The sequence below is a fragment of the Salvelinus alpinus genome, chromosome 33 (assembly GCF_045679555.1).
Source record: "Salvelinus alpinus chromosome 33, SLU_Salpinus.1, whole genome shotgun sequence".
Taxonomy (NCBI): Eukaryota; Metazoa; Chordata; class Actinopteri; order Salmoniformes; family Salmonidae; genus Salvelinus; species Salvelinus alpinus.
In genome coordinates, this window is record NC_092118.1 from 22,253,706 (window position 1) to 22,373,926 (window position 120,221).

The 120,221-nt window shown below is 42.3% G+C and overlaps 6 protein-coding genes across 20 annotated transcripts; 4 read left to right on the top strand and 2 right to left on the bottom strand.

The window, feature by feature from the left end:
• Window positions 1–236: 236 nt before the first annotated feature.
• LOC139563099 (plakophilin-3-like) lies at window positions 237–17,803 on the top strand. 2 transcript variants are annotated; one of them, XM_071381380.1, is made up of 14 exons: window positions 237–352; window positions 1,517–1,694; window positions 4,512–4,600; window positions 5,032–5,708; window positions 5,852–5,975; window positions 6,176–6,380; window positions 12,062–12,236; window positions 12,338–12,455; window positions 12,869–13,033; window positions 13,200–13,382; window positions 13,526–13,679; window positions 13,837–14,032; window positions 14,148–14,235; window positions 17,059–17,803. In XM_071381380.1, the coding sequence occupies exons 1-14, from the start codon at window positions 347–349 to the stop codon at window positions 17,098–17,100; spliced, it is 2,400 nt and encodes a 799-aa protein (XP_071237481.1). In that variant the 5' UTR covers window positions 237–346; the 3' UTR covers window positions 17,101–17,803. The 2 variants fall into 2 exon arrangements, with proteins under 2 accessions (XP_071237481.1, XP_071237480.1); XM_071381379.1 differs by lacking the exon at window positions 237–352 and having other exon boundaries at window positions 1,278–1,694.
• A 3,559-nt stretch (window positions 17,804–21,362) lies between these two features.
• On the bottom strand, window positions 21,363–32,810 carry LOC139563086 (anoctamin-9-like). Of its 2 annotated transcripts, XM_071381366.1 has the most exons (23): window positions 32,718–32,810; window positions 32,450–32,572; window positions 32,090–32,232; window positions 31,952–32,001; window positions 31,792–31,850; window positions 31,553–31,632; window positions 30,289–30,423; window positions 30,047–30,140; window positions 29,891–29,951; window positions 29,704–29,786; window positions 29,367–29,471; window positions 29,072–29,236; window positions 28,958–28,994; window positions 27,079–27,190; window positions 26,496–26,553; window positions 26,272–26,369; window positions 25,810–26,009; window positions 25,435–25,587; window positions 25,188–25,332; window positions 23,991–24,113; window positions 23,634–23,727; window positions 23,148–23,260; window positions 21,363–22,970 (listed from the first exon to the last, which is right to left on the bottom strand). In XM_071381366.1, exons 1-23 carry the CDS (start codon window positions 32,739–32,741, stop codon window positions 22,937–22,939), a joined length of 2,289 nt encoding a protein of 762 aa, XP_071237467.1. In that variant the 5' UTR covers window positions 32,742–32,810; the 3' UTR covers window positions 21,363–22,936. The 2 variants fall into 2 exon arrangements, 1 of the variants encoding a protein (XP_071237467.1); XR_011672487.1 differs by lacking the exon at window positions 21,363–22,970 and having other exon boundaries at window positions 23,153–23,260; window positions 23,634–23,719.
• A 3,755-nt stretch (window positions 32,811–36,565) lies between these two features.
• On the top strand, window positions 36,566–40,316 carry LOC139563243 (putative nuclease HARBI1). Of its 4 annotated transcripts, XR_011672512.1 has the most exons (10): window positions 36,566–37,330; window positions 37,418–37,594; window positions 37,685–37,746; window positions 37,829–37,915; window positions 38,003–38,044; window positions 38,113–38,286; window positions 38,366–38,401; window positions 38,500–39,054; window positions 39,336–39,447; window positions 39,542–40,316. XR_011672512.1 is itself a non-coding variant. In XM_071381708.1 (8 exons), the coding sequence occupies exons 5-8, from the start codon at window positions 38,583–38,585 to the stop codon at window positions 39,910–39,912; spliced, it is 1,071 nt and encodes a 356-aa protein (XP_071237809.1). In that variant the 5' UTR covers window positions 36,575–37,330; window positions 37,418–37,594; window positions 37,685–37,915; window positions 38,003–38,401; window positions 38,500–38,582; the 3' UTR covers window positions 39,913–40,316. The 4 variants fall into 4 exon arrangements, 3 of the variants coding, with proteins under 3 accessions (XP_071237809.1, XP_071237810.1, XP_071237812.1); XM_071381708.1 differs by adding an exon at window positions 39,124–39,239 and having other exon boundaries at window positions 36,575–37,330; window positions 37,685–37,915; window positions 38,003–38,401; XM_071381709.1 differs by lacking the exon at window positions 36,566–37,330 and adding an exon at window positions 39,124–39,239 and having other exon boundaries at window positions 37,530–37,594; window positions 37,836–37,915; window positions 38,003–39,054.
• Window positions 40,317–41,690: 1,374 nt separating this feature from the next.
• Window positions 41,691–45,532, bottom strand: LOC139563244 (U5 small nuclear ribonucleoprotein TSSC4-like). Of its 7 annotated transcripts, none has more exons than XM_071381712.1 (4): window positions 44,916–45,532; window positions 43,609–43,750; window positions 43,203–43,276; window positions 41,691–43,096 (listed from the first exon to the last, which is right to left on the bottom strand). In XM_071381712.1, the coding sequence occupies exon 4, from the start codon at window positions 43,022–43,024 to the stop codon at window positions 42,086–42,088; it is 939 nt and encodes a 312-aa protein (XP_071237813.1). In that variant the 5' UTR covers window positions 43,025–43,096; window positions 43,203–43,276; window positions 43,609–43,750; window positions 44,916–45,532; the 3' UTR covers window positions 41,691–42,085. The 7 variants fall into 7 exon arrangements, with proteins under 7 accessions (XP_071237813.1, XP_071237819.1, XP_071237816.1 ...); XM_071381718.1 differs by having other exon boundaries at window positions 43,626–43,750; window positions 45,407–45,513; XM_071381715.1 differs by having other exon boundaries at window positions 45,407–45,511.
• A 368-nt stretch (window positions 45,533–45,900) lies between these two features.
• LOC139563242 (anoctamin-5-like) lies at window positions 45,901–71,431 on the top strand. Of its 2 annotated transcripts, XM_071381706.1 has the most exons (21): window positions 45,901–46,326; window positions 54,538–54,585; window positions 59,906–59,976; window positions 62,420–62,527; window positions 63,192–63,260; window positions 64,118–64,402; window positions 64,489–64,608; window positions 64,730–64,845; window positions 65,471–65,605; window positions 65,985–66,090; window positions 66,403–66,463; window positions 66,582–66,733; window positions 66,836–66,910; window positions 67,030–67,258; window positions 67,519–67,697; window positions 67,832–67,929; window positions 68,129–68,250; window positions 68,409–68,614; window positions 68,792–68,994; window positions 69,190–69,295; window positions 69,496–71,431. In XM_071381706.1, exons 1-21 carry the CDS (start codon window positions 46,251–46,253, stop codon window positions 69,685–69,687), a joined length of 2,757 nt encoding a protein of 918 aa, XP_071237807.1. In that variant the 5' UTR covers window positions 45,901–46,250; the 3' UTR covers window positions 69,688–71,431. The 2 variants fall into 2 exon arrangements, with proteins under 2 accessions (XP_071237807.1, XP_071237808.1); XM_071381707.1 differs by lacking the exon at window positions 54,538–54,585 and having other exon boundaries at window positions 45,903–46,326.
• A 3,160-nt stretch (window positions 71,432–74,591) lies between these two features.
• Window positions 74,592–97,697, top strand: slc17a6b (solute carrier family 17 member 6b). Of its 3 annotated transcripts, none has more exons than XM_071380713.1 (13): window positions 74,592–75,151; window positions 76,633–76,694; window positions 77,320–77,575; window positions 78,122–78,240; window positions 80,066–80,180; window positions 85,603–85,690; window positions 85,825–85,911; window positions 86,475–86,617; window positions 91,135–91,284; window positions 91,463–91,595; window positions 91,781–91,891; window positions 93,376–93,503; window positions 93,633–97,697. In XM_071380713.1, the coding sequence occupies exons 3-13, from the start codon at window positions 77,324–77,326 to the stop codon at window positions 93,972–93,974; spliced, it is 1,668 nt and encodes a 555-aa protein (XP_071236814.1). In that variant the 5' UTR covers window positions 74,592–75,151; window positions 76,633–76,694; window positions 77,320–77,323; the 3' UTR covers window positions 93,975–97,697. The 3 variants fall into 3 exon arrangements, 2 of the variants coding, with proteins under 2 accessions (XP_071236814.1, XP_071236813.1); XR_011672441.1 differs by lacking the exon at window positions 76,633–76,694 and having other exon boundaries at window positions 74,594–75,151; window positions 93,633–95,019; window positions 95,099–97,697; XM_071380712.1 differs by lacking the exon at window positions 76,633–76,694 and having other exon boundaries at window positions 74,594–75,151.
• Window positions 97,698–120,221: the final 22,524 nt, after the last annotated feature.

Sequence of the window (120,221 nt, forward strand, 5' to 3'; positions counted from 1 at the left end):
TGACAGTTAGTGATTCATTTTGACACATTCGGGTAAAATATGTTCTCACATCTTCACTTCTAACCTAGCCTCTCCTCTTGGACTCAACTTTCTCTCTGTCTTTATCACTCTCCCATCTTCATCTAAGTCGGGCCAGGGTGTGGAGTATTAGGGAAGGGTTAATTCAGGGGTGAGCCCTCAGAGCTCGGCACTCCTTAGTCTAAAACCACTGCCTCCCTAAAAGAGCTGAGATTTCAGGAAAAGAGAACAGACGGACTAGAGCTAACTGAAGAGGACAGATAGAAGGAATACTGAAAGAATACAGAAAATATTTTAAACACTCGGGCAAAGGATAATAAAACCTATTATGATGGTGAGTCCCTTAATCTGACTATGTTGGGGTGATTGGATTATCTGATGGGATAATGATACATGTAAACCTTTTGAGTATCCTATTGTATCTTGCACCACGCTGTACCATGTACAGCGCCTACATTAGGTACCTACAGCTGGGCATGGGTCAAAGATGGTAAGGCATGCAATGTTGGTTCAGAAGGAGATGACATGGTCTCAAATGATGTCCTGTCTTTTCATAGCTAATTAATAGGCTAAATAACAACTTAGAATCATTTCACATCAATTCAGTAGTGAGGGAAAATCAAGATAATAAAGTATGCTGCCTGCCTTGGCTTAAAGAATCCTTATTTGAAACAATAACAAAACGGTCACCGGGTCTGTGTTGTGGTAAAACATGGAGGGATGGGCCTGGAGAAATGTAACCACTCTCAAATTCATAGACAAGAGCTATGGATGCAACGACTGACCATCCACGATCTCAAAATTATAGTTTTAAATACGTTTTGAGGCTATACAGTGTTTGTTTCCAGATTAATTTAGCATGTTACATACAATAAATTACAATATGATTGAAATAGTTTTCCTTCCAAACATTTTTCATTAAGTTAGTCAAAAAGCAGCTTCTCTGTGTTGAAATTGTGTGGGATTAGCAAGCATTGAAATAGCCTACAACTTTGAGGTGGGGTTTTTGAAGTGTTTTATGCTTTGGCCACACATACGAGAATATACGAGAATAGAATGAGTCAACAACATATGAGTTAACAAAATATGAACTTTAACAAATTCGATTTTCACTGGAACAGTTCCTTTAATTTATGTCCAAACATGTATGTTGCAACTAAGGATTCCAGCTTTAATTGAAACATTCTCCAAGTGGACAATGTGAGACCGCGTGACATCAAATAACTCCTCCTAGCGTTTGGCTCGAGGAGGCAAGCATCAGTTCAGAGAGAAGGTTGTCACTGACGGGAAAGCACTAGGGTGGTCTGCATTCCTTTGGGAATTATAGGAGTTGAATGCATGAGTCTGCCACTTTATACATAGGAGCTGGGCGTCATTTACACATAATAACGAATAGGGACTCTATTTGATTGTCAATTTTAAAGGATTGTTTCAATTTGCGGTTATCGCAATGAGTGCGACCGTTGCATCAGAGAGCTGCTTTCTGTCTGCCCTACAGCCCAACACCGCGGTCACCACTTATGCAGTCCCGTCCGATGTGCAGTTGGGACCGAGGGGTTCCATAATGGATGAGGTGGAAAGGGCTAAGAGGGTTCAACAACAAGTCCATCTGCGCCTCGCCGAAAAGAGGTCTTCATCCCTCACGCGGCTGAACGGCTCGAACTGCATTTCCCCAGGTGGGCAACTTATTATACATTTTAGCCTGTGTCCTATTTTAGAAATGTGAAGCATTTGTTTTTCAACAAACGAACAAACGAATTACCAGCTGTGTGTAGACCAGACCAAATACTCATGAAATTTTTCAATTACACCCTTAGGGAAGATGGCTCAATCCTACTCTTTCAACATAAGTCCAGTCCAAATTTACTATGATCCGTTTTCCTTTGATATACAAAACATGGAAAAGGTCATGTTATCATTGGTAGCCTAAAGACTTGTCAATATTGATAGATTATTATTGTATTCTAATCAGTGAAACTAGTCCTTGTCTTGGCAGACTGGTCTTGCTGGTACCAAATGGGGTTAGGGGCTTATAGTGTGGTGTGAGTAGTCATATTAAGGTACAGCGGTTTCCCCTAAGACCACCTCCATCTAGGCTATATTACTCTCTCCTACATGCCATAAAAATGCAGCCCTGCAGGTATTTCATAACATGCAGGGGCAAGGTAACACATCTGAGTGATCTGACCGATGGTTCTCACATCTGCAGTCATGGTGTCTACAGATGCTGCGCCAAACCAGTAAAGCATTCAATCTGTCTTGCCAGATGCCAAACTTTCACAGTAATTCTGTATATAAAAAGTGATTTATACACAGATGCTTTTACACAGAAGATGTGATATTCTGGTATTCTGAAAAATCATAACATTTAGTCACAGCCAGGAATTATCACTGCATGTGGCAATGAACCATATTATGTGAGTGACAGATTCCTTTTCATGGATTTGTCATTCGCGTCTTACAAGGCTGTCACACCCAAGGCTTTAGATTTTAGCAGAGGTTTGATGCCTATACAGTACGAACAACTAACAGTCACATGGCTCATAAGTGACAGAAGATAAACTCAGCTAATTATCGAAGAAAAGGGTAGTATTTAGTCTCTGAGCTTTTGATCCTTGTGCTGACTGATTTAACACTTAAGGGTTTAAAGATTATTTCATGCCCAATACTAATAGAAGGACAATTTAGCTGGATTCCTCAACATGGTTACACAGTTGGAGAATGTTTATTTTTTTAACACTAGAATGATATCATTAGGTAGCTAGTTTACTAGGTAATGTTTTGAGCATGTCCATTTCGGATAGTTGACACCTTATGACATAATTTTTTATAGGATTGGGGAGGAAAATGATGCACAATACAGTATAATATGATAAAGTATAATGGTAGTTTTGAACTGCTAGTCATGGTAGTTATTGATAACATAAAGCTCAGATTTAAAAAATGGGACCCTCTGATGTATGGAACATTCCTGTCAATCCATTCAGCTCTTCAGAATGGGTTATCAGTAGCACCAAGCTGCTCAGCTCATGTTCTATTTTGGACAGCGTTGGTTGGGTTGGGTTGGATATTGTGGTCAGATGGCGTCTCAGAAAGAACTACGTGAAACCAACACATAAATCAGTCAGCTGCCTGTGTTTTGCAATGAGAAGGCAAACAACTTGAGTTGGGAAATCTATACTGTTAATTATAGTGCTGTTACAAACTGTAATTAAGAAAGGTATTTTGATTGAAAACAAACAGTGATAGTAGGCCTATTTCACTCAGCAGTGAAGTATATTCCCAACAATTGATCATATTCATGTGTGTGTGTGCGTGTGTGTGTGTAAAACTCATAATGGAGGGGATATTGGGAATGTAATGCATAGTCTATTTGACAAAAGCTTATGTTATCGCAACTCCTATTCAAACTCAACAGGGGGCTATAGATAATACTGTCTCAAATGACTTACAACACCCTATTATCACATTGTTGCCATGGTTATACAGTCAAAACATACAGTATTTGTATACACAGTAAGAAAAGTAGATTTCTATGACCTAATGTTCAGACCTAAAGGTAGAGTAACACTTGACCTGCAAAGTAGGGGACAGAGCTCAGCTCTCACACAGTGCAGAGACAACTTTGTGCATGCAGGGAATTCGTTTAACAAACTTCCCGTTTGTTTTTTGTTTTTATATCACTATTAAAGTTAATGAGTTAAGAAATACATAAAAAGTCCAGTATTAATATCAGATTGAAGTGAGCGTCTGTAGTCAGCGTAAATCAATGTTTTTGTAGCCATTTCCTGTGAGTAAGTAGACACTTTTTTGACCTGGCAGAATTGTCCTGTTCAGTGTCAACCCTCAGGCATGCAATCCTCCCACACAGTTCAGTTGGCCTCTCTCAGCCCCTGCTAGGTCACTCTGCCAAGAGTCAGCCTCACTGGGACATATCCACTCAGTTAACCCTCACTATACCATATTAGTTAAGCTATAGTGTCAGCATTACTTTCTAGTGGTCATTATGTGTTTAGCTGGTCCAGTATGAAATGCCAGGGTCTGTTTTAATGCACTCTCTCACAAAACAAAGAATCTCCCAAAGGTATACTACCCTGCTTGCTTAGTCCAACATTATCCTGTCCTCAATGTTTCGATATCTCAGTACAGTGGCTAATCCCCTCTAAAACATGAGGTATTGTGCAATATCTCCCTGGGTGTGTGTTTACATTTTTACATTTTTGCTGCTTGTCTTGGTGTACAGCTGAGGTTGATATTGTTGTTGTTTTTCATGCACAAACATAGTAACCATGAGTCCAAATAGCAAAGCAAGTGGCAAGAAGCTAATCAGAGTCATCATTTGTCACACTTTTTAGTAACAAGAACAAGTGCTTTGCAGGACAGGTTATAGATTCATTAATATGTAATTAGACTAATTGTGAAGTTGTAATCTCAGGAGAAATTTGTGGTTGCATTCTCTGTCTAAGACAAAGTCTTTCTCTATCCACATGTAGACCATGGTGGCACAATGAGATATAACACGTACAACCCCGGATTCAGCTCTAAGTCAATGGTGTATAACACAGGGAGTAGGACCATGAAGGTGAGTACTGTAGGACTTCATATTTTCTAATGTTTAGTTGTGTTTATTTTTGCCTTCATGATAAACCCTAATCTAACAGCCCCAAAGTCCTGCTTTTCTAGCTGATTGCCATGCCACATTTGTCCCTTATCTAAACCAGGGGTGAAATGCGTTAAAAAAAGAAGCTCCAAGGTCTTACCACAGTGACACACTTCACAGCTGCACCCTCACAGCACATACATGCAGTATTTCACAGGGTCCTACCATAACTATGTTTAGATGAGGCACAGGAACAAAAATCTCTGGACAGGATTCTACTGCCTAAAGAGTCTAAACACATCTTACCCGTGACCTCATTTTTAGACTAGACAGTTTGGCCAATGTTTGCTTTTTGGGTATTATTGTAGTGTAGATAGTTAAGTGTAACAGTGTCCTCTCTGTATGGCCTCTAGATGCCCCCGGTATCCCAGCAGTACTTGGGAGGTAGGTACTCGTCTCGCTCAGCGGTGGAGTTAGGACCCAGATACAGAATCAGCCAGCCTCCAGTCAACACTGGCTACCTCCACCATGACGACATCCAGCTGGGTGGCTACCAGACCAGCCGGGCAAGGACCACCAGGTCCAGATCAGTTTGTCAGGCTGACCAAGAGGCAGTGGTCCAGGGTGTGGGAGGCCTGCTCACCCTGCGCCACCAGCAGCAAAACCCAGTGGCCAGCTGGGTGGCCCGGGATGGCATGGGCACAGAGTTCCACTCCTACCATGATGGAGGTATACCTGCCCCAGCAACGATGAGGCGCACACTCAGTGGAACCCTGGCGGGGGGTGGTAGCGGTGGGTGGAGAGAGGCGGAGCTAGTTTACCAGCACTCCTACAAAGGTCCCGCCCACCGTACCATTAGTCGCATCAACAACAGACAACAGCAGCAGCAACATCTGAGCTCAGCGTCGGGGCTGCAGCAGTGGCAGCAGGTGTCTGGCGGGGGCGGTGGCAGTGTGTACGGAGGCTGGGGGCAGTACCAGAACTCCCTGCCCCGACCGGCCTCCTTGCACAGCATGAAGAGTATGGGGAAAGGCATGGACGTGCCTGATGGGGGCAGGGATTCAGCTGACAGCAACGAGAAACTCGGAGGGTGAGAGATGCATGGACTGTTAAAATTTCCTGCAATATCAAACAGACAAACTTAGCCCTAGGTAGATTCTGTTCTTCTTACATAACTGTTATAGGTTTCTGATTAACCTCACTCTCCTTTGTCTTCCTGGTGTTTGTGGACAGAATGCACAGTTTAGACATGCCCACCGCGGTCAACTATCTCTCCATGTCCGACACAGCCATGCAGGTGCTGGGAGCAGCCTACATCCAGCACCAATGTTACCATAGCAGTGATGCCAAGAACCAAGTAACAGCTCCTTCTCAATAAATAGCCATATACAGTAACATACTTCATTGCCCAAAATATAATTTACAGCCCTACTGTTTAAACTAAACTGAGTTCTCCATGCTCTTATCAAAAATCCATTGTAATATAGAATTTGTTGTCTTGTTATGGCTTAGTAAGTCAGCCTGATAGTCATATAGACTGGCCCACCCTGTCTACAGGTGCGTCTGCTGAAGGGTGTCCCAGCCCTGGTGCAGCTCTTCAGCAGTGACAGCCAGGAGGTCCAGCGCTACGCTACAGGCGCTACACGCAACCTCATCTATGAGAACATGGACAACAAGGCGGCCCTCATTGAGGCTGGGGGAGTAGCCAAGCTCATCAGTGTCCTGAATGAACCAGATGAGGAGCTTCGTAAGAACATCACTGGTAAGATCATCTATATACATTAACAATCAGCTTGGATCTCAAACTAAGTTACAATTTTAAAGTTCAAGGAAATACTCTCAATATGAGAGCAACAAAGGTAAAATAGTCAACGTGACGTGAGGTGAGCAGAAGAAGCATACAGTATATTGTCACCAATCAGAGATTCAAGTAATCACTTTCTTTCAATTAGAGTCCAACATAAAGTTAATAAAGTTCAAATCCCAAATAGAATCCCAACCGAAATAATATATTTTTAGTAGTGATGGGCAACGGTATGGAAAATCTATATCAATGCCATTTGCTTTTTTCTAACCGATATCAATATTATATAATTTTATGAATAACATAGCTACTGTGTGAATGTTTTATTTTCTGTTTACTTCTACGGCTTTGAGAAGTCCAGACAACTGCTTGCTGTGTGAATGTTCTAGGGGCCTAACCTACCCAACCACTTTGGATACAATGAAAGCCAGTTGATGCCCCATCAGCAGGCAGTTAAGTTGAGAGGGTTTTGTGCTTGCAGAAATAGTCATGTATGTTTTTTTCTTTTACATAATTGTGTAAGGTAACAGCAATCATAATTCAATTTGATATCAATATAGGTTTTTCAATATTGTTGCCCACCACACATTTTTAGGCTATATATTCTTATCATTCACGTGCTGAAGATTCTGTCAAATATAACAGAGCCTAAATGTAGTCTGCAGAGATAGAATCTGTCTGTACACAGGTTGAGCATGTGGACCGGTAGTAACTATGTAATAGAGGTTCCCTTTGTAAATGGGTCAAGCTGGGAATGAAGAATGCCCTGTAACCTGAGGACACTCAAATCCCTCAGCCCATTGAAAGGGGCAGCCTAATTTCCCAGCAGTCTCTTGTGCTTTGTTCATGCTTGGCTGCCTGCTCCTGAGTAAATAGTCCTTGAGATTCCTGGACCCTGTATGTATTTGAACCCTCTCCTGGGTCAACTGCACTTCACAGAGAGAGAGAGAGGGCAATGCTGCTCTGATCAGTTGATTGGAGGGTATATGGAGCCACTGACCTTTCATTGGCTAATACGATAACGGAGTAGCTGTGGATCCAACTTCTCTGGACCCCACTTCCCGACAGCTAAAGGTTTCGAAGCTTCTTCGAATGTGCGGAATTCTCTACTTTACGCACAGTCTCTGCTCCACTGTTAGGCTGCCCAGAGAACAAACTACTCTGGGGAATCAATGTCTGCAACATCACATAAGGCTAGTATTCTACATAACATAACTGAATATAATAGCGTAGCATAACGTAAGACAAAAAATAATTAAACATTTCATATGAAATTTTAGGATGATTGTGCAAATGGTTGGATTTTTCTCTCATGTGGCCAAAAACTCAGCAATGCGCACCACTAGGCAAAATATGTGCTTTGATAAAAACTAAACACAGGTAAGGTACCGTGCTACAGTTTGTTAACACCATCTGCTACAATTTTTGCTCACTACATAATTGAAAACAACACTGTAGGCTACTTCACTGTTTAGCTCAAGAAGATCTACAGTTGAAGTCGGAAGTTTACATACACTTAGGTTGGAGTCATTCAAACTTATTTTTCAACCACTTCACAAATTTCTTGTTAACAAACTATAGTTTTGCATCTACTTTGTGCATGACACAAGTATTTTTTCCAACAATTGTTTACAGACAGATTATTTCACTTATAATTCGCTGTATCATAATTCCAGTGGGTCAGAAGTTTACATACACTAAGTTGACAGTGCCTTTAAACAGCTTGGAAAATTCCAGAAAATTATGTCATGGTTTAGAAGCTTCTGATAGGCTAATTGACATCATCTGAGTCAATTGGAAGTGTACCTGTGTATGTATTTCAAGGCCTACCTTCAAACTCAGTGCCTCTTTGCTTGACATCATGGGAAAATCAAAAGAAATCAGCCAAGACCTCAGAAAAACAATTGTAGACCTCCACAAGTCTGGTTCATCCTTGGGAGCAATTTCCAAATGCCTGAAGGTACCACGTTCATCTGTACAAACAATAGTACGCAAGTATAAACACCATGTTTATACACGCAGCCGTCATACCGCTCAGGAAGGAGACACGTTCTGTCTCCTAGAGATGAATGTACTTTGGTGCGAAAAGTGCAAATCAATCCCAGAACAACAGCAAAGTGTTACGTGGAGCAGCACAGGGGAACCTAAGAGCGGACTTAGACTAGGAAACAGAGATGAATGAACCAAGGTATTTATTGTAACACAGGGAGATATGGAGTGCAGATCCGGGGAAGCTTGGATGAGTTGTTGAAAACCAGATGTGGAGGCTGAGGTTGGAGTGTGATGGGTTGGGACAGGGTAAACAGGTCCGGAGAATCCAAGGGAGTGGTGGTGTGGTGAGTCCAGAACAGGGTAGCAGGGTGGTGAGATGTGGAACTGGAGACAGTAGCCAGAGTCAGGGCGGCAAAACTGCAGTGAGAGGATAAACAGCGTCAAGCAGGGTAACAGGTACAGCAGGGTAACAGGATCTTGAATAATAATAATGGCTAGAAGCATAAACTGACTGAGCAGAGATTACGATCTGGCAGAGTGGAAGTGGCAGAACTGAGTATTTGTAGAGGTCTTGATAATGGAACGAGTTGCAGCTGATAGGGATCTGATCTGACTCCAGAACACCTGTCTCCAACCACACAATCACACACAAACAGAAAGGGAGGGGGAGAGAGAGAGAGTGCACCTGGGGCGCCTGTGGCCCTGGACGGAGTTACCGTTAGATGGAGGAAGGCCAGTGACGAAGTCCTGAGCTATGTGTGACCAGGGGCGACTGGGTATGGGAAGAGGGCGAAGCCGACTGGACGTAGGTTTGATGGGGCTTTTGTTTCCGGGCACAGACCGAGCAGGCTGAGATGAATTCCTGAGCGTCTCTCACCATGGTGGGCCACCAAAATCACTATCACTTCTGCTCCCGCTCATCCCTCCCCTGGCGCTTGAGGGCGCCAGGCTGCCCTGCATCACGCACTCCTGTCATCATTTACGCACACCTGCCTTCCCTCGTCACGCGCATCAACGATATTGGACTCACCTGGACTCACTCATCATCTGTTTATTAGCTCCCCTATATTGATCAGTTTCCCTGGTCTGTTCCCTGTTGATGCATTGATTGTTTTTGTCTTTGTTTTCTTGTATGCTGACTATCACGTCCGTCGTAGTGAGAAGACCAAGGCGCAGCGTGATTGGAATACATTCTTCTTTATTAAACGAAGAACACTTAAACAAACTAACAAAATAACAAAACGAACGTGAAGCTATAAACAACTAGTGCTGACATGCAACTACACATAGACAACTACCCACAATTACAGGTGGGAAAAGGCTACCTAAGTATGGTTCTCAATCAGAGACAAAGATAGACAGCTGCCTCTGATTGAGAACCACACCCGGCCAAACACACAGAAATACAAATCATAGAAAAAGGAACATAGACTGCCCACCCAAATCACACCCTGACCAAACCAGAATAGAGACATAAAAAGCTCTCTACGGTCAGGGCGTGACACTGACGCTATGTGACACTGACACTGTTCTATATTAAATGTTTGACTCCCCGTACCTGCTTCGTCTCTCCAGCGTCATTCCATGTGACACAAAGGACCTTGTGAAGATGCTGGAGGAAACAGGTTCAAAGGTATTTATATCCACAGTAAAACGGGTCCTATATCGACATAACCTGAAAGGCCGTACAACAAGGAAGAAGCCACTGCTCCAAAACCACTATAGAAAAGCCAGACTACGGTTTGCAACTGCACATGGGGACAAAGATTGTACTTTTTGGAGAAATGTCCTCTGGTCTGATGAAACAAAAATAGAACTGTTTGGCTATAATGACCATCATTATGTTTGGAGGAAAAAGGGGGAGGCTTGCAGGCCGAAGAACACCTTCCCAACCGTGAAGCACGGGGGTGGCAGCATCATGTTGTGGGGGTGCTTTGCTGCAGGAGGGACTGGTGTCCTTCACAAAATAGATGGCATCATGACGAAGGAAAATTATGTGGATATATTGAAGCAACATCTCAAGACATCAGTCAGGAAGTTAAAGCTTGGTCGCAAATGGGTCTTCCAAATGGACAATGACCCCAAGCATACTTCCAAAGTTGTGGCAAAATGCCTTAAGGACAACAAAGTCAAGGTATTGGAGTGGCCATCACAAAGCCCTGACCTCAATCCTATAGAAATCTGTGGGCAGAACTGAAAAAGTGTGTGCAAGCAAGGAGGCCTACAAACCGGACTCAGTTATACTAGCTCAGTCAGGAGGAATGGGCCAAAATCCACCCAACTTATTGTGGGAAGCTTGTGGAAGGCTACCCGAAACGTTTGACCGATGTTAAACAATTTAAAGGCAATGCTACCTAATAGTAATTGAGTGTATGCAAACTTCTGACCCACTGGGAATGTGATGAAAGAAATAAAAGCTGAAATAAATAATTCTCTCTACAATTATTCTGACATTTCATATTCTTAAAATAAAGTGGTGATCCTAACTGACCTAAAACAGGGAATTTTTTCTAGGATTAAATGTCAGGAATTGTGAAAAACTGAGTTTAAATGTATTTGGCTAAGGTGTATGTAAACTTCTGACTTCAGCTGTATATGCATAACCCCATGAATTGGATTGAGATCAAATGGTTGGCATGCAGACGCTGCATGGCATTTCACCTGTAAAACGACTGTCAGTGAGAAATATGAAGGGAGAGTGACCACAAAAACTGGCGAGTAAAGTAGAGGTAAAGAAACACACGAGCAGAACGTGATTGGGATCTTCAGCTCTGGTGAAAAGGGATCTAGGGGGGATGGGGCGGAATTACCTACGGATCCGCAGCCTCGGCCATTAGATAAACTAGTGTGTGGAGCGATTGATGTGTCACTTATGCTCTGTAAATACTTTTCCTGAGATTCTTATCATACTTTGATAGTTAATCTATTATAGAAATAGTATTTCCCATTACAGATTCGTAGAAGGTCCAAAAGGCTTCTTAACAGCTTCTACCCCCAAGCCATAAGACTCCAGAACAGCTAATCAAATGACTACCCGGACTATTTGCATTGCCCCCCCTCCACCCTCATTTTTACGCTGCTGCTACTCTCTGTTTATTATCCATGCATAGTCACTTTACCTCTACCTACATGTACATATTACCTCAATTACCTCGACTAACCGCTGCCCCCGCAGATTGACTCTGTACTGGTACCGCCTGTATATAGCCTCGCTACAGTAACTTTTTTGTTGCTCCTTAATTATTTGTTATTTTTTTTCTATTTTTCTTATTTCTTATTTCTTTATTTTTTTACTTTTTTTCTTCTTAACACTGCATTGTTGGTTAAGGGCTTCTAAGTAAGCATTTCACTGTAAGGTCTACACCTGTTGTATTCGGCGCATGTGACAAAATAACATTTGATTTGATATTGATACATCAGATATTATTTATTGACCACATTGAAAATAGAAAATAGGATTCCCAGGGTTTACTTTGGAATCATATGACATGAATCCCACTGTGATAATAGTGATTATTTAGACCTATTGAAGATAAATCATTTGGATGTCAGGTTATCAGCACACACTCTATCCTGGTCATAGAGGTTGTTTTGTGTACCGACAGAGTGGTTCAATAAAACCTCTCTCTCCTCTGTCTGTCCTGCAGGTATTCTGTGGAACATGTCCTCTAAGGACAGTCTGAAGGAGAAGTTGGCCAGAGAGACATTGAGTGAGCTCACAGAGATGGTGCTGGTGCCCCTGTGCAGTAGTGGAGATTCAGAGCTGATCCATCAGAGTCCATCTGAGGCAGACATCTTCTACAACACCACAGGCTGCCTGAGGTAGCTATACCTATCTGCCTACATGTTGTATACATACACACTGTACACGGACTGATACATGTACTGTATACAACTTCTCTGTACTCTCATCCTCTGTTCAGGAACCTAAGCTCAGTGAATGAGAGGACGAGGCAGCAGATGAGAGACATGCGAGGGCTGGTGGACTCGCTGGTGGCCTACATCCAGAACTCCCTTCAGGATGAGAAAGCAGAGGACAAAGTACGCCTCAACTGTTCTAATTATGTCACATTATTGTGTGTTTCTTTCACACCTTGATTATTTTTCTGGGCATGTTCTTTCAGGTCAAACCCTTTTCCCTGATTTAATATCTCATTTGATTTGATCTCATATACTACAGTCTTCAGCAAATCATGGGTTCAGCTGGGGTAGAGTGAGAGCCAATCATTGTATCTGTACAGTTCGTCATTAGTGGTACTGTTTGTATTATCTACCAGACAGCCAGACTGGTCATGCTGTGGCCTATCTGCTGTGCCTTATGTAACGCAGGCTGCTTTGAGAGACACAATGGCCACCTATGTTTCCATCTCACCCTCTCCTCACCCCCTCTCTCACTTCTCTCTCTCTCTTTCTCTCTCTTCTCCTCCTCCCTCCATCTTTGTCTGTGCCTGCAGGGTGTAGAGAATGCAGTGTGTGTCCTGAGGAACCTGTCTTATCAGCTGTACAGTGAGATCCCTCCCTCAACCCTACTGCGACTGGAGGGGCCTACGCGGGCCAGAGCCACTACTGAGACAGAGTCAATTGGCTGTTTCACCCCACAGAGCAAGAAGGCAAAGGAGGTAGGTGTCATTTTCCCAAGGCAAACCCAAAGGAAATATCAAATTATGGCTAAACATCAAGACACTGAAAAATGTACAGTATGTACAGTACAGTCATGCAATCCTGATGGATATGGGACCATGATATGTTTTTTCTGTAATGAATCTATTCCCCTGATCTCTATAGCGACGGAACCAGGAACTGTCCACCTTCTCAGAGGTGGCTAAGCAGCCGAAGGGGGCGGAGTGGCTGTGGCACCCCCAGGTGGTGGGGCTGTATAACCGCGTGCTTCAGCACTATGAGACCAACACGGCAACACGAGAGGCTGCAGTAGGGGCCCTGCAGAACATCACAGCCGGAGAGACCAGGGTAGGTCCCACTCCTCTCCCCCACGTGCTGACCTAGCCATCACTTTCACCATGACAGGCTACTTATGCTTCATTCAGATTTACAGTTCAACTGAAAATGTACTCAACACTAGTGTTGAATTCCCCTTCCTCCTTGTGTATCAGTGGGCGTCAGTGCTGAGTTGGGTGGCTTTAGAGCAGGAGCGAATGCTGCCTGTGGTGCTGGACCTCCTGCAGACACAAAGCGACCAGGAGATGCGTTCCCTCACTGGCCTCCTGAGGAACCTGTCCCGACACAGCAGAAACAAGGATGACATGGGTGAGACTCAACCCCCAGTACCCCACACTGTTCATTTCTACCTTTGTCTCTCCTGCCCTCAATCTTGTATCCATCCATTCCATGCATATTAATCACAGTAATTCCCCTTATAAGGAGACTTTAAAGAATGGCTACTTCTCTCCCTTCTGACCTCCAGCTACGAAGGTAGTGAACGTTCTGGTGACCAAGCTCCCCAGTGATGGCCACCAGAAGGAACCCTCCGGGGAAGTGGTGGTCAACATATGTGGGACCCTCAATAACCTGGTTGCAGGCAGCTCACTAGCAGCGAGAGACATCGCCTTCTTTGATGGACTCCCCAAACTTGTTGCAATCAAGTCTTCCCACGACAACAGGTTAGTGAATCTTGTCTCTCCGTGTTCTTGGTTTGTTATTCATTGTGTCTGCTTTTTATTTCCAATTTCCTGTCTGGCTCCTGTTGTGTTTGACTGTGTTTTTCACCTACTATAGCTCAGGGAAGCTGAAGGCTGCCAAGGCTGCTTCCACAGTACTCTTCAACATGTTCCAGTACAACAAGCTGCATAAAGATTATAAACAGGTGAGGCTAACACCATTTAACATAGACATTGTGATAGATGGGATTGGAGAGCAGGAAACGCGGGGGTCGTTTGGCCTCTTCCATTGTGCATGGCCTTCTAACCTCTTGTCTTGGTCCAGATGGTTCTTTATTTTCTTTATGGCCTCTAACGGTTAGTCTAACTCTTTTTTTTCTCAGTTCTAAGAATGCTCCCCTGCCCCTCCCTTGGATCGACTGATATCCCCCATAATTCTTTGGCACAGCAAATATAAATATTTTTACTAAAGCTGTTAGTTATTACATTTTCATGGAAGTGACTTTTTCTTGTGGCCCTTAGGAATCCTCATTCTGTGCAGGTACTACAGTTATCAGTTCAAGTTTATACAATCTAGTTATCTGTTATCAGTTATATATTTAGACTAGCTTTTATATCATGGTTTTCTTTGCTTGAGTTGTTTTGGGGTTTATTGAACAGGACCAGTAAAACACCTTGGTTTGGTGGTTGGCAACTGGACAGTCCTCTCCTCTGTGCTATAGTGCTACTTGAGTTTGTAGTGCAGTGTCTTGTGTTTCCTTGGATGGTCAGTTAAATGGTATGTTTGGAATGCTGGGAGCAGCCATTGATTGTCTCTTGCAAGATAACGGCTGTCTGTTTTTTCTCTGTGCAAAATATCAATCTTCAGTTTACACTTGTAAACACTGTTTGTCCCTTCTATGTGCCCTCTTCACACTGTAGAATATTTAGGCCTGTTTACTAGGGCCGGGATGATACCAGAATCGTGAAAAATAGTCATAGACTGTTCTCTCTACCTCACGGCAAGTGGTACAAGAGCGTCTGGGACCAAAAGGCTCATGAACATCTTCTACCCCCAAACCATAAGATTGCTGAACAGTTAATATAATGGCTACCCGGACTATTTACATTGACACCTTTATTTAAAAGAAAACTGCACTACCTACATCAGTGGAGGCTGCTGACGGGGGAGGATGGCTCATTATAATGGCTGAAATTGATCCAATGGAATGGTATCAACCATATGGAAACCACGTTTGATGTGTTTGACACCATTCCATTGACTCCATTCCAGCCATTATTAATAGCAGTCCTCCCCTCAGCAGCCTCCACTGACGTACATTTACCTCTGCACATTGACTTTGTACCGATACTCCTTATGTTATTTTATGGTGTTACTGTTTTCCTTTTTTTTATTTAGCAATAATTTTTGGGTACTTTTTAACTCTGCATTGTTGGGAAAGGGCTCGTAAGTAAACATTTCACTGTAAAGTCTACACCTGTTGTATTCGGGGCATGTGACAAATAAAATTTTATTAGATTTTTTGATTTGATACTTTTTAGTATCGTGGCAAGGAAACAAAAAAGTGGATTTAACTTCTTTAGCCCTAATGTTGGAAACAAACACCAGGATGTTGTCATCCAGTCACATGTATTGATTTCCAAGCTATAGCACACACTATTTCACATACAGCAGGTTTTTAAAGCTATAGCACACACTATTTCACATACAGCAGGTTTTTAAAGCTATAGCACACACTATTTCACATATAGCAGGTTTTTAAAGCTATAGCACACACTATTTCACATACAGCAGGTTTTTAAAGCTATAGCACACACTATTTCACATACAGCAGGTTTTTAAAGCTATAGCACACACTATTTCACATACAGCAGGTTTTTAAAGCTATAGCACACACTATTTCACATACAGCAGGTTTTTAAAGCTATAGCACACACTATTTCACATACAGCAGGTTTTTAAAGCTATAGCACACACTATTTCACATACAGCAGGTTTTTAAAGCTATAGCACACACTATTTCACATACAGCAGGTTTTTAAAGCTATAGCACACACTATTTCACATACAGCTGGTTTTTAAAGCTATAGCACACACTATTTCACATACAGCAGGTTTTTAAAGCTATAGCACACACTATTTCACATACAGCAGGTTTTTAAAGCTATAGCACACACTATTTCACATACAGCAGGTTTTTAAAGCTATAGCACACACTATTTCACATACAGCTGGTTTTTAAAGCTATAGCACACACTATTTCACATACAGCAGGTTTTTAAAGCTATAGCACACACTATTTCACATACAGCAGGTCTTTAAAGCTATAGCACACACTATTTCACATACAGCAGGTTTTTAAAGCTATAGCACACACTATTTCACATACAGCAGGTTTTTAAAGCTATAGCACACACTATTTCACATACAGCAGGTTTTTAAAGCTATAGCACACACTATTTCACATACAGCAGGTTTTTAAAGCTATAGCACACACTATTTCACATACAGCAGGTTTTTAAAGCTATAGCACACACTATTTCACATACAGCAGGTTTTTAAAGCTATAGCACACACTATTTCACATACAGCAGGTTTTTAAAGCTATAGCACACACTATTTCACATACAGCAGGTTTTTAAAGCTATAGCACACACTATTTCACATACAGCAGGTTTTTAAAGCTATAGCACACACTATTTCACATACAGCAGGTTTTTAAAGCTATAGCACACACTATTTCACATACAGCAGGTTTTTAAAGCTATAGCACACACTATTTCACATACAGCAGGTTTTTAAAGCTATAGCACACACTATTTCACATACAGCAGGTTTTTAAAGCTATAGCACACACTATTTCACATACAGCAGGTCTTTAAAGGAGCAAAGAGTTTGATCTGCTTCGTGTTTTCATTTTTGCCATGGAGCAAAATATTGTGATACTGGTATCGTCCCAGGCCTACTATTTACCCTTTCTAAAAACAGACTGCTCTATCTAAGTGGCCTTCTCCCTTGTGTTTTACAGAAAGGGTTCACGAGGTGTGACTTCACTGACACGGCCATTTAGAGCAGACTGCTTGGCCCTTTTACTGGATTCATATTCTGGACCTGCTGGTAGAGCCAGCAGGAGGACCCCCACAATGAACCTGACACATCTGGTCTCAAATGGATGCATTGATGGAACCTGAATAATTCTGAGGAATGTATTTACCGGCCGCCAAGGACGGAGGAGAAGCAGCTTTTCTTTACTCAATATTTTTTTGATTTTATCACATTTTATTGGTCTTTCAAAATGGAGTGCTTTACCAGCTTAATATTTGTATTGTCATGAGAGTGTGTTGGATGACTGAGGAATCTTCACTTCAGGACGGTGTGTGTGCGTGTGCGTGGTCCATGCCTGTGTGCATGCATGTGTGTGAATGTTTGGACTTAGTGGACTCGTCCCGTAAAAGGCATTGAATGCCTCTTTTCATCTCTGATACCATATGGGCTCAACATGCCATTCCTACAGACATACTGTGAATACAATCCTCTATATTGTTAGTTCTACAGTACATGGATGCTTCACTGAAAGATAAGATACAGGATGGGTGCCCTCCAAACTCCCCTTTGAACTAATAATCACCAGAGCATTTTAAAGAGCCCCTGCTTTTAATCACCCCAGTCTCCACTTCATGGTAATACAATGTTTTCCGGTTCCATCCAAGGAGGCTCTTCTGTGCTTATTTTCACCCCAAATAACTAACAATAAACAGCATCTGACATGACCAGACAGTTGTCCCCAGTGTGTCCTTTAAGCATGAAAATAAACTTCTCATTATCTTACCCCTCCCTCACAGATCTGTGCTACATTGTTTGGGCGGCAGGTAGCCTAGTGGTTAGAGTGTTGGGCCAGTAACCGAAAGGTTGCTCGATCAAATCCCTGAGCTGACAAGGTAAACATCTGTCATTCTTCCCCTGAACAAGGCAGTTAACGCACTGTTCCTAGGCTGTCATTGTAAATAATAATTTGTTCTTAACGGACTTGCCTAGTTAAATAAAATAAAAAATAAAATGGTTACTAATCGTAAACGTTCCCTGCCTCTGAAATTCACTCACCCTTGTGTCATTTATGACTAAGAAACAATTTGTAATAATGACATCTAAATAAAGTGCTGAGTAGTGCTGATTATGAAAGCAGACTTTACAGTACTACAAGGTACAGTGGGGCAAAAAAGTATTTAGTCAGCCACCAATTGTGCAAATTCTCCCACTTAAAAAGATTAGAGAGGCCTGTAATTTTCATCATAGGTACACTTCAACTATGACAGACAAAATGAGGAAATAAAATCCAGAAAATCACATTGTAGGATTTTTAATGAATTTATTTGCAAATTATGGTGGAAAATAAGTATTTGGTCAATAACAAAAGTTTATCTCAATACTTTGTTATATACCCTTTGTTGGCAATGACAGAGGTCAAACGTTTTCTGTAAGTCTTCACAAGGTTTTCACACACTGTTGCTGGTATTTTGGCTCATTCCTCCATGCAGATCTCCTCTGGAGCAGTGATGTTTTGGGGCTGTTGCTGGGCAACACGGACTTTCAACTCCCTCCAAAGATTTTCTATGGGGTTGAGATCTGGAGACTGGCTAGGCCACTCCAGGACCTTGAAATGCTTTTTACGAAGCCACTCCTTCGTTGCCCGGGCGGTGTGTTTGGGATCATTGTCATGCTGAAAGACCCAGCCACGTTTCATCTTCAATGCCCTTGCTGATGGAAGGAGGTTTTCACTCAAAATCTCACGATACATGGCCCCATTCATTCTGTCCTTTACACTGATCAGTCGTCCTGGTCCCTTTGCAGAAAAACAGCCCCAAAGCATGAAGTTTCCACCCCCATGCTTCACAGTAGGTATGGTGTTCTTTGGATGCAACTCAGCATTCTTTGTCCTCCAAACACGACGAGTTGAGTTTTTACCAAAAAGTTATATTTTGGTTTCATCTGACCATATGACATTCTCCCAATCTTCTTCTGGATCATCCAAATGCTCTCTAGCAAACTTCAGACGGGCCTGGACATGTACTGGCTTAAGCAGGGGGACACGTCTGGCACTGCAGGATTTGAGTCCCTGGCGGCGTAGTGTGTTACTGATGGTAGGCTTTGTTACTTTGGTCCCAGCTCTCTGCAGGTCATTCACTAGGTCCCCCCGTGTGGTTCTGGGATTTTTGCTCACCGTTCTTGTGATCATTTTGACCCCACGGGGTGAGATCTTGCGTGGAGCCCCAGATCGAGGGAGATTATCAGTGGTCTTGTATGTCTTCCATTTCCTAATCATTTCTCCCACAGTTGATTTCTTCAAACCAAGCTGCTTACCTATTGCAGATTCAGTCTTCCCAGCCTGGTGCAGGTCTACAATTTTGTTTCTGGTGTCCTTTGACAGCTCTTTGGTGTTGGCCATAGTGGAGTTTGGAGTGTGACTGTTTGAGGTTGTGGACAGGTGTCTTTTATACTGATAACAAGTTCAAACAGGTGCCATTAATACAGGTAACGAGTGGAGGACAGAGGAGCCTCTTAAAGAAGAAGTTACAGGTCTGTGAGAGCCAGAAATCTTGCTTGTTTGTAGGTGACCAAATACTTATTTCCCACCATAATTTGCAAATAAATTCATTAAAAATCCTACAATGTGATTTTCTGGATTTTTTTTCCTGATTTTGTCTGTCATAGTTGAAGTGTACCTATGATGAAAATTACAGGCCTCTCTAATCTTTTTAAGTGGGAGAACTTGCACAATTGGTGGCTGACTAAATACTTTTTTGCCCCACTGTACCTTGTAGTACTGTAAAGTCTGCTTTCATAATCAGCACTACTCAGCACTTTATTTAGATGTCATTATTACAAATTGTTTCTTAGTCATAAATGACTAAATACTTTTTTGCCCCACTATATGACCTCTGACACATTGATTTATGTCTGAGTGAAGCATAGAAGAGTTTGAAGTGTCTGATACAGGGAGTTAACCCAACTCTGAGGCCACTGCACACACAAGTCATTACTTCTCTGCATTATTCATCTACATGGGCTAGCTCAGACTGTGTTAGGTTACAGTATGTGAGGTGTTAGGTTACAGTATGTGAGGTGAATTGTTTCTCATAAGTAATGGTTTAATTTAATGGATTTGGCATAATACATGATTGCATTTTAAAGATACAATCAAACTCAAGGGAACTTCTGTTTTCACTTTTTTACTTGGTAAGTTTATTTACATGCACATAGTACGGAGTTTCCTCTGAAGCATTTGGGCTCCCTGTACTCTGCCTTCTCTTGTGGGAGGAATTGTTCTCATTGGCGGCAGGCCAAACAGGGCGTGTTTAAGTTTACAGATACTGTTCCTCAGTCTGGCAGCACACTATGAGGTATGAACTGTGGTGAGAGGGTAAGGTTCTCCGGGAAGTCATGGGAAATGGTGGGGGAGTAAAAGGACCAGATGAAGAGCAAAGACACAGGCTAAGAACCCTCTTTATAAAGGGAATGTAGAAAGCCTTGGAATGCAGACAGTAGGATCTGGCTTTGTTTTATCTCCTCTGAGATCAACAGAGTCAGCAGAGAGAGACCAAAGAGAGTCAGCAGAGAGGGGGGTTAGAGAGTTTTAGTCAGAAACAAAAGTTAGGAATAGAGAAAGGAAGATTGTGATGAACTGTTCAACCATGAGTTAGTCTGATATGTCCACACAAACATGCCATTTTTAAAATAAGAACAAAAGTATTTTATATGCTCAGTGTTACGTTAGTATTTCTGCAACCTCACTGAATGCATTCTGGATATGAAGTGAACCCACTAAGAGGATTTATGTTATTGGAACACTAAGAATATTTTTGGTTTAACTTTAGAAGAGGGGAGGAACTCTCAATGAAATGACAGGCCAGGGGACATGGATAGAATCGTTTTAGCAACAGTAAGATGACATGTAGTTAGGAACTGCTTTTAGCAGACCATGTAGATGGCCCCTTTCATTTCCCTTCACTTTGACAAAACTGTTTACACAAGGTAGATTATGTAGTTTAGTGCTGTATATAACTTTGGGCTGTAGGAGAGAAGACCACGCTGCCCTCTTGTGGTATACAGACATTATGTTCATAGAGGGTTGTTTCATAGCAACCTTCTAATGGACCAATTGTCTCTATAACAGCTCTCTCTTTATTTTATTTACCTGACCTAATGTGAAAAGTATTTTTTTGTTGTTGATCAGGCTCAACTTGTTAGGGAAATACACAGGGTGTGGTCCACCAAATGGCAGTTAATTGTGTCTACTTAGCTTACCAAAAAAAAGTCCTAAAGTACACATTCAGCTGAGAGTAAAATCACTGCAGGCTTTAATCTTTGTTCCGTCTGTCCATCAAAAGTGAGAAGCAAATGGACAAAATTACAATGCACTTTCACGCAGGTGATAGACTGATGAGCAAAATCCTGTCACATATTGTATGTACAATATACAGTAAAAAAACAATACAGCAACTCAAAATGTACACCTTTCCAACAACAATACAATATCCATAGGTATTGGCTCAAATAATTTCTGAATTATACTTTAAAAAAATGTTTTTACAAAAACTCTTGTTCATACACACAACATGAAGCAACCCTATGTTTGAATTTAAAAAGTGATAACAACATTTTTCCGAATATCATTTCAAATAAAGAAATAATGCAGTGGATTAAAAGTAAAGTTAAGAGATGCATAATTATATAACAAAGATTTTAATATTTCACAAAGATAAATTACATTATTCACACTTTGTAATTCTATATGTTGAGAGAACATTGAGGTTACTAAAAGCATGTAAACAGGAAACATCAGTACAGTATTTGCAAAACAGGGATGTCACACCCTTACCCAAAATAAAACTACCGCAGTTCTTTGTAAAACATGAATATTGGCCAGAGTAAGGGAGTCAATACATTTCAACTCAGGTTTTTCATTTGTATGGCACGTACAGTTTGTGAAACAAAATTAACCCCAACTCTGTTACCGTATAGGCATCCCTGCTAGGTTAACCTAATGTAGCAGGCATAAAATACATCTACATACTGAAGAAGGCTGCAAAGTCGAAAAACCTGTACGCTATCCCTGATGCAGTGAAAAAAAATTCTGTGTACGGACCCATCACACCTTTTTATTTAACTGAATTCACACATTTTACGCACCAACCAAACTTCTGAGAGACTGCGATGGTCCCCTTTTTATTAGGAAAAATAAATGACTGAAACTAGATCCCCTACATACTGGTCTTGACGAGAAGAAAAAAACGTTATCTTCTGCACTGTTCAACTAATCCGGTAAATGTGGAGGAGGAGTTAAGATGGAGTGTCGCCTTGTTAACGTCCAAAAGCAGAAGTCGCGTCACAGGCTCTCTTTCCATGTCCCCTGAAAACTGGAACATCTGGTTGTTGGGGACTCGGCTGAGGCTACTACAGGGTCATCAGTCATTCAAGAAAATACAATGTTATATGGACCTCTTCTTATGACCCCCAGTTGTGGTTTGGCGTCTTGTATCTGGGGTTAGTCTGTCAGTCTATTGGTTCATTTATATTGGGGTACCCTTGCTTATATGTAAAATAGAGTTTGGAGCCGTCTAATCCTCGTAGAAACTTGTCGCCCCGATAGGCTATCAAGATACGCTCGCATGCGCAACGGGTGGCCATTAATCACACAGGTATAAACAGTGTGTTGACCATGTGGGAGAAAACTCAGAGGTTTGGGAGATGGGGCTGTCCTACCTCTCATAACGACCAGGCGCTAACTATGCTGTAAGATGCTGATCTCAGGTCAGTGCAGAGAGCATAACTTTTAATGTGTCTTTTTCAAGGCTTCAAAGTCATGTGTCATGCTGGTCATGTCTCAGGATGTACCTCCATTGCGGTCATCACACATCTGTGGACTGGCTGTACTTCATATCCCTGTCAACACAGACAACATTCATTTTAATCAGATCATGGAAATCACTATGGTGATAATAAGTTCCATGCAGATGAAGTATGGCAACACTTTAACGGTAACACTTAATCATACATCTTTATGATACATGTTCATACAAGGAATATTGTGGTAGTCTATAACCATATGTTTTAACTCACTGCAGTTCCTCTTTGAGTCTACTGAGTTTATCCTTCAGTCTGTCATTCTTCACCACCATGGGGGAGTCAGGCACAAACCAGGCAGCAATGCATTTAAAGATGACCACTACATGCTACAGAGAGAGGTGAAAGACAGACAGGCTTGTTCAATCATATCCGTGATATTTGGCATTGCTCAATGGCCATTTAGAGTTGCAAGGATAAGGTTTTGACAAAACCCTAAAATCACCTTTTTAGCTTGGCCTTTAACAAGTGATTGTATTGTTTTAGACATCCTTTGCGTTTTCTTTTACATCTTTAGTTTTATTGTTTTATTGTAAAGTGTGTCACAATTTAAAATAATGTTTGATTTGATCATTGGTGCAGAGCTTAATTAAAATCAATAACATGGAATTCAGTGATTCCTGATGTGCCAAAACTATACTGAAAATAATCGAAGTAGTTTGACGTAAATACACATATTCACAGATGCAAAGAAAGACATACCTCAAATAGGACGACAAAGGCAAAGCGTACAGCCATGATGAGCCAGAACTGGGAGGTGAGGCTGTAGTCAACATCATTTCTGTAGTCTTTATAGCTGGGAAAACACACCAGTTTCACCATCAACAATCTCTCTCAACAACTACTGGTATCACTGGACTGGGTTTCTTTCTGTTTGTGACTGCATTGACTCTAGCTACATGTATGGATGCCTGAGGAGAATTGGTTGCTTTGGTTTCTGATTATTCAAACACTTCGTTAATATAAACAGTGAAATTAAGAGATGGGCAGTAGGGTTGAGCCAGGCTTCGGTAAATAGTAGCTTCCGTAGTGACCTAGTTGTGCCTCACAGATGCTCACCTGCATTGTGTAACATTGAAGCCGCTCTCTGTGATCAGTTGACTGGGGGAAAAGTCCTTCCGCACGTTCAGATCTGTTATCTGAGCAGTGGATAGGGTGTCGTTGATATAGCCCTTCATACAGCTATAAGGGGGGAAAAAGGGATTATGGTCATATAAAAACAAACCTGCAGTACCCTTCTCCAACTCATGAGGTTTTATGCAGCTAACCGTTTAGAGAACCCAAAAAGTAATGCCCCATGAATCAACACAAAACATACATTTAAAAGCATACAACTTAGCTTGCTTATACAAAATCATAATTGGAAATACCTTTCCATATTAATTTGTCTTGGAATTTGGAAACATAATTAAATTGCGAGCCTTTTCCACAACCAGCTTGAAGGGCAAACAAATAGTCACATGGTAACATGGCGAATCAGTATTATTACAACTTGCCACCAGTGTTTACCCACAGTGCTTTGTTTCATATGCAAATATACCCATTTGTCCACAGCATGGCAGCATGGTCACTTACGCCAATAAAGACTAAACTAGGGAACTTTTGAACTCTGCCTTTGGAACAGTTTCAATAGAGAGAGACAGTAGCGAATGTAGTCTTTATTTTATTTTTCTTTATTTTATTTTTGTGATATCAAAATTGGTAGTTACAGTCTTGTCCCATCGCTGCAACTCCCGTATGGACTCAGGAGAGGCGAAGGTCGAGGGCCATGTGTCCTCAGAAACACAACCCTGCCAAGCCGCTCTGCTTCTTGACACACTGCTCACTTAACCCGGAAGCCAGCCACACCAATGTGTGGGAGGAAACGGCGTACAACTTGCAACCGTGTCATCGTGCCCGGCCCGCCACAGGAGTCGCTAGGGCGCGATGGGACAAGGACATCCCGGCCGGCCAAACCCTCCCCTAACACGGACGACGCTGGGCCAATTGTGCGCCGCCTCATGGGTCTCCCGGTCGCGGCCGGCTGCGACACAGTCCGGGATCGAACCAGGTTCTGTAGTGGCCCCTCAATCACTGCAATGCAGTGCCTTAGACCGCTGCGCCACTCGGGAGGCTCGAATTTAGTCTATCAGATGACATTATCTACATTATTACTATGGCATTCATTGCTTTAAGAGGCCAGACCATGTGTGAGAGGTCTACTCTAGGTGCAACTCATGCACCAGTCACTGCACAATGTGCTACAGTAGAACTTACTGCACATTATCTTCTCCATTGGCACAGGGTCCGTAGTGGTAGCGATAGACCAGCCGAGGGATGAAGTCTGAGGACACCCCAATGACTAGCCCATTAGCAATGACAGCCAGAACACCAATAGCTTCCAGAACTTTGTTCCATATACCTGAGAAATCATATTATGGGATGAGCATACAAGCCCCAACAAAAACATGGTAAGGAGTTTACCAGAGAAGCACAAGCTTTTACATATACTGTTTTAACTCACCAATATCATTGGTTTTCTTGGGGACTAATCTGCGTTCCAAGCTGACCATCTTGATGGCATCCAGACGGATCTCAAAGATATTGTTGATGAGGGCCAGTAGAGGGGCCAGAGGGAAGGCCGCCACAAAGATGGTGGTGAAACTGAACTGAACAACTGCATGAGGAGAAGAGTGTAATAACACAACAGAGATTTAACATTCAAGACAGGGGATTGGGAAGTCAATAAAAACAACTGGGCGGAATCATTGAACATAAAAGAGACCATGAATCACAGTGTAAGACAGAGATAGAATGACTTCGGTGAAATAAATAAAGACGTTGGACTTAGAGACAATGAGACATCAATGGAAGGTAGCGACTTGTTAATGTGACGTACCCATTTCCAGAAACTCATTGAAGAGACTGAAAAAGTTTACGTCATTCAGATCGTAGTTGCGCAGCCAATCATGCAGCTTGCAGATATCACATGGGTCATGGCCCCTCTTCTCCTCTTCGCGACATGCATTTTTGTAGCAGTCGCCACACTTCCTCTCCAGCTTCTTAGTTGTAGTCCTTCTGAAGTAACTCTTGAACCAGCTGCACAACAACATAGGACAACCTAAAGTGAGAAAGTATGATGCTCCACTTTGGATGTCCAATTTGGTTAATTAGAATTCATTCAATTCATTAACTAGAATTCCTATTTACATGGAGTGTTATCGTCTGACTGGCAGTCAAACGTTTATTTGCATTACCAAAAGCTTATTCAACAGATCAAAGGGCTTATTCAACCTATTTATTTCCTCAGAATGTATCTATGTTAAGCAGGTAGATAATCATAGATATATACTGTACTTACGGCACAGTAAACTCAAAGATGTTATTCAGTGTCTGTTTGAGCAACATGATGACGGCCATTTGAATGAAGAGGTCAGTGAGGCAGCCACTGGGATGACACTGGCAAGGACAGGAAAAGGCAGATATGGTAACAATCTAAAGACAATTCAAACCGTTCAACCGTGTCATAATCGCATGTTAAGTAATACTTTTTTTTTTTTTAATAAATAGTGATGAGCTACCCACCTCCTCCAATCTCCATTTACCAAAAATACGAACATAGCTGCCTGGGCGACCATTTATCCTATGCACAAGAACAGCATGTTAGATTCATTAAATGTAAGCACATATGCATAAACATTTCAAATACTTACACATTTATGGTTCAGGAATCAAACATTTCAAGGATCACAGATACATGAACACTTGTGGATACAGAAAGCACCTTCTCCATACAGCTAGGCTGCCCATGACAGCTGACACAGAGCAGTACCATACCAACTGTTTTTCCCTTGGTTTTAGGCTAGTCTGCAATATTTTATTTATTTTATTTAACCTGGCAGTTAAGTCAGTTAAGTCAGTTAAGAACAAATTCTTATTTACAATGACGGCCTACCACGGCTAAACCCTAAACCGGATGACGCTGGGCGCCGCCCTATGGGACTCCCAATCACGGCCAGTTGTGATACAGCCTGAAATCATACCAGGTTCTGTAGTGACACCTCTAGCACTGAGATGCAGTGCCTTAGACCGCTGCGCCACTCGGGAGCCCCATGTACCGTCAGCCCGATTAAATATTAACACTACACACACACGTTGCACTCAGTACCTGCCCAGGAAAAATGCCACATATATGAGCGAGGAGAAGAGAGTGAAGAACTGGAAGGTAAACATCTTGACAGTGAAGCTCCTATCAGTGGCCGCAATCGACTGTGTCTTCTCTGCAGGCAAGAGCAGCAACATTAACTTCATTCACTGACTCACTTAGCTAAGTACAATTCCATCTGATAGAATGACAGTGAGGAACATGTACAGTTGAAGTCGGAAGTTTACATACACTTAGGTTGGAGTCATTCAAACATATTTTTCAACCAGTCCACAAAATTCTTGTTAACAAACTGTAGTTTTGGCAAGTCGGTTAGAACATCTACTATGTGCATGACACAAGCAATTTTTCCAACAATTATTTCACTTATAATTCACTGTATCACAATTCCAGTGGGGCAGAAGTTTGCATACACTAAGTTGCATGTGCCTTTAAACAGCTTGGAAAATTCCAGAAAATGATGTCATGGCTTTTGAAGCTTCTGAGAGGCTAATTGACATAATTTGAGTCAATTGGAGGTGTACCTGTGGATGTATTTCAAGGCCTACCTTCAAACTCAGTGCTTCTTTGCTTGACATCAGGAAAAGCTAAAGAAATCAGCCAAGACCTCAGAAAAATAATTGTAGACCTCCACAAGGCTGGTTCATCCTTGGGAGCAATTTCCAAACGCCTGAAGGTACCACGTTCATCTGTACAAACAATAGTACGCAAGTATAAACATCATGGGACCACACAGCTGTCATACCGCTCAGGAAGGAGACACGTTCTGTCTCCTAGAGATGAACGTACTTTGGTGCAGAAAGTGCAAATCAATCCCAGAACAACAGCAAAGGACCTTGTGAAGATGCTGGAGGAAACAGGTACAAAAGTATCTATATCCACAGTAAAACAAGTCCTATATCGACATAACCTGAAAGCGTTCGGCAGAGCCCTGCTCCAAAACCGCCATAAAAAAAGCCAGACTACGGTTTGCAACTGCACATGGGGACAAAGATCGTACTTTTGGAGAAATGTCCTCTGGTCTAATGAAACAAAAATAGAACTGTTTGGCCATAACGACCATCGTTATGTTTGGAGGAAAAAGGGGGAGGCTTGCACTCTGAAGAACACCTTCCCAACCGTGAAGCATGGGGGTGGCAGCATCATGTTGTGGGGGTGCTTTGCTGCAGGAGAGACTGGTGAACTTCACAAAATAGATGGCATCATGAGGTAGGAAAATTATGTGGATATATTGAAGCAACATATCAAGAGACCAGTCAGGAAGTTAAAGCTTGCTCGCGAATGAGTCTTCCAAATGGACAATGACCCCAAGCATACTTCCAAAGTTGTGGCAGAATGGCTTAAGGACAACAAAGTCAAGGTATTGGCCATCACAAAGCCCTGACCTCAATCCTATAGACCATTTGTGGGCAGAACTGAGAAAGCATGTGCAAGCAAGGAGGCCTACAAACCTGACTTAGTTACACCAGCTCTGTCAGGAGGAATGGGCCAAAATTCACCCAACTTATTGTGGAAAGCTTGTGGAATATTATCCGAAATGCTTGACCGAAGTTAAACAATTTAAAGGCAATGCTACCAAATACTAATTGAGTGTATGTAAACTTCTGACCCACTGGGAATGTGATGAAAGAAATAAAAGCTGAAAGAAATAATTCTCTATTCTGACATTTCACATTCTTAAAATAAAGTGGTGATCTTAACTGACCTAATACAGGGAATTTTTACTAGAATTTAATGTCAGGAATTGTGAAAAACTGAGTTCAAATGTATTTGGCTAAGGTGTATGTAAACTTCAACTGTACATGTTTGATTGTAAATGAAAATGTTCAATGCAAACATATGTTCTGCTCATCCAAATTAAGATATTCCTCTTCAGACTCACCTATCTCACACAGCTTCAAGGCTACGGCCTTGTTGACCTATCCGGGTAAGAGAGGAGAAGAGTTAGGGACTGTGCAGGTCTACATGACTTAGAGGGGTTGCTGGTTGAACTTACTCTGGTCATAACTTGCATGGTGAAGTAGTGTAGTACAGCACCCAGCATTACTGCTACAGTGTTGGCATGGTTCCTTACAAATTCCCATGTTCCCTCTGACAACAGCACAGCAGCAACCACACGGAACACCACCAGAGCCTGGGTTAGCCCGATGATCAGAACCAACTGGTAAAAGAACACACACACACAGTGAGAGGACAACATTGACAGAACCGGAGCTAAACACGGGTATAGCCCAGGTTGAAAACTGCTACGTCTGATGCAATATGGTAGTGAGTGACTGACTGGGACTGACCATGAGAGTGACCAGCACCAGAACAAGAGTGCTGCGCAGATAAGAATGGCGAAACTCTTTGGGATGGCAGTCTGGATCATTGACTACTCCCAGGATGAGCTCCTCCTGCAGGCCAGATGGAACAATATGCAGGATTATACTACAGAGGTCTGAGGTCATATCAATCACACAATGGGTCCCTACCATAAGATGACAGTAATCAACGGGACATTATTTTAGTTATTTGAAAGAGTATATGATTGGGTAATATCAATGAGTAACAGACAACCTAAACCATGCTATAGTATACAGTATATCCAGACATATAATGGTTTCTTAAGCCTAAGTGAAGCCGTACCTCTTCCTCACACCAGTCAAAGACTTTCCATTTGGACACAAACGTTGCTTTGTGTCTCTTCCACAGCTCCAGAAAAATGGTAGCTGGAAAAATAAAAAGGACATGAGTCATGACAATGTCAAGATTTATCTGAATTAAAAATGTATTGGATGGAAATAATCCGTTTTATCCTGTGTGAGAGACTTACCCCAGACTGCCATGAACATAGCAAAGAACACCGTTCCCTCATTGTCAAACAGATGACTCACCTGCACACAAGACACATTTTGAACATACAAACTTTATTTACAATTTTTTAAATAGTAAAGTTTGCAATGCAGTATGGTAGAATGACATGAGTTACCTTGGCATAGGTACAGGTGTCACGCAGTTGCCATACTTGACACCATTTGTCACACCTCGGGCACATAACGGTGTCAGACTCACAGACCTCCTTTCTGTAATATGAAGACACACAATGCACCTTCAGAAACACATGAGTTTTAATGAGGAGCAACTCCATGTAACCTATTTTTTTCTTCCTACTAAAATGTCAGCAACAATCAGCTTAATAAAGAGTTTGGCTCAGTGGGTCTGTCAACTCACATGAGGGGGCTGGTGGTAAAGAAAGCCAGTGCATACAGGAACACAATCACACCCAGAATGGCTGCAGGGACCAGCAGGATGGTGTACCAGCCCAACCACAGGTAATACAGAGCCACCTTCTCTCCAAAGTAACTCCTGACAGATACAGATACATTTCAGTTTGCATGTTCAAATTCAAACCAGGAAAAGGACATTCCTTTTCAGTTAACACCCCTTACTAGGTTTCCAGGGGGGATTAAAAAATATTTAATTAACATGTAGTTTAGTTTCACAGTTTTGTGTCATCTTGATAATTTCCCTTTCACACCACTGAGGTAAATGACATGTTGTATTGCTATTTGCATGCTGTATATTTAAGCAATAAGGCATGGGGGGGTGTGGTATATGGCCAATATACCATAGCTAAGGGCTGTTCTTAGCTGGTTCAAACTAAGCTTGATGATGAGTTGGTTATTTGAATCAGCTGTGTGGTGCTAGGGCAAAAACCAAAACGAGCACCCAGGGGCGGGCCCAGGACCAAGTTTGGGAAATCCTGCTTTAGGTAAGCACATCACATTTAGCTGCATCGGTAAACCCAAAGTTCTGTGTGGATATAACCACTAGCTGGCATACTTCTTGGTAACATAGTTAATTGCTTTGAAAGCGAGAGAGATAGGCCTTTTCTTCATTGAGCAAAAGTATTTTCTCCACCCTCTCTCCCCAGTCCTCTCTCCTTGTTGACCTGGAAACCAATAAGTGGTCAAGGAGAGCGACAATTTTTTGTAGGCAAATGGAAGATGGTCCTCCCTTCCTCGATAGCCTCCTTTTGGCATGGAAGCACAAGTGAATCCTACATGATTCATTTGCGGAAGAGTTTTAATCTTCCACACCCACTTTGAAATCAGCTATTTTCTTGAAGGAGAAAAGGATGCAAACATTTCAAAACAATATTCTATTGATCATTTTATCTACAACATGTCTTGCACAACTAGCTAGCTACATTTGTTTTTATCACTGTATACATTTACTTGGGGATTCCAGCCTATAAACGTCATTTTCGTCCATGTGCTATTGGACAAGGAGTCTCATTTCATACAAGCACAATTTTGTCCACTTTCCCCCTTCTCGACGCCTCTCCTCGATTACCTATGACCTATGACCTTTCAAAAGGAGGCCAGAGGGGATGGAGGTAAGAGGATGCAAGAGTTGAGCAAATCCAATTGAGGAAAGGCCACTGTGAAACCAAAAGACACAGAAACACAGCAGGATATATAGAAGGTCTTACCTGACATCATCGACAGGCTGGGTGGTACAGAGAGCAGACCATCGTGCCCACTTTTGTTTCAACACCTTTTGCTTGTTCCTCTATAAAAACAGAAAGAGGCTCATACTGTAGATGTATTTCACATCAATGAATTTCATATGGGCTACTTACGATCATACAAGACATAAACAGCTACAATGCCCCTCAAAATTGAACAAGTAATCAGGTATACAAATAAATAAGGAGATGTTTTTTTTTACCTCATGCAGGCAGAATGTGGCCTCAAAGACACCCTTCTTCTGTAGCTCTCTGAGGTTCTCTGTTGAGTTGAAAGGAAAAAGAGGGTTAGGAGTGACGAACAATTGAAGTCAGGGACAAATATGTTGCTAAAGAGATCAATGGAGGGAGCACTTCACATACCTCCTGTGTTGATATGGGTGTGGTGTAGGATGTAATGCACTACTCTGATCCTAAAAGAAAAACAGGAACAAGGTAAGAGGATATGTTGGAAGTTAACGTTATTTGCATATGGAATGGCAAGAGTTCAATGCATCTCACCTGGTTGAGTGAGGGATTCTGCCACATTTCCGGTCGCCGCTCCAGTTGCAAGAATCAGACACCTTTAGTAGGTACCTGTACTTGTCAAATATCTCCTTTGGGGCCCGGACACCATAAAACACCTTGTCATCATGGACGATTTTCTGACACAAAAACAGGCAAAGTTCATGATGAGCATTGAACCAGGTGAAATTGGATCATTTTGGGAGGATTGGCCATGATGTTACAATACAACTTTCACACGTTCTCTACAGTTGTACACGTCCCAATAAAATATTGTACACATCCCAATAAAGTAACATTGCCTCAACATCGCTTCATATGGAATTTAAACGTGATTCAATCAAGTAACAAACTCACTGTCACTTTCATGTTTTTCTTCCTCAGGTGGTCAATAAAAGCCACCTGCTTCAGAAACTTTGGGTGTTCCTGGTCCTCAACTTTGTCAGCAACTAGAACATAATCATATGTCCTCTGCTGGTGCTGTGGGAAACACACACAAGGCTTTCTGTATTCTAGGGACTGTGTCATACAAACAGGTTGAATAATTATCACCTGTATGACTATATATGGCTCTAAGTTATGAATGCAGTGAAATGAATAGTTGGTGTGTGTTGTGTGGTCTCACCAGAATTGGGAGTAATGCCTCCATGGTATTGTCAAAGCCATCCGTGTTTCTCTCCTGCAGCTCAATACCATCCTAAAACACAGGGTAACAAAGAGGGACAATGTGACATCTCTCTTGTGATACAAGGGCTGGCCCTCCTCCCCACCTCACTGCAGTGGTCTGCCAGGCATGTGCCAGTCAGCATGGACCACAAGGAACCTCTCAGCTAACATAATGGTCAATGATGTGCCTTCATTCACTACAGCCAAATCGTCATTGTGGCTTCACTATCCTGTGTCGAAAAAAGGGATACTAGGCAAATTCCTTTTTACAGTTGGTCCATGAGATGTCAATAACACACATCTCTAAGCAGTGGGATAAAACAAATAAAGGCAACTGGGCCATCCCTCTTGCCATCTCTGTTGTTATGCAGGTTTCGCTCTAAAGCCTGTCAGTCTTTCACTTTCATTCTTCCAGACTCCCATAGGATTTTCCAGATTACATGCCCCAACACGCCCGTCAGTGAAAATGTTCCATAGACTGCTCCTCACACTCAGTGGGTGGGAGGGCTTGTAGGCTTTTGCTGTACAAAACGATGGGATTATTTACATATCTGAACTAAATATAAATGTTATATTCTAAGGCAACACTGAGTTCTATGCTCTGCTATGTCTCGAGAGATATGATCCAATTTTGACTGATTACATTTTGGAGGTGTGCCACTATTACCCTCTTTAGTGCAGTTTGCATAAGATTAAATGAGATAACCTGTTTCACCAGGAGCACAGCCAAGAAGACCAGGCAAACATTGAAAGGATGCTGGCTCTGATGTAGGGTACTGTGTAGTGGATATGGCATGGGTTGCCAGAGGAGAGGTGTCATACATCAGGCCTCAGCATCACATAAATCATAGACACTCTTCAGAGCAACATGGGCCAAGGTAAAAAGCTGACCTGACAATTTCTCAAAGATCTGCATGCTTTAGATGAGGATCATGGTGGGAGACTGTTCAGCCGACTTTGAGTTAAGTTATGCTTTAAAAAACAAAAGGCCAGATAAGTGACCTTTAAATCTGTGAAATATTTTAAGTTGGTCTGGGATTTTTAATTATTTATTTATTTAGCTGCTGCAATGAATCTAGCTTATACAGTGCCTTCGGAAAGTATTCAGACCACTTGACTTTTTCCACATTTTGTTATGTTACAGCCTTATTCTAAAATGGATTAAATAAAAACAATTCCTCAGCAATCTACATACAATACCCCATAATGACAAAGGTTTTTAGAAATGTTTGCTAATTTATGAAAAATTTTGAACAGAAATACCTTATTTACATAAGTATTCAGACCTTTAGCTATGAGGCTCGAAAATTGAGATCAGGTACATCCTGTTTCCATTGATCATCCTGGAAATTATGTAAAAATGTACCACTAGCCACTTTAAGCAATGCCACTTAATACAATGTTTACATACCCTACATTACCCATCTCATATGTATATATACTGTACTCTATATCATCTACTGCATCTTGCCATCTTTATGCAATACATGTACCACTAGCCACTTTAAACTATGCCACTTTATGTTTACATACCCTACAGTACTCATCTCATATGTATATACCGTACTCTATACCATCTACTGCATCTGCCATGCCGTTCTGTACCACCACTCATTCATATATCTTTATGTACATATTCTTTATCCCTTTACACTTGTGTGTGTGTGTAAGGTAGTAGTTGTGGAATTGTTAGGTTAGATTACTTGTTGGTTATTACTGCATTGTCGGAACTAGAAGCACAAGCATTTCGCTACACTCGCATTAACATCTGCTAACCATGTGTATGTGACTAATAAAATTTGATTTGATTTGATTTGAGATGTTTCTACAACGGTGGTAAATTCTATTGATTGGACATGATTTGGAAAGGTACACACCTGTCTATAAGGTCCCACAGTTGACAGTGCATGTCAGAGCAAAAACCAAGCCATGAGGACGAATGAATTGTCTGTAGCGCTCCGAGACAGGATTGTGTCGAGGCGCAGATCTGGGGAAGGGTATCAAAATATGTCTGCAACATTGAAGGTCCCCAAGAACACAATGGCCTCCATCATTCTTAAATGGAAGAAGTTTGGAACCACCAAGACTCGGGGGGAGAAGGGCCTTGGTCAGGGAGGTGACTAAGAAGCGATGGTCACTCTGACAGAGCTCTAGAGTTCCTCTGTGGAGATAGGAGAACCTTCCAGAAGGACAACCATCTCTGCAGTACTCAATCAGGCCTTTACAGTAGAGTGGCCAGACGGAAACCACTCCTCAGTAAAAAGCACATGACAGCCTGCTTGGAGTTTGCCAAAAGGCACCTAAAGACTCTCACCCCATGAGAAACAAGATTCTCTGGTCTCTTTGGCCTAAATGCCAAGGGTCACGTCTGGAGGAAACCTGGCACCATTCCTACGGTGAAGCATGGGGGTGGCAGCATCATGCATGTAAATAGCCCATCCAACTACCTCATCCCCATATTGTTATTATTTTATTTTGCTCCTTTGCACCCCAGTACCTCTACTTGCACATTCATCTTCTGCACATCTATCACTCCAATGTTTAATTGCTAAATTGTAAATATTTTGCCACTACGGCCTATTTATTGCCTTACCTCCCTAATCTTACCTCATTTGCACACACGGTATATAGATTTTTTTTCTATTGTGTTATTGACTGTACGTTTGTTTATACCATGTGTAACTCTGTGTTGTTGTTTGTGTTGCACTGCTTTGCTTTATCTTAGCCAGGTTGCAGTTGTAAATAAGAACTTGTTCTCAACTGGCCTACCTGGTTAAATAAAGGTGAAATAAAAATAAAAAATGCTGTGGGGATGTTTTTCAGCGGCAGGGACTGGGAGACTAGTCAGAATCGAGGCAAAGATGAACAAAGCAAAGTACAGCGAGATCCTTGATGAAAACCAGCTCCAGAGCACTCAGGACCTCAGACTGGGGCAAAGGTGCACCTTCTAACATGACAATGACCCTAAGCATACAGCCAAGACAACGCAGGAGTGGCTTCGGGACAAGTCTCTGAATGTCCTTGAGTGGCCCAGCCAGAGCCCGGACTTGAACCCGATCTAACATCTCTGGAGAGACCTAAAAATAGCTGTGCCACAACGCACCCCATCCAACCTGACAGAGTTTGAGAGGATCTGCAGAGAAGAATGGGAGAAACTCCCCAAATACAGGTGTGCCAAGCTTGGAGCGTCATACCCAAGAAGACTCGATGCTGTAACGTAACATAATGTGTAAAAAAGTCAAGGGGTCTGCATACTTTCCGAAGGCATTGTACATGGTGAGGCAGAAAATAGTTTCAGGGAACCTCAGCTACAATGAGCCACAGTTCTCAGTCCAAATAAAACACCTGTAATATTTTATTTAACTAGGCAAGTCAGCTAAGAACAAATTCTTATTTACAATGACGGCCTAAGAACAGTGGGTTAACGGCCTTGTTCAGTGGCAAAACAACAGATTTTTACCTTGTCAGCTCGGGGATTCGATCTAGATCTAGGGTGTGTTTGATATTTGACCCACATCTAGTTCATAGATAAGGCACTGTAGACCACTTTTAGCACGGTAACATAACACAACTCAGCATACTCACACACAAATTTATAGATTTCTGATACAGGTTATAGCTATACGGAAATAGATTTTAACCTGCTATGACCGTCACCTCAAAGTATCTAAAAAGCAGTTTCATTACCATAATCCATGAGTATAACGTTTGAAAAATACATTATTCAGTCCAACTTATTTTATACTCATTCAAAATACTGTAGGCTACATGAAAACATGTTTCCTAAACTGTTTGCAGGTGAGTTGTTTATAAATAATCTTCCTCACCTGGGGCCTGTTGCACAAAAGTAGAATTAAGACATCCGGGATAAATGACTCAGCTGAGCTCAATGAAGCCAAAACATGTGCGTCCAGGCTTAATTGGTTGCACAAAGACCAAGCCAGGATGAGCAGACACGGATTCATTAAGCCAGGTGAAACCAATCCTGGATAGGTGCGCGCTCACGGCTCACTCAAATAGACCCCGCCACAGATCACAGATTAACTGATTTACCATGGCAACTAGAGCCGCGTACTTTTCCCCGTCGGAAGCACAAATCCTCATGGAGGCATACGAGGAGGTAAAAGATATAATTAAGAAGAAAGGCAACACCGCCACAGTGATAAAGCAAAGAGAAAAAGCGTGGCAAAGTATTGCAGACCGCCTGAATGCGTAAGTAGTGCACAATTACACACTCACCGCTCCGCTGAAACATCACAATTACAATTCAAATATTTAATTCACATCTCCAAAAATGCAGTTGTACTGTAATTATGAAACGGTTAAATTTTTAATTGAAATGCACTGCAGATATGAGTGAAATTGTGTAAAGTAACTCCATCACACTGTATAAAGCTATGATAAATTTTTTGATATTTTTACTGAAAACAAGACAAAAATACCAAGTAATTTTTTGCAGTGTGACTCCATTAAATGTGTGTGTGTGTGTGTGTGTGTGTAGATTAAACATGAACGGGCCAAAACGGACATGGCAGCAGGTCAAAATCAAATACAAGAACATTCTGCAGAATGGTATGGTCCCTGACTAATATTTAACAAAGCACAAGCATATATTGTACCCAGAAGGTGCCTGCTCACACATTGTCTGTACTGTTTTAGCAGTGAAAAAGAATACCCACAGACAAGGCACGGGTGGTGGGTCACCAAAGGCTGACCTTACCCCAGCAGAGGACATGGCCTTGGAGCTAAATAAAGGCAGGCCCGTCTTAGAGGGGATCCCTGGGGGGAAAGAGACGAGCATAGGTTCCTCCCAAGATGCCACCCGCTTCATTCAAGGTATGTCCTTCCATCTCTACATGGGATACAACCACATTCATATTGAATCAATTTGGACTGTCTGACTTTGGTTTACCTATTGCCTTGCAGTGTCTGGCAGCACTGTGTTCCTGTTAGAGCCACCAGCACAAGCACCAGACGATGCTGATCCAGTGAGTACTCCATCAAAGGCATACTGTAGGCCTGGCATGTCTTGTCTACTAGCTTCAATATGAATCCGATTAAATGTGATAGGGTGAAGGCCCCAGTGCAGCAGCAACAGCACATGATGGAGACGATGATGAGGAGGAGACCATCTCTCTGGATTCCAGAAGGCATGAGGTATCATGTTAAGACTGTGAAAGTACTATTTACTCTACAATGGTGAGGAGTCCTCATCAAAATCAAAAAATCTAATTTCTTTTACAGGACCCAGATGCTATACAGTGGGAAAACCAGCCTGGCAACATAGTGCGTATTAATAAAAGGACACCACATCCTGCCAAATTCCAGCTGCGCTAATTGTATTGTGTTCACAGAGCTCACAAGCTATCAGAAAGTTGTATGGCAACCACCTCCGGCGCCAAATAGAACTGGCAGACATAGACATTCAGTACAAGAAGAAAAAGATGGAAAATCTTGCACTGGAGTCCGAAATAAAAAAGAGGACAATTAGGAAACTGGAACTTGAAATAAAAAAACTTGAGAGGGAGGTGAGATATGCCTTCAATGTACACTGTATGCTAACTGTAACACAAATGTATTAATCATTATTTTTCTTTCCTCCCCCAGCTCCAAGAAGATGACACAGCTCAAAATAAAAATTAGGTATATTCTCGTAAAGTCAAGTGAGCCATGACATATGAGCTCTTATTGTGAGCACACAGGACGGTGGCATCTTTCTAAGGTTTTTTTTATTTTCCCAGCAATCAGTACAACCAAGTCATCGTTATAAGGCATCGCCCTCTTTTGCCCACCCCCCCAGCACCAGGTGTGGCCACTAGCCTATATGAAGGCCCAAAATTGTGTGTTCCTTTCTGCTCTGACAATGGCATGCCCATTCGTGCGAGATGTGGTGGATGAAGAAGCACTTGTGCTGAGGAGAGCCTTCAGGCGAGAAAGGGTCTTCAGGGACCGGTTGGACCCACTGGCCTTCCCTGATGACCATCTATATGAAAGATACAGATTTTCTGCAGATGGCATCAGGTATCTATGCAGACTACTGGGTCCCAGGATTAAGCACCGCACTGCACGGAGCCATGCACTGAGTGTGGAGCAAATGGTTTGTGTGGCCTTGCGCTTTTTTGCTAGTGGAGCCTTCCTGTACTCAGTGGGGGATGCAGAACAGCTGAACAAGGCCACAATTTGCCGCACAATAAGGAGTGTGTGTCTGGCTATCAAAGCATTAGCAGATGTCTTCATCTCCTTCCCTGGCCACAGAAGACTCTGTGACATCAAAGAGGAGTTCTATAGGATTGCAGGTAAGAGGATCTACAAATTACAGGACAACTGTTAACACATAGTAGGATACTCATTACTTTGTGTGACAGGTTTCCCCAATGTCATTGGTGCAGTGGACTGCACACACATAAGGATAAAAGCCCCCTCAGGTGCCCATGAGGCCGATTTTGTGAATAGGAAATCCTTTCACAGCATTAATGTTCAGGTGAACATAACTTTTTGATATTGTCCATTGACGAACACTCTGCATTGCCAGTGATGTGCATTGATTGGTGTAATATTCCTCATCTTATGATTTCAGATGGTCTGCAATGCTGACTGTGTGATCAGCAATGTTGTGGCAAAATGGCCTGGCTCAGTCCATGACTCCAGAATCTTTCGGGCCTCTGAAATCTATCAGTGCCTATCACAAGGTAAGCCACACAACCCCTATTTATAACCATCATGGCTGTGTCAAGAATATCACTGTGTTTATGAGGTAGTAATGATGAGATTTTGTGTTGACAGGTGAATTCTCTGGTGTGTTGCTGGGAGACAGGGGGTATGGCTGCCAGCCTTTTCTCCTGACACCTTTCACAGACCCCCAGGAAGCACAGCAGGCCTACAACCATGCCCATGCCAGGACCAGGGCCAGAGTTGAAATGACCTTTGGCCTCCTGAAGGCACGCTTTCACTGCCTTCACAAATTAAGGGTCAGCCCTGTTAGGGCATGTGATATTACTGTGGCTTGTGCTGTCCTCCACAATGTGGCCTGCCTGAGGAAGGAGAGGGCCCCCAGAGTGCCACCAGCCATGGACTGGGACAATCCGGCAATCTTCCCTGATGACGACAGTGGTCGGCTGCTGAGGGACCAATATGTGTTGAATTATTTTAGTTAGTATGTGTGCTTTCAATTTTGGTTAAATATGTCCTGCGGTGGCAGAGGAATTTGGTTTTTTTTGGGTTCGTTTTTTGACGAATTTGGCCTCTTATGATGTTTGTGCGGTATACTGTGTGTAATACAAGGCTGCAGGGAGGCTACTGCATCCATTCATTTGTCTGTTCAGTTGATGTGTATGGATTTGTCCTGCATTTATTTTAGTGTGCAGACATGCAGGGTGTGTTATATACAGACCTTTGAATGTGTATGTATCATTTTGTATAATATGCTTGGATTCTGTGCTTTCCATCTTGTAGAGTCACTGTGACTTCAGTTTCGAAAGGAGCTGATGGTTTACCTGCTTTGTTTTGTCCTTATTCAATAAAGGAACATAATGTTACACATTGTGTTTTTATATTCATATGGAATGTGTATTTGTTTATATGACAGAGTACTAGGGCCACACTGAAGAAAAAGGATAAAGTCATAAATTTATGAGGCTGGTTCTTTCTGCAGAAAAGCTACATATTGTTTTTACAGTTTTGATACTTATGACAATGTGATACTTAATATTCTGGCACATCAGCATGTCTTTGTTTATGAAACCATACTGAAGTACAATTTCACGAAATGCCCCACATCTGTCATTTTAACAACTGTCCTCCTTTAAAACAACTGGTTACAATATTATGACTTGTGTTTTTTTCCCCTCTGTGGCCCTAATATTCTATCATTTTATATATAGCCTTATAGTCTATGGGAAACTGTAAATTATCTAATGATAGCAACATCATCTAAAAATCATTTTTTATCCAAAATCATTGAAATTAATGATCACAAACGTTTAAATAATAACAGTGGGTCTAGTTATATGTGATAACAATGTATAGTGAGCAGTGAAATAACTATTGGTTTCCATTTGTGGTGACTGCTGACTGACATTAGGGATGAGATTAAATAGATCCTGGAATTTAGCCTGGTCTGGAGCAGGCTAGCTCCACAGAATAAATCTCCATGGTAATTTATACCATAACATATCCTCCTGCCCCCTATCCATCTTTAGTGCAACCGGATTACGGATCAATTGAGCCAGGATCACCAAGATATCCTGGCTTAATCCCTTATCCTAGTTTTGTGCAACAGGCCCCTGCTCTGGATCCATTAAGTACATGTTGCAATACACTCGTTATCCAAATTGAGCGGATATTGAAAATCCCCATTCACATCTTCTGTCGTTCGAGCGCCGTTTTCTTCATTACTCACGAAACGTGTACCCCTACTTCAGACAGAGGGGAGCTCTAATTATACTAAAAATGATTTTTTTTTTTTAAATATGAAAACTGCTGTACTGAGCTAAAAAATAAGTTGACTTCACTTCCGCGTTTCTGAGTCAATTGCTATCAGGTATGTAGCGTCACTGCTTCTCAAAAGGCGAGGCGCTGATATTGAGCGCTTCCGGTGGATTAGCAATGCGGCCAACTAGTCATAATAGGACAGTCGCAATCGTTTAATAGGTCTACAGTTAGTGACCAAAACTGAGTCTCTTTGTATCTCTCTACCCCTGAAAGTGCATGCAAATGATTGTGCTTTTCTTATCTGTGAAACCAAAGAATGCATTTAATTAGTTGATATGAACGTAGCAATGTCTATGATTCTCATAAGCACATTCTTCAAATACTTGTAATATAATGATAACACGTTGAATAACTTCTAGATTAATCACAAATGAAACACTATTTGCTTCACATCAGTCACAGAAAATACAGGAACAAAGATTCATTAGTGACAAAGAAACAATTTAGTTGTGGGAAGACTTTACTGCTCCAATAATCAATAATAGTTACAGCAATAGGAAAAATGATGCCACTTACAAGGGTCTACTACAAATACAATTGTTTACATTACACTTGCACCAGTATACTTGACAGCTAAATTCAATATTCTTTGGACTTCAAAACAGCCATATACATTAGCATTACTGACAAGTGATTTTCATGTCTGAAGTTAATATTCAAAATACACATTTTACATTAATTCTGATGAAAAGTCAAGAGGCTGAAACCATTCCCTTGATTAGGAAAAAAACTCCTCTGGTTGAGGTTCTACAGGGAAGCACTAAAATACTGTCCATATTTAGGGTCCTCCATTATTTCCAGAAGACTTCAATTGATTGAGGTCATGTATGTGTACTCTCAGTCCTCATCTTTCTCTGACGTCTTGCGGAAGTTCTTCCTGTTGACGTTCCTATTAATGACAAAGCCAATAGGCGGTTGATCCTTCCTATCACTCAGCGCGCCCTCTTCGTCCCCCACCGGGGTCCACTTCCTCTTCCGCTCACTCTCCTTTGGGCGTTGGGGGGCGATTGCTAGGCCTATACCCTCCTCTTCTTCATCATCTAAGTGACAGAGACCCATCCCTACCTTCTTGGTTCGATCAGGCTTGTTAACTTCTTCAGCGTCATCCTTCTGTGGCCGGCTAGGCCTGGAGAACACAATCTTATGCTCTGAGCTACTGCTCTGGCCCTGGTTGAAAGTAGGTATAAAAGGCTCTTCAGGATCATCTTCCATCGTGTTCTCCTTCTTCTGCTGCTGCAGGCTCTGTATGTACTGCTGAGCCACCATGCTATTCTTGCTGTCACTGGTCTCTGGCACATCCTCCAGGTCATAACGCGTCCAGCGCTCAGGATTCACCAGGTAATCTGGCACGCCTCTCTTCTGAGGAGGCTTGCTGACCAATTCCCCCACCTTCTCCCCATACTTCTTTCCACTTGGCAGCAGTGGGGGTGGAGGGGGACGTGCAAAGACCCCGTCAATGACATTGTCCTGGCCCAGATGGGATGAGGACAGCTTAGCGGCACTCTCCAGGCAATCAAAGATGCTTCGGCTGCGGTTGGAGAAGCTTGAGCTGCCACCTGTCAGACTGAATGCGGGTTTCTTGGGACCGGGACCAAGGCCGGAGTTCTGGTGCACTTCATCATCAGATGAGGACAAGTCTTCCACCTCTGGGTCTATGGACTCATTACGCTCTTCAGGGTCGGAGTCACTCAGAGAGAGGTCATCTGTCAGCTTGATGGCATCACTGTTGGACAGCTTGTTACGGGCACCGTCTCCGTGGTCCTCTTGCTCACACATTGCTCTCAAGGGCCTGGGTCTGATACCACAGGAAAAAAATGACGACTTTCACACAGTCAAGGGGTCAAGAGCCTGGAAGAGTATGAGAGGGTTGTTCTGAGTGATAATTGAAACATATCACTTGTGAGGTAATATAGCATGCATTATAATATTTTCACTTTGCCAAGAAATGACTGACCTTAGCCTGGTAGAGCTGCAACACCGCCACTTTCTGTGTCAGTGAGGTTCAAGGGTGATGGCAGTCCTTCCACCCTTAACAGACACACAGAAAGATATACATTAAAAACAGCAACACGGATCTAGCCATTTAAAGCTTAGGCCTATAGTGTAAATAATAAATACATTGACTGCTAAAAACAATGAAACTATCATTTCAGAGCAGTTGCACAACAACACAAGATGTCAAGTGTGACATCAAGTGTGGTGAGTCAACTGCAGATGAGTAGGCCTATAAGTCCTCTGCAGCGTAGTGTGAACATTGAGTACTGTAAGTGGGTGCATCAGTACCGAGGGCCTTCGGATAATGTAATATTTAACATCCTACGTAATGTTACCGTTTGTGTTAGTGTGAGGAGGTATCTTACTGGAGTTGCAGACTCACAGGTTGTGGGAGCTGGTTGGAATTCTGCTCAGCTCAGATAAGACAAAAAATGTGTGGGGATAGATGACAGCTCCAACTTTTGCCATGGTGTGACCAATACCAGACTGAAATGGTGTAGCGACAATCTGCAAAAAATACACACAGATCAGTCTGTTACCCACTCATGCATATATGTAAATTGTGATTACATTGCATACATACAACCAGTCATTTACTTAGATGGATCTGAATACAACACAGTAGCTCTGGTCCATCACGCAACGACAATGAGTTGCCTTGTATACCGCCCATAGAGATATTGTAGTTAGAGGACGCAACATTGTATCTGTCCCATTATGACATCTGCGAGAGCATGGGCAATGCCACTGACGCCATCTCCATTTTGAAGTAGTCAATTTTCTCATTCTACTCCTATGGAGTTTGTAAACAAACTGAAAGGAGGCATATTGCCACCTGGAGTGTTGTTGAACAGGTATAGAGCCAAGGTTGGCTATTTACTGACACCTGCAGTTATGGAATGTTTGCTCATGAGTATAATTAATTGGCTGATCCCTCATGATGACCTGGATGGAATTATGTGATCCTTCCTTAACCTATAGGATGTCCCACCCAGTTCACTACTTTAAAATGTTTAAAGTCCTCAATGGCGCTGCCATCCTAAAACGGGCCTGAGTCCTCCATTTAGCTCAATGATACCGCCAGACAAGCTCTTGTCCACGCAGCTCGTAGTGCAGATCCCACGCATACGCGTGGATCAGGGTATTTTGACGGTAATCAAAGTACTCATATTTTGGGAGAAATAACACCCTGCACACAGAAAAGGAATCCGGCACTCTAAAAACATGTTTACTATGGTGAGTTACGATGAAAGGATATGGAAAACGACAGAACATTGGCATCTCGTCGTCGTGCGATGGACAAGACAAGAGCTAACACAGCGACTACGCCCCCCAACATTAGTAGCTAGTTCGTGCATCTCTCAGCGATCCTAGCTAGCTTTTGTTTGTCATGGTATTCGGTGGGAAGACAGCAGAAAAACATGGAGGGTTGAGTAGTTCACCACGAAGTAAACCAGTTATGGAAATCGACGTTGGATATCTAGCTAACGTTAGCTAGTAGCCTGGTTGGCTAGCTGACTTTGAATAAAGGGAGCAACACACCACAACCACACAATCATTCTATATCTTACAATACTTCATTGATACGTTGGGATGTGTTCATTAAACTATCTAGATACTAAATAAAGCATTCAAAGCTGATCTGTGTTGCTAGCTGCATCTCCGGCTTTACCTTCTTCACGCTGGCGCTGCAACTTCGGTTTGTATGCTGCAATGTATGCTGGGTAGGGTAGTTTTCACCGCTTCTACCTTTGGTTGGGTTGATAACCCAATCTTCGATACTCTATCGCCATAGTCTACTGGATTGTAAATGTTGGTCTACATCAGATTATCTAAACCTAACCTACATCTTATTCGCTGAGGTTTAACGGTGGATGGCATCCAATTTTTGTTGCGTTACCGCCACCAAGACTGGGGTATAAATTAATTATACTATGATCCACAAAATGGGAAAGTAAAAACATTTAACTGACCCTACCATCTAACCCTACACTCATTAAAACCATCGTTAGGAAGCATACATCACTCATTGACCTATCCCTCTGTGCTGTCACAGATTTACTAGGCCTACTCACAGGGATTCTCTCAGGATCCCTCGCACTTGACCCATCCTCCGCTACTTTCTTCACTGCCTCAGCATAAAACACCTTCTGTACTACTTACTCTGACCCTGGCCAACTCAACCTGCCACTCTGGCACCGACACTTCCGATCCTCAGCAAACATGGGCGCCCCTACAGTTGACACACAACCTTTTCCACTGAAACTACCGATGTACATCTTCCAGTGTTTCCCCCTTTTTCTCTACAAAAAAAACGATAGAAACTAGGTTGCATTTTAAGAACCATCACCCATCTTCAATTAGTACTGTAATCTGTCAGAGAGAACATCTCTTGAATAAAATATAATTATATTATAAATCAATTAGGCCTAATTCTAAGAGAAAGTACAAATATATATATATGTATGCAGTTTGCTTGGTGGACTGTTTCTTCACATAGCCCAAATTGAAGTAATTGAGTAGGCTAGTCAATTAGGCTCATATGGTTAGGCTGTACAAAATATCAATTCATTTGGTGAGAATTGAAGGGTTTTCAAAACCGTACAAAATTGCCAAACATCAGGTTTGAGGCCATTCACATGGGTAGCATAACCCTCACAGACAGGATTCCAATGCATGATGCACTAATTCCTAAGCGCGACTTGTGTGAATAGGCTACTTCTTTATGCACAATGATTTGCCGACAGAATGTGCTTGGTTTTGACACTCCCCTTAAATATGTATAGTGTTAGAGAAGCGGTATGAGTGCACTCGTAATATGATAGGATATGTCAAGACAATATTGGGGCATTCTTTCAGCCAATAAATTCCTGAAACCTTGATTTTGGTGTGAAACCCAAGCCTCAAACTCAAATACAGTGTGGCGAGGATCGAGTCGTGGGGTGGCATCCTCTCTCTCCGTCCTCGCTTTCCTGAAAAAGCAGCTCCTTCCTTGTAGTCAGTGGAGATGAGAAGAATAACGGGAATGGCAAAGGAAGAAACTTTGATCGAAATGAAGAGCGCAATGGATTCGCAGATTGGAGGTAAAGAGCACATTCAGAGATTAGCCTACTTTGGTAATATACAATAATCTATACCATCATCTTTGTTTTCATTGGCTATTAACAAGTTTACTATAGCGCTTTCAGAAAATGTTCAAGGAAACACAACCAACTAAAGGTTGGTTCTATCAGTTTTGTGACTAGAACTACCACTGTCTATTATTTGGAATCGGAATAATGTTTGGCTAATGGTTTACTTGTGTCTGTGCCATATGTCACTATGTTAGTGGGCTACCTAGATGAGAGGCATATACAATGTTTAGCCTAAAGATGAGCACATTTCAGGGAATTTACATGTTATTTATAACAGATTATGTTTCAGGAACAGTTCCATGTGTTTGTACAATTGTACAACTAAATGTATAGTTCTGGAATGACTGAAAATACATGCGGTGACGTCATTCACATGCTGACAGGTCTACTGGGAGAGAGAAGGACAAACTTGAAGTTTGAGAAACTGACAAATTAAAGTAACTGTCCAGTGTTTCTAGCTTTATATGAAGTATGACCAATAATTAATTACAATATGAGTGAAATAGATGTCCTTCCAAAAAATGGCAATTAAGTGTGTTATGTTTTCTGTGTTGGAATGGTGTGGGCATAGCCCAACAACAGAATGGTGTGGGCATATACCGGTCCCAAAACATATTTACACTCGTAGACTGCTGATTGGCCATCTAGGGTGACATCATCCTCTATAAGGAAATAACAAACATTTTTGAAACGTCTGTTTGAGATACAGGTTTGAGGCGGGGTTTTTATAGTGTTTTTTTCCTCCAATTTATGCTTTGGCCAGAAATACGAGTCAGCAACATTATTTGGGTATGAGTTATCAGAATATTACCTTTTTAAAGAGATTTTTACTGGACAGTTACTTAAACCCCATTGCAGAAGTCTGTAAAATGGCATGCATTTGGAAATTTCTTTGTTGATTTATACATCAGCATTCAAAGTGATCAGTATTGACCCCAAATAAGTTCAATATTATTCATAATGATGTAATTTCCAAGCAGGTTTGTGACAAAAACAATTTTTTGCAGATGGATGTCTTATTCAATGCAAGGTTGGTCTGTTGTGCTAATGTATAGGCCTAGTAAAGCTGATGCAAGCGGCACTCTGCTTATCTATATCCCTTTATTGAGAATTTACAGTATTAGTCACTCCACACTGCACAAGGAATGTCGCTTGAAACTGGCCATTGTTGTGTCCATGCCCAGCCTTTTAAACACCATTAACTGCCCCATAACTTCAGTATTGCTCTCAGTATTGCTCCCCGATGTCTCCCCTTAATGTGCTCCTGTGTGAATAAGCTGTGTCCTATGTTCATGTTTTCTGTAAAATGTCATGGCAAAAAGGAAACAAGTTATAGGTAGACATCTGCAATGGTGTGCTAACAGATATTCCCAATACATGGCATGGGGTTGTCCTTAACTGTCTATTCATGGATTTGTAAAATCCAACACAAATTGGATTGCTAATTATTTTCAGTTATTCCCTAGTTTCAGGATGTGTCAAAGGGCGTCAGTAGACCTCTAATCCATATCTATAACCTGCTTTGTGTGGTGCCACACTGTCCCAAGGTAATACTCACATAATTGCACGCTAGAGACCAGATAGTTGTTAACATTAAGTGCATGAACACTTAAACACAATTATCTGCTGATTGGCACTCAAGGTAGAGAGACTATCTAGACAGGGAGTAGACCATGATGCTATGGACTGACTGAGCAGTCACTCACTGAAGAGATCTGTAGGGAGGAGTTGGACTGTAACAGTACTACTGTTTTTCCAATTGTGCTTCGTGACAAATAGGCCGTAAAGATCAGAATATATGCAGAATATATTACTAGATCACATTTGTTATAACAAAAAGGTCACATTTTCTCACAGTTTGTGAGAATGTGGCAGTGTGACTATACAGAGTTGCCCACAGACACGACTTGGTCTCCAAATACAGCCATCCACCACATAATGTGTTAAGCTGTCATGGTAGCAAGGGTCCCTCTATGAAATGTTGCTGGTTGAGAGAGAGCTCAGAAAATGTAGAGCTGCTGTGGGTAATAAATACACTGCTCAAAAAAATAAAGGGAACACTTAAACAACACAATGTAACTCCAAGTCAATCACACTTCTGTGAAATCAAACTGTCCACTTAGGAAGCAACACTGATTGACAATAAATTGCACATGCTGTTGTGCAAATGGAATAGACAAAAGGTGGAAATTATAGGCAATTAGCAAGACACCCCCAAAAAAGGAGTGATTCTGCAGGTGGTGACCACAGACCACTTCTCAGTTCCTATGCTTCCTGGCTGATGTTTTGGTCACTTTTGAATGCTGGCGGTGCTCTCACTCTAGTGGTAGCATGAGACGGAGTCTACAACCCACACAAGTGGCTCAGGTAGTGCAGTTCATCCAGGATGGCACATCAATGCGAGCTGTGGCAAAAAGGTTTGCTGTGTCTGTCAGCGTAGTGTCCAGAGCATGGAGGCGCTACCAGGAGACAGGCCAGTGCATCAGGAGACGTGGAGGAGGCCGTAGGAGGGCAACAACCCAGCAGCAGGACCGCTATCTCCGCCTTTGTGCAAGGAGGTGCATTGCCAGAGCCCTGCAAAATGACCTCCAGCAGGCCACAAATGTGCATGTGTCAGCATATGGTCTCACAAGGGGTCTGAGGATCTCATCTCAGTACCTAATGGCAGTCAGGCTACCTCTGGCGAGCACATGGAGGGCTGTGCGGCCCCACAAAGAAATGCCACCCCACACCATGACTGACCCACCGCCAAACCGGTCATGCTGGAGGATGTTGCAGGCAGCAGAACGTTCTCCACGGCGTCTCCAGACTCTGTCACGTCTGTCACATGTGCTCATGTGCTCAGTGTGAACCTGATTTCATCTGTGAAGAGCACAGGGCACCAGTGGCGAATTTGCCAATCTTGGTGTTCTCTGGCAAATGCCAAACGTCCTGCACGGTGCTGGGCTGTAAGCACAACCCCCACCTGTGGACGTCGGGCCCTCATACCACCCTCATGGAGTCTGTTTCTGACCGTTTGAGCAGACACATGCACATTTGTGGCCTGCTGGAGGTCATTTTGCAGGGCTCTGGCAGTACACCTCCTTGCACAAAGGCGGAGGTAGCGGTCCTGCTGCTGGGTTTTTGCCCCCATACGGCCTCCTCCACGTCTCCTGATGTACTGGCCTGTCTCCTGGTAGCGCCTCCATGCTCTGGACACTACGCTGACAGACACAGCAAACCTTTTTGCCACAGCTCGCATTGATGTGCCATCCTGGATGAGCTGCACTACCTGAGCCACTTGTGTGGGTTGTAGACTCCGTCTCATGCTACCACTAGAGTGAGAGCACCGCCAGCATTCAAAAGTGACCAAAACATCAGCCAGGAAGCATAGGAAGAGAAGTTGTCTGTGGTCACCACCTGCAGAATCACTCCTTTTTTGGGGGTGTCTTGCTAATTGCCTATAATTTCCACCTTTTGTCTATTCCATTTGCACAACAGCATGTGAAATTTATTGTCAATCAGTGTTGCTTCCTAAGTGGACAGTTTGATTTCACAGAAGTGTGATTGACTTGGAGTTACATTGTGTTGTTTAAGTGTTCCCTTTATTTTTTTGAGCAGTGTATATTGACCAATTACAAATGTTCCTTTTGTTAAAAATACTTTGTAGGCTACAATTTATTATGTATGGCTTCACAGAAAGAAAAGTACTTGAGCATTCATAATGTCGACAGTAAAGTGGTTTCAATAATGCCGCAGTAATTATGGTTTTGAGATATTGTTACATCCGTCTCTCCTCTGCTGGGAAATTAAGTGAGTTGGAGCAAGTTCACTGATGGATGGAAACAGTCCGGCTTCTCTCCAACCTCTCTCACACTGTTTACATCCCTCTTAGCATCTCACCCCTATAGGGCGGCAGGTAGCCTAGTGTTTAAGAGCGTTGGGCCATTAACTGAAAGGTTGCTGGTTTGAATCCCCGAGTTGATTAGGTGAAAAATCTGTTGATAGGCCCTTGAGCAAGGCACTTAACTCGAATTGCTCCTGTAAGTCACTCTGGATAAGCGGGTCTTCTAAAATGTGAATGGAAACTGTAAATGGAAGATTCCTCAAACAAACTCTGCTGTCCATTTAACTTTTTTTGGTATTACAGAAACAGGGCCAAGCGATGTGGTTCCACTATCTCTGAGCAGTAGGCATTTATGTTCTTAATGTGAAGTAAGTTGACTGAGCAGGTTAATTTAAGGACAATCTGTCACTTGCCCTTTGGTGTTAAGGCTCCTTGTTAGTAAAGATCCACAGTATGGCTGGCACTGTAGTATTATCAAATACTAGGCCTGCTATTCTACGAACAACATCTCTCACTATCACAGTAAAACCTTTATTCACTCAAACTCAATGCTTCAAGTGATGAGATCTAAGCCTTTCATAGCGTGTTTCCAATTCTGCATGCCTAATTGGTCTTGATCAGGGGCAGTCCGGCACAAACTAGGCCTAAATAATCATCTTTGCGTTACAGCACTCACCCTTAATCATTGATGATCTAATAAGAAACGTATTTAGATAGTTGTGTGCAGCTTCCATTTAAAGTGTTTTATATCTGGTGGGGAGGGCAAGCCAGTGAATTCATCTTGGCTCACAGACTAGGGGGAGCTCTGGTGTTGCCATGGAAACTAGCTGAGTAATTATATTTTCTCTGATAGCTGAGTTAGACAGACTGTGGGCAGTATCTGAATATTGGCGTGAGGGTTAACCCACTTCTCATTTCTGTTAGTGCACTGGATGATAAAAACATTATATGTCTGGACTTTTCTCCTTTCACCTCCATTTGGTTATTATCCCTTCTTTGGTCTTCCACAATTATATTTCAATGGCCATGAGCAGATTAATATATAAATCTTGAGTAACATTGATCGATGCACCTGATCACAGTGGGCTTTGTGATTGTGTTGCTTTGTGGGTTTAGGAAGCTCTGTGCCAAAGCATTTCATGTTCTATCTGTGGGTTAACCTGGGCATCACATCTGAACAGGCAACAAGCTACGAAGAACAAAGAACAACAGTTTGTTTTCATGTACTCTGCCATATCCTCAGTGGCGATTAGGCAGTACGCAACAAGGCCAAACGGTGCAGATGAGGAGAATTAGGGGAAGGACAAATTCTGTAATATCCTAACATTTCTACCTTTCCTCCTTATGCAAGAATGCCTCATTCAAACAGTATAGTATTAGAAGGATGACATTTCATGTCTGTTTTAGAGAAGATAAAGTATGAATTCTGCTATTTCATGTCTGTTTTAGAGAAGATAAAGTATGAATTCTGCTATTTCATGTCTGTTTTAGAGAAGATAAAGTATGAATTCTGCTATCTGCTCTGCCCATGATCCCTCGCTGGGAGGTGCACCGGGGTATTGGTCCACTCTACTGATCTAACTTTCAGGGTTTTGTCAAGGCACAGTTCCCTTCTGGGACTAGGCCTGTGGTATCCTGGAGATAAGAAGGGAGATTTTGTTTGTTCCATGTGCAGAAAGTCATCAACAGACGATGTGAGAATAGGGATTCAAAACAGCTTTTCAACTGGGCAAAAACTGGTTGAATCAACATTGATTCCACATCATTTCAACAACAAAATGTAATGTGATGACGCTGAATCAACGTGGAGAACTGATTGGATTGGAAAAAAGTAATCAACAAAAGGGAATTTTATATTTTTTTTCACAGAATTTACAACCTAATTACATCCTAAATGAAATCCTAAAGTTAGCATGTGGTTACTTCAACAAGGTAAACAAAAGCAAAACATGGATTGGTCTCTCTTCCTACAGGGTAAGGAAACCAATGTAATTTCAGTGAGGTATCCTGTATGTTGTCTTTCCCCTGAGAAAATTAACTTGGGGATGATGTCAATAGTTAGGCTATTGGAGCCAGGAGTCATGTATGTTTTAGTCAGTCAAAAGAAGCCAGTCTGATATATCATGGTGCTATTTTTAGCTGGAGCTACAAGGATAAGAGTTTAGACATAATAGGTCACATCAGGCCATGGTAGCAACATAGTGACATTGTTGTGGTTCATTGTGTCTCCTACAACACTAACATCTTTCAACAATAGGATGTATGTTGCATAAGCCTCACATGCTGGCCTTCTAGATGATCCATCTGCTCTGTGTAGGGCCATAAGACATATGGCCGGTTATCTTACAATGTTGGTCATGAGTGAATGAGAATGTTGTGTGAATGTCTGTGGCCTACAGTGTTTCCCTGATAAACTAATCAGCTCTAGTTATGTGGGGGATGAATGACACATAATGGGCCACTGATTTCCATTTAGTACTTATTGACTTACAGTATATACAGACATATTGGAATGCTTTAGTCTAGAGATCCATCTAATTAAATAGCTAGAAACAGGGTACAGCATCACTGTGCAGCATCACAATGCCTATTATGAACTGTCATTTTATCTATTATAAACTGTCTTTCTATCTATTATAAACTGTGAGAATACCTGGCCTAGCACTTTTGTAGTTCATCAGAGAACAATTTCTCCATCATCAATAAGCTTTCTCTGATAGAGCCAACTGTGATATGATGATGATGCTCAGAGCCCTGGGTCTGGACAACCCCCTCTGCAACTGGATCCTGGACTTCCTGACAGGCAGACCACAGGCTGTGGGGGTAGGCAACAACACCTCCTCCACACTGACTCTTAACACGGGACCCCCCAGGGGTGTCCTCAGCCCTCTGCTGTGCTCCCTGTTCACCAATGGCTGTGTGGCTTTGCACGACACCAACTCCAACATCAAGTTGCTGACAACACCACAGTTGTAGGCCTGATAACCTTCAATGATGAGTCTGCCTATAGGGAGGAAGTAAGTGAACTGGCATAGTGGTGCCAGGACAGCAACCTCTCTGTCAACGTCAGCAAAACAAAGGAGTTGATTCTTGACTTCAGGAAGCAGAAGAGGGAACATTCCCCGATCCACATCAACGGGACTACAGTAGAGAGAGTCACTAGTATTATGTTCCTCAGCATCCACGTCACAGAGGACTTGTCATGGACCAACAACACCACCACTCTTGTCAAGAGGGCGCAACAGCGTCTCTACTTCCTAAGGCGGCTGAAGCTATTTGACATGCCACCCCGGGTCCTCTCCAAATATTACAGCTGCACCATCGAGAGCGTCCTGACTAGTTGCATTACGGCCTGGTACGGTCGGGAATTTCTCAGGCCAGACCGCAAGTCAGACTTCTGAACACTTGAACTGGACTGACCACCTGCACTGACTCTCCTCACCTTAGCACACATGCACTCACTCACTCACACACACACACACACACACGCATGCACATATGCGCACACACACACACACAAACACACACGTATAAATTCATGCTACACACACATCACAACTGCTGCTGATAAATTGTGCCTTCCTGTATTATACTTATTAAGCTAAATATTTTATTCTACTGAGCCATTTACTTTATGTTCATATTCTTATATTTTCTTATTTCTTATTGTTGTTGCATTGTCGAGAAGGAACCTGCAAGTAAACATTTTGTTGGACGTTGTATGCCATGTGTATCCTGTACAAACGACTAATAAAACTTGAAACATGAATAACAGGGGAAGCCCAGTAGCTGAAACAGAAGAGGCGAAGGTTCATTAGAGGAAAGTAGCCTAAAGCTCAGGCCTCGTATTACCATTTAAATCACTAACCAGATTGGCTTGGTCTGATGAAATACATCATTTACCAGGCTGTCTAAAGGTTTATCTGGCTGAAACAATAGACAATCAGGAAGGCACTGTGACTGTCACTGGGAAGTAGACAGGTGCCACCGGTGGGAGCAGGTGACGCAGGTGCTGTTAGGTCCTCACCAGCATCAAGGTGACAGCTTCTTTATGGCACAAATAAAACTTGAATAATATATTCCTGTCCTCACACTGCCACTTGCTGTGATTCAACCAAACAGAGAATATATCAAACATATTTAACAGCTGGCCTGTTTCTTTGAGGCTAGTATGTCTGTGTCAGTGGTGGGTGCAAAAACAGATTGTTTTTCTGCTACTCTAGATATTCTAATTCAGAATTTGTGTATTTGTGATATCATAAATCCATCTATCAATGTCCAGCAGCATATTGTTAAGCAGACTAACCCCTTTGTCCTGTGTCTCTCCTCTGAAGAAGATGGCCCTGTTATGCTGACAGCATTCAGGATGATCCTATTAACAGGTACTGGCAGATGAAAGGCTTAATGTGACACCTGTCTGTCAGTCCATCCTTTCATCTCCAAACCTCACCTCATAGTCAGTGGCTGTGTCTGTATGTACTGCTGTTGGTTACTCTGAGGCTTGTACTGTGCTTGTACTCTGCTCAGCCTCCCTCCCTTCATGCCAGCGGCTGCAGAGCCAGGCTCCTCATAACCCAAACCCAGCCCTATGCTACTCTGCATCCTTTGGTCCTGTGTAAGTGAGTGCCAAGGCCCTGGGTTTACCAGTGGATCGCTCCATTTGATTTAGCATAGGAAGCAAGGAAATGACCTTTCAAATCCAACACGCTACATTTATTGAATTTACCTGCACCATATTTGACATTTAAAATATTTTTTTTTGTGTGATTTTGTTGGGATAATTTAATCTATGCATCTCTCTGGATTATTTGATATTTCAGAAAGGGAAACATGAGCAGAAACCTGCCAGATCTCTCCCTTTATAAAGAGCTAGGGCTAACTATGTTGGTAACCAGTTTATATAATAGCAATAAGACACCTCGGGGGGTTTGTGGTATATGGCCAATATACCACAGCTAGCGGCTGTATCCAGGCACTCTGCGTTGTGCATAAGAACAGCCCTTAGCCGTGGTATATTGGCTATATACCACACCCCCTCGGACCTTATTGCTTAAATGGATGTGCAAGACAATGTGAGATATTCATCACTCTGGACTGCCCACTGAAGGTACTGGTAGGTCAGCTACAGTAGGATGAGATGTTCTCTAGGACTTCATCAATGGGGTTATCAATGTCAGTTGAATTTAGCGTGTGCTGGAGACTACAGACGTGTTTACAGTAAGTTGGTGTTCTGTAGACAGTGGGTGTTATTTATATGTACATCTTCACTAGTGGATCTCCTACTATCTGAATGTGGGTCTAGTTCCAGGAGGTGGTACACTACGTGACAAAAAGTATGTGGACACCTGCTCATCAAACATCTCTCCAAAATCATGGGCATTATTATGGAGTTGGTCCCCCCTTTGGTGCTATAACAGCCTCCACTCTTCTGGGAAGGCTTTCCACTAGATGTTGGAACATTGCTGCGGGGACTTTCTTCCATTCAGCCACAAGAGCATTAGTGAGGTCGGGCAATGATGTTGGGCGATTAGGCCTGGCTCGCAGTCGGCGTTCCAATTCATCCCAAAGGTGTTCGAATGGGTTGAGGTCAAGGCTCTGTGCAGGCCAGTCAAGTTCTTCCACACCGATCTCGACAAACCATTTCTGTATGGACCTCGCTTTGTGCATGGGGGCATTGTCATGCTGAAACAGGAAAGGGCCTTTCCCAAACTGCTGCCACAAAGTTGGAAGCACAGAATCGTCTTGTATGCTGTAGCGTTAAGATTTCCCTTCACTGGAACTAAGGGGACTAGCCTGAACCATGAAAAACAGCCCCAGACCATTATGCCTCCACCACCAAACTTTACAGTTGGCACTATGCATTGAGGCAGGTAGCGTTCTTCTGGCATCCGCCAAACCCAGATTCGTCCATCGGACTGCCAGGTGGTGAAGCATGATTCGTGTTTCCACTGCTCCAGAGTCCAATGGCGGCGAGCTTTACATCTCTCCAGCCGACGCTTGGCATTGCGCATGGTGATTTTAGGGTTTGTGTGCAACTGCTCTGCTATGTAAACCCATTTTATGAACTCCTGACAAACAGTTATTGTGCTGATGTTGCTTCCAGAGGCAGTTTGGAACTCGGTAGTGAGTGTTGCAACCGAGGACAGACGATTTTTACGCGCTTCAGCATCAGCTGTCCCGTTCTGTGAGCTTGTGTGGCCTACCACTTTGCGGCTGAGCCGTTGTTGCTCCTATATGTTTCCACTTCACAGCACTTACAGTTGACTGGGGCAGCTCTAGCAGAGCAGAAATTGTAAAAGGTGGCCTCCTATTATGGTGCCACGTTGAAGGTCACTGAGCTCTTCAGTAAGGCCGTTCTACTGCCAAAATGTGTCTTTGGAGATTGTATGGCTGTGTGCTCGATTTTATACACTTCATACAACGGGTGTAGCTGAAATAGCCGAATCCACTCATTTGAAGGGGTGTCCACATACCTTTGTGTGTGTATTTATGTGTGAAACCATACTGTGGTAGTTTTATTTGAGGATATGTGTTTTCCATTGTATTCATTTTTGAAAACATTGAAAAATGTGTGTTGCTTGGGTGCTGAGGTGTATGTGAACGTATGTATACTATGTGTATACTATACTGTGTGTTTCTGCATGTGTGTGGATGTGCTGCTATCTATAAATGTCTAATAAAAGTGGCCTTGTCCCTGTTTGGTAACACACTCCCTCTCTCTCTGTGTTTGCTCAGCTCGGGACTGATAATTACTGTTAGCAGTACAATCATCACAGCTTGGCACAACTTCTGTGACCTTCATAGGGGTTAGGGATGCTTGTGCTCAGACTCATCTGGCTGGCTGGCAGTCTCAACATCATTCCTTCCTCATGAGTTGTCTCTATAATTTACCTCTCCGCTGTACAGAGCGGCTCCCTCAAGCCTCTCATTGGCTTGCAAGGCACTCAGTAAAATTCTGGTTCTTAAAAAATATCCCCCTCATCCAATGGAAGAAAGGCTCAGAGCAGAACGAGTCCTTCCTGTGGTAAGCTAGATTGTGTTATGTCTGAGGGAACTACAGGGCCTCTGACTGGGCTGCTGCCCCCTCCCCCATCCCTCCGTGCACGTAGAGGCCTAACCTCCCCCACGGGAAGTGCTTGTTTCCCAGCATTCAGAAATAATCAGGAGGCAGGCAGCGCTGCAACATGAGCACATTCCCTCTAGCAGGCTCTGCCAGGCTGGGGGAGTGCTCTGCGCTGCTGCTGGAATGCTGTGTGTTTCTGTTTGTGTGTCTCCAGATGGAAAGTGTGCTTTTGTGATAGTGGGTCTTTATAGGCATGTGTTTAGTTCTTTCCCCTGGTTTTATGTCTGAGAGCTCTTGAGAGAGTGAGTGTCTTCATGTCTATTTCACCATGCTGTTGCCCTGAGGGCAGTCCATGTCAACACAGTGTTGTGTTGGGGTGTTCTGACATCTGACCACAACACAGTTCCACTGACAGACTAATGCTGTTTTCGTCACATCAGCAATCCCTGCTCTTAATTTAGAACTATTACCTAATAGGAGGGAGACCGACTTGATCATCTGCAAAATCATTGGCAAATCTATAGAAAAGGAATGTGGATGGAAACAGAGGAATGGGTCATGGGTTTTCATGGGCTTAAAGTAGTGTATCTGATGACATTACAAAGTAATGTTGTTAAATAACAGCTTTATTTTTCTAGGATTAATTTAGCCAGTTGACTGTATGTAGTGAAGGTATCATACACAGTGAACAAGTTTGACAACATACATTTTCATATCAAGTGTATCTCACTAAGACCTATTGGGCTAATTGGTGTGATGCGGCTAGAATAATTACGCTTCTGGACTTGTGAAGTAAAATATTTAGACAAACAACCCATTGCTTTCTCTCTCTTAAATAAATGAGTAGATACACATTTCTGTACACATATCACTATGTAATTTGTACATTGTAAATAGTTTTCTGTTAGAGGCAATCCTTAGACCTATCCCTCTGGGCACAGACCACAGTTCAAAGTACATTTTTTATTTACATTTGGTTGAGTTGTCAACTAACGTGAATTCACCATGACATTGGATTTAGGTTAAAAGGTAGGTGAAATAGAGATGGAATTCACCTACGTTGATGTCTTTTTACAAATCCAATCAGTTTTCCACGATGATTCAATGTCATCACATTCAAAAAAAAATTATCTTGAAATGATGTGAAAACAACATTGATTCAACCAGTTTTTGCCCTGTGGGATAGACTGACCTTCCAAGATATCAACATTATAGTTTTAACCATGTTTTGAGGCTATACAGTGTTTGTTTACATTTACAATATTTACAAACATTAGATTAAAACTAGTTTATGTTTTGGGTTCTGATGGGTTTTGACAGTTAAACTAAGCTCATGAGGCATTTTTAAGTAATATCCTTCAAGAATCAATGGACTCATATACAGTATATCATTATACTGTATATCCTAAGTCCAAAAATGTATGTACAGTTGAATTCGGAAGTTTACATACACCTTAGCCAAATACATTTAAACTCAGTTTTTCACAATTCCTGACATTTAATCCTAGTAAAAATTCCCTGTTTTAGGTCATTTAGGATCACCACTTTATTTTAAGAATGTGAAATGTCAGAATAATAGTAGAGAGAATGATTTATTTCAGCTTTTATTTCTTTCATCACATTCCCAGTGGGTCAGAAGTTTACATACACTCAATTAGTATTTGGTAGCATTGCCTTTAAATTGTTTAACTTTGGTCAAATGTTTCGGGTAGCCTTCCACAAGCTTCCCACAATAAGTTGGGTGAATATTTTGACTTTTTGGACATTTCTCCAAGAAGTACGATCTCTGTCCCCATGTGCAGTTGCAAACCGTAGTCTGGCCTTTTTATGGCGGTTTTGGAGCAGTGGCTTCTTCCTTGCTGAGCGGCCTTTCAGGTTATGTCGATATAGGACTCGTTTTACTGTGGACATAGATACTTTTGTAGCTGTTTCCTCCAGCATCTGCACAAGGTCCTTTGCTGTTGTTCTGAGATTGATTTGCACTTTTCGCACCAAAATACGTTCATCTCTAGGAGACAGAACGCGTCTCCTTCCTGAGCGGTATGACGGCTGCGTGGTCCCATGGTGTTTATACTTGCGTACTATTGTTTGTACGTGGCACCTTCAGGCTTTTGGAAATTGCTCCCAAGGATGAACCAGACTTGTGGAGGTCTACAATTATTTTTCTGAGGTCTTGGCTGATTTCTTTTGATTTTCCCATGATGTCAAGCAAAGAGACACTGAGTTTGAAGGTAGGCCTTGAAATACATACATTGGTACACCTCCAATTGACTCAAATTATGTCAATTAGCCTATCAGAAGTTTCTAAAGCCATGACATCATTTTCTAGAGTTTTCCAAGCTGTTTAAAGGCACAGTCAACTTAGTGTATGTAAACTTCTGACCCACTGGAATTGTGGTACAGTGTATTATAAGTGAAATAATCTGTCTGTAAACAATTGTTGGAAAAATTACTTGTGTCATGCACAAAGTAGATGTCCTAACCGACTTGCCAAAACTATAGTTTTTTAACAAGACATTTGTGGAGTGGTTTAAAAACAAGTTTTAATGACTCCAACCTAAGTGTATGTAAACTTCTGACTTCAACTGCAGATTGCCCCTTTCAACTCATCTATGCTCGTGTTTCTTTTCTCTACACAGAGGAATGTAATGGCCACAGTCGTAATAACTCTATAGAGGACGGAGGAACACAGCTACCTGGACACACAGAGGTGAGTTTCACACATTTCACTGTAAGGTGAAATACCTGTTGTATTCAGCGCACGTGACAAATAAACTTTGATTTGAGTCCCATGACCCCATGTTGACCTGCCTGGACACTCTCCTTTCCCTCTACATTAACGTATCCCTGCCCTAGATGACTTCCCAAGTTCTCTGTGCTGTAATGCAGCAGTGTTCTGCAATGCAACGGGCATATTAATTGAAAGCTACAACTAACAAAAAACACATAATATTATTTGCATGATAAAGGTTAACACAATTTTGAAGGTATACTGGATTAGTAGATTCATTTTTGCACTTATGTGCGTATATGGCTGTAAGAAATGTATGATTATGTGCTTGTTTTTAGTCTTCCTCCACATGCTTGATCGATCCTCATCCATGATCAATATTCTTGATCAATAGTGAGCGTGTATTGAAAAGAGGTTGTTTTGCATGCCTTTGTGTACCTTGCCTATGTTGGAAACAACTGACCTCTTTCTACTACAGTTCTCATTGTTCAGTCACAAGACCTCAGTGTCTCTCAGAGAGCTCCTCTCTTTATCAGATCAGCTCTCCCCAGGCAATAAGCACAAACTAAAATACTGCCTACAGAGAGAATATTACTATGTGTGTTATGTGTCTGTGTCCGTGTTCTCTATCCAGCATTAATCTGTTGTTCAAGAACTAGGGAACTTGAACACTTTCTCTCTCACTCATATTCAAGCGTGCTTTGACACATAAAGGTGGAAGGCCATACATTTCAAATTGTTCTAATATGCTTTCCACAACCTAATTCTGTTGATGATATTTGGAATTGTATGCTGTATCCAGCCCCTGTTTCCTTCCTCCCTGTTTGTGGGTGTGGAGGCTGATAAACAAAAAGGGGAGGGGGCTCTGTTTCTATTCCCGACCACAGTGTGTCCTCCAGAGCCAGGATACTGCTGAATATAGGGACCCGCCTGTGCTTTATTGCTAATTGCACTGAAGCGCTTTTCCTCCTAGTCACATGATGAAACAGACCCCACACAATCCTTCTTCACAAATGAGGTTCAAAAGATTATGTAATACCTGGAATTGGTGAACATAATCTTAGCCGATTGGATCAAGAAAAGCCATTTTCCTCCACTCCAGGTCCAAGGCTGTGTCGATAAGTTTTTTTCCCCACTGTCGTCCTGACTGCAGGGCATAGCACTGTAAAACCTTAGCTGTACCCCTCAGGTGGAATAAAACCAGGAGTAAACAAACCTAGTTGAGAAACAGCCTTTAACCCACTGCATATACAATCTCCTGAATTTCACAAGCATTTTTCTTTTTAACAAGGGTGCAGTTTCTCTATACTAAGACTTTCTCCTGCATATGCTTAATATGCTTATAAATAGTGTGGAGTGTGGAGTGTAGATGCAACCCTGGCAAACTGGTGTGGAGCATTGTGATTGAAGAGTATTGTCAGTGCCAGGTTTGGGGCTTGTGTAACAGTATAACTTTACGGCGTCCCCTCGCCCCGACGCGAACCAGGGACCCTCTGCACACATCAACAACGGTCGCCCACGAAGCATCGTTACCCATCGCTCCACAAAAGCCGCGGCCCTTGCAGAGCAAGGGGAACCACTACTTCTAGGTTTCAGAGAAAGTGACGTAACCGACTGAAAGGCTGCTAGCGCGCACCACTGCTAACTAGCTAGCCATTTCACATCCGTTACACTCACCCCCCTTTCGACCTTCTCCTTTTCTGCAGCAACCAGTGATCCGGGTCAACAGCATCAATGTAACAGTATAACTTTACGGCGTCCCCTCGCCCCGACCCGGGCGTGAACCAGGGACTCTCTGCACACATCAACAACGGTCGCCCACGAAGCATCGTTACCCATCGCTCCACAAGCCGCGGCCCTTGCAGAGCAAGGGGAACCACTACTTCTAGGTTTCAGAGCAAGTGACGTAACCGACTGAAAGGCTGTTAGCACGCACCATCGCTAACTAGCTAGCCATTTCACATCCGTTACACTTGAATCATGAAGTGGCTGTATACTGGTCTGGGATGATCTGAGAATATCAAGACTAGGTTTAACGTTATTATTAAAAACAAAAAGTTCATTTCAGGCCCTAGTACAGTATGTACCTCTTTGCTTGCCATAGTTGAGGGCTACGTTTAGTATAATGATAAGCATGCTATCACTGGAAAGTGTCCAGGATCCACTGCCTCCTAACTCCTATTCAAGTTACATAAGACAAACCACACAAAAGAGAGAAAGTCCACAATCATTACAAAATAAATATGTTTATTTAATTTTGGGCGTGTCCTAAACCATATACTAAACTACTACCATGTACTTTTAATGTGCTTCTAACGTACATCGTCACATTCAGTAAACAGATGTTCTCTGTTCATAGGAGGAGGAGAGAAATAGTTTGTGTGGGTTAGTGTTCTGACACTCTTCTCTGTCTGCCCTCCAGACTGACAGACTACAGCAGAACAAAGACACCGTGTTCTTCAGGGACGGGGTTCGCAGGATTGACTTCATACTGTCCTACCTAGATGACAAGGATGGAGAGAAGAAGCAGGTGGGCAGCATAACGCACCATCATCAACACAGAGACAGAGAGCATTGTGTGGTTACAGAGAGACACATGGCAGTTTATCAACACGGACATGACAGCACAGAGCATTAACCTTGGAGTGGTCAGGCTTGCTTTGAGCCTGAATGGCTTCAATAAGAACACATTTATTTTAGTTTTCCGTTGCAAAACATTTTGTCACAGTAAAGACAGTGTCTGGGGTCAACTGACCAAGTGACCATGACTCATAATCAGCCTGAATCAGGGCGGTAAGAGGAGAAGGTGACTAAAAGGAAGTGGCTGATAAGTTCCCAGTGGTTGAAACTTTGTTGTTGGTGTAATTGCATCACCTCTTTCTTGACAGAGAAGCAAAGATTTCATGCCACAGACAGACCATAGACAGACCAAATTTCATTATTACAAGGCCCTCTAGCTTTTGATTTTTGGACTTTGAGAATGCTGTGACTGGTGCCAGGCAGTCTTTCAACAGAGCTTCTACAAGAGCAAAATGGATTATGAGAATGAATGGGGAAGTTAGAATACAAGGATGGATGGAAGGATAAAGTAATAGCAGTGATGATAGAGGGGGAGATACAAGGAAAAATGCTTTTCTGCCCTGGTCCTTGCTATTGCTTAAAGTGCATTTGTGTCTGTCTCTGTATTTGTACAGGAGAGGAGGAGGGAGTTTGAGGCCAACCTTAAGAAGGCTGGACTGGAGCTTGAGGCTGAGGACAAATCGGTGAGTTACCAATCTGTGGCACGCTGGTGTCCTCTAGTGGTCATCATGCAGCAGCACATCACATTACTGCAAGGTGGGGAATATCTCAGCAGAGCTTTCTTATAGGGGAATTCCACTCCACAGTCTTCTTTCCTCAGTGGTAGAAGGGTGTTTAACGTGTACTGAGTGTACAAAACATTAGGAACACCTGCTCTTTCCATGACATAGACTGACCAGGTGAATCCAGGTGAAAGCTATAATCCCTTACCTTATATGATCCCTTCATTCAATGTAGATGAAGGGGAGGAGACAGGTTAAAGAAGGATATTTAAGCCTTGAGACAATTGAGACATGGATTGTGTGTGTGCCATTCAGAGGGTGAATGGGCAAGACAAAAGATTTGAGTGCCTTTGGATGGCGTATGGTAGTACGTGCCAGGTGCACAGGTTGGTGTGTGTCAAGAACTGCAACGCATCTGGGGTTTTCACACTCAACAGTTTCCTGTGTGTATCAAGAATGTTCCACCACCCAAAGGACATCCAGACAACTTGACACAACTGTGGGAAGCATTGGAGTCAACTTATAGTCCATGCCCCGATGATCTGCATTAGAATTGAGGCTGTTCTGAGGACAAAAGAAAATAACTCACTATTAGGAAGGTGTTCCTAATATTTTATACACTCAGTGTTTCTATGTTTTCTTTACAATTTTTAGGTGAAAATGTGTACTATATTCAAATGGAAAATGTAGAAAATATTATGAATGTTATATAATTATTAAATGTACTCAATATTTTAAATGATTCCTCTGTTTTGTGCTTAAATGGTATGGTCAGTCAAACTGCCTCTCTCTGTCCTCTCTCAACTCATTCCTCTCAGGACTCAGATGATCTGAAAACGTACTTCCTGAAGATCCACGCCCCGTGGGAGGTGTTGGCCACCTATGCTGACGTGCTGAAGATCAAGGTTCCCTTTAAGGAAAGCGACATCCCCCACGGACAGGACGTTCCACTGGAGTGGCTCTCCCGACCGTTCCGCCTGCCAGAGAAGGTGATGCGCCCACAGCCTGACTACTTCACCTCTCCATTTGATAAGGACAAGATAGACTTCTTCCTCATCAAAAACCAAGACACCTTCTTCCCCCCCTCTACACGCAACAGAATAGTGAGTACAGTATCTTAACACAGAATCTAGCGAGACACACACACACACACACACACACACACTAATCTGATGTCCCTTCCTGTCAGGTGTACTACATCCTGTCTCGCTGTCCGTACAATAAAGAGGACCGCAAGGAGACAGACAAGAAAGGTATCAAACGGTTGCTGAACAACGGGACCTACACCTCAGCCTTCCCACTTCATGATGTAAGAAACACGTGACGCCCCACCTACATCACATCAACATACTCACAGTAGATTTCATGTGAGGATGTCAGATTTTTTCTAAAACTAGAGCTAATTATTCTCCTGTCCTCTATGCTCTCAGTGTCGATACTGGGAGAGGAACACAAATGAGCAGTGTGAGAGCGAACGCTACCACCTCTATAAGAATTGGGCTAGGTTCCTCTGTTTCTACAAGGAGCAGCCCCTCAACCTCATCAGGTAAGACAACATCGGCTGGACATCGGTTACATTTCCCCTATGCATAGACACAAAGATCTACGTCTATAACGGGGGGAAGGGAGGGAGGGAGGGGGGTGAACTCAGTCCAGCTTTAAACTTACTCTTGAAAGTTGCAATAGTAGAATGCACAAGGTACAATTTCTAAATAGGGTAGTGCATCATCAGTTCCTCTTGTCATGTCAGTCATTGCATATCTTAGAGAGCTATTTATAACTTGTCAGAAATGTCAGCTGATGTTTTTTATTTAGTTTTTTTAGCCCATAGATATTGTTGTAATAATTGTTGTCACTCAAATATCACATGAATACACATTAGACATGACAAAATGTATAGAATTGCATGAAAATTTGCTTTAAACCTGCAACGTTCTCTCCACCAACAAGAGAGGTGTGAACAGTTTATATCATGAACAGTCCCTGTGCCCATAGAAATAGACGTGTTGTGTGTGTGTGTGCGCAGGGGAGATGCAGGATGTCACCCAATGATGGAAGGGGGGCCCCGAGTTAAAAAGTTTGGGAACCCCTGATCTATAACACCATGCAAATACTAAGTGTCCCTACTCTCTAATGCCAAATAAGTTAAATTATCTCTGTGTTGTTAACAGGAAGTATTATGGGGAGAAGATTGGGATCTACTTTGCCTGGCTGGGCTTCTACACAGAGATGTTGTTCTTTGCTGCGGTCATGGGGGTCATATGTTTTATCTATGGTGTGCTAAGCTACGATGATAATTTAACAAGGTTAGTACCACCAGGGGGCAGAAAGGTGCCTTATTTGAAAAATAGGAAAACAGTTAATTGGCTGCATTTAAACAGGCAGCCCAATTCAAATATTTTGCCCAATTATTGGCAGAAGATCTGATATTGAATTATTGTGCTGCCTGTTTAAACACAGCCTTTGAATCATGCTTAAGTGGGCTATCATACACACCTAATGGTGTGTAGTCAGTATATTAATAATAATTGTGTAAAAAAAACTGAAGTCTTTGTTGTTGCACATCCAACAGTACACTAAATCACACAACCTTGTCAGTCTCTACAGGACATGTAAAGTCACGTCATATCAAATGTATTAATGTTCTTTCCCACTTTCTATTCTTCCTATTTATCTCTCCCACAGTAAGGAGATCTGTGACCCCAGCATTGGAGGGAGTGTTGTAATGTGTCCACTGTGTGATAAGAAGTGTAGTTACTGGAAGCTCAACTCCACGTGTCTCTCATCCTGGGTAAAGGAACATACACATTTTATTCTGTCATTCAGTCACAACGTAATCTTTCCTAAAATGGCTAATCATAATCTCTTGATGATTAGCCATTACATCTAATTCTTGATGGCTCCTCACTCTTAAAAAAATTATGGCTGTGAATATTATCTGTGATTAGCTTATTGTTATATTGTTTAAACCATCCTGTCAATCAAAGCCAGTGAAATCTCCCATGTTGAGTGTGCAGCATGTCATCTTTCTGTGGCCAAAGCACGGCATGTCATTTCCTCTGGGTGGTTAGGAGCTCATCCTGTCCCATGTTCCCTCTTCCAGCAATCCCATCTGTTTGATAACGAGGGGACAGTGTTCTTTGCCATGTTTATGGGGATCTGGGGTAAGTGTCTGTCCACTCTGTTGTTACTGTATTTAACCTGTTGGAGAATTACAGTACATCCCCTGTGAGGGAGGCAGACTGTTACTGTTAGAGTGTATTGACCCTGTCGGTTCTGCAGTGACTCTGTTCCTGGAGTTCTGGAAGCGGCGCCAGGCCCAGTTGGAGTATGAATGGGACCTGGTGGATTTCGAGGAGGAGCAGCAGCAGCTCCAGATCCGCCCGGAGTTTGAGACCAAGTGCACTGACCAGAAACTCAACCGGATCACCCAGGTACGGGCTGCCAACTGGTTATTACACACTGCTTGTGTGAAAATTCTAATGTATTCAATGTAAACTACTGACTGGGCTTTCCGTTTATTTGTAATTGTGCAGGAAATGGAGCCATACCTACCCCTCCCCAAAAAGTGTGGTCGCTTTTGCCTCTCCGGTGTTACTGTTCTGTTCTGGGTAAGCCAACATACTACACCAACTCTGTGTGTCTGCAAGCATTTGTTCGCCAGTGTGCAGTATACTGTATGTGCGCTGTATGTGCGCACTGTAGCATGTGGATTTTGTATTCTCCACAGATGCTTCTGATTGTGGCCTGTATCACTGGGGTGATAGTCTACAGGCTGGCTGTGTATGCAGCCTTCGCCAGCATCATGAAGGACAGCCCCACTAAGAAGATCCATCTGGTGGGCTCTCTCATCACCCCGCAGCTCGCTACCTCTGTCACCGCCTCCTTTATCAACTTTGTCATCATTATGATCCTTAACTTCTTCTATGAGCGAGTGGCCATCTGGATCACTGATATGGGTGAGGAGGAGTAGCTCGCTATCATGGCGATTAGATCAGGAGGAGCAGGAAATGCAGGGAGATGGAACACAGATGGCACATCAAGTTTAAAGTGATGTTTACCCCAGGTCACATTAACTACCCATTTCCTGCTCATTAAAAAAAAAAAAAAATTCTCTCCTATAAAAATTCACTCATACCTCAGCAGTACATTGCACCCGTTAGTTTAGGTAGCTGGTGTGCCTTGAATGGCTTTGACCTCCAACTACTTGCTCCAACAGAAATTCCCAAGACACATCTGGAGTATGAAAACAAGTTGACAATGAAGATGTTCCTCTTCCAGTTTGTCAATTACTATTCTTCATGTTTCTACGTGGCCTTCTTCAAGGGCAAGTTTGTGGGTTACCCAGGCAACTACACGTACATGTTTGGCAAATACAGCAGGCTGAGGAACGAGGAGGTGAGCTTTGTCACACAGCATCTACAGTATATGAACACATTCTACTATATGAAACACCTTTTGAAGATTAAACTACAGTATTTATGTTTTGATCTCAAACCTAACTGTTAAACACCCACTGCAACTTGTCCCAGTGTGACCCAGGAGGCTGTCTGATTGAGCTGACCACCCAGCTGGTGATCGTCATGACAGGGAAGCAGGTGTGTGGGAACATCCAGGAGGCCCTACTGCCGTGAGTTTCACTGACCTCTGTGCTACTTCTGATAGACTGCGAAATGTACCTCGATGACCTTTCAGTTGCATATTTACTCCACCATGGAGTGTGAACCAGGTTGAACTTGTTAAAAATGTCTGACATTCAGTATGTAATTTGTACACATGTGCCCTCCTCAGAGTTCAATATTCTCTCAATCTATATTGTATCCTGTCAGGCTGCTGAGGAACTGGTGGTGCAGCAGGAAGGCCCGGAAAGACCAGTACAGCCGCTGGGAGCAGGACCACGACCTGCAGAACTTCAGCCAGCTGGGCCTGTTCTATGAGTACCTGGAGATGGGTAAGAAGGCCCTTAACCCATTTCACTCTCTTCCCACATAGACAGGAGACGGTGTAGGGCTGTTCATCAACATGCACTCTCTCGCTCTCGCTCTCGCTCTCGCTCTCGCTCTCGCTCTCGCTCTCGCTCTCGCTCTCTCTCTCTCTCTCTCTCTGCAGTAATCCAGTTTGGCTTCATCACTCTGTTTGTGGCCTCTTTCCCCCTGGCCCCCCTGCTGGCCCTCTGTAACAACATCCTGGAGGTCAGAGTGGACGCCTGGAAGTTCACCACCCAGTTCCGCCGGCCTGTGGCGGCCAAGGCCCACAACATCGGAGCATGGCAGGAGATCCTCAATGTGGTAGCCATCTTGTCCGTTGTCACCAATGTGAGTAGTATTAAATGTTATTAAGCTGTAGCCACATTGTTGTTATCAAGTGTTCAAATCTATGTCTTTATTGTTAAACAGTCCCATTGTACAATTCATATATACTGTATAATCAAAATACAATAATTCAATAGTTCAATGTGTCTCGGATCCCCTCTCATGCTCTCATCTCCCCAGGCATTCATCATGGCCTTTACTTCAGACATGATCCCCCGCCTGGTCTATCTGTATGCCTACCACCCTGGCTCTGAAGCCACCATGAGTGGCTACATCAACAACAGCCTGTCAGTGTATGACATCTCCCAGATCCCTCTCCTCAGTACGCCCGAGGAGGGGGCGATTCCTGCCTGGTTCAACAGCTCCTTCATCACCACCTGCAGGTGGGAAGCGACTGCAATGCCAGGCCACTCACTTGCACATTTAAATACCCTTTGTCTTGACTTCACTTGAAGTCTTGACTATGGAGCTGTGATTGTATTAATCCAGATGTTTACAGAGGACAGGTCAATGCTTGGGGTTTAGCACTAGTGTATGTAGTTGTTGTGTCCTGACATTAGCCCTATATGTTGTCTCAGGTACCGTGACTACCGCTACCCTCCAGGCCACCAGAGGCAGTACTCCCACACTATGCAATTCTGGCACATCCTGGCAGCCAAACTGGCCTTCATCATTATCATGGAGGTAAGCCATCCAAAATATGTGTATGGAACACATCACATCTCTCCACTCTAAACCAGCAGGTTCTCTCTCCATTATATACAGTATGCAACAGAGCCCAATCTTTGCTATCACTGTCTTTTAACATGTTATTATCTGTACGTCATAAGGTGAGTGTGTGATAATGGTATGCTCTGTAAAAAAATGTCTTCCTTTCCCATCAGCACGTGGTGTTTGTGGTGAAGTTCTTTGTGGCCTGGCTGATCCCGGATGTGCCATCCGAGGTGAAGGCTCGGATCAAACGGGAACGTTACCTCATCCAGGAATACCTGCACAACTACGAGGTTGAGAAGCTCAAGATCCAGCTGAGTCAGAGTTTTATCACTGCCACCAACATGCATGACGTGTTATCTTAGTGCCTGTAGGCCCCCAATCAGTAACTCACACCCACCTGGCTAACCTAACTGGGAGGGTGGTGCTGTGAAGGCTCCTCCACTGATGGCAAACAGAAGTACAGTAAAGGGCTTTTGTCAGTGGGGCAATCCTATCAACTGTTTCTCTTTGTTTTGTTGTTTGTTAATTTTCTAATGAGCAGCTAGCAGATTTCAACCTTTTCGCCTATATTAGGACTTTCATTGGAGGCAGAGACGGAATAATTTGATCGATGACCACATCTCGTCACCTTTTCTCAGCCTCCAATGCTGTTGCAATGCAAGCTCCTGTTGTTCAGCTTGCTTCATATCTTCTGTGCAATGATGTTTCTTGCAAGTGATTCAGTCATTCAGTGCCAGTGTTGATCGTGATAGGATATTATGGAATCCTACAAAAGTATGTGCCAATTTGTTAAATGCCATTGGGATTCATGGCTTCTTGAAAAGAATGTCATATAATGCTCACCTTATCCACAATGTCATAATATGTTACTAACATATCCAGCAAAGACTGCCAAAGATATCCCATGGCTTTTATCGGCAGCTATCTAATGAATTACCTTTAAAGTAATATGCATGTTTGATAGAATGTAACATATAAAATCTAATTTATTTGCCTTCAAATGTTGGCATGTTATCTGCTTCAATTTGGCTGTATGTGTTTTCCTTTCATTACTGTCATGTATTTGAGATCTTTTCATGGGAGTCAATGTAAAAACTGTAAATTAAAAGCCCAATGCAACTGTCTGTATATCAATATAAAATAATTTCTAGGTAACAATAATTGCTAGGACTGTCTGGGAGTAGTCTGAGTGGCAAGGGGAAAACTCTAAACTAGATGTTATTGGCAGAGAGGTTTGGAACTCTCTTTGTATTTGGTCTATCAACCAATTTACCACATGTTGATGTCACTATGGAAAGCTGAAACTCCCATCCATGCAAACCTGATGATTAGGAAGTCCTGTGTAGATTGTATGTTCAACCAGCGATTATCAGGAATTAACACTGATCACATTTTTTCACACTTTTAGAGTGTTAGTTTCATCAGCTGTTGTACAATTGCAATATAAAACACAGGAAAAAAGCATTTTGACTGCAGTGGCCCTTTAAAAACTGTTTCTCTCAGCTGGGTAATGATAGATAGAGATACTGTAATGGTCCAAGGCGGTAATACACCCATATGTCTACTGTATGTATGTTTGGTCTGATAGAGCCCTTTCCAGTGGATATAATCTACACTCAGTTTGAAATGTTTTGAGTGGCATATTAAGTCATACCAGACAAAATATTAGCCCTGTTTTTGGGGTTGCATTCCTCTTCCTTGTTTAGATTTATGGCGAGATATGCAACTTGTATGTGTGATTTCTTCTGGTGTGGGACCCAAATGTGTTTTTGCCTGTGTTACTTGCACATGTACCTATCTGCGCTTTATTTTGACACTTATCAAACTCATTGTAAGCAGGAAAATCAGATTCCTCAGCCCTGTTAGTCATTACTCACTTAAGTTGATCATTCCTATCTGCTTTTTCAGTCATACTCTATATCTGTACTCAGTAGCACAATGGGAGGCCTTCTCTTTTTAATTTTGTTTTAGCACAGAGCACTTATATGGGACTCATTTTATTTAGCCAATGAGTCTTTCAGACAGAAAACTCCACTACATTATTACTGTTTAATGTCAATCATTCCAACATGTCTGGATGGTCTCATATTAAAAGGAAAGTTGACTTTAGATTACATGTCTCAAAGCAATTTTTATAAAATTCCATTTCAAAAGGGACTGTAGCTTATTGAATCGATTTCAAGTTACTGTAGTGTGATTTGTGCAAACAGAGGTGTTAGCTATACAGTATATAGACTCCGAGTATGCATCACAATCTTGTGTCCCATAGACATTCAATGTAAGGAAACATGCATCATTTAACCTGCATAATGTCCCCTTTACAGCAATCAGTTCACACTATTTTATCACAGCCTGTATACACATGAAGAATGTTGGGGTATGTACAGTAGTTGCCACATTAAGTTCAGTAAACAAATCACTTATTTAGATTGTTGTACAGATTACATTTGTAAAGTATAGTTTGCTCAATGTAGGATTAGGTCTTATAATGCAGTTAATTCTGTAATATATTGATTTTATTTGTAGGCTTTTTCTAGGTTCATCTGTTTTATAAATGTTAATAGCCTCTCATGCTGAAGGTGGAAACTATACCCCTGGACGATTTTACTTGGTATAACTTCAACTTCAAAGTCACATGGTACATCACTATCTCAGGCTTGTCTATATCCCAGTGCTTGACTAACACCACTCTCAGCCATACAGACAAAATCCATTGGGAGACTCTTGACTCCTCATGTCCTTCTTGCATGCAGGGTGGAAGCCATAGTACATGACCAGTAGATCAATGCCTTAAATGTCTATGTTTACTTTTTGGGATGTTCTTCAAAAACAATAACTTTCTATTGTTCTATTCCTATGATGTTTCACAACTCATATTTTTTTATATCATAGTCTGTGTTGTCTAAATATGTTATCTTGCTTGTTTTGCATGAAAGGCTATTGACCTTATTAACAACATTCTGATAATGTAAGTCCTTTTAAATAAAATATTTCAGGATTTTAAATGTGTGCACTACAATTACTGTATAACTAAGAAATCTTAAAAACATTGTCAAACAAACATGTATAGAATAGGATAATACAAATCAAATCAAACTTTATTTGTCACATGCGCCGAATACAAGTGTAGACCTTACCGTGAAATGCTTACTTACAAGCTCTTAATCAAGACAGAGTTAAGAAAGTATTTACCACGTAAACTAAAGTAAAAATGATAAAAAGTAAGACAATAAAATAACAGTAACGAGGCTATATACAGCGGGTACCGGTACCGAATCAAAGTGTGGGGGTATAGGTTAGTCGAGGTAATTTGTACATTTAGGTAGGAGTGAAGTGACTGTGCACAGATAATAAACGCTGTGTAGCAGCAGTGTGAAAAATAAAGGGGGGGGGGGGTCAATGTAAATAGTCGGGTGGCCATTTGATTAATTGTTCAGCAGTCTTATGGCTTGGCAGTAGAAGCTGTTAAGGAGCCTTTTGGTCCTAGACTTGGCGCTCCAGTACCATTTGCCGTGCGGTAGCAGAGAAAACAGTCTATGACTTGGGTGACTGGAGCAGTTACCATACCAGGCTGTGATGCAACTGGTCAGGATGCTCTTGATGGTGCAGCTGTAGAACCTTTTGAGGATCTGGGGACCCGTGCCAAATCTTTTCAGTCTCCTGAGGGGGAAAAGGTGTTGTCGTGCCCTCTTCACAACTGTGTTGGTGTGTTTGGACCATGATTGTTCGTTGGTGTTGTGGACACCAAGGAACTTGAAACTCTCGACCCGCTCCACTACAGCCCTGTCGATGTTATTGGGGGCCTGTTCGGCCCGCCTTTTCCTGTAGTTCACAATCAGCTCCTTTGTCTTGCTCACATTGAGGGAGAGGTTGTTGTCCTGGCATCACACTGCCAGGTTTCTGACCTCCTCCCTGTTTCATCGTTTTCGGGGATCAGGCCTACTACTGTTATGTCATCAGCAAACTTAATGATGGTGTTGGAGTCGTGTTTGACCACACAGTCATGGGTGAACAGGGAGTACAGGAGGGGACTAAGCACACACTCCTGAGGGGCTCCAGTGTTGAGGATCAGCGTGGCAGACGTGTTGTTGCCTACCCTTACCACCTGGGGGCAGCCCGTCAGGAAGTCTAGGATCCAGTTGCAGAGGGAGGTGTTTAGTCCCAGGGTCCTTAGCTTAGTGATGAGCTTTGTGATGAGCTTTGTGGGCACTATGGTGTTGAATGCTGAGCTGTAGTCAATGAACAGCATTCTCACATAGATGTTCCTTTTGTCCAGGTGGGAAGGGCAGTGTGGAGATTGCATCATCTGTGGATCTGTTGGGGCGGTATGCGAATTTAAGTGGGTCTAAGGTATCTGGGAGGATACAGGCATGACAATAGCAGCCTATTCATATCAGAAATAGTTCAAATCAAATATCATGGTTTAAAAATATATATATATATATTATCACGTTTTCATCCCATCCAGTACTGCATGTAAAATGTAGTGTACTTCGAGGATGTCTCACTGGCCTAATGCAAAAACCTGACAGGAATTATACTAAGTGCCCGCCAGATGGCGTCAGTTCCCCAATCCATTTATACTGTATTCACATTAGGTAGCTGCCAGTTTCTTTAAGAATTTCCATGTGTCTCTCAAAGGTGTCTGGCTCATACATTTTATTATTTCACAATGACCCAACTTCAGAATGAATTGTGGTGGAACCGCAAGTCTCTTGAAATATGTAAAAAAAATATAAAAAAACGTTGATCTATCCTTTGATGCTATAGTTACAGTAGTGTGTGTGTGTGTGTGTGTGTGTGTGTGTGTGTGTGTGTGTGTGTGTGTGTGTGTGTGTGTGTGTGTGTGTGTGTGTGTGTGTGTGTGTGTGTGTGTGTGTGTGTGTGTGTGTGTGTGTGAGGGGAATCCAGCCCTCATCTGGTTTCCATAGCACCGCCCTCCGGAGGATAAGACAGTATTTTATGTAGGCTCCATGTAGACGTCATGCCTGATATAAAAACAAATATTGGGAAAGGTTGTAAAACTGAAAATGACTTACGTTTGTATGTCACCACGCATAGCCCTCATACTTTGTAAGGTTATGATTTCCAAATGCAATCAAACCCTCTAACCATCCTTTCTTATTCCAGCCTGAACCACTCCCTAAAACAGTCGATTACAGTGTAACAACAATAGCTTTCTGGACAGTAGGCTATATTGAGTATTGCTCTGGTGATCAGTTATGGGGATGCGGCGTGCACCACGCGCAGATAGTGTGCACGAGGCTGTCGCTGACCTTGGTGCTGAACAGCCAGAGGTTCTCGCGACGTCAGAAAAGCTGGCGCTCTCCACTGAGACGCGCGCGCCCAGCTCTGTGGTTTATAGAAGCAACTCCACACACCGCTAGTTCCCGCTTTTACTGGTTGTTTCTTGTTTTAAATTATATGGATATCACCGTAGACGCTTCTAACGTTTTTCTCTTTCGTTCGCTTTAGGAATTATCTGTTGATTTTCATTGGGATGGCATTGCATGCACTTGTACGTGAGGCGAACGATTAGTTTGTATGGGGAATGGGGAATCAGAGCTCATCTGATTTCTCTCATATGTAGGCGTTTTTACAGCGATCGACGCGTGATAGGCTACAGATCTTGTCTGTTTTACTTATCAAATAATCAGATACATCGCTTGCTCCACCGGTTTGTTCGGTCACATTGTACTGTAACATGAAGCTTAAACAATAGACATTTTTTTGAAAAACATCAAATTTGGATATGGAGTCCGTCAAGATGAGAGCCAAAGAGGGGATAAAGGAATTTGGGGCGAAGACCCTGGGGCAGATGTACAAGTAGGTGTTGAAATTCTGTTTTATATGCAGGCTAACCCATGTTTCAACATAGGGCTGGTTATGATTTCTGTATTTTCAAGTGATAGGCCTACAATATGGTGGTGTAATATGGTGGTGTAATGGTAGTAGACTACTGTACGTTCCTATCCTATGCCGAGAAGTGTGTTACTTTTATCTCAAACAGCTTGCAGTCATGGTCACGCCTCTAATAGACGTAGTGGGAAAATTATGCATAACCTCGTGAAAGCGCAGGAAGGACCTTGATGCATGTGGAAAAAGTCAACAATACATTAATGCATTAAACAGATAGCTGTGAAAAGCATTTGCCGTGAACTAGCCTAGTATGTATGCGATTAGATACAAATCCACGGAGTGTTATCTTCGTTTGCAATTGGCTTGTGACCGGGTCCCTGTAATATTTTAAATATTTTACTGAAACCCTCCAACAACTACAGGAGGTTATCTCTTTCATTATTTACCGGATGGGTATCGATTTATTGCTAGTAGCCTAAACGTCTAGCTGATTTGTCTTGCTAAGTGGCAAGGGCTTCATGCATCAAAGCTGGGACCGAGAGACTGAAAAACAGCTTCTATCTCAAGGCCATCAGACTGCTAAACAGCAATCACTAACTCAGAGAGGCTGCTGCCTACATTGAGACCCAATCACTGGCCGCTTTAATAAATTGATCACTAGTCACTTTAAACAATTCCACTTTAATCATGTTTACATATCTTAAATTACTCATATCACATGTATATAATGTATTTTAAACCGTCTATTGCACCTTGCCTTTGCCGCTCGGCCATCGCCCATCCATATACTTACATGTACATATTCTCATTAACCCCTTTAGATTTGTGTGTATTAGGTAGTTGTTAGATTACTTGTTAGATATTACTGCACTGTCGGAAGTAGAAGCACAAGCATTTCGCTACACTCGCATTAACATCTGCTAACCATGTGTATGTGACCAATAACATTTGACATCTATTCTGATGCTTGTAGTTGCAGCCTAATGTCAATCAATGTATTGTTGAAGCTCTAAATGAATCTATTTCGTTTTGGTTTGGATTTTTTTTCGATTCATTGTTGCTTCCTTCGATAGGCCTATTTGGATTCCAAGTCCCATTTTAAACTTAGGTTGTATGAAATAACAGTTGCATGTTGTTGCGTTAAAAATATGTATTTTTCGTTGGACATAACGAAATGATCACATTAATGTAGTTCATGTAAATTACACATAATAGTTTTGATATTCCAAATGTATATTCTAAACAGGAGTGCATAATTAGCTATCGTCAGTGTTATAGTACCGTTGTGAATAAGATAGAGAGTTCTTGTAATTTTTTCCTTAAGGCGATTTTACATCATTTTTTTAGGTATAGGCCTAATACTGTAACTGTAGCCTAAGCTTTATTTGTGCTTATTTTGGCAAACGAATTAATTGTGCATATGGCCAATAACGCATTTGAAACCGCAGGGTGAATGTTTGCCTGGAGAGATGAGCAACTGCCAAATCCGTGAATGCAAATGAGGGTGAAGGTGAGCGGTTGCTGCAATGCGGTGGAGGCATCTTCATTCGCTTCTTGCTCCAATCTACGATGCTTTTTTTGGCATTCGATGAGATTGAACCTGGTGCCGCTAACATACAGCGCTATTTTCTATTAATAGTTGCTCAATTACCTTGCTAAAGTAGACTTTTCGTTTAATGAAAAAAACTAAAACATTTTCTGGATCATGTTAGTTATCATGTTCTGAATCATGTTGGTTCTCATTCATCAAATAGCGCCCCCAGTCGTTGGGGCGAATACACTATCCTCATAAAACAGCGGATTGAATAGGCATAGATATTTAATGTAGACCTAGATAACCTAACAAAATGATGTTTCAGTACGCTATCCGAAGAAGATGGTTTTAAAATATAAATTAGTCTCCTTCCTTATTTTCAATAACTTTTACATTTTAAAGATTTTTATTGGACTTGATGCAGGCTATATTTTGAAGACTGTATAGGTCTAGCATTTAACTTAATTACGGGCCTGAATTTTTGCAACACTAAAATGCATTTATTATTCATAACATTCAAATATCAAACATAGGCTAATCCATTAATTTGAGGCTGATTTTCCGACGAAATTGGATGACTTTTTTATCTGGCTGTTTGAAGGGTGATGGAGAAGCGACAGGGAACTGGTGAAGTTATCGAATTAACAGAGGATGGCAGGCCCTCTGAGGCCCAGGAGAAGAAAGCACCCCTGTGCGACTGCACGTGTTTTGGGCTGCCCCGCCGATACATCATCGCCATCATGAGCGGTCTAGGCTTCTGTATCTCCTTCGGCATCCGATGCAATCTGGGCGTGGCCATCGTGGGAATGGTCAACAACAGCACGATTCACAAAGATGGGAAGATCATCATCACAGAGGTGTGTGTGGTGCACACTTTACTGACGTCAACATCATTTCACCGCCCTCCTGCTCCATAATTTGTCGTCCCTAAAAATAGTCCAGATGTTGGAGGTCTCCTAATCTTCTCACACTTGACTTGACCTTATATTGAAAATAAAAAATAAGAAAAGGCAGATACAGAACATTTCCCTTCATGTATTGGTTTCATAGCTAGATTAATTTTGTTCCATGCTTTTTCAGTGCAGCCATAATAGGTATGCCACAACCATAAACCATTGTATTCCACAATAACACAGCATTTAGCATGTGTGTCCTACACATCGTGTACCGTATATGATAGTAATGATTATAGCTCACATTTCTGCTACTCACTATATCCCTATTTCCTGTTATGATATGACACCTTAGGCTTTGGTTATTAAGGTTATTATACGGCTTTATACGTTTTGTGAATTATTGTATTGAATTATAATGGAATTATATATGTGAATGGGATTTATTACGATGTTCCATCGATTGTGTATTGTTTATTTTATTGTCTTTGTTTTTATTTCACTGGAAAGAAAGCAAAGTTCAACTGGGACCCAGAGACAGTCGGTATGATCCATGGTTCGTTTTTCTGGGGCTACATAGTGACGCAGATCCCGGGAGGGTACATATGCTCGAGACTGGCAGCTAACAGGTAGGCCTACATTCATTCATTATTTTTACAAAAGTTCGTATTCCTTCTCACAGTCTCAAATGCGATATATTCGTTATTATTCAATTGGTTACTAAAATGCATCACTATGAAATGAACGACCCTCAAGATTTTTTTTTAAATAGGTCCGATTTATTTTAGTCATCAAGAGATGTACCCAATATGTAAGATCCGAGCAACTGTGATGATGACGTAGATGTAGATTACTGAAGCCTGGATATATTATCGGTTTTCAACGTATTATTATCACACCTTTTTCCGTCAAAATAAATTATGTGATGAACGAATTTTCTAACAAAATCAACATTTTAATGATCTGAAAATGTTGCAGACACAATGGCATCCCACAAGGGTTTAATTGGACGTTGCAAATCTTTATGACAATTCGACCTTTATTGTAAATGAGAGGGAGGATTTGCAGGCTAGTATTGCGACCCAAGGTTTAACAGACAGTAGGCCTAGTAACCAGTGTGACTGCAATGGAGAAGGCCATTAATGGATAATTAATTTGGGAGGGAGCGACTCAGCCGCTGACGCTGGCAGGGCTATTGAGATTTGACGGTGTTGCTCCGGTCCACAGGGCTTTCTGCCACCTGTTAATGAGGTCTCCGGGGGGAGCCGTGTCTAATTTGCTGCATTCTGGGGGCATGGCTACCAGCCCGGTCCTCGTCGCCAAAGGCTTACTCACGCTCATATGCAAGGTGCACACTAAACATGGCTTATAAATAAGGTTTAGGCCTAGTTTAAATGAGGCATGAGCAGCATTTAAATATAGGATATTATAATAGGACATCTATGTTCAATTACTATATATTTTAGTGGGTCTTTGGTCCACTGTTCATAATAGTAGTGTCCATAATTGGTGATCGCAATTTATACCCTGAATATACATGAAGAAAAACAATCAATTTGGCATCATAATATGTTTTGTTTAGTATATACAATATTATTATTTGTTGAGCGGGCTATTTAAATATACACGATGTATTACATTTGTATAATGTAGTTTAATGTATAACATGTTTATTGTCTATATGCTTTCTTGATTGACATTGAGATTGTAATCGAATCAACCTGTCTCGTGCCAGAGAGTTACCTCAATCGGATTAGAGTTGCCGCGTGCGGGAGGGAGGGGCGGGGTCTCCGGGTGTTTACAAGACGTGACAAAAATAAAGAAAATAGCACGTTTCGTGTTATTCATTAGGGATTGCCTCCACTGGCTCAGCTGCGCTCAAACCAATGTCGTCTGCTGTCGGCACTCCCTGTCATCACGCTTTAATTTATTTCTCCAATTGAGTTATTGCTATCTGACGTAAATTGAGAAGTTAACGGTGCACTAGCCAATGCTTGACATGAAAAAATAAATTACAAGAAAATTATCTATATATTTATTTTGGACGTAAGATTGGCCATTTGATTAGAAGAAGAACAGCAGGCCGAATATAGGCCTTATAACCATTAGAAAATGGGATAGAGAAATTACATTGAATAGCCTATTTGAATAGGACTAACTCCATTTCGATAGTAAGCCAGTAAATGAGTGTGGAATGTGATATGTTCGATGGGTCCCTGCTGAATTTAGCCCGGATGGCCATAAAAAAAATCTGAGATTAATAAATTAAACATGAAGTCAATGAGAGGCCTAGGCCTAAACTATTTCTGTTTTATGCTTTGAAGAATAAATTGGCCAAGACATAAATACAGCTTAAATAAATCACTAGGCCTACTGGACACATTGTTTATCAAAATGATGTATAGGCCTACGACATACGATATATGCAAATGTGTATATTTCTGTTTCTTTTAGGGTTTTCGGTCTTGCCATTTTCCTTACCTCGACGCTCAATATGTTAATCCCCTCAGCGGCACGGACGCATTATGGACTGGTCATCTTTGTGAGAGTATTGCAAGGGCTGGTGGAGGTAAGGAGTTCTTTCATTCAAAAGTCTCATTTCTGGAGAGCTATTTTTTATATGCAAATTGTAATTAAGATTGAGTATGCTTATCCTGTCAATAGCACAGTTTTTGAAAACAGACAGTTTTCCTTTGTGGCATTTCGATTATGATTAGGCTACAGTATGTCAGAGGCAATGGAATAGAGACAGTACAACAGCCAGAATGCACCCTGGGGAAATGTGAGACTGTTGTATTGATCTGCAGCTGGGTATTTGTTGTGGGAGAGTCCCCTCCTTTGTCTGTTCTAAAAAATATGTTCTGCGTTTTTTACACAAAAATGAACTGTAGTTGTACAGGCTCTGGTCTTGTCCCATCTTGATTACTGTCCGGTAATATGGTCAAGTGCAGCAAAGAAAGACCTAGTAAGCTGCAGCTGGCTCAAAACAGAGCAGCACACCTTGCCCTTAACTGCACATGCCAGTCTTTCCTGGTTGACAGTTGATGAGAGATTAACTGATGATCAACAGATGAAAATTCCAGATTGTCTGCATAATCAAATAACATACAGCTCAGACATCCATACATACCCCACAGGACATGCCACCAGGGGTCTCTTCACAGTCCCCAAGTCCAAACGAATTGACGGCAAAGCACAGTATTATACAGAGCCATGATCGCATGGAACTCCCTTCCATCTCCAATTACTCAAGCAAACAGCAAAATTACCTTAAAAAAAATTATAAAACAACTTCTCATGGCACAATAGGGATGGTGAAATGACACACACACACACACACACACACACACACACACACACACACACACACACACACACACACACACACACACACACACACACACACACACACACACACACACACACACACACACACACACACACACACACACACTCTATCACACACACACACACACAATCTATACACTCTAACACACACAATCTATACACTCTAACACACGCAATCTATACACTCTAACACACACAATCTATACACTCTAACACACACAATCTACACACACATTATTCTTTAGTTGTATTGTTTATATATATTTATTTTTTAATTTGTGTGACTGTTCTTGTCTATCAGTGTATCAGTGTTTTCCCACTGGGCACAGATGGCAATTTAACATCGATTCCTTGTTGGTTCAATGTAATTTCATTGAAATGACGTGGAAACAAAGTTGATTCAACCAGTGTGTGCCCAGTGGGTTGTTACTTGACATGTTTTATGTTTTTGTGTGGGCCCCAGGAAGAATAGCTGCTGCTTCGGCAAAAGCTAATAGGGATCCGAATAAACCAATAAACCTGCTGAAACATATCTGCTCTGCTCTCTGGTAGTAACGCCACAGTTAGGAAAATGCTGGTCTAGCCAGAATCATATTCCCAAAGACAATGTGCTGATATATCAGCAGCTCATGAATCCACTGTCCAGTAGGCATAGTGAAACATGAGATGTTGGCAGCGGCTGCCTTGTACAGTAAAACATGATGCCATGTTGATACTGAAGGGCAGGCTACATTCACAGTGTCATAATAAAACATATCCAGCTAAACCGATCAGATGTGGAAAAAGTACTCAAATGTCATACTTGAGTAAAAGTAAAGATACCTTAATATTAAACGACTCAAGTAAAAAGTGAAAGTCACCCAGTAAAATTCTACTTGAGTAAAAGTATGTTTAGTGAGTCCACCAGATGTGAGACAGTAGGGATGACCAGGGACGTTCTCTTGATAAGTGTGTGAATTGAACCTTTTTCCTCTACTGCTAAGCATTCAAACTGCAACTAGTACTTTTGGGTGTCAGGCAAAATGTTTGGAGTAAAAAGTACATAATCTTCTTTATGAATGTAGAGAATTAAAAGTAAAAGTTGTCAAAAATATAAATAGTAAAGTAAAGTACAGATACCCCAAAAAACTACTTATGTAGTACTTTAAAGTATTTTTACTTAAGTACTTTACACCGATACACCATCCTGGCACCAGAGACAACCATTGAGAATCATTTTGAACACCATAGATGGAATTTTAGATTAATACTTTATTGTCCATTATCTTGCAGAGAATGGAAATGTGTATTTATTCTCACAAGTCTGACTCATTACTAACTACTTTCAATGCAATAATTCTCTTAAAATAATTGTCTATAGGCTGTGTTGGCTGTGAGTGATAGAAATAGGGTTCAAATGATTGTCTTGTGATAATGAAGGGTGTAATTCAATAACAACAGCACATCTATGTGTTTGGCATTGATGGCTGAGGTGAGACTGGACCAGTAGCTCCCATCTGGGCACACACTGGTTGAATCAATGTTGTTTCCACATCATTTCAATGAAATGACGTTGAACCAACGTAGAATAGACGTTGAATTGACGTCTGTGCCCAGTGGGTCCTTGATTTGAATGAGCCATCAGGTGACAAAGGCTAATCTGGTTATGTCTTGTTTTTGTCTCTGTAAGTAAAGGCTTCAGTGTTTTGGGTATATTCAGTAAGTAGAGCAATATTAATTAAGTTGGGAGTGGTACACATTCCATGAGCTTACAGGAGGACCTAAAAGTGATTCATATATAGTGATCTCAGATCAGTCCAGTGGATAGCTAGGATAAATCTCCTCCTAGCATGTCCATGCAGATTGCATTTTCAAATAGCACACTCTGTTCCAATTAGCAGCTAATGAACATTTAATGGCAGCAGCATTGTCAGTGTTATGAGAGGCTCATCAGTTAGCTCAGAGCACTGTGTCTCTTATTAACGTTAATCAAAAAGGCAATGAAGAGAGTATGTTGGTTTTTGTTTGTGATCATATTTGATTTACAACCATGGCAGCTCATATCTAGTAGTATCATCTCTTGTGATTGTCAGCTCAGTGCAGGCAAATCTATTATCAGTATGTCTTATGTTTACAATTTCTCCCATTATTCTGTGACAATCTGTTTGAAACCATCTATTTGAATAACACAGTTCCCTACATTTAGTCTTTAAAATGGTTGTGTGCAACCTCGTGTTTTAATTATTATTTTTTTATATGTATTAATCATTTGGGCCAAAATGGGGGGGGTATTTGAAGGACGTGAAGAAAGACTAGAAGACAAGGTTAAGATGACAAAAGAATGTTGCATTTTACCTAATGAATCCAATAACAGGTGGTACTGTAACACGTTACACTATATCTCAGCTAACCCGTTAAGGGCGATAGACTGTAACAAGGCTCAAGATTCAAGGCCTGCCCACTGGGCACACATTGGTTGAATCAATGTTGAAATGACATCTGTGCCCAGTGTGTGGTTATTTCATGTTCATAAATGTTTAATTTTACCTAATGAAACCCATAGCGGGTGGCAACTAACAAAAGGCTTTACAAGGATAAGAGATTACATGTTACCCCAGGAAAGGTAGCCTATCGGTTAGAGCATTGGGCCATTAACCGATTGGTCGCTGGTTCAAATACCCGAGCCGACAAGGTGTCAATGTGCCCTTGAGTCAGGCACTTAACCCTAATTTGCTCCAGGGGTGCCGTACTACTGGATGGCCCTGTAAAACTGTACCTATCAGGTATATGTGACAAATAAAACATACAGTACTAGTCAAAAGACACACCTACTCTTTCAAGGGTTTTTCTTTATTTGTACAATTTTCTACATTGTAGAATAATAGTGAAAACATCAAAACTAGGAAATAACACATATGGAATCATGTAGTAAACAAAAAAGTGTTCAACAAATCTAAATATATTTTAGATTTTAGATTCTTCAAAGTAGCCACCCTTTTCCTTGATGAGAGCTTTTCACACTCTTGGCATTCTCTCAACCAGCTTCATGAGGTAGTCACCTGGAATGCATTTCAATTAACAGGTGTGCCTTGTTAAAAGTGAATTTGTGGAATTTCTTTCCTTCTTAATGTGTTTAAGCCAATCAGTTGTGTTGTGACAAGGTAGGGGTGTTATATAGAAGATAGCCCTATTTGGTAAAAGACCAAGTCCATATTATGGCAAGAACAGCTCAAATAAGCAAAGAGAAATGACAGTCTATCATCACTATAAGACATGAAGGTCAGTCAATGGGGAAAATTTCAAGAACTTTGAAAGTTTCCTTGAGTGCATTCGCAAAAACCATCAAGCGCTATGATGAAACTGGCTCTCACAAGGACCTCCACAGGAAAGGAAGAGTTACCTCTGCTGCAGAGGATACATTCATTAGAGTTACCAGCCTCAGAAATTGCAGCTCAAATAAATGCTTCACAGAGTTCAAGTAACAGACTTGCTTGGGCCAAGAAACACGAGCAATGGACATTAGACCGGTGGAAATCTGTCCTTTGGTCTGATGAGTCCAAATGTACGATTTTTGGTTCCAACTTCTGTGCTTTGTGAGACGCAGAGTAGGTGAACGGATGATCTCTGCATGTTTAGTTCCCACCATGAAGCATTGAGGAGGAGGTGTGATGTTGTGGGGGTGCTTTGCTGGTGACACTGTGATTTATTTTTAAATTAAGGCACACTTCACCAGCATGGCTACCACAGAGTGAAGGAAAAGCAGCCCACAAGTGCTCAGCATATGTGGGAACTGGTTGAGAGAATGCCAAGAGTGTGCCAAGCTGTCATCAAAGCAAAGGGTGGCTACATTGAATAATCTCAAATATAACATCTATTTTGATTTGTTTAACACATTTTTGTTACTACATGATCAGATATGTGTTATTTCATAGTTTTGATGTCTTCACTACTATTCTACAATGTAGAAAATAGGAAAAATAAAGAAAACCCTTTGAATGAGTAGGTGTGTCCAAACTTTTGACTGGTACTGTATATTTAAAAAAAAATAAGAATATTTTTTAACCCATTGTGTGTGGTAACTGTAAAAAGTCTATACTTAGCTTTACCCCAGGATATCAATTATTAAGGGCGGTAACTATAGAAACAAGGTAGCTTTATTCACGTCAGGGGAATTCAGAGGAACACGGTTGCTATATTCACATCATGGGAAATTAGTGAAAAGTGTCAGCCTATTTGCAACGCACTTCCTTGTTATTGTATTTCCATTGTTGTGTGTTTCACCTGCATTCAGTAGTCTATGAATCACATGATTATGAAGGCATAAATGTATGAAAGCGTGTAGACTTATTTACAATGTATGTAGTTCTGTCTTGTGATGTACTTGTGTACATGTATTTTGTCATGTTTTATGTTTTGTGTGGACTCCAGGAAGAGTAGCTGCTGCTTTAGCAGTAGCTAATGGGGATCCTAATAAAATGCTAAATACTAAATGTTAAGCAGTGTTGCTAGAATCCATTGCTATTGCCACAAGGAGCAGGATGATCAGAATTGTCTGGCCATTTTATTCATTATATCTTAAGAATAATAGCAGCAGTATGATTTACTTTGAACCAGTTACCTACTCTTAGTTGCTCATGGTTCTGTGGTGTGTGTGACCTACCCAGGGAGTGACCTACCCAGCCTGCCATGGGATCTGGAGTAAGTGGGCTCCCCCTCTGGAGAGGAGTCGCCTGGCCACCACCTCCTTCTGTGGTAAATATTATTTTCAATAGTATCTTATCTGTCACACTATGGTAGTGAAGCAAGAGGTACAGTAGTTGTACTTCCTTTGTCTATTTAGATTTCCTTTTTCTTCTCTTCCTCCTCTTTACCATTTCCTCTTACAGGTTCCTATGCTGGTGCTGTCATAGCCATGCCTCTAGCAGGAATCCTGGTGCAGTACTCAGGCTGGTCCTCTGTGTTCTATCTCTATGGTAAGATAGAGTTCCATGGCGATGTTATAGCTTCTGAATGTAAAAAGCATGAGCTGATGCACACCCATCCTGAAGAAGGGCCGAAATGTTGGTTAGGTTTACCCACTAAATTGTTGGGAGCATATATAGAGTTTTCCACTTTCTTTCTATCTTTTTATATAGCTTCCAAATTAGTTTAAAAAAATTTTTTTTTTTTAAATCATCATCACATTCTAACCAACAACCTATTTGAAAAATGAGTATAGTACATCTTCTTCAGGACATTGTAAAGCTGGTTGCTGATGCTTTCAGACCTCCAGACCATTGATTTCTTCCCAATGTTTTGGTGTGTCTGTTCTCCAATAATTTCTAAAAGATCAGGCTGCCTGTTAAGAATGTAATGTTATTGTATAGGCCAATCTAAGCTTTTCACATGTTCACATACAACAATGACACAATTAAAACACATTTACAATAGGGTTTCTGTAGCTTTGCTGCTTGGTTCCCTAATGACTAGAAGATATACATAATCCACCACCCATATTTTATTTATCCTTTCTAACAATCCAAATATCATTGTGCAGGGTGCTTTGGGATCTTCTGGTATGCGTTCTGGATCCTTGTGTCGTATGAAAGTCCTGCTGTGCACCCTACCATCACCCAGGAGGAACGAGTCTACATAGAGGAGAGCATCGGGGAGAGTGCCAAGCTCATGGGCCCTGCTGAGGTGAGGGACAGGGCTTGAGGTTGGTTGAATAAAAGTTGTTTGAAAGGTTTCAAACAACTTTCACTCAACTAACCTCATGCCCTGCTTCTCTGTTTCAGTGAAATAATCCAAATCTGTGTGAAAGTTTGACAAAGTTTTTTAGTAGGCCATTACATTTTCTGAGTGATATTATGCCAGAGTTCTCAAAGTCTTCAAAGTCCACTTCTCCTCAAATCGATTCCTATGATATTAAATTGGGAGATGATGCTATGCCCCACTTCCTACTCAGGCTTGTTTTGATCTCTGCTCCCCTGAGGTCTCATGCATAAACTGTGAGTATGTCCAAAATATACCACAAAGTGTGCATGCGCCAAAAAAGTTCACATTTATAAAAAATATAACTTGAGACAATGTGCTAACCAATCCGTAAACTTTAGACCATGCGGATGCACATCTCACATCTCTGAAAATCTGTGTTAAATTTTTTTAATCTAACATATAGACATAGGAATCTTTTCCTATTTATTTTATTTTCATAACCATTGCAGAATAAATTCCTCACCTTTTCTTGCCATGACAGGTTCATATTCTTGAAGTAGCCATACAACAAATTACAATGCGCATCTCTCATTTAAGTGGACATTGTAGCCTAGTAAATATATAGGCTATATACAGCTGAAGTCGGAAGTTTACATACACCTTAGTCAAATACATTTAAACTCAGTTTTTCACAATTCCTGACATTTAATCCTAGTAAAAATTCCATGTCTTAGGTCAGTTAGGATCACCACTTTATTTTAAGAATATGTAATGTCAGAATAATAGTAGAGAGAATTATTTATTTCAGCTTTTATTTCTTTCATCACATTCCCAGTGGGTCAGAAGTTTACATACACTCACTTAGTATTTGGTAGCATTGCCTTTAAATTGGGTTCAACGTTTCAGGTAGCTTCCCACAATAAATTGGGTGGATTTTGTCCCATTCCTCCTGACAGAGCTGGTGTAACTGAGTCAGGTATGTAGGCCTCCTTGCCTGCACACACTTTTTTTAGTTCTGCCCACACATTTTCTATGGGATTGAGGTCAGGGCTTTGTGATGGCCACTCCAATACCTTGACTTTGTTGTCCTTAAGGCATTTTGCCACAACTTTGGAAGTATGCTTGGGGTCATTGTCCATTTGGAAGACCCATTTGCGACCAAGCTTTAACTTCCTGACTGATGTCTTGAGATGTTGCTTCAATATATCCACATCATTTTCCTTCGTAATGATGCCATCTATTTTGTGAAGTGCACCAGTCCCTCCTGCAGCAAAGCACACCCACAACATGATGCTGCCACACCCGTGCTTCATGGTTGGGATGGTGTTCTTTGCCTTGCAAGCATCCCCCTTTTTCCTCCAAATATAACGATGGTCATTATGGCCAAACAGTTCTATTTTTGTTTCATCAGACCAGAGGACATTTCTCCAAAAAGTATGATCTTTGTCCCCATGTGCAGTTGCAAACCGTAGTCTGGCTTTTTATGGCGGTTTTGGAGCAGTGGCTTCTTCCTTCCTGAGCGGCCTTTCAAGTTGCTGTTTCCTCCAGCATCTTCACAAGGTCCTTTGCTGTTGTTCTGAGATTGATTTGCACTTTTCGCACCAAAGTACATTCATCTCTAGGAGACAGAATGTGTCTCCTCCCTGAGCGGTATGACGGCTGCTTGGTCCCATGGTGTTTATACCTGCGTACTATTGTTTGTACAAATGAACATGGTACCTTCAGGTGTTTGGAAATTGCTCCGAAGGATGAACCAGACTTGTGGAGGTCTACAATTTCTTTTCTGAGGTCTTGGCTGATTTCTTTTGATTTTCCCATAATGTCAAGCAAAGAGGCACTGAGTTTGAAGGTAGGCCTTGAAATACATTCACAGGTACACCTCCAATTGACTCAAATGATGTCAATTAGCCTATCAGAAGCATCTAAAGCCATGACACAATTTTCTGGAATTTTCCAAGCTGTTTAAATGCACAGTCAATTTAGTGCATGTAAACTTCTGACCCACTGGAATTGTGATACAGTGAATTATAAGTGAAATAATCTGTCTGTAAACAATTGTTGGAAAAATTACTTGTGTCATGCACAAAGTAGATGTCCTAACCGACTTGCCAAAACTATAGTTTGTTAACAAGAAATTTGTGGAGTGGTTGAAAAACAAGTTTTAATGACTCCAACCTAAGTGTATGTAAACTTCCGACTTCAACTGCATATTTCAAGTTTTGCAATCCCATAGGCAGCACGGTTTATAATATATGGTAGAATTGAACAGGTAAACAGTTGATCTTTTACATTGAAGTAGGCCTATGTTGGTGACTGTAATACACAACATAGTCTCAGGGCAATCTCTGACACGCTGACACTCTATTTAGTATGGTATGTTACGTTACGTTAGCCTCCTGTGACCCGGAAAAAATTGTTTGGGGTCTAAAAATATGGTTATTTATATTTTGTTGTATGTGCAAAATTGTCCTCTGTACCGGTCATTAGGATGTAAATATTACAAAATTGATATTACAGTCAATGGGTAAAGTAGATGAAAAACATAGTTGCGGCATGTGGGTGTCCACTACAGAGCACATTTTTTATAAGCTCTTGTTTAGCTCTTATTTAATGTGAAAAAAATATTAAAAGTCCTGACAACTCACTATTCCTGAGAAATCCACTTACTAGAAACAATTTGAATATCAAACTCACAAAAATGATAATTTATAATTACACACACTTCTTTTAAAATTACCATAAAATGTGTACATTTTGAACGACATCCATTTTTTTTAAGAACCAGGAAGATAAAGTTGTCAAGGTCACACCCCCACATGTGATATCATTGAAAAGCCCATGATGTCCTCTCAAAGGGACAACAGGTCTTAATACAGTGGCTTGTATGGACTTAGAGATACGGACCAAGAACTGATGAATTGCTGGGTCTCAGGAGGTTAGGTGCATTATGAATAGAATAGCGGTCGTACAATATTCTATGAATTAGAGGATGTATAGTATCATACATCTTACCCAGTCGTACAATAGCATACGAATTGGATGACGTAACCTATCAGACATCTTGAATGACGTATAGTATTGTACGTCTTGATCTGAGACCAGGTTGCTTGTTGCACCATAATAACAAAGGAAAATTATGGAGAGAATTTATGTTGGCGGTTAGGGGAACTAATGACAAAAAGTTAGGAGAACTAAAACGACAAAGTTTACGTGAATTGATGTAGCTGGTTAGGGGAATTGGGTTAGGAGGGTTAGGAGAAGGGTTAGCTAAAATACAAGAGTTGTCCCTAATGCGATTTGAACATGCAACTTTTGGATTGCTAGTCTGTCGTGGATTAAGACGTCAGCATGCTTCAATTTGGCTGGTGCCTAGCCAAGCTTGGCCAAGTGAACCGATTGAGTGTGCTCACATACTACTTTAAAAGTCCTTCGTTTGAAAAACGAGAAAAAGCATCAGTAGTACTGTTTGGCCATTTGGAGATGCCATAGCCAGTATACGCTTCCTTAAAATAGTCCGAATTAATCTAAGATAACTCAAGAAATTGTCATTTATTTTCATAGTCGTGCAGTTTTGCATCGGACTAGGATGTTTGGTATTTTTTTGCATGAGGACGAGTCGTCTCTCGATGAATGACAGGCACTTCGGCTTTCAACTTTGGCTTGCCTGGAGAAAATGTTTTGTGTGCCCAAACAGCCGAAAAAACCCTTGCCAGTCCACAATGAAGAAAAAAGTCACAAAATGTCATCAAAATATATGCACAAACTGTTCCGAACTGTTTTGGCCCACCAATCCTCCCCGACCAACCTCCCTACTTTCGCTTATGTCCAAAGCAACTAGACCATTAGATACAGTACGTCTTGGAGGTGCTCAGAAATACGTAAAGTATATTCCATATGGCTCTGAGGCCAGGTTGATGTACTGCAATAGATGGGGGGTTTTCCGAGTAGACAATGTTTCAGAATTTGTAGGCAGACCATCGTAAATAGGATTGGGGAAAAGTCGATGCAAAACATTGTTGAATTCAAACTTTCTGCTGACAGGTCAACAACAATTTGCCATTGTTTTCTCTTTCAGAAACTGACACTTCTTTTGCCAGCTACAGCATAAATTACTGCAAAAGATGAAAAGATTCTGCCAACACAGTAGATAGACCGGTAGCTTATGTAAAATATTTGACAGAATGGGTAGCTACAGTATTGCTGTGTGATAGGAGTGTAACATCATAGCCTATTTCAACTCAGAGCCTATAGGAAGGCAGGACATAGAAACCCAATAATCTAATGATAAACTAAATATTGAACAACAATTCGTCTTTTGCATAGAAGTGTGGGCTGTAGCATTTAGCCTACTTTTAAATTGTTTCAAATATACAATAAATCTTGCAGAATGTGCAGACAGGCACTCTCTATAGGCTGCATTTATGTGTTTCTCGCTTTCTCACCGCTGCTATCCTTTCACCGGTAACTCATGTATTTTCCTCCCTTTTGCTCCATCATAGAAATTTAAGACCCCCTGGAAAAAGTTCTTCACCTCCATGCCTGTCTATGCAATCATCGTGGCCAACTTCTGCAGAAGCTGGACCTTCTACCTACTGCTTATCAGTCAGCCGGCCTACTTTGAGGAGGTGTTTGGGTTTGAGATAAGCAAGGTGAGACCAGTGGAGCATTCCCAGGATAGGGCACCAGCTTAGCCAAACAGGGTTGCTGGGGTATGGTACTCGAGGCCTAGGTGAGGGATGTGTGAAAATGTTGTGCTAGGCTCTAACTGACTTTAATACCTTTAAATACCTCTATGTGGATGTTGATTGCAACTGTTCCTGTCCTCAGGTTGGCATGGTGTCTGCCCTGCCCCACTTGGTGATGACAATCATTGTGCCCATTGGAGGGCAGTTGGCTGACTACCTACGCAGCAGGAACATCCTGTCTACCACTACAGTCAGGAAGATCATGAACTGTGGAGGTGAGAGAGCCCCTTCAGCACAATATGTACAATTATATTAAATGTGTTTGATAGAATAGTAATGCTTTTACACTATCTGTATGATCGTGATACAATGACTTTTTGGGACTGTAATTAAATTGCAATTGTGATGGCCCATAGCCCCTGGGTTACTGTAGCATCTGTGTGACTGTCTGTCTCTGCAGGGTTTGGCATGGAGGCTACGCTGCTGCTGGTGGTGGGATTTTCCCACACCAAAGGGGTGGCTATTTCCTTCCTGGTCCTTGCTGTGGGCTTCAGTGGATTTGCCATATCAGGTCAGTGCCTGTTAAACACATGGCATCAGAGAGTCTGCTAGTATAGATCACAGCTGCCTGTAGGATACTCCTCCCTTACTCTTTGTAGACAGAGAACAAATCTACCAACTACACCGTAGATTCTGTCTAGAATGGCCACTATTTATAGCATGAATCTTGCCATGGAGGCAGAACTGAGTGATTTCCTCTATATGAAAGATTGAAATTGGCTATATTGTAAAAATTCAAGAAAACACAACATAGCTTTTTGGTCTTAATTTAAGGTTAGGCATTAGGGTTAGCAGTGTGGTTAGGGTTATTTAAAATCAGATTTTATGATGTTGTGGCCTTGCCAGCTAGTGACGACTGCAGAGCTGCCTCCAGAACAAGATTAATGATGAAAACTCCAACTTGCCTATTTATCGTTCAACAGCCACCGATGTGGTCTAAAAAGGACTTGTAATCAGCAATATCCAGCTACAAAGGGAACAGGGTCGATTTCTCACATTTCTCAAACATCTATTCCAGCTGAAGCTTGTGGCCGCAAGGCAGACCTTGGTTTTCTACTACTCATTTTTCTTGGGCTTTCTCCTGGAGTATTTAATAATTCAGCACAAGTCCCACAGGAGCTGCCATACAGGCTGGCTGTGTGCAGCTACAGAGGACACTCAGTGTGGGGGAGGAGATTCGCTGGCTAGCTACTCCCTTTGCAACAAGATGGCTGCATGGGGCTTTGTTTTTCATCGCAATTTCATTTCCATTACATTTATATTATGTTTGGGTTATTTCAGTAGTTTTGATACATCCACGTACTAGTACTCCGTTAAGGGAGACGTGTTCTTCATTAAAGAAAAGGTAATTACTATTGGTGGTTTTTATTACCTACCAAGAGGTAATGGCTAGCCGACACCCACATAGCGGTTGTTTTGACGGTGTCTGAGGTGGAACTGCGTTAGAGCTGTCAAATCCATAAGCGGCTCCTTGCGTCAGCTTATTGCGGACACTGCCATTGGATGCAAATACGAAACCAACCGACTTCATAATCCAACTTTATAATTAGAAGTTCATGCAGCCGCGTTACAAGTTCAAACGCTCGAATGCGTGATGTTTTATTGTCTGATAGGCTATGAATCCCCCCATCCAAATTAACATTAAAACATGCATTAGCCTACACGTTCTATTGGCGTTTTGAACTTCTAACGCAGTGGGGATACTAAGGAAGGGAGTGGTTTGTGACACAAGAGCAGCCACTCACCTATTTGTTAGTTCATACCGCAGTTACACATCCAACAAAAGTCGCTATGCGGATGTCGGCCAACGTGGTCTGATTCGATCTGATTGAAACGAGGTCTAAGTTATAGTGAAATCAGTTAAACCACAATAACTATAACAACTTGTTTTTATTTAATCAAGTGCTAATCAATTGTTGTCTTAGAGATCTGTCTTATAGACAGTAACTTCACACTGAAAACCTTGTATTTCATTCTGAACGTTCTTTCCATCAGGATTCAACGTCAATCACTTAGACATTGCTCCACGCTATGCCAGTATCCTTATGGGCATATCCAACGGTGTGGGCACCCTGTCTGGCATGGTATGCCCATTGATCGTAGGTGCCATGACAAAAAACAAGGTAAGACATTCTGTTACCCTTGGAAAGTCCATAAAACATTATGGTTAAACGTAGATTCATTATCGGATAGAACTACAATTCTCTGTGACTTTGTATAAGACACTTTATATTCCATCTGTCCACATGAAGACTCGAGAAGAGTGGCAGTGGGTGTTCCTCATCGCTGCTCTGGTTCACTACGGGGGAGTCATCTTCTATGGCATCTTTGCCTCTGGAGAGAAGCAGCCGTGGGCCGACCCAGAGCTGACCAGCGATGAGAAGTGTGGCTTCATCGATGAGGATGAGCTGGCAGAGGAGACGGGCGACATCACCCAGAGTTACGGTGCCCTGGGCGGCGGTCCGGCCAAAACGTATGGTGCCACTACGCAGAACGGGGGCTGGGCTAACAGCTGGGATAAGAAGGAGGAGTTTGTCCAGGAAGAGGCAGAGGGAGGGCCGTATGGCTACAGGCAGGACCAGGACTACTCCTAGAGACAGCAGACTCACTGACCATCAAACGGTAGACTTATTTTGTATTGTTTACCAGTTTAGACGAAACAAGTCAAAAACCAAACAAAAAAGATAACAATCCTTGTTGTATGTTTGCACAAATTCAAATCATAATTTCAAAAGATAAAATTTGTTCAAAACATGATTTTATTGTACAAATAAAAATAATAATATAGAGATGTAGCACATCAAATTACCAGATCTATTTGTAAATGTAATATGCATATAAATTATAGATATATTTATTTGGAGTGCAATTGTGTGTAAGTGTGAACCATTTCCACCTCATCAATCTGAGCTTCTTCATTCTGGAGAAGCCTGTTATGTACGATCAGACAAGATTTAACTGGCTTCCTGGATCATCATGCCTAACTGGTTCTTATTACAACTCCTCATGAGCCAGCCATTGCCGTGTAAAAGAAACATGTCTCTGTAAAAAGGGGACTTAACCAGGAATGAGACTGTATGTCTTAGGTTGTACAGTATCTCTTCTGAATGCACTGAAAGTAGTGTCCTTTTAATGCATAATATAATTATCTTTTTTTATTATGTGTTTGTATAACTGTCTTTAACACAGAGGCATAAAGATACAATAATGTTTTGAAGAACGACATAACACTTTCGCCAGCTGATGTAAAAGTCTTAAGATGCATATGAAAGAAAAAATGACGAAGCGTTGCTCACGTGTTTACAGTGCCATTTTGAGAGCTTGGGACTATATGGTTCTATCTGCATTTTTTCCCAAAATGGAGTTAGTGACATAGCCTTGTTCTGTTCAATGTTCTCTACCTATATACCCCAATTCAAGTTGTTAAGTTCAAAAGAATGCAAGATAAAAATAGCGGACACCATTCAAACCAATGAGGATTCGGAACTTTCAAGCCAATTATCTGTAATGAACACGACAGAGAGCTGGTTTCAAGCGCAGGGTGCAGCAGGTGTTTATTGCAAAGGACCACAGGAGGAGGCAGGTAGCTGGGTCCAGGGACAGGCAGAAGGTCATACACAGGGGGTCCAAAAGGCAACAGTACAGGCAGGGAAAAGGCTAGTAACGTCATCCGGGAGATCAGGCAATAGGTTGATAACAGGAAATCCAATAGGCTAAGGTACAGGCAGGGAATATGCAAAATGCGTCCTTAGTGAGGCAGGCCAAAACTATCATACACGGGAGGATTACATTATGGGAAAACCAGCGCTCCCAATAGAAGTGTGTCACAAAACAAACAATACCTCACAATGATGGGGTGCAAAGAACTGAACTAAATAGTGTGTGATAATGACATACAGGTGTGTGAACAGGTGATCAGAATTCAGGTGATTGCGATCTGGAGAGTGAGCTGCGTTCAGGGGATCTATGTGTTTGAGAGTGTGAGCTGGAAAGTGGGCTGGAAAGTGAGCTGTGTTCAGGGGATCTATGTGTTTGAGAGTGTGAGTTGAAAGCAGACATTACATTATCTAAGAATCATCTTTTTGCAGATAGAACCTTATAGTCCCAAGCTCTCGATTTCATGCCTATAACAATGTTACATCTGTTGTTAAATGTTTATGATTGGAGGTTACAAACATTCATAACTCAGTTATGTAATTCTTATTATCATTATGTCAGTTTTATTGTCTGGTCAATTCAAGTCATTTCAAGGCATTTCAATGAGATTTGTTGTTGTTTAAAGGTAAATGTTTGTCTGAGGTGACTAAAGAAATAAAGCTATGATGTATAAGAGCACATGGACAATATAAAGAAATTCTGCCCGGCACTATCAAGGGCCTGTGCAATGCAGAGAAAGACCAGCCAGCCAATCCAGAAGTAGCCAATCAGTATATCTACTGTACAGACAGTCCGTCAGCAGGAGATATGTTTTGCTAATGAAAAGGGAACATTTCTAGACTGGGATAGTGATCCAGATAGACAATGTTGTTAAAGAAAACTATACCTTGCAGTCCAGGAGGACAAATAGCCAAGTTGGTGAGTGAGATTCATATTACATCTACTTGTAAAAACATTATAGCATTACTGAATTTTAAAAAACATGACAGTATAGCTGTTACTGCCTATGTAATGTATGTCACATTGAACGTTTACCATTCCTAAAAGAGTAGGTAGACAATCAAAAGAGCAGCAAGACATGATTTAGCCAGTGTGTATAGAGTGGGAATGACCAGTGTAGAGATACTGGGTTCCAGTCAATGATTTATATATACACTCGATGACTGACAGGGGCCTTGTTTAGAAGCCACCGTGCATCCATCTTGGCACTCCCGCACATTGTAAATAAATATTTTGGAAGCTATAGAAATGCATTTATTATTGTATACATTTGTTTTTGCCACGTTTATTCTATTACAGAACATTTAATGAATACTTTTAAATAATATTATGTGAGCTAACATTTGTTTTTTAAAGATATAAAAACATTTTCCTTAAAAGTATAATTTTTTGAAAGTTCTAACGTTACTGTCCCCAATACAACAACAAAAAATACTTAAATACATACAAATTTTGGCCTATAAACATTTAATAAAAATACTGTAGAATTCCATTCATTCCAGTGGACCACTGCTCCTACTGGGGAGTGCCAATATGGCTGACCGGTGGCTTCAAAGCCTCTCATTGGCCAATACATAGCATCAGCAATCCAGGGTTTATATACATCATTGGTTTCAGTAGCGTGTCAGGGACCTAAACCTGCTTTTCACTGTCTGTCTGTGGATACCTAAAGTCAGCACTTCACAATGTATTTATGGAAATGTATTTATGCATGGAACAAAGCCGTAGTCTAAATGTTTTAACTTTTTATTTCTTTCACAAAATGCATTTTGTCTCTCAAACTGTTACTAATGTGTCAATTTCTTTGCACAATTAACCAAAGGTAACGTGTCAAGCTGGGTTTGAACAGGAGGGCTATATACTAAGGGAATTGCTGGACATTGCAGTGAAGGCCTCTGTAGGCCTCTCCAGGTGGCGCTAACCATACTCAGTGTACAAAGCAATAAATCCATGGTAACAGTTGTAGTCAACCATTGAAAAATGTAAAACACTAGCATATGTAACTAGAGCATTTCTTTTACGTTTCAAGTCGTGTTTTTTGTGATATCAAATATAGAAAAGAACAAACACAAGTACTTGTAAATATAAAACCTATGTAGTTAGATTCCTCCACACAGCTCTTTGACATGCTGATAATGCAAGTAGTTTGTGGGGGGACTGCTCACCAGAAGAGAATGATAACCTGGGCCATTCCTGTGACATGGATGATGTCCTTCTCCATATCTCTATGGTTCCACCCCTGTTGGTGTCTGCACATCCGTTGTTGTTCTGTACAGTTTCCAGTTGTCGTTTTGGAGGGTTGTGCTATTGTTCAGTTTTTTCTCTCTCTCTCTCTAAACCCTGTTGGTTTGATTGATGTGTGTTCTGCCAGTGGCTGGACCCCTATTGCCCCCTTAACCATCTGTCTCTAACTACCTAAACCCCTTCCACTGTTGCAATATTCAATGACGTGAAGATTGTCTGTAAAGGTGATCTAACATTTACAAAAATGGCAGATGTATAACATGAAGTAACGGTACCTTCTTCCTGTTTTGTGCCTCTGAGTGAAGTTACAGTGTGATTCTATGGCTTATTTTGCTGTGTCAATGGAGAGATTTGTTGATGTCAAAATGAAATGCTCTATATATCCATTTTATAAAAAAACGAATGAACAAACATAACTTGTGTCTGTATTTGTGTGAACACATCCACAATCGTACAGCTCAGTCAGTGAAGTCTGTATAGGCAGATGAAGAAGCCTGGCTTTAAGTCCAACTGCGATATTTAGGATTCCAAAGGAAAAAGTGGCAAATGTGTCTGACTACTAACATTGGTACAATGGTCCTTCAGAGTTATATGCTTGCTCCAGAGCACCCTCTCTCCCAGAGAATTTGCTTTATGGTATACCTTGCATGATGTCTGCACACGACCAGAGTCCGTCTTGCACTAAAATTACAGGACATGGTGACCCCTCTCCACTAAAGGACCCTTCCTCCCTCTCTATTCTCCTTCTTTGACTTGTAGTGAAATCAATGGACCAGTCCCTCGTGCTCAGCCGAACCTATTGACTGTTCTAACCTCTTAATGGAGATGGGAGGGAGGAGCAGCACTTATAGGGCTATTTGGAAGAACTGCTCGATTCAGAGTGACCCTTGGGACTGAAGCCCCCCCATGGTGGGAGACCCACCACTCTTTATGAAACAGGCCCAGGGAATATTTCCTCATGTTCGCAACATTCAGCACTAAACTGGTACACCGAGTTTATATATTTTTTACAGATTGTTAAATTGATAGATTGAGTGATTGTTAAATGGTTGATGTGAAGACCAGCATGATTGCTAAGAGTGGTTGCTTAGAAGGCACCGATGAATTGTTAAGGGCTTCTCTTCTTGCATTCACTGCTAATTGATACCAACAGTCAGTAAAAAGATGACCTTCTATTCAAATACATTTTGGCAGAAACTGAAAGGTTACAGTCTCTGTTAGACTTCCCTGTGTCTCAGCATGTGTCTGTGCATTAACAGAGAATCCTGTCACCCTGTCATGCCAATTGAATTAGCTACCTTCTACTTGCCAACTAATTTACAATTGAAGAGATGAGTAACTCCCAATTCAACTTCATTAACTGTGATTAATTCATTACATGTCCCTTCCCCTAAACCCTACCAAGGTAAAACTATGTGTTAGAATTCCGCTATTGTCCTGGCTTTGTTTCCATTTAGTAGATAAACTAATTCCAAATAGAATAGGCCTGGGCCTCCCGAGTGGAGCAGCGGTCTAAGGCCCTGCATCACAATGCCAGAGGCGTCACTACAAACCCGGGTTCAATCCCGGGCTGTATCACAACTGGCCGTGATCGGGAGTCCCATAGGGCGGTGCTCAATTGGCCCAGCGTTGTCCAGGTTAGGGGAGGGTTTGGCCGGGGGGCTTTACTTGGCTCATCACGCTCTTGTGACTCTTTGTGGCAGGCCGGACGCCTGCAGGCTGACCTTAGTCGTCAGTTGAATGGTGTTTCCTCCGACACATTGGTGCGGCTGGCTTCCTGGTTAAACGGGCAGGTGTTAAGAAGCGCGGTTTGGCGGGTCATGTTTCGGAGGACGCATGACTCGACCTTCACCTCCTGAGCCGGTTGGGGAGTTGCAGCGATGAGACAAGATCAAAATTGGGGAGAAAAGGGGGTAAATTAAAAAATATATATATACATTAAAAAAATTGGCCTACTGTCAATACGTAGTTTTGTCACATTGTCAAGTGTTGACTGGTGCCCTGGAGAAAACCAAACTGCCACCTTTAAATCAAATATATCTTCAGCTGCTGCTCAATAGCATTTAACACCCGATGAAAGGTACCAGTACACAGGGACAGGACTAGAGAGTTCTTTCTACACTTGTGATGTCTGTTTTTGGTGCCTCTGTGAGGCATATTTCCTGGTTTCTCTGCTAAACAGCAGGATGTTTGCAGAAGCCATGGGGGCGGAGCTCCTTTGCTGATTGATGGCACCTTCTGGATCAGCAGAGGATAAACAATCAAGGGCGAGGGAGCGTGTAGACACAGACACCCTGCAATTACACAATGAGCCATGTCCTGGCTCAGCCCATTGCTTTCGTTAATTTGACAGGCTCGATAAATGTGTCACCAGTCCCTTAAATTATGTTTTCTCCCAGCCAACCAGCCAGAATGGTCACGGTTCTCATCTCATAGCAAACAGGGGAACTGACCCATAACCCTCTGTGTGACCATCAACCCATCTATTATAACTAAACTGTCTATCCCTACTCTGTCCTATATGATTATTAAGGCAAGAGAGCAAAATGGAAGTGTCTGTGTGTGTGTGTGTGTGTGTGTGTGTGTGTGTGTGTGTGTGTGTGTGTGTGTGTGTGTGTGTGTGTGTGTGTGTGTGTGTGTGTGTGTGTGTGTGTGTGTGTGTGTGTGTGTGTGTGTGTGTGTGTGTGTGTGTGTGTGTGTACGTGGTGCGTGTATTTACATGTATGTGTGGTGTTAGTGCATATCAGAGGGTGTAGCTACATAAGAGAGTGTATGTCCATATGCTCAGTGGTTTAAAGATGACTGCTCATCTGTGGCTGGGGGGCAGGTGATATAGGGGCCCTGGGGGACCATGAGGGGAGGCTTTGGGAAGCCAAAATCACTCTTTGATGACTGGGGCAGCACTGGGGCCCATGAGACCCTCTGGGCTTTATAAATAACACCCTGTTCTCCACATACAGTGGGGCAAAAAAGTATTTAGTCAGCCACCAATTGTGCAAGTTCTCCCACTTAAAAAGATGAGAGAGGCCTGTAATTTTCATCATAGGTACACTTCAACTATGACAGACAAAATGAGAAAGAAAAATCCAGAAAATCACATTGTAGGATTTTTAATGAATTTATTTGCAAATGATGGTGGAAAGTAAGTATTTGGTCAATAACAAAAGTTTATCTCAATACTTTGTTATATACCCTTTGTTGGCCATGACAGAGGTCAAACGTTTTCTGTAAGTTTTCACAAGGTTTTCACACACTGTTGCTGGTATTTTGGCCCATTCCTCCATGCAGATCTCCTCTAGAGCAGTGATGTTTTGGGGCTGTTGCTGGGCAACACAGACTTTCAACTCCCTCCAAAGATTTTCTATGGGGTTGAGATCTGGAGACTGGCTAGGCCACTCCAGGACCTTGAAATGCTTCTTACGAAGCCACTCCTTCGTTGCCCGGGAGGTGTGTTTGGGATCATTGTCATGCTGAAAGACCCAGCCACGTTTCATCTTCAATGCCCTTGCTGATGGAAGGAGGTTTTCACTCAAAATCTCACGATACATGGCCCCATTCATTCTTTCCTTTACACGGATCAGTCGTCCTGGTCCCTTTGCAGAAAAACAGCCCCAAAGCATGATGTTTCCACCCCCATGCTTCACAGTAGGTATGGTGTTCTTTGGATGCAACTCAGCATTCTTTGTCCTCCAAACACGACGAGTTGAGTTTTTACCAAAAAGTTCTATTTTGGTTTCATCTGACCATATGACATTCTCCCAATTTTCTTCTGGATCATCCAAATGCTCTCTAGCAAACTTCAGACGGGCCTGGACATGTACTGGCTTAAGCAGGTGGACACGTCTGGCACTGCAGGATTTGAGTCCCTGGCGGCGTAGTGTGTTACTGATGGTAGGCTTTGTTACTTTGGTCCCAGCTCTCTGCAGGTCATTCACTAGGTCCCCCCGTGTGGTTCTGGGATTTTTGCTCACCGTTCTTGTGATCATTTTGACCCCATGGGGTGAGATCTTGCGTGGAGCCCCAGATCGAGGGAGATTATCAGTGGTCTTGTATGTCTTCCATTTCCTAATAATTGCTCCCACAGTTGATTTCTTCAAACCAAGCTGCTTACCTATTGCAGATTCAGTCTTCCCAGCCTGGTGCAGGTCTACAATTTTGTTTCTGGTGTCCTTTGACAGCTCTTTGGTCTTGGCCATAGTGGAGTTTGGAGTGTGACTGTTTGAGGTTGTGGACAGGTGTCTTTTATACTGATAACAAGTTCAAACAGGTGCCATTAATACAGGTAACGAGTGGAGGACAGAGGAGTCTCTTATAGAAGAAGTTACAGGTCTGTGAGAGCCAGAAATCTTGCTTGTTTGTAGGTGACCAAATACTTACTTTCCACCATCATTTGCAAATAAATTCATAAAAAATCCTACAATGTGATTTTCTGGATTTTTTGTTCTCATTTTGTCTGTCATAGTTGAGGTGTACCTATGATGAAAATTACAGGCCTCTCTCATCTTTTTAAGTGGGAGAACTTGCACAATTGGTGGCTGACTAAATACTTTTTTGCCCCACTGTACAGCCTCCATGATATACGGAGGAGCTACTGAAATCATTGTCCGAGGACACAACACCCCCAGAGACGATAATGTGAAGCACACCTATCGTGCATTTCAGCATCTCTGTGCATAAAACACTGAATGAATGAATAAATGAACTGTCGGTTGTAAAGCGCAATGAACAGTACAACCCACACAGCCCAACCCCCTCTCCAATAGACCACTGCTACAGATCTCATCTATAATTTGGAGGTTTCATTACGTTTCTGTAATAACACACGAAGCTACCGACTGATTTTTTATTGAATAATCTCTGTTGTTTGGATTCCAGACTGGAACAATAGAATGTAGAATCGTATTAGTGCAATGTCCCGGTTTCCTCTGGGATCCCTGGATGAGAAATATGATTCCACTCTCATATCACATGTCCTCTCCCCAGCCATCTCCAGTCATGAAAAGCCACGGGACTTTTTCACAGTGTTACATGAATGATTATAGTAAGGCAGGGTGCGTATTTGGCAGGGGAGAGGCCTGGATTGGCTGGTTGAGAACCCGCCTCTGGCTCTGGCAACGTGATAGAGAGTGGAGGGGATTGGCACGTGTTGCTGAATTGCATCACCCCAGCTGGTAGGTGTTGGCCCCCCTCGTCTGTGTGAGATATGAGATGTGCGTCACAGGTATGAAGCCGCTGGAAAATCTCTGGGGTGTGGCATGATAATGGTTAGAGGGCTGAAGACACACGCACTCCACTTCACCTGGCTTCCTCTCAGATCACACTCTACAAGACCTGCCTACACAAGCACAAACACAAACACAAGCATATAAACAAACACACACACACACGCACGCACGCACGCACGCACGCACGCACGCACGCACGCACGCACGCACGCACGCACGCACGCACGCACGCACGCACGCACGCACGCACACACACACACACACACACACACACACACACACACACACACACACACACACACACACACACACACACACACACACACACACACACACACACACACACGCAGACAAATGGACAGGTGCTCTCCTCTCTCTGCTCAAAGAACTGACCTCTGTACGTAGTTTTCCATTAGTAATATTGTTGCACACAATACTGTCTCTCGTACTGTTTTCAGAACGTCAGTGAATGCAATCTTCAAAGGATATGCCAGTGTTTGTAGTGCAGCCTGCATCTAGAGTAGCATCAAAGGATATGTTTACAGGATAGAAGAGAACATATAAGGGAAATGTTTTTCAAGAGGAAAGGTAAAAGTGAGAATGAATATGAATATTTCTTACTATATTCTCATATGAGGATTCAAGGACATTGGTTCGGCATTAGAAGCATTCATTTTTTCAGGATGAGACACAGCGGGTTTGGGAATATGGGGTTGGGGATGTTTTTCCGTGTGAGAGATGATCCTGACCTATAAATAAAATCACATAAAAATGTACCACTAAATAAAAAGGAGAGGATGCATCACATGGTTAGAAACTGAAAAGGGTTTTCTACGATAACATCTTAAAAGCATTGAAAATCTATAAAAGAGAAATTTCATTATTGCATTATTCATGTCAAGGGATTGACCATGTGGTAGCATGTGGTAGCATGTTACAGAAGATGGGATGGAAGACAAAAACCTGCACGTACAACCAATGCATGTCAGAAAAGCACCAAAGTCTCTGAGTGATGGAGATAATGATCTGTTTCAGCCCTGGACAGCTCCACTGTCACAAACCTGACAAAAAATGCCAACTGAGGAATGGAGGGGAAAAACAGATGTGTGTAGGGGATGGAGAATCACAGGAGAAGTAGACGGAGTAGAAAGAGTGAGACACAGGAAGGGGGGTTTTCAATTAATGGAGCTTAGGCACGTGTGTATGGGGGGGGGGGGTCTACTGCCAAGAGTTTCTCATTCAGCCCTGCATGACTCTCAGCCTCTCAGTAGCTCTTCACCAGATGGGAGGTAGGGATGGGTGGAGGGTCGCAAGGGTAGGGGGGCTCTCCTGAACCCCAAGCATTAGGCCTCCCTTTGTCCTCTTGGCTGTCACCGATGGCAGCGCAGTGGGGTAACACAGGCAGGCACACTGCAAATCTCATTAAAAAGTGAGAGGAGTGGCTGAAGGAGGCTTTAGGAGGCTTTCTAAAGCCTTTCTAATAACAATACATGGGGAAAGCTTGCATATTGGATTAAATCACAAACATATGCCCTACCCACCGTAACTCACTCTATCCACAAAAGGTCTTCAATAACCTCAGCTACTTTAAGGATATTTGTTATGAAATTAAGAAAGCATCACAATGTTATAGACATTTTACAAAACTGCCGTATTTTACCATGACAAACACAAAACAAGACTGTCTGTGACTTGTGTTACACATCACCAGCATTTTAAGTCAACCAGTTTTACAGGGCCGCATAGAATGATCTTCTCTTCCTTTCAAACAAATGTTTTCACTTGTCAACCAGCCAACACAACCACCCACACTCACAAACACTGCCCTCCTCCCTGTCCCTGGTCCCCTCCGCCTACCCTAGTCCCTTCCTCCACTTTCTCCCTCTATGCTTTATTGATTTCATGTTGTCACCACACCTTTCTATCGGATTTCATTAGTCACAGTGAGGTGACACATCAGATGGAGGGATCTCAGAGAAGGAAGAGGACAACACAGGAGTGACAGTATCACAGTCTCCCATCTTGTTCCGTGTTAAGATGGAGCACAATGTAGTACTTAGGGACTGAATGGTTATATTATACTGTATGATATTGTATCCACAAACTTATCTGAGTGATGATTTCCAATGTGTGTATGTCTCTGTAAGTGCAGGTGGTCCTCCTTTGAACACTGCTCATTCGTCACGTCACTGACCCTGTAATTCACAGTTTAACACAGTGAATGGGGGATTCAACAACCCCGTCATTTCACTCATTGTAAGATTACACACACACCAATTGGCCTATCGTCCAAACCCTATCAATTTTACAGCCACTCGGATAACCAGATGGATGGCTAGCTCTTTCCTCCTGGCAGATACACTATGTGCTGCCAAATAATTTTAATTGTCTTCTGTCTTTTCAGCTTCATGATTCCATTCTTCTTGCATTTCTAATGTGAGCGTTTCGATCCATTCCAATTTTCACTGGGCGATTCAGTGAGCTTCCTGATCTACAGTGGGGAGAACAAGTATTGGATACACTGCCAATTTTGCAGGTTTTCCTACTTACAAAGCATGTAGAGGTCTGTAATTTTTTATCATAGGTACACTTCAACTGTGAGAGACGGAATCTAAAACAAAAATCCAGAAAATCACATTGTATGATTTTTAAGTAATTAATTTGCATTTTATTGCATGACAAGTATTTGATCACCTACCAACCAGTAAGAATTCCGGCTCTCACAGACCTGTTAGTTTTTCTTTAAGAAGCCCTCTTGTTCTCCACTCATTACCTGTATTAACTTCACCTGTTTCAACTCGTTACCTGTATAAAAGACACCTGTCCACACACTCAATCAAACAGACTCCAACCTCTCCACAATGGCCAAGACCAGAGAGCTGTGTAAGGACATCAGGGATAAAATTGTAGACCTGCACAAGGCTGGGATGGGCTACAGGACAATAGGCAAGCAGCTTGGTGAGAAGGCAACAACTGTTGGCGCAATTATTCGAAAATGGAAGAAGTTCAAGATGATGGTCAATCACCCTCGGTCTGGGGCTCCATGCAAGATCTCACCTCGTGGGGCATCAATGATCATGAGGAAGGTGAGGGATCAGCCCAGAACTACACGGCAGGACCTGGTCAATGACCTGAAGAGAGCTGGGACCACAGTCTCAAAGAAAACCATTAGTAACACACTATGCCGTCATGGATTAAAATCCTGCAGCGCAGAGCATGTCCAGACCCGTCTGAAGTTTGCCAATGACCATCTGGATGATCCAGAGGAGGAATGGGAGAAGGTCATGTGGTCTGATGAGACAAAAACAGAGCTTTTTGGTCTAAACTCCACTCGCCATATTTGGAGGAAGAAGAAGCATGAGTACAACCCCAAGAACACCATCCCAACCGTGAAGCATGGAGGTGGAAACATCATTCTTTGGGGATGCTTTTCTGCAAAGGGGACAGGACGACTGCACCGTATTGAGGGGAGGATGGATGGGGCCATGTATCGCGAGATCTTGGCAAACAACTTCACTCCCTCAGTAAGAGCATTGAAGATGGGTTGTGGCTGGGTCTTCCAACATGACAACGACCCGAAACACACAGCCAGGGCAACTAAGGAGTGACTCCGTAAGAAGCATCAAGGTCCTGGAGTGGCCTAGCCAGTCTCCAGACCTGAACCCAATAGAACATCTTTGGAGGGAGCTGAAAGTCCATATTGCCCAGCGACAGCCCCGAAACCTGAAGGATCTGGAGAAGGTCTGTATGGAGGAGTGGGCCAAAATCCCTGCTGTAGTGTGTGCAAACCTGGTCAAGAACTACAGGAAACGTATGATCTCTGTAATTGCAAACAAAGGTTTCTGTACCAAATATTAAGTTCTGCTTTTCCGATGTATCAAATACTTATGTCATGCAATAAAATGCTAATGAATTACTTAAAAATCATACAATGTGATGTTCTGGATTTTTGTTTTAGATTCCGCCTCTCACAGTTGAAGTGTACCTATGATAAAAATTACAGACCTCTACATGCTTTGTAAGTAGGAAAACCTGCAAAATCGGCAGTGTATCCAATACTTGTTCTCCCCACTGTATGATCATTAATTTCTTCTGGATTTATATTCAATTTTGTTTGTCTCTCTTCCTCTGTACTCGGTTTTCAACTCTCTTTCATCTCTCGCTTGCTTTCCTTTTTCTCTGTCCTGCTTTAATGAGCATGGTGTTCACTGCTGGGGCGTACTGTCCCTTTAAGAGCGGAAGGTGTGAGCGCAGACACCTTGTGATGAGTGAGAGGGAACAAACCATAGAAAATGAACACATACAAGGGGAGGCACATGAGAGACAGTGCCTTGACATTTACTGAAGAGAGAAATAAGTGCAGTCTGATTCTCTCATAGACAAAGACAGAAAACCCCACAATATAGAGTCTTGAAACCAAGGCAGAACTATAGAAATCAGCACAGGGTTTGCTAGATAAAGAAGGTGTCAGAGCATAATGTATTGAGTGGGAGACAGAATCAGAAAAGGGTCAAGATGAATGTCAAAATGAGTCGGATTGATATAATATGATAACGTATGACCACTGTCGCTGTGTATCTCTGATTATGTCCATTCCCTATTCATCTGCCCCTCTCCCACCCCCCTCTCTCTGTTTGTCACTGCATGGTGACTCAGACACTGCAGAACTGCTAGATCTTACATGATATGAAATTAGTCACACTGCAACCGGAAGTTATCTAGCTCTCTTTCTCACACACACTCATACACACTCATACACACACACACACACACACACACACACACACACACACACACACACACACACACACACACACACACACACACACACACACACACACACACACACACACACACACACACACACACACACACACACACACACACACACACACACACACACACACAGACACTTCCATTTTGCTCTCTTGCCTTAATAATCATATAGGACAGAGTAGGGATAGACAGTTTAGTTATAATAGATGGGTTGATGGTCACACAGAGGGTTATGGGTCAGTTCCCCTGTTTGCTATGAGATGAGAACCGTGACCATTCTGGCTGGTTGGCTGGGAGAAAACATAATTTAAGGGACTGGTGACACATTTATCGAGCCTGTCAAATTAATGCATTTAGACTCCCTCAGTACTACCAACCCTCCCCTGCAGCTCGCCCGCAAACAGCCTGACACGGACAGTGAGCTGGCGTACTTATCAAAGAAACTCCATTACCAGACTGTGCTCTTCCAATGTACCTAGACACCTGAATAAATACAGAAACTGACTTTAATGATGCTCTCTTCACACTGCCTTGACCACACATCACACAGGATGAATGCACACACTGGCTGAGGCTGTCAATCCACATGCCTCCCCTCAGAGACATCCTGCTCTCTCTCTGTCTTGTTCTCCATTTCTCTCTCTCAAATTGAAAGTCAGCACTGCATGGTTGGTATGTCAGCTGTGAAAAACCACACAGTCTTTTAAAAGTATTTTCTTTGGTCTCGAAGGCCAAGTCAGTCAAGCACAGGCCTTCAATTGAAAATCAAGTGCCCACTGCCCACAGACAGAATGTGACCATGAAAGGAAAACTGTTCTGCAGAGATAGGCCTGAGAAGAATGCTTGACACTCTTTTGTCATTTAGCTTTCAGTGACATTATGAGCACTCTGGGACGGTTGATGTTGCTTTAACAGCTTGGTGCACAAGCTCTTCAAAGTGCCCTCGCAAATTGATTACTTACTGCCACTCCCCTCCTTCAAATAAACATGCACGCTGCTCTCACAGACCTAATGCTTAAGTGTCTTGTTACTGTTGCAGATAAAATCATGTCCCCTGAACGGGTATTGGCAGACATGTTCGTACTGTTTAGAGAGAAAATGATGATGGGATGGGGAGATATAAGGAGGAGTGGGGAGGAAGGAGAGACAGGAAGGAGGCAGGAGTGGGGAACAAGGAGGGAGAAGAAGGAGGGGTGGGAGAGGGAGAAAGAGCAGGAAGTAAGGAGGAGGAAGGAGGTGTGGTTATGAAAAGCCTGTTTAGTCCATCTGACTGCTCCCTGAGTAGCGATGCAGCTATGTGGCTGGCTGTGGCACGACGCCACGTCACACGACCCCTGAAGTCTAGCCAAAAAAATAGGCCGTCTGGAAGCCAGGAACACATGGGACCACAGACAACAGACGGAGAGATGGCAGGAGGAGAGGGAAAGAAAGAGGAAGAGATGGAGAGAGTGACCGAGTGAGTGAGTGACCGAGTGAGTGAGTGACCGAGAGAGAGAGAGAGAGAGACAGAGACAGAGACAGAGACAGAGACAGAGACAGAGACAGAGAGACAGAGAGACAGAGAGACAGAGAGACAGGGCGAGAGAAACATAGAAAATTATATGACACAAAACGGAAATTAGTAGTGAGAAATGTAGTGGAACAGAAGGCTGTGGCACAGCATACATGTAGTATATGTGTTCCCCTCCCCATTGACTAAGGACAGAAAACGAAGCACACAATAAGGGGACTGGAAAGATGCAGAGCAGTCAGTGCTAGTTTGATGTGAAACCAAGTGAATATGTGCCGGTGTCTATAACACACCAGAACAATACAGGTCTTTCTCTACCTTGTGAGAGTCTAGTTTTAAACTCAAACCATGACTCAGTGAGACTCAGAGAGGGTCTGTGTCCCTGTGTGTTGGGATGCTCATCACAAACACTGACTCAGTGAGACTCTGAGAGGGTCTGTGTCCCTGTGTGTTGGGATGCTCATCAGAACTCCTGACTCAGAGAGGGTCTGTGTCCCTGTGTGTTGGGATGCTCATCAGAACTCCTGACTCAGAGAGGGTCTGTGTCCCTGTGTGTTGGGATGCTCATCAGAACTCCTGACTCAGAGAGGGTCTGTGTCCCTGTGTGTTGGGATGCTCATCAGAACTCCTGACTCAGAGAGGGTCTGTGTCCCTGTGTGTTGGGATGCTCATCAGAACTCCTGACTCAGAGAGGGTCTGTGTCCCTGTGTGTTGGGATGCTCATCAGAAACCCTGACTCAGAGAGGGTCTGTGTCCCTGTGTGTTGGGATGCTCATCAGAACTCCTGACTCAGAGAGGGTCTGTGTCCCTGTGTGTTGGGATGCTCATCAGAAACCCTGACTCAGAGAGGGTCTGTGTCCCTGTGTGTTGGGATGCTCATCAGAACTCCTGACTCAGAGAGGGTCTGTGTCCCTGTGTGTTGGGATGCTCATCAGAACTCCTGACTCAGAGAGGGTCTGTGTCCCTGTGTGTTGGGATGCTCATCAGAACTCCTGACTCAGAGAGGGTCTGTGTCCCTGTGTGTTGGGATGCTCATCAGAACTCTTGACTCAGTGAGGGTCTGTGTCCCTGATGTTTTTAACCTTTATTTAACTAGGCAAGTCAGTTAAGAACAAATTCTTACTTTCAATGACGGCCTAGGAACAGTGGGTTAACTGCCTTGTTCAGGGGCAGAAAGACAGATTTTTACCTTGTCAGCTCGGGGATTCGATCTTGCAACCTTTCGGTTACAAGTCCAACGCTCTAACCACTAGGCTTCCTGCCGCCGCTACCTGCCGCCCTGTGTGTTGGAATGCTCATCAGAACTTCTGACTCAGTGTACCTGTGTGTGTCTGTATTTGCTATGGCAGTGTACATCCAGTACATGACTAGGTGTGTATGTGTGCATGTAGAATATTTGTGTGTCCTTGTCTAGTTCTCTTTTTCTATACACCTTTTGTCCATCTTCTCAAAGCTGAGATAGGTTGTCATGGAGACCGGGACAATTGTGGAAAAGGAAACAGGCAGAAGGGAGAAATCTAGTTGTCATCAGATACTCTGAGATTGTGGGGTCGAGGAGAGAGAGAGAATGAGAGCGAAAGCGAGAGCGCGAGAGCGAGAGAGCAAGAGAGTGAGAGCAGGAAGACTGCAACAGCGACAGAGAGTGGTGAAACCACAGGCACAGCTGAAATCATGCTTTCCTTTCTGTGATCAAGGCCAAGTGGCGTAAATGTAGATAAGAGGACAACTTGAAACCATATGCACATGCACATAGACACCAGTCCTGAGGAGGCTTGGCTGGGACCTTCCCTGGAGCCTGTGGTTGTGTCCGCTCGTCATGACCAGGTATCCTCCAACATGTTTAAACAGGCTTCCACCATCAGTCATAACTCAGGGTCCAGGTGTATACTCCTTCACCTGATGACAGGGGTTAAGAGACTGAGGAGTGATAATATAGCCATCACAAGCACTCCATCACATGATAATTACATTTCAGTGGCACTCCATTGCTTCCACGCTTTAAGGATAATCTTGTTAAAACCGAGTGGTCGGCATCCCAGTGACAGAGAGAACAGGCAGCCTCTCTCATACAAAGGCTCATGGAGCAGCCAATGTCTGAATGAATGAATGAATGCACAGTGTGGAGGAGCAAAGCTTTTGTTGAGTAACCTTGGAGCTGGAGAGCAACAGTCATGCAGCGGTTGGTCCACTAATCTTTTTTCCCTTGTATTAATTGCTGAAAGATTGGTTCATTTCTGATTAAGAATATACTGAAAAAGGAAAAGCTGAAATGTCACTTGAATTAGATGTGTTGGTTGCATTATAATGTAATCAAATGTAATATTCCATTATGATTCCATTATTATAAAGGCACGCAGGGTGAGGCTGGAACTTGAACGCCACAATGGAAAAATGCATTGGAAAGAACTTGCTTAAAATGATTCACCAATATACTTCAATACATCCCCTTTTGGTAGGAATGGATAATCCAAGCAGAACTGTTTGTATCCTACACAGCATATCATATTATGCTGTCCCTCTAGACATTTCTCCTCCCTTTTTCTTGGCTAGTATGCTGAGCAGTCTACTGAGTAAGTAGCTATATCTCCCCCTGGCGGCTGGTTTAAACACTGCAGGATCATGAACATACTGAATACTGTATCTAAAATATATTACAGATGCTATAGAGAAAAACATATTGCTTTATTTATGCAGAGCTTAGTGACCCAATCACCAAATAATGCCATTGGATAGTTAAGTTTGTCAAATTCCGATCCGTATTGAAATATTTGTAATTTCCAGTCCAAGGCTACCTCCGTCTCATTTTCCATGTAAGATCAGCATTATACTGTGACAAAGCAGACAGCCAGTGTAATTACTTTAGAACTGTACCCTGCAGCTACTGACCTGCTGCCCTGGCAGCCCAGGCTCCAGTAATATCAGGTTCATTTGTCTGGCAGGACTGACACATTATCCATTAGACATTTTTATGAACGTCTCACACCCACTCCTTTGCTTGATTGAATTTTCCAGCTCTGGTTAATTAAGAAGAGGACAGCAAGCTGATTAAAAATGAATAAGTTCCTTTGAGAGCCAGAGTGAAAAATAACTAAGTACTTCTTCTTTTTTTCTACAACGGCAGAAAATACTTTCTGACTGGCATTTAATATGGCAATGCTTTTCCACTGATTGTGTTCAGTATTTAGTGTGTGAAACATTACTAACAAGTTCAAGGGTCCAGTCATCATACACAGGGTGATCTGGAACTACATGCTCAAACAAAAATTCATGATTATTAAAACATATTAAAACATTGCACTTTTAACTTCTATGGTAAAAATGGTATTACTTGAGTGCAGCATTTACCCCTGAAAAGGAGATCTGTCCATTCTAATTTGACAGAGTGATGAAACATTGGTCTATACTTAATACGTGTGAACCCATCTGATTGTGCACGGGCTCTCTTGACCCTGGGGACCAATTTGAGTGGTGCACAGCACAGGGATTACTGGATTTCCATCACCCCCCTACACCATATTTGGGGAGACACTAATGGTTCTGGTTGTCTTGGCAACATGTGATGCCATCTGTCAGGGTCCTGCTCACTGATCCATGTGGTGTATCTGAAACATTGTTTTTAAGACAGCCTCTGTTCACCCTCAGCCATTGTAAAAACAGAGAACCATGCGCTTATGTTTAGAACAGGGTAGTTTCACTTCCAATACATTCTCCTATAACAATACATCTGAAGCACAAATACTGTAGTAAACATCTTACAGCAAAATTAGAATTTACTTTGAAGGATTTCAAAATAGGACATTTTGGCAAAACACATTTTGGAATCCACAATGAACACATGCTGTTTAAAAAAGTGTATTATAGTACATATTTTCTACTGTATAAGCCTTCCTGTCTAGTTCCAGACGCTCTACTGTTAATGAAATCTGTTGGTACTTCTGAGTCATTGTTAAATGGGTTTAACATGCCTTTAACACACTGGCAGCATGGCCAATACACACACACACACACACACACACACACACACACACACACACACACACACACACACACACACACACACACACACACACACACACACACACACACACACACACACACACACACACACACACACACACACACACACACACACACACAGACAGACTGATTCCTCAGGTCACATGAGATGAGTCCCAACTTCAATCTGTCCATCATGAGGTCAGCTTCTTCAAAACTCTCTCAAAGCAATCTTTCAGACAAACATTTGTTTATGTAAATATATTTGTTCACTCTCTCTCTCTCTCTCTCTCTCCCTCTCCCTCTCACTCTCTCTCATTAACAAGCACACACATATACAGGAGTCTGATGGGCTGAATGTTAACCAGTGCAAATTAGGGAATGGGCTAGTAGCAACTGAGAAGGGGTGTGTCTGAGGGGTTTATGGGCACAAGAGATCTGTCCCCTGGGAAGGAGTGGTGGATCAACCCCACCTGCGACCCTACCCTCCTCCTCACAGGGGTTGGCATGTCAGCGCCTCAGCGCACACTAGATGGATAGCTGCCCTTAAGCTGCAACCCCCACCCCTCCCTCTCTTTGACAAAAAGTGCAATTACTTCTACCCTCCCTCTGCTTCAGCACCAATAAACTAGATATTAATGAGCCTGTAACACGGCGAGAGAGAGGATGTCAAATAGCTGGTTACCAGCTGATGTCGTCAGGAAACAGGGAGGTGGGAATAGTGGGAGAATGGTTTGTACTGGGCTAGCATACAGTGGGTACACTCCATAATTGTCATAGGCTACAGACAGACCTGCAATATAAATCAAGAACTAAACTTAAACAATTTTCCCAACAATTGTTTAGCGACAGATTATTTCACTAATAATTCACCGTATCACAATTCCAGTGGGTCAGAAGTTTACATACACTATGTTGACTGTGCCTTTAAACAGCTTGGAAAATTCCAGAAAATTATGTCGTGGCTTTAGAAGCTTCTGATAGGCTAATTGACATCATTTGAGTCAATTGGAGGTGTACCTGTGTATGTATTTCAAGGCCTACCTTCAAACTCAGTGCCTCTTTGCTTGACATCATGGGAAAATCAAAAGAAATCAGCCAAGACCTCAGAAAAAGTATTGTAGACCTCCACAAGTCTGGTTCATCCTTGGGAGCAATTTCCAAACACCTGAAGGTACCACGTTCATCTGTACAAACAATAGTACACAGGTATAAACACCATGGGACCACGCAGCCGTCATACCGCTCAGGAAGGAGACACATTCTGTCTCCTAGAGATGAATGTACTTTGGTGCGAAAAGTGCAAATCAATCCCAGAACAACAGCAAAGGACCTTGTGAAGATGCTGGAGGAAACAACTACAAAAGTATCTATGTCCACAGTAAAACGAGTCCTATATCGACATAACCTGAAAGGCCGCTCAGCAAGGGAGAAGCCACTGCTCCAAAACCGCCATAAAAAAGCCAGACTACGGTTTGCAACTGCACATCGGGACAAAGATCGTACTTTTTGGAGAAATGTCCTCTGGTCTGATGAAACAAAAATAGAACTGTTTGGCCAAAATGACCATTGTTATGTTTGGAGGAAAAAAGGGGAGGCTTGCAAGTCGAAGAACACCATCCCAACCGTGAAGCATGGCGGTGGCAGCATCAATGGCTTAAGGACAACAAAGTCAAGGTATTGGAGTGGCCATCACAAAGCCCTGACCTCAATCCTACAGAAAATTTGTGGGCACAACTGAAAAAGCATGTGTGAGCAAGGAGGCCTACAAACCTGACTCAGTTACACCAGCTCTGTCAGGAGGAATGGGCCAAAATACCAAATACTAATTGAGTGTATGTAAACTTCTGACCCACTGGGAATGTGATGAAAGAAATAAAAGCTGAAATAAATCATTCTCTCTACTATTTTTCTGACATTTCACATTCTTAAAATAGTGGTGATCCTAACTGGCCTAAGACAGGGAATTTTTACTAGGATGAAATGTCAGGAATTGTGAAAAACTGAGTTTAAATATATTTGGCTAAGGTGTATGTAAACTTCTGATTTCAACTGTATATACAAAAGTATTCAAATTAGTTTATTCGGCTATTTCAGCCACACCCGTTGCTGACAGGTGTATAAAATTGAGCACATAGCCATACAATCTCCATAAACAGTCATTGACAGTAGAATGGCCTTACTGAAGAGCTCAATGTCTTTCAAGGTGGCACCGTCACAGGATGCCAACTTTCCAACAAGTCAGTTCATCAAATTTCTGCCCTGCTAGAGCTGCCCCGGTCAACTGTAAGTGAAAATGTCTAAGAGCAACAAGGGCTCAGCCGAGAAGTGGTAGGCCACACAAGCTCACAGAACGGGACCGCCGAGTGCTGAAGTGCGTAGCGCTGTCCTCGGTTGCAACACTCACTACCGAGTTCCAAACTGCCTCTGGAAGCAATGTCAACACTAGAACTGTTCGTCGGGAGCTTCATGAAATGGGTTTCCATGGCTGAGCAGCTGCACAGAAGCCTAAGATCACCATGTATAATGCTTGCCGCCATTGGACTCTGGAGCAGCGGAAACCTCTGGAGTGATGAATCACACTTCACCATCTGGCAATCCGACGGACGAATCTGGGTTTGGCGGAAGCCAGGAGAATGCTACTTTCCCGTATGTATAGTGCCAACTATAAAGTTTGGTGGAGGAGGAATAATGGTCTGGGGCTGTTTTTCATGGTTCGGTCTAGGCCCCTTAGTTCCAGTGAAGGGAAATCTTAACTCTACAGCATACAATGACATTCTAGATGATTCTGTGCTTCCAACTTTGTGGTGACAGTTTGGGGAAGGCCCTTTCCTGTTTCAGCATGACAATGTCCCCGTGCACAAAGCGAGGTCCATACAGAAATTGTTTGTAAGAAATTACAGTCGGTGTGAAAGAACTTGACTGGCCTGCAAAGAGCCCTGACCTCAACCCCATCGAACACCTTTGGGATCAATTGGAACGCTGACTGCAAGCCAGGCCTAATCACCCAACATCAGTGCCCAACCTCATGAATGCTCTTGTGGCTGAATGGAAGCGAGTCCCTGCAGCAATGTTCCAACATCTAGTGGAAAGCTTTCCCAGAAGAGTGGAGGCTGTTATAGCAGCAAAACGGGGACCAACTCCATATTAATGCCCATGATTTGGCCATGAGATGTTCGACAAGCAGATGTCCACATACTTTTGGTCAGGTAGTGTATGATCTAATCCCACTTGATGGTTAACAATGATAAACAGTGCGCTTTACTGCTTAAACAGATGAAAATTAGTAGAACTCTTACATTAGTCATCGCTAATGTTTCCTTGTGTCATGGTGAGTACTGGACATTCTTGCTTTGAGCACTCAGCACCACTGTTTTGTCAGTCCTCCACCAGCAAGTTTCCCGCGGAGACTTTAATAATCTCCATCTGCTATTAAAACGTGCAGGGGTTACGTGTGTGGGTGGTCTTTATGACTACTATGTGCAGGCAGTATCTTGAAATTCAGACCTGTCACCTCGTGTCTTTTGATTTTTGGCGCGTCATCCATTCCATGTAGGCTGGCAATAAGGTGGAGTCATCAAATAAAACAGTCGCGAAAAGTTTTGAAATTGGACCTGGACAAATGAACAACTTAATATTCTTGTCACAACGTCGTTGACAGCGGTAACACCTACAACTTGTAAGATGCCACCAGCAGCTTTCACAGGGCGCACAGGGGTGTTTCACTGAGAAGTGGAGGTAGCCTGCGTTCTGATTGTACATTTTCCATTTAGTGGACCTGAGAAGATAACCTGTAAGTGATGTTTGGTCCTGCTGTGCCAACACACACAGTCTCTTTGTTGATTATTACTGGAGGGACTTATTGAACAGTTTTACTTACTCATTGACACTGTAAGTATTTCCTTTATACTGTATTATTTCTATGCCGAAAGTTGATTAAGATATTCTGAATATTTAATAATGAAGGTCATTGATGAGGATGGTGATGGCTGGACATGATTAATAAATAGCCTGTGTTTTTTTGTTTAGTTTGACCACTATCTCCACTAGATAGATAAAATAGATAAAATGTATGTATTTTACAAAATGCATTAGTTTATCATTGAAATATCAGTGAAATAGTGATGATTTCAAGCGGTAGCATACATTTTATGTGATACATCCTAAGTAATAGATGGTAAATGACAGCTGCATTGCCAAACCTTAACATTAATTTTGAACCTGAATATATATATATATAAAAAATAGAATACATTTTTTGAACAAAATAAAATTTGGATGTGCTTAAAATTGTACTCCATGAAGAAATACATCTCATATTTACTAGAACTGATCTAAGTGTACATATCCCCCTGGACCAACTTCCAACCAGGGAACTGAAAATAATATATCTATAGTCATATTGAGGTATATCTGTGGCCCAGAGGGCAATGGTTGGGCCAATAATCACTCAATGAACAGCTTGTGCTGTGATCGCTGTTTATTTTATAAATGTCTCCTTAGAACCGTCCATGCTAAAATGCATTTTTTTCTGTTTGATTTTAGTGGCCTAGTAAAAAGAAAATGTCCAGTGGAATTCTAGAGTAAAGCACCATTGTTCAAGGTGTATAAACAGCAATGGGCAATTGACCTTAAAATCCTATCTGCCTGTCTGGGGTTTATTTAGTCTGGAACCAGCTGAGACAGAGCCATGTACCGGGCCTGGAGCCCAGTAAGATGTAGCCTACCTACCCTCCAACCAAACCTTTGAATACAGTATCTGTGTTCAGTAGGGTTGCATTACCCCCGTTAAGCTGTTTCAATCTGAGACTCGATAATTGGGGACACCAGATCTCTGTTCAAATGCTGTTTCAGAATGGTGTAGCTTCCAGCAATGCTGTTGGACATCAACTTGAGATTGCCCATCTTGTTCTTCTCTGAATTGTTCATTCAAACTGTTTGGAAAACTGATATTTAGATCAGGGGAAGTCTCTGAAAGCATCTATAGATACGTGTTCATAGTTGCCACAAAAAGCCTGCTGGCTGTTTGGTGATCAATTAGTTCCACTTGATAATCATTGGTGTTTAGTAAAGGGCCTAAGTACGTACCACAACACAGTGACACACACTGCTGTTGGCAATTGACTTTGTGTCAGGACAAGCCATTGTCAGTTTCAGGTCTTTTCTGCTCAAACTCTTGAAGCTTGAAAGGAGGTACTATAATTTCAAGATGAAAACATTCTCTCACCCTGTTGAAAGGACACTTGTTTACCGGTGCCAGATGTGAGACAGCATCAGAGCCGTCAGACCCGACCCCATGACAGAGCCCAGGTTAGGGCCAGCTTGGGCAAAGGGAACCAGACCATCAATCAGTCTTGTGAATTTCAATTTCAATGGCCCGCTTTTGCATTACAGGAACATACTACACATATTCTTAAGTTTGATATTACCAGTAGAATTCTAAACTTTGTTTCATCTAATGGGTTTGTTTCCCTGTGAGGTTGTTCCCTGCCATTAAGACACAGTCAATGAATAAGCAGCACAGTAACAGGCTCCAAAATGTCACTGAAGGAAATCTTGTGCTAGCTAAAGAGATTTTAGGTAGGGCTAGATAAATGAGGTGGTAGAGACCTACATAATATCAATGCAGGTATGGGCTTTTGTGCGCCTGTGTATACTTGTGTACAGTATGGTTGCATGTGTGGGTGTCCGTGTATGTGTGCACGTGTGTGTGGGTGTACATACAGTATGTGTGAATGTATTTTCGGCCTAGAGTATAAAGACCCCTTGTGTCTAGGAACACAGGTGCCTGGATTGTGCTGTAGTGGAGGTGTGAATGTGACACCTGTGTGTTCTGTTAGAGCGTGAGGCTCCCAGGCCCGAGCCGGTCAGCCTGAAAAACAGCCACGTACATGGCAGACAGGCCTCCGTCTACTCACCTACGCCTGCATGGTGCATTTACAAAGCCACCCTACTACAGTCACTACGACGAACATAGAAGGACCGTGAGTCTACAAGGTCATCAATCTGATCTGTCCATGGTTGAGGGCTTTGTTGGTACATTGACCTACTACTGTTGCTGTAGGTTGTGTGCTTGCTGCGCCATCTACCTGCTTTCACTAGCAAATGGACTACATAGGTAGTAGCAGCCATTCCTCCCCCTTCCTACCTGCCTGGATTCCATACAGCTCCCAGGTCTCCCAGGTGTCTCCCTTAACCTGGGGCTTGTGTTGCGTAAACTATGTAGGCCTTCCTGCCCAACTGAAAAAATACTATGGCATGCTATGGCATAAATACTGTATTATTCACTGTAGTGTCAGACTTTACTGTAGTATTCCTTGTAGTGTATACTGTATTATTTACAGTTAACTATAGTACAGTGCATTCAGAAAGTATTCAGACCCCTTGACATTTTCAACATTTTGTTATGTTACAACCTAAAATTGATTAAATCGTTTTTGTCCCCTCATCAATCTACACACAATACTGCATAATGACAAAGACATAATATCACATTTACATAAGTATTCAGACCCTTTACTCAGTACTTTGTTGAAGCACCTTTGGCAGCGATTACAGACTCGAGTCTTATTGGGTATGATGCTACAAGCTTGGCACACCTGTATTTAGGGAGTTTCTCCCATTCTTCTCTGCAGATCCTCTCAAGCTCTGGCAGGTTGGATGGGGAGTGTCGCTGCACAGCTATTTTCAGGTCTCTCCAGGGATATTTGATCGAGTTCAAGTCCGGGCTCTGGCTGGACCACTCAAGGACCTTCAGAGACTTGTCCCGAAGCCATCCCTGCGTTGTCTTGGCTGTTAGAGGTCGTTGTCCTGTTGGATGGTGAACCTTCGCCCCAGGCGGAGGTCCTGAGCGCTTTGGAGCAGGATTTCATCAAGGATCTCTCTATACTTTGCTCCAATTATCTTTCCCTCGATCCTGACTAGTCTTCCAGTCTCTGCCACTGAAAAACATCCTCACAGCATGATGCTGCCACCACCATGCTTCACCGTAGGGATCGTGCCAGGTTTCCTCCAGATGTGATGCTTGGCATTCAGGCCAAACAGTCTTGGTTTCATCAGAACAGAGAATCTTGTTTCCCATGGTCTGAAAGTCCTTTAAGTGCCTTTTGGCAAACTCCAAGCGGGCTGTCATGTGCTTTTTACTGAGGAGTGGCTTCCGTCTGGCCACTCTACCATAAAGGCCTGATTGGTGGAGTGCTGCAGAGATGGTTGTTGTTCTTGAAGGTTCTCCCATCTCCACAGAGGAAATCTGAAGCTCTTTCAGAGGGACCATCAGGTTCTTAGTCACCTCCCTGACCAAGGCTCTTCTCCCTTGATTGCTCAGTTTGGCCGGGCGGCCAGCTCTAGGAAAAGTCTTGGTGGTTCCAAACTCTTCCATTTAAGAAGGATGGAGGCCACAGTGTTCCTTGGGACCTTCAATGCTGCAGAAATTT

Bases quoted from the DNA above. Each gene is read 5' to 3' on its own strand.
- LOC139563099 (XM_071381379.1), top strand. From the start codon at position 1,469: ATGAGTGCGACCGTTGCATCAGAGAGCTGCTTTCTGTCTGCCCTACAG. The intron at 5,709-5,851 runs GTGAGAGATGCA...GTTTGTGGACAG, and splicing joins AGCAACGAGAAACTCGGAGG to AATGCACAGTTTAGACATGC. The intron at 14,033-14,147 runs GTTAGTGAATCT...CACCTACTATAG, and splicing joins AAGTCTTCCCACGACAACAG to CTCAGGGAAGCTGAAGGCTG.
- LOC139563086 (XM_071381366.1), bottom strand. From the start codon at position 32,741: ATGGAGGCATTACTCCCAATTCTG. The intron at 32,233-32,449 runs GTGAGTTTGTTA...TTTTTGTGTCAG, and splicing joins AGAAAAACATGAAAGTGACA to AAAATCGTCCATGATGACAA. The intron at 25,588-25,809 runs GTACGTCACATT...CTCCTCATGCAG, and splicing joins CAATGAGTTTCTGGAAATGG to TTGTTCAGTTCAGTTTCACC.
- LOC139563243 (XM_071381708.1), top strand. From the start codon at position 38,583: ATGAAGGCCCAAAATTGTGTGTTCCTTTCTGCTCTGACAATGGCATGC. The intron at 39,055-39,123 runs GTAAGAGGATCT...TTTGTGTGACAG, and splicing joins GGAGTTCTATAGGATTGCAG to GTTTCCCCAATGTCATTGGT. The intron at 39,448-39,541 runs GTAAGCCACACA...TTGTGTTGACAG, and splicing joins CTATCAGTGCCTATCACAAG to GTGAATTCTCTGGTGTGTTG.
- LOC139563244 (XM_071381712.1), bottom strand. From the start codon at position 43,024: ATGTGTGAGCAAGAGGACCACGGAGACGGTGCCCGTAACAAGCTGTCC.
- LOC139563242 (XM_071381706.1), top strand. From the start codon at position 46,251: ATGAGAAGAATAACGGGAATGGCAAAGGAAGAAACTTTGATCGAAATG. The intron at 66,464-66,581 runs GTAAGTGTCTGT...TCGGTTCTGCAG, and splicing joins CATGTTTATGGGGATCTGGG to TGACTCTGTTCCTGGAGTTC. The intron at 68,251-68,408 runs GTAAGAAGGCCC...CTCTCTCTGCAG, and splicing joins CTATGAGTACCTGGAGATGG to TAATCCAGTTTGGCTTCATC.
- slc17a6b (XM_071380712.1), top strand. From the start codon at position 75,078: ATGGAGTCCGTCAAGATGAGAGCCAAAGAGGGGATAAAGGAATTTGGG. The intron at 80,181-85,602 runs GTAAGGAGTTCT...TGACCTACCCAG, and splicing joins TATTGCAAGGGCTGGTGGAG to GGAGTGACCTACCCAGCCTG. The intron at 85,912-86,474 runs GTAAGATAGAGT...ATCATTGTGCAG, and splicing joins CTCTGTGTTCTATCTCTATG to GGTGCTTTGGGATCTTCTGG.